Source organism: Thunnus maccoyii, chromosome 6, assembly GCF_910596095.1.
Source record: "Thunnus maccoyii chromosome 6, fThuMac1.1, whole genome shotgun sequence".
In the NCBI taxonomy this organism is placed as follows: domain Eukaryota; kingdom Metazoa; phylum Chordata; class Actinopteri; order Scombriformes; family Scombridae; genus Thunnus; species Thunnus maccoyii.
Genome location: NC_056538.1, coordinates 19,656,800 through 19,779,335, shown reverse-complemented (window position 1 = coordinate 19,779,335; position 122,536 = coordinate 19,656,800). Strand labels below are relative to the sequence as shown.

At 38.9% G+C, this 122,536-nt stretch overlaps 7 protein-coding genes across 10 annotated transcripts; 5 read left to right on the top strand and 2 right to left on the bottom strand.

The window, feature by feature from the left end:
- Positions 1 to 17,023: 17,023 nt before the first annotated feature.
- On the top strand, positions 17,024 to 25,152 carry calm3a (calmodulin 3a (phosphorylase kinase, delta)). Its single transcript, XM_042414316.1, has 6 exons — positions 17,024 to 17,235; positions 20,756 to 20,786; positions 21,093 to 21,236; positions 22,013 to 22,119; positions 23,139 to 23,274; positions 23,395 to 25,152. Exons 1-6 carry the CDS (start codon positions 17,233 to 17,235, stop codon positions 23,421 to 23,423), a joined length of 450 nt encoding a protein of 149 aa, XP_042270250.1. The 5' UTR covers positions 17,024 to 17,232; the 3' UTR covers positions 23,424 to 25,152.
- A 14,783-nt stretch (positions 25,153 to 39,935) lies between these two features.
- ptgir (prostaglandin I2 receptor) lies at positions 39,936 to 65,816 on the top strand. Of its 3 annotated transcripts, XM_042413182.1 has the most exons (4): positions 39,936 to 40,151; positions 40,342 to 40,556; positions 40,637 to 41,413; positions 62,621 to 65,816. In XM_042413182.1, exons 3-4 carry the CDS (start codon positions 40,667 to 40,669, stop codon positions 62,906 to 62,908), a joined length of 1,035 nt encoding a protein of 344 aa, XP_042269116.1. In that variant the 5' UTR covers positions 39,936 to 40,151; positions 40,342 to 40,556; positions 40,637 to 40,666; the 3' UTR covers positions 62,909 to 65,816. The 3 variants fall into 3 exon arrangements, with proteins under 3 accessions (XP_042269116.1, XP_042269115.1, XP_042269117.1); XM_042413181.1 differs by having other exon boundaries at positions 40,342 to 41,413; XM_042413183.1 differs by lacking the exon at positions 62,621 to 65,816 and adding an exon at positions 53,491 to 54,301 and having other exon boundaries at positions 40,342 to 41,413.
- Positions 65,817 to 67,300: 1,484 nt separating this feature from the next.
- Positions 67,301 to 72,081, bottom strand: LOC121898405 (4F2 cell-surface antigen heavy chain). The gene is made up of 10 exons (XM_042413439.1): positions 71,900 to 72,081; positions 71,402 to 71,780; positions 69,969 to 70,133; positions 69,769 to 69,860; positions 69,608 to 69,685; positions 69,457 to 69,515; positions 69,170 to 69,362; positions 68,150 to 68,257; positions 67,997 to 68,062; positions 67,301 to 67,847 (listed from the first exon to the last, which is right to left on the bottom strand). Exons 1-10 carry the CDS (start codon positions 71,924 to 71,926, stop codon positions 67,458 to 67,460), a joined length of 1,557 nt encoding a protein of 518 aa, XP_042269373.1. The 5' UTR covers positions 71,927 to 72,081; the 3' UTR covers positions 67,301 to 67,457.
- A 2,386-nt stretch (positions 72,082 to 74,467) lies between these two features.
- ppm1na (protein phosphatase, Mg2+/Mn2+ dependent, 1Na (putative)) lies at positions 74,468 to 79,973 on the bottom strand. The gene is made up of 6 exons (XM_042413440.1): positions 79,560 to 79,973; positions 77,890 to 78,461; positions 75,492 to 75,609; positions 75,278 to 75,392; positions 75,105 to 75,168; positions 74,468 to 74,672 (listed from the first exon to the last, which is right to left on the bottom strand). The coding sequence occupies exons 1-6, from the start codon at positions 79,963 to 79,965 to the stop codon at positions 74,640 to 74,642; spliced, it is 1,308 nt and encodes a 435-aa protein (XP_042269374.1). The 5' UTR covers positions 79,966 to 79,973; the 3' UTR covers positions 74,468 to 74,639.
- Positions 79,974 to 80,009: 36 nt separating this feature from the next.
- LOC121898958 (reticulon-2-like) lies at positions 80,010 to 90,535 on the top strand. The gene is made up of 8 exons (XM_042414498.1): positions 80,010 to 80,098; positions 84,667 to 85,128; positions 86,058 to 86,111; positions 86,632 to 87,225; positions 88,533 to 88,745; positions 89,609 to 89,735; positions 90,201 to 90,234; positions 90,386 to 90,535. The coding sequence occupies exons 2-8, from the start codon at positions 85,098 to 85,100 to the stop codon at positions 90,533 to 90,535; spliced, it is 1,203 nt and encodes a 400-aa protein (XP_042270432.1). The 5' UTR covers positions 80,010 to 80,098; positions 84,667 to 85,097.
- On the top strand, positions 90,478 to 98,968 carry LOC121898408 (reticulon-2-like). Of its 2 annotated transcripts, none has more exons than XM_042413443.1 (7): positions 90,478 to 90,574; positions 94,157 to 94,364; positions 95,159 to 95,297; positions 97,018 to 97,087; positions 97,181 to 97,227; positions 97,324 to 97,382; positions 98,182 to 98,968. In XM_042413443.1, exons 1-7 carry the CDS (start codon positions 90,562 to 90,564, stop codon positions 98,255 to 98,257), a joined length of 612 nt encoding a protein of 203 aa, XP_042269377.1. In that variant the 5' UTR covers positions 90,478 to 90,561; the 3' UTR covers positions 98,258 to 98,968. The 2 variants fall into 2 exon arrangements, with proteins under 2 accessions (XP_042269377.1, XP_042269378.1); XM_042413444.1 differs by lacking the exon at positions 90,478 to 90,574 and adding an exon at positions 91,111 to 91,175.
- Positions 98,969 to 101,718: 2,750 nt separating this feature from the next.
- Positions 101,719 to 108,822, top strand: rhoub (ras homolog family member Ub). The gene is made up of 3 exons (XM_042413442.1): positions 101,719 to 102,159; positions 104,162 to 104,220; positions 106,559 to 108,822. Exons 1-3 carry the CDS (start codon positions 101,943 to 101,945, stop codon positions 107,012 to 107,014), a joined length of 732 nt encoding a protein of 243 aa, XP_042269376.1. The 5' UTR covers positions 101,719 to 101,942; the 3' UTR covers positions 107,015 to 108,822.
- Positions 108,823 to 122,536: the final 13,714 nt, after the last annotated feature.

Here is a 122,536-nt window from a genome sequence, read left to right as displayed (position 1 = left end):
GCCAAAAACCTCCTAGCTATGGATATGGATTCTAATTTTGTATTTTGTATATTTTTCTATAGTTTTCACGGTGCTTTTCATGGTGCAACGAGATGGTGACTAATTATGAGAAATAAACAAACCATGAAGCATCAGTTTGGGACTCTCCATGCTCAACTAAGCCAAGGGCTGTTTCAGGTTAAGACTTGATCTGCTCCATCATCTCTGCTGAGCTATTTAAAAATAATTTGGCATTATTGTTACAGAGTTAATCACTGTTCTTGCGTAAATATTATGCAAGAATATACCCAGCAGGCACCTTCAATCACTCATATTTCATAGTACTAATTGCCATTTGGGAGGCAACCCAACTTCACCCCCTCACCGGAGAGGTAGCAGAGTTCACACTCCTGCAGGGCTCCAATCACTCTAAGACCAGAATCATTTCAATTTACCTGGTCATCTCTTTGCTTCTTTTTTTTAATCTTAAATTGCAACTATGATGCACTCTTAGTGTGACATTCTTATACATCCATTTCTCACAGCCTTGTTGAGGCCCAAGGTCATGGCCTCTGTACTACTCCGTCCTGGTAAAGACCTCCTCTAAGCCCATATCTTTTGACACACTCAGAACTGTCAACTCTCCTGTTTTTTGCGGGTTTCTCCCACCGTGTTCCATGCTCCAAAAGGGGCTGATGCGCTGAAACTGAGCAAAACAGAGTCTTAGGAGAGACTCAGTGGCCACACATTTCTCCAGTCTCTGTTTAGCGTTGTTAGGTTAGGCTAATCCATTGTTGCTAACTTCAGGGCTAACCCCCTTCACATTTCCAGCAGTTGGGGAAACTGACAAGACTTTTTTTGGTCTCAAGAAGCTGCAGCATTTATTAACTGACACACTGTAGCTTGTAATCTACATTTACTGCCAGATTGACAACTTGCTGCTTTTCCTCTGCTCCGCTCGCATTCAAATCACTTTTCTGTTGCTCGCTCTCTCGCTCAACCACACACCTGCTGCGCACACACATTATGCACTGCCCTATTCCTTAAAGGAGCTACACTACCTAGAGTTTCCCAAGCAATGACACAGAGGTTGACTCGCGTTTTGGAACAGTGCTGCACAGAGGCCCCCCAACGCTATTGATTTTGGAATTAATGGATATTTGGTGTTATTTTTGGCATTAAAAATTTTTTTTGGCCTGGCAAGGGTTCTTGTTGGACTGGTGCCCCGCCAGGCCTGTACAATTGTAATCGGTTGACTCTGTGTTGTGTCGTAAGGAAGAGGCTCAGATGAGTGTTTCGTTGGAGGCCACCATTCATTCTGGCAACTGACAAAAGTAAATGAAAAGAAAATATCCTCCGGTCAATCGTGACGCTAACTTAGGCTCCTCTCCCATGAAGTATAACAAAAAGGGGCAGCCATGTTGCAACAAACACACCAAAAACACAGAAAACGTACCTAACAGAAGTAAATGAAAAGAAAATATCCTCCGGTCAATCGTGACGCTAACTCAGGCTCCTACACAAATCAAATAACGGAATTGTGTTACCATACTGTACAATAAGTCCAAACTGATAAACAAACTTCAAAAAAAAGGGAGTGCACAACGTCGCTTACCTTTTCTATGAAGTATAACAAAAGGGGAGAGGTAAAGGTGGGGGACATCATTTATAGGGGGGGCACCCACAAAAGTGAACGTAAGGGCACAGTGAACTGAGCCTTAAATGTTCCACCTGTTGGAGGAGTAACACGTCAGGATTTAACTATTTACAAATTTTGTGTGATTATAATATGCTGCACAGTTGACCCTGTTACACAATTATAGGGGAAACATTGGAATGGCCATCATATACTTCCATCATAATGTTCTAAGCCCTTATATACTCTAAAATTTGAATAGGTGCCTAACCAAGACAAAATATCTATTACTAAAACTTGACACGCAGTGCTGAGCTGCATCTTAAATTAATCTTCAAGTTCCCAGCTTTCAGATACTGTATACCACTTCTATGTTGCGTATACTGATGACCTGCTATCTCCCCCTAAACATCCGCTGTCTCCCCCTTAAAAGGACAAAAACGAGTCTATGGTAGGGAGGGGTGGAGTGGAAGAGGTTAAATTTTATCTGTATTTTTTTATAATAACACAGAAGCAGCACTTGCACCTCCCTCGTTACCACCACTGAGGTGCCCTTGAGCAAGGCTCTTAACCCTGGCTCCAATCAGAATTTGGTTGTACTGGGCAGCTTCCAGGTATGAATGCAGAACTATGTGAATGTGATCAGGGCAGTCCTGAAAAAGAGAGCACTGCTCTCAGTGAAATTCTCCTGGACAAATAAAGGTAAAAAAACAAAACAAAAAAACCCTAATTGTATTGTAAATACAAGGGGTAAATTAATTGTGTGACTGATTACTTTCATTAAACGTTGGTTCTGGTATAATGCTGTGGTATGGTAGCCTGCATGGTCACTCTTACACTCTTGTACATGCACCCATGACAGGCAAAGAAGGAGAGGTTACGCGCTTCACCTGGCGGAGATCCCAATACACTACAGACCTCTCTGTGTTTTAACATATATGCTGAGGTTCATATTAGACTCCACGGGGTAGGTATATCAACAATATCAACAATATACCTACCTTGCAGCCTATAACGAACCTGCAAGGCTCATATCTGGAGAAACACTAATAGCTGGGATCTGTATCTGGTTTACTGTCGGGTTTTGCAGTTTGTGCGAGTTCAGTGCCTATGGTTACTCCCGCACTATTCCATAATTCATTGGGCATATTAGTCAGGATATGAAAATGCACCTGCTGTTATCCTGATTATTAATTTTCATGTAAACAAAGCCTCTTTTAGATGTTTTTTTTGTGAACCCCCAACCTTAAAGTTCAAACTGTACCTATAGTTTTAGTGGAGACTAAACACATGTAAACGCCATTCACCCACCTCAAATTCTGAAATAGCATTCATGCAGACTTTCATCACATTACAGCTGTTACTGGCTCAGACTTGCTTCCTATCCCAGTTTCTGGTTAGGAAACAACCATGCGTTTTGCAAGGTGCATAGGGTGGACTTTAGTGTTGGTCATGGTGGGAAAAACTGTCACAAAGGTGGGTGAATGGAGCAGGTAGACCCAAATGCAGACGGCAAGCAGGTTGGATACGATGCTGAATATTTAATGAAAGAACTCAAAAATCACAAGAGACACTTGGAACAGGAACAAAGACCATAAACACAGGAGAAGGGAGGAGAGAAAAAAAAAAAAAAAAAAAAAAAAAAAAAAAAAAAAAAAAAAACAGCGCATACACAGTGCGAAGGCAGAACAAAAGCAGACAACTCGACAAAGACCAAACTGAAAACTGGATTATAAATACACAGGGAGTGATTGCAAATGAAACACAGGTGAGGGAAACGAGACACAGGTGAGACACATGAAATAATCAAACACAGGAAGTAAAGTGACCAGACACAAGGAGGAAATATTTAAAAATAAAACAGGAACTAAAGTAAACAAACAGGTGACACAAAAAGATGCAGAAAAACTAGTCCACGCATTTGTTACTTCTAGGCTGGATTATTGCAATTCCTTATTATCAGGCTGTCCTAACAAGTCTCTAAAGACTCTCCAGCTGGTCCAGAATGCAGCTGCACGTGTACTGACTAAAACTAAAAAAAGAGCTCACATTTCTCCCATGAGGTGGCAGGACTTGGTATGACCCAATTGGCCACTTCCTGTATTTAACCATTCCATGTCCTGGTGCACATCCTTTGCCCAGGCCTGACCAGATGTCCTCCAGGAGCAGCACCCCAACACTGGTAACTCAAAAAAAGGAAAATTAGAACTTAAACTAATGACTGTACAAAAGTTAACTAAATGTGCGCGCTACAAATAGAAACTAATGTACTGCCAAACTGTACAATAAAATGAGTATGATGTATGAAACAAAATCCAGTGTGTTGTTATTTATTTGTATGTAATGTGAAATGTAATTAAATTAGCTAACTGAGGAAAGAATTAACTACAAATGTAAAAGAAACCAAAGTGAGAGTGCCAGCTGGGATACAAACTTCAAAATGGCTGTGTGGCTGCAAGTGCGGCCATCACAGCAGGCTTACTGGTGGTTCCTACAATCTTTAAAAGTAGAATGGGAGGCAGAGCCTTCAGCTATCAGGCTCCTCTCTTGTGGAACCATCTTCCAGATTCGATCCAGGGTGCTGACACCCTCTCTATGTTTAAGAGTAGGCTTAAAACTTTACTTTTTGATAAAGCTTATAGTTAGGGCCGACCAGGCTCACCTTGGATTAGCCCTTAGTTATGCTGCTATAGGCCTAAACTGCTGGGGGACTTCCCCAATTTTTTGTGCTTTCTCATCTCGCAGGTAACCCTGGGTAGTGGGCCAAGCCTTCGCGGTCCTTCACAGTCCTGTTGGCATCCTTCCCTGGCTGTTGCTGTTGCTGTTGCTGCTGCTATTGTTATGATTGTTGTTCTTCTGTCCCCCCCGCCCCCCTCTTTCTTTCTCTCTGTCAAAGCAAATGTTGCAGACTGGAATGTCTAAATAACATGAGTACACCTACAATAGAGAAAATACCAGAGAATTTTCTGGATGCTTTTAGGGAGACTCCAAAGCACTTAACATGCCATTATGGACTAGGTCATTTAAAATGAAAAAAGAGTTGTGTATAAATGAGATCCTTTAAATATCACACTAACTTCTACCAGACAGACTTAACCAAAACATAACATATTTCTAATTTTTAGCGCAGTAAACACAGGTGTTTCAATAGAGGTAAACCACATGACACAACATAAATCAACATCATGATCTATGACATGTATGACAATGCTGAGCAGGCCCAGCTGACCTTAATTAGGGGTTCAAGCACCAAAGGAATTGTAATAATTATTATTATTATTACTATTTTGAACTTTAATGTTATTATAGAGTTTATTAATAACAGTTATAAGGATCTATTCTGGTTTGAGGTTCACATTTGCAAACACAGAAACTGGATGCTAAAATATCAGATCACCTGGAAAGTTTGCACATAAAATTATCTTATAAGATAATGAATCAGCCTTCAGCTATCAGGCTCCTCTCTTGTGGGACCACAAGGGAACAAATGCAACACAAATGAAAGAGTCCCTCAAAAAGTCCAACTAAAAACAGAAAAAGTCAGAGGGCATCAGAAGGATAACAAAAGCCAAGGAAGTCAAAAGAACAAAAACACAGAGTCCAAAAGTCGCAGTAGGATGTGACAAAAACAATGTTAACCAGTTGTGTGCCCAAGAAGCCACAAAGAACCTTATTTTCAAAGCCCAAAGGACATCCTGTGAAAGGAATCTCACATATAGGCACAGCATGTAGCTTCCTGGAATGGAGTGGACCTTACAGTTGTTACAATGTTTAACTATGATTTATGGGAAGAATGGAGAAGGGGTCATGAGACAGTCAGAGGAAATGATGTAGGGAGGGGTGGTCATCTCTTGTTATGTGTTTGTTGATGGACTTTACTTTGAACTTAATGAATGTGGCCTGATCTTAATATTATTTTGCTGAAAACTCACTCACAAAAATATAATATAATATAATATAATATAATATAATATGTGTGTGTGTATAAAACAGTATGATCAATACAGGGTACAAGCCAGTAGGTACCAGGAAAAATGATGTAACAAATTTTTGTGCTTCTGATATGCTGTGTAGGATCTCAAATACATCTTTGTAAGTAAACATATACATAGTAATGTATTACAGCCTGCATACCTAATATTTGCTTTGTAATTACAATGAAAGGGGGTGAACAAGAATGTCTGCACTGTTTATTGGTTTATATAACAGGGACAGTGTACATTAATTAACATTGCTTTAAACACGCCAGAGTTAGCCAAAAGGCTATTTTTCCATCTTTCCCTGGGCAGATGTGAAACAAAATTACCATACCCTTATAAAATATTTATTTCTACATCCCTCTCTTGTCTTTTTGCCTTGTACCAATATTTTTGCCTGGCTATATGTACCCAGTTTGTATTTTATTGATACTGTATACTCTGTACCGTATGTAATTTATGAGGTCATTTCTAAAGCATTTCTAAGACAGTTTTTGTTTGGGCACGGCAAAATCAGACCATAGCTTTCATTCTAAAGTGGGTGGTGTGGTTGTGTATGGTTCCAACACAATGACTCATATGTCCATGTTGCAGACTGGAATGTCTAAATAACACGAGTACACCCATAATAGAGAAAATACCAGAGAATTTTTTTTAGGGAGACTCCAAAGTACTTAAAATGTCATTATGGACTAGGTCATTGAAATGAAAAAAGGAGTTGTGTATAAATGAGATCCTTTAAACAACAAATAACATTATCAACTTCTACCAGACAGACTTAACCAAAACATGACATATTTCTAATTTTTAGAGCAGTAAACTCAGGTGTTTCCATAGAGGTAAACCACATGATACAACATAAATCAACATCATGATCTATGACATGTATGACAATGCTGAGCAGGCCCAGCTGACCTTAATTAGGGGTTCAAGCACTAAAGGAATTGTAATAATAATAATAATTATTATTACTATTTGAACTTTAATGTTATTATAGAGTTTATGAACAGTTATAAGGACCTATTCTGGTTTGAGGTTCACATTTGCAAACACAGAAACTGGATGCTAAAATATCAGATCACCTGGATAGTTTGCACATAAAATTATCTTATAAGATAATAAATAAGAGAAATACCACAGAGAGTGAGGATGGACCTGAAAGCATAAGAACTATTGTGTCATACACTAATGATAAATAATCACAAACCACTAATAGAAATAACAGGACATAAAGATAAAGAGGGGTCCAGCCCAGCCCAGGATCAGGGTACACTTATAGACTTACATAGTGTCTGTTTTATGTCAGTGTTTCCATGTTAACCAAAAAAGACTAAGGGAGAGCAGGAGTGCCCATGTTTGTGTTTGTCTGTGGCTCATAAAAGGAAAGTAAAGATGGATTATTGAGCTCGTGATAAGAAGTAGCCTACACAGATCATTAAAGTTATTGTTAAAGCCACCTGCAGACTCAGAAGCAATTATAACCAACACACTTTTGGATAGGGAAACTGTTGTTTTGTAAGTAGTGTTAATTCAAGACTTGCAACAAATAAGATAGACTTGCATTGAGAAACTAGATAATGACAGACAGAGAAGAGCTTACTGGACTAACAAATGTTTCTCCTGTAGCACCATATCAAAAACTGGTGGAATCAAATAACTGAACAAATGTAATTTATCTTATTGCTGTGCATGTATTTTCACATTTTAAACTGTTTTACAACACACAAAGAATAAAAATCAATCTGTAAACCTTTTCAAATGTCACTGAAGAAAGATTTCTCGTGCTGCTGCATCCCGCATCCCTGTTCCCCAGCACGGAAACTGCTTGTTTCTACCTGCTTGGTGTGCTCATTGCTCTTTACATGTTGGCTGGTGCTGCCATATTTTCTTCTTTGGAGAGACCAGCAGAGCTACATGCCCACCAGCTCTGGGAAGAGAGGCTGAGGGGTAAGTCAAGAAAAACAGTATACTGGGAATATTTTATCAGAAATAGTGAGCAATCCTCATCCAAAAATGCTAACAGCAATATAAACTACAATAGTATGTCAAATAATACTTCATATGCATCATGCTCAAATGCTCAATGCTCAAAATCTGTTGATGTGTACTTAATGTGTTGATAAATACAGTAGTTTGTATTATTCTGACAGCAGCTGCCAACATTTTATGCCATGCAAAATGACAAAGAAACAGATGAAATAGACTCAAATTGTTCAGCATGTTCAGATACAGGGAGGATTCCATGAGGATCGACCAATACCATACCAAAGTAACACAAATCTATAGCAATTACATAACTTAACTAATCATATGAACCTAATTAGGTGGAGATATGAAGCCATATTGTTCTGGGGAGGCCCACAGGGCAGAGGTGTTTCAAACTGATCTGCAATCCATAAAAATCAATATCTCACCTGAATCTATGGAGGACAAACATGTCTCCTAGATAAAAAATTAAACCAACTTCATCTCTGAGAATCAGTTTACAGCCTTCCTATTCTTACCACTATCTTTATACACTCTCAGCTCATTGTTTAACTGTCCAGCTGCAACTTTACTGTTACTGTTTACTGTAACTACCACTTTCATAATATCATTTTCAGAGAAAAAGCTCTAAAGACCCACTGTACACTAACTGCTCAGCACCAAATGGCCAGCACATAAATTTAGTGACTAGCTGGTGAACATAGTGGGACATCTAGCAGCTGAAGAGCCAGATATTTCCCTGAGGAGTTGATAGAGACCAAAAGCAGAGCTAATTGGATTTAAACATAGCACAAAAAGTAAGGAAATTTGTGGTTGGTAGATTATTTCTTTGTTGTAACAATGCTTCTTGACAGTAAATCTTATACCGTTGGAAAGCCTGTTTATTTCCCTTTTAAATGGTGCCACATTTATAAGGAATATGCATTTGTGGGATGAGCAGCAGAGCTTGCGCCGATGAAAAATTTGCCAAATCTTCTCTGGCTAGCACTTTTTGAGCAATAAGCACAAAGTGCTTCCCAAAGGAGAGGAAATTCAACACATAACAACATTAGTTACAATTGCAAGAGGTAAAACACAAACATACATATACACATATATGCATATATCTACACAAATAAAAGATAAAAACTCTCAGTGAAGGAAGAAAAAGATAAAAACTCTCAATAAAAGAAAAAAATCAAACAACTCATGATCATAGAAACGTAGTGTATAAGCTGTTAGGAAAAGCCATTTTATAAAAAGATGTTTTAAAAAGAGATTTAAAAGCAGTGACAGAGTGAGCTGATCTGATGCTCAGTGGGAGACTGTTCCAGAGCTGAGGAGCCAGTACTTTTAAGGCTCGATCACCCTTTGTTTTTAACCTGGACTCTGGAATAGTCAGAGAGGCCTGACTGACCTGAGAGGCCTGTTTGGACAGTACGGTGTGAGGAGCTCAGTTATATACTCCGGTGCCAGACCATCCAGAGCCTTGTATGTGATTAAGAGTACTTTAAAATGGATTCTACATTGTGTTAGGGGTGACGGGGCCAAGTAGTGGCTGTATTTGTTTTGAGATGTGTTCATGGCCAATGATGAGAACGTCTGTCTTGTCAGAGTTCAATTCTAAGAAGTTCTGGGACATCCAGCTTTTTATATCATATAGACAGCTATGTAATGAGTAATCTATTTTACTTGCATCAGAAGGTTTAAATGACAGGAACAGCTGAGTACTTGTCCCAGGGGTAACATGTACAGGGTAAACAGAATAGGTCCCAAGATTGATCCTGGTATTCCATAATTAGTCTGAAATGTTCGTGAGATGAATTCCCCAACAGAAATGAAAAATTTCCTGTTGGCTAGGTATGAGGAAAACCAGTCCAGAGCCAACCAGTGAAACGCACCCACTGTTTTAGTCTGTTTATAAGGATGGAATAGTTGATAGTATCAAAAGCTGCATTGAGGTCAAGCAGTAGCAATACAGAACATGCACCAGAGTCTGCAGCCATCAGTCATTTGTCACTCTAAGGAGGGCAGTTTCGCCATTTGAAAATAAAAGAAAATAAATAAAATGTTAAAATAAAGTGCTTAACTTCAGAAAAATAAAATAAAAGGAGGAAAAGTTTGAATTTCCCCTTTTCTGTTTCACATCTTGACTCAACAGTCTCCAACAGGTTAACAGATAATACAGTTGAACAACTGAACAGTTTCAGAGGCTCACTTTCTTCCCCTCTTAAATTCAACTTCCCCACTTTTTTTGCTCGGTGAGAAAATTGAGCTCTAGCTTGTCCTGCAAGGATTTTAAACCTGGGCTTGAATGGAGTCAGGGCCATTGTCATACACATGTGGAGGTGCTCATTGGTGAGTCTGGAACGATATTTAGTTTTGATTATGTTCATTGTGGAGAAAGCTGCCTCGCAGTTGTGTGTGGAGCCAAACATCTCTCCCTTTCTCCGTCTCACTCGTTTTTTTCTCAACTTTCTCCGTCTCACTCGTCTTTTTCTCTCCCTTTCTCCGTCTCACTCATCTTTTCCACAACCTCAACCGTCCCACCCGTCGTTCCCCTGGCACTTTCATCTGTCTGCACAGTGGAATCGCAAGGTCTGTGCGTCTCCTCATCCACTAAACCACTACCGTAAAGACTATAAAAGCTGCGCCAGTTAAAATAGAAGCGCCCCGTCTGGTTTTAAATCGTAACCTTCTGTCGTCTTGGCTGTGGGTCCGGGTCCATATGGGACAGCTTCTGGGTCCGTACCCGCCAGTTCGTGACCTCTGGTTTACAAGCTTATTGATTGTATTAAACAGGATTCTGGGGTTGTGCTGGTTGGCTGAGGTTAGCTGTGAAAAATGGACGTAAGTTTAGTCTTGAGAGGAGCAACCATGCCCAGGATGGATAAGCATTATTGATTAAAGGCTAATAACTGGTCATTTATTAAAATAAAAAATTTGGATACTTGGTCTGTCGAGCGTGACGGTGAAATCGCTAATATAATAATGATTTCTGACATTTATTGCTGGCTTACGGGAGCTTATTATATATGGATATAGCCGAGATTACACTGATCACTGTGTGACTTGCATACTCTATGTGCTGAAATGATCTCGGCCTCAGTCACAGACACAGACAACAAAGTGAGCAACCAATACTACACAAAGCTGAGTCCCAATGTGATCGCAATTATCCCCCTCCTAAAAACCCTCAGATTTGAAGCATGATGTCAACATAACCACATAGGAAAGGCCTTTGCTACATCTGGGATATTTCTATTTATAGTCACTTCCAAAGGCCAAGTAAGAGGATAGCGTGGGTGAAACCACTGAAAGATTAAATGGGTGGGGATATAATGGATACAGGTAGTACATATAAAAGGAAGAGACACATTTGGCCAAGGAAAAGGGTAACAATGTTGTGCACAATGTTACTGGAGCAAATGTCATGAGATCACCAAAACTAATAATTTCCGTATCCTGGAAATGTGCTTGTCACATGTAATCCAATCTGCCCATGAAGTTGTAAAAAATAAACAAAAGGAAGGAGGTAAGCATCCACTACCGCTAATTAAATTCAAAGAAGCAAAGGAAGTCCATTACTTTCCGCTTCATAACTCAAATACAATCCATTTTTACTTCACGATTTGCACTTACTCCCTCTTTAACACCATCTCTGTAATCATCAAGTAGGGACTGAACTGGATGCTGAGAACACTGGCCAGGATGTACAGTAGTAGCTGCCTCTACAAGCTGCAACTCAGACCACTGTTCAAACTCTGTTTTTCTGACTCTGAGCCACCTATAAGTTATTGTGAGGACAAACCTGTACATAGACAGCAGGTGCAAGCAGTTTCCAGTTTGGGCCACAGCATGATGTGGCCTAGTGCTATTGGTAGATGCCAAAGTTGAAACAGTGTGCCACAGAAACACAAAAAGAGGACTACCTGCAAGACATGAACAGGATAATTGTTCATGAAGAATGAGAAGAATGTAGTGCACTGCCTACTTGGCTACATTAAAATATGTCTGAAAATACTGTCAACAAATTAAACACAGCAAAACAATCATCAGTTTCTTGTTTAGTGACCAAAAGGTTGAGAAAGGGTGAGAAAATTGAGCTCTAGCTTGTCCTGCAAGGATTTTAAACCTGGGCTTGAATGGAGTCAGGGCCATTGTCATACACATGTGGAGGTGCTCATTGGTGAGTCTGGAACGATATTTAGTTTTGATTATGTTCATTGTGGAGAAAGCTGCCTCGCAGTTGTGTGTGGGGCCAAACATCTCTCCCTTTCTCCGTCTCACTCGTTTTTTTCTCAACTTTCTCCGTCTCACTCGTCTTTTTCTCTCCCTTTCTCCGTCTCACTCATCTTTTCCTCAACCGTCCCACCCTTCATTCCCCTGACTATAAAAGCTGCGCCAATTAAAATAGAAGCGCCCCGTCTGGTTTTAAATCGTAACCTTCTGTCGTCTTGGCTGTGGGTCCGGGTCCATATGGGACAGCTTCTGGGTCCGTACCCGCCAGTTAGTGACCTCTGGTTTACAAGCTTATTGATTGTATTAAACAGGATTCTGGGGTTGTGCTGGTTGGCTGAGGTTAGCTGTGAAAAATGGACGTAAGTTTAGTCTTGAGAGGAGCAACCATGCCCAGGATGGATAAGCATTATTGATTAAAGGCTAATAACTGGTCATTTATTAAAATAAAAAATTTGGATACTTGGTTTCTGTAGCACTACAAGAATCTGTCGAGCGTGACGGTGAAATCGCTAATATAATAATGATTGCTGACATTTATTGCTGGGTTATGGGAGCTTATTATATATGGATATAGCCGAGATTACACTGATCACTGTGTGACTTGCATACTCTATGTGCTGAAATGATCTCGGCCTCAGTCACAGACACAGACAACAAAGTGAGCAACCAATACTACACAAAGCTGAGTCCCAATGTGATCGCAATTATCCCCCTCCTAAAAACCCTCAGATTTGAAGCATGATGTCAACATAACCACATAGGAAAGGCCTTTGCTACATCTTAAGTAGCAAAGGCCTTAATTAAGCTCAATGAAGCAAAGGAAGTCCATTACTTTCTGCTTCATAACTCAAATACAACCCATTTTTACTTCACAGTTTTTGAAAATTACATTTCTGAAAATGTACACAGCCTTAAAATGTGTTAAAAACATGTTAATCTGTCATACACTGTAAGCCATTGTGTCACACTTTTTTTCATAGAGATAGCAATAAATCCTCTGCGTAGTGACAGTAATGTTATGACAGTGACTGTGATCACAGATGTGGCCTTTCATCGAAGATGTTTCTCATAGGATTTGGAGTGACAGCCCCATCGACCATGACAGGGAAAGTCTTGCTTGTTTTCTACAGTTTGCTGGGCTGTTCAGTTTCCATTCTCTTCTTTTATCTCTTCCTGGAGAGTCATAATGTTACTCAGCCTCCTGATATTGTAGTGCCACAGGACGAGAACCGGACATGGCAGAATGGAGGGCAGAGGAAGTGAAAGTGATAGAAATGAAGAATGGAAACCATCTGTGTACCAAGTCACACTTGTGCTTTTTGTTGTTGACAGCCAAGTATACCTGGTTGCCAACTGCCTCCTGATGCTCTTAGGAGTGTGCTGCACTTACTCCCTCTTTAACACCATCTCTGTAATCATCAAGTAGGGACTGAACTGGATGCTGAGAACACTGGCCAGGATGTACAGTAGTAGCTGCCTCTACAAGCTGCAACTCAGACCACTGTTCAAACTCTGTTTTTCTGACTCTGAGCCACCTATATGTCATTGTGAGGACAAACCTGTACATAGACAGCAGGTGCAAGCAGTTTCCAGTTTGGGCCACAGCATGACGTGGCCTAGTGCTATTGGTAGATGCCAACAGTGTGCCACAGAAACACAAAAAGAGGACTACCTGCAAGACATGAACAGGATAATTGTTCATGAAGAATGAGGAGAATGTAGTGCACTGCCTACTTGGCTACATTAAAATATGACTGAACTGTCAACAAATTAAACACAGCAAAACTAATCATCAGTTTCTTGTTTAGTGACCAAAAGGTTGAGAAAGGGTGAGAAAATTGAGCTCTAGCTCAATTTAAATAGAAGCGCCCCGTCTGGTTTTAAATCGTAACCTTCTGTCGTCTTGGCTGTGGGTCCGGGTCCATATGGATGTTTCTTGTTTAGTGACCAAAAGGTTAAGAAGTTGTAAATATTGTCTATTTCAGATGACTGTGCGTGTTGTGTTTTCTTAAACAGTAGAGGCTCAGATTAAAATCTCTAGAACTGATGTCATTTCAAAAACTTTTGGTGCTGCTAAGTGGACAATTACCATGATTAAATCAATGGCTGCTGATTTGCAACCCTGTTTAAATATTCCCCTTTGCATCATTGTCAGCATCAGCAATTAAAAGAACTGAACTTATCTCAATGATGTAATGTGACCTTATAGCTGCTCCTGAACTTGATAGGAAGCCAGAGTGGAATGTCTGAAATGTATGATCTGATTGTTACCAGCAGACCACACAGTGAAACATATTTTATTTTGTCTGATCAAGGCATGCTTTGGTTGGAGTTTTTTTCTATGGAAATAAACATTTTAAAGTCATTACTTTAAAATTGTTGCTAAAATTACTCTTGTTGTCAATTACACGTATTTTCTCTGGGAACTATGCTGCATGATCTCATCATGCTTGCATTCCACCCTGAGTGAATGTACGGATGGACTACAAATCTTAAAGGTCAGCCAAACTTAGGAATGATGACAACAGAGTTGAAAATAAATTGTTTATATGCTTACCCTGCATGAGTGAAATTCTTCCTGTAACAACATGTGCAAATCTGTCTATCTGAGGCCTACATCTCTTGCCACTTGACTGGGGATGTAAACAAAAAGCTGACTCTTATCTGTGGTCTGTCAAGGCAGGGTTTGACTGGTAGGAAGCAGTGGAGGCCTTTGATCTTCCAGTCTAACAGCTACAGACAGGTAACAAATTAAAGGAAAAACTGGTACAGGTCTGAATGCTTGACCCCTACAGTGAGGAGATCTGGTGGCTCTGTTATGCTGTGGGGGGAATTCTGCTGGCATGGTTTGAGTTTACTTGTTCCCTTAGAGGGAAGGATCACTGCAAATCAATACACAGTTGTTCTGAGTTATTGCCTTTATCCTGTGATGAAACATTTCTATCTTGATGGGAGTGGTCTCTTCCAGGGTGAAAATGTTCCAATTCTCAGGGAACAAGGGGTCACTTAATGCTTTGATGTGTAAGAACATGATGTGAATTGGGTCGGTATGTGGAAAACCAGTCCAGAGCAGGTCCAGTGAAATCCACCCACTGTTTTAGTCTGTTTATAAGGATGGAATAGTTTATGGCCTTCACAATCACCAGATCTCAACCCAACTGAACACCTGTGTGAGATTTTGGACTGATGTGTTAGACAGCGCTCTCCACCACCATCATCAAAACATAAAATGAGGGAATATCTTTTTGAAGAATGGTGTTCCTCAGCCTTGGCATTTATTCTACAAGTCTCTGGAACTCTGGAGGGACGTTTTTCCCCCTAAACTTCTCGCATGGTTTCATTTCAAAAAATGTTCAAATGATCTGATATTTCACCAAAAATCAACGATTAGAGAAAATGTCCAAAAACTGAAAAAAGATTTGTGTATCAGAACTTTCTTTCTTCTTTCCTCTACCATTAATCGGAAACCAATCTACCAAAAATTGGAGGGGCCCGGCCCCTAGGTTGGGAACCACTGGATTAAACCAGCTAATTGTATATAAAGCAGCTCAAACTAGCTCCACCTCCAGCAGCTACAACAGTAACATGCTGCTTACACACTGATGCTTCTGTATTAATGATCTAATGATGTCATATATAATAATATATCAGTCAGAGGGATGAAATTAGTACTTTAATTTCAGTACTTTAAGTACATTTTGCTGCTAATATTTCTGTACTTTTATTTAAGTAGGATTTCTCATGCAGGACTTTTACTTGTAATGGAGTATTTTTACATTGCTGTATTGGTACTTTTACTAAAGAAAAGCATCTGAATACTTCTTACACCACTGGATATTCTCATGTCCAAATCTTTGTCATTGTCAGTACTTGTCTTAACTGTAGGCAATACTAGAGAAATGTCTCCCTCTGCTGGAGTGCATTGTAACTTACATATAGTGAAATTTTAAATCCATCCTGTCCTGTGAATGTATAGGTCTTGACTCATTACCTCAGTCATCATTGTCATTCCTGTAAAATTCAAAAATTTAACAGAAATGTGTATAATGCAGTGCGGCCATAAGAACAGATTATAGTTAAAAGCAAGGTAAAAAAAAAAAAAAAGGTAAGTTTTTAACAGGTACTGTTATGCTGTTGTTGCCCTCAGATCCAGAGACATGCATTCCACAGTTTGTGTTAGGGACAAACTAATTTACGAGCAGTAGATGGCAGATTTACAGGTCTTTGACATAGTTTTCTTGGTATATTTAACAGCATCTGTGGATCTTAGGGCTCTATCAGGGACATTTGCATCAGAATTGACATTTCCAACCAACTAGCTGGGGGCAAGTCCATAAACAATCGACAAGTACTAGAATCTTGAAATGTATCCAGACTGGAAGCCAGTACAGGGACCTGTCTTTGTTCAAGTTAATCACTAGCAGCCTCTGCATGAACTTCAACTGATTTCTTTACATTTTGGGGAGACCAGTGAACAATGCATTGCAGATGATGAGAGTACTTTCTGATAAAAGAATGCACGAGCTTCTCTGTATATCTGGGAGGGGGAAAAGGCCTGGTTTTGAAAATATTCTTTAAATAATAGAACACTCTTAGGCCCACAGCATATGTGTATGGAAAGTCAGAGTCAATTTGACAACACCCTGGTAACTACATGGTGGAAAATATTTTTCTCTTTGCTGTTTTTCACCTTACAACTATGATTTCCTCTGTGACCTTTTTGCATTGGATTAAAGAAATATTTAGTCATCCATCCCTTATGATGAGCGTACAGATTCTGCCACGGGCCTAGACTTAAAAACTGTGAGAGCAATTTTTTTTAACTCCGTACACACAAAACCTGACTCAGAATTCACCTTGCAGCTACAAAAAAAATATTAAATATAGATTTAAAGATTGCTTACAACTTGATTGTGGTTCATCAACGACAGGACATTATTAGGTTTGTCATTGTTAATCTTCCATATTTTGTCAACGCTCGAGACGGGGTGGTGGGGAGGTATCATTGCGCGCTTTATTTATATAGTGCAGCAAAGATTGTGGCTTCGCTTTTTATTAATTATTAAAATTGACATTAATTAATATAGATTCAAGGATATTGAATGTGTATTGCAATTAAATAACTGTCACATGTGTAGTGTTTGGTATTTTGGTAATGCATTGAGACTGCGTGGAGGTCAAAAGATGTACTGGCGGAGGGATACTCTACTCAAAGTAGGGCATAGCACGCTGGTGTCGCTAGATTGAGGTTTCCGGGCAACTCTACTGCAACGCCGGTATACAGTCTCAACAGATCCCTTAAACATATATTGTATTAAAGCTCGATATCATTTAAGTACTTCTGTAGATTAACGATCTCTTGAGTACCCTGAATACAAAACCTACCAGTTGGTGTTTTGTCATCTACACGGAGCTTGAAAAGTCAACGGGACAATGGTGAGTACAGGCTAGCTAACTAACGTGAAGAGCACTCGTCGCTAGTTAACGGTAACATCGATTGCACTGTTTTCAGATGGTCTCGAAATAACATACACCAAGTAAGCGTTATTGTATTCAGTCGTAAGCATGCATTAAAGCATAATCCTCTTCGAGTCATCTAATAATCCTATTTAACGCCAAAACTCCATACGAGGGAACGACAGCTTGCTAAATGAGTTTACTAGCTAGAAAACGGCAAATAATAATAATAATAATAATAATCCTGCTGCAAATAACGTTAACGTTAATCGGGCTATCACAGTTTTGGTCAGTGGGTTTCTTTGTACCTAACGGTGTGTGAAAATGTTTTTTTAATGTAATAACCGTCGACTGCGCAGCATGGACGCCGTGTTGGGAGAGGAAACGGGCGGTGTGTTTCCTGCTATAACGTGATATCAATAATTCAGCTGATGTGCTTTGTCGTTTGTAAATATTGTGATTTTAACTTCCATGCAATCAAGGGTTTTTTGCAGCGTTTTCTATCGCCAGCTTTGAGTCGAGAGTGGGCGTGGTGGTGAAAGAGGTTGCTGTGTAAAAATAGACCATCCAGCGTTAACGTGATCTTGAAACCCACCTCGTTAATCTTGCAAGACATATATCAAAACACCCGCTAACTGTCCTGCTAACTACCATTTAGACATCCCGCATAACAAGCCGCTGCAGCACGGGCAGTACATCTTGCAGGCACATCAGCAGGGTGTTTTGAATGTAGTGTGGCATGCGCAACAAGCGAAAAAAGGTTGTAATCGCCACCAATTGCGATTACATAATAATACTGCCCACAGGTAGTCTGAGCGTCAGCAACAATTGTTTGTCATTCGGCAGTTTCTAGATGATGGTGATGTTGCAACATTTTGGACTATGTGTTCTTGCAAGCAGACACCATGACAGCATCTCCTCCGTTACGTATTGCGCCATAACGTTGAACCGCATTCTGCTCCTGCTGAATGATCCTCTTTGCCACCCCTCCTTCCGCGCCTCCCTTCCCCCCGCATTGAACCAAACCATGCTTGGTGCAGTAGGCTGTCAGGACCCGCAGTGCACCCTTCAAAATGGGAACTAACTATACCAAAAAGCCCAGTTGTGGCGCTGCATATGAATCTCTGCCTCTGTGTCACATCTTGTTTATATTTCGCTGTGGTGGTTATCCATATTGTGAAAGAACATACACATGGTCTGGTAGATATTATTATTTGCCAAGCAAGGAGACTTGGAATATACAACAATATCAGTCACATACAGAAGTTGCATCTCATGACTGTATGATTGACTGTAATTTCTGGTTCTTGACATGAAAATTTGTTGTTAACTGATGAGTTGGAAGCCAGCAGTAACGTTCGGCCGAGTACAGCAACTGTATAAATCCTCTGACACAACTGTGCTGCACTCTGATCCAGACACTGCTTGCTTCAGCACCACCGAATTGGTTGGCAATGGACAGAGCGGATACTCTGCAGTGTGTCTTGCTCCCTTCTTTTTTATCCCCCACCCCCACCACCACAGTGACTCATTGAAATTGACTCGAACACATGGCATTACCAATGAAATGTTGGCTTTAATCCCTTTCATTTTGAGAAGTCAAGGATTGTAAAAAAATAAATAAGCCTTCATCTATGTTGCAGAGTTGTTTTTTTTTTTGATTATTTGATGCATTAGCTTTTTAGCTATATGGATTTAATTGCTACTTTCATTTGAACTAGAATTAAATGAGTCCTCCTCAGGCTGGATGACAATAAAGCATTATCAGCTTATCTTCACCACTTAGCTTACATCAGCGCTGTATTATTGTAGGCTTTGTAGAGTTTGTTTTATGCAGCAGTTAAGTTCTTATTATCCCCGATCGTGCCAGTTGTTCCCCAGTCATCTGATGATCATATACTGACAATATGGAGGAGGAGACAAGGACAAGCAACAGTTGGCACAGGGGTTAGTCTTTGAAACTGAACTGAGCCTCACATCTGTTCAATAAAAAAAGATTGAAAGAGGTGGTTAGTTGCAGTGATATTCAGTGTGCTACATAGGCGACCCTGTTCGTGTCTCACTAATTATAGCAGGCGTGTGTATTTCGGGCTGTGGAGTATTTATACTTGTCCCTCATCACACTTTCTCAGCTTGAAGTGGGCATGTTGACTGACTTAGACAGGCCTGGTAAGACCTCACAAGGACGGCAGAGTGACATCTCAGATTAAGTTGAAAAATGAATAGGGTCTATGAATGCAGTTTGGTCACTTTGTGATGTTTTTTAATTGGCAAAAACATTTAAAAATCTCACAGCAGCTGGTAAGGATTGGTAAGAATGTCCTCATTGACTTCTTACCATGGTGCGGTTGTGTGTGTGTGTGTGTGTGTTGTTTTTTTTTGTTTTTTTTTGTTTTTAAATAAGAAAACCCTGACAAACTAATAAGTTAGTGCTTCTACCCTCTGCAATCAATATTAGTTTAATCAAATCAATGATTTTATTCCAGTAATGCAACAGGTTTTACATTTTACATGTCACACACACCTGATCTTATATTCCATTTAATATTGGCTTAAATAGAATATGAGACTCAGCAATTAATTTGTCTGCTTAATAAAGATGGGTGTCTAAACCAGTGGGGTTAGCCTAAACAATGTATTTTTCTGTTATTGCTTTGCATCTGTAAGCATAGTGTTTAGGTAAGTCATAGGCAATTGCTGGGTCTAGCTGTCAGATGTTATCACAGTCTGTTTTGAATTAGTTTGTTTTTATTGCATTTGCATTGGCGTAGAACTGTGAAGGTTGTTTACACAGCGTAGTGTGCTACAAACGTTCCTCATTAGGTCTACCGGAAGTTTTTATCTCTTAAATCATTGCGTAGAAGACTTTTAGGATAAACTCCACCCAAAACGTGTCTATTGAGTATTTAACACTCACCGTTTGTTAGTGTTTTAACAAAGGACAACGGCGTGTGACAATGGGGTCTCTTTTACAGTTGGCGTACTCTGATTGCGGTAGTTTACACTAAGTTATGTAGCTTATACTGGTCAAAAAAATATGCAAATCACTTACTACAGTAAATCTTGCATAGTATTGCTGGGGACTGGAGCCAATTCCAGTTTTAGGTAGAGCATAGCCTGGGCAGGTCTAGTATACACAGGGGTTGATGTGGTGTTTGAAAATTCACACGTTGTGGGTGTCTGAAACTGAAACAGTCCTGCAGAAAGTACACTATTCTATTTCAGTACTCTTCTTTGTCTTGGCGTGATTTTATGATTAGAAGCGTAGGTAGTTATTTGTTAATTTGTTGAATGTGTAATGCTCCCCAACAACCTGAACTTGTGCCATCCTTGGGATTTGTAGATGTGTGTTATTCATATTGTCTAATTAAAACTGCCATTAGTCTGCCAAATTAAGCCCGTTTTAAATACATTCTGTAATTGCAAAAATGTTTTAACAGGAGTGCAAAAAAGATCATTTTCAATATGGACTATCAATGTCTTATTCTTTTGTTAACAGGCTGATCAGCTGACTGAAGAGCAGATTGCTGGTGAGTATATATCCTAACCATGTTTGGTTGATTCTAGGTTCTTAATTCACCAACAAACCGAGAAAACAGGGCTAGTTAATTACATTCACATGGGTTCCTGGGGTTTACATCTGTCCCTGATGGTGTGGCTAGAATAAAAATCATCAGGGTTTTGAGTAAAGAGTTCCAGGTTTGAACCACTAATCATTACCATAAACTCACATAATCACATTAGTTTTAGAGTCTTTGCAACAGATGCACCAGTGCTGTCACTCAGGCTATGCTACTGTACAGCATACTAACTGTGTTATATCTGTAAATACACAGAGTTCAAGGAGGCATTCTCGCTGTTTGACAAGGATGGTGATGGAACCATCACTACCAAGGAGCTTGGGACTGTGATGCGCTCTCTGGGACAGAACCCCACTGAGGCTGAGCTACAGGACATGATCAATGAGGTGGATGCTGATGGTGAGAAGGAGAAAGCACAAGAAAATGATACTTGTTAATACTTAAAATCACTGTGTCCAACCTAAATATATCTGCATGTAGTATAGAGATATTTAGATAATCTTTAAATTACCAACATGACATTTTTTTGTCTTCCTTAAGTCAAAAGGCAACATCTTTTGCTGTTGACTGCTCTTGTCTTGCAAATTATGTGATTGGCCAGAATCTTAACGAGTACTTACATTGAATACATTTGTGACTATTTGTATTATGTCAAATGTAGAAATGCATGAAAGAAAACTACTTCAATTTAAAGCCATGCATAAAATTTGAAAATTTCCCTTTTCTTGTACTTCATAATGGTAGTATCAGAATAAGATACTCCAGCAACATCACTGGCGTGGTAGTTTTAATAAATGCCCTTTGTATTGTAGCATCTACTTAATAAATGGAATTTAATGCCAAGTGTGAAAATTGCATCCTCTTACTTGTGAATTTTCACCCAACTCCCACGATCCTCTCGTATTTGTCAGAGTTTGCACGATAATACAACGATGGAAGAGGATATTTTATTCAGTTTTGATGATTTGCTATACCGTTATGTATAAGTTTGGCTCTACTTTAGATAGAGTACAATCTGTACTTTTGCTGTATTTGTTAAAATGTTAAAATGTGTGGTATTTACTTTTATATTTTGTGCCATAAGACTGTTAAGACCTCTTTGATGCATTCAGTGTTCAGTCAAACTATTCTGTGACAAAAATAACACTCACCTTTCTGTTTGTATGACTGTTTAGGTAATGGTACAATTGATTTTCCTGAGTTCCTGACCATGATGGCCAGGAAGATGAAGGATACAGACAGTGAGGAGGAGATCAGAGAAGCCTTCAGAGTCTTTGACAAGGTGCAGTATAACTGAATAGACTGAAACAATAACTAGCACCCATTTTTTTGTTGTATCCATGTGATGCTTAGCCACACTTTGTTTCTTAGAAAAAGCAAAACATGGTCTATCCCTGTCATGTAAAAAAAAAAAAAAGTTTATTTAGCTTTTAATACAGAAAAAGTTCAAAACTGATTTGTGCATAATATTGAGCCATCACAGAAGCTCACTGTTTCCTAAATCAGCACTTTGGTTTAGGAAATGGCTTTTTAATGATAATATTTTTGCATACTATCATGCTGACATTTAGCAGCTCTAATGGGGTGTTCACACTACAAGTGACAAAGCTACAAAATGGCCAAGCATTGCCAGCTACATTGTCTCCGAGTCACCATTGAAGTGTTGCTCAAGTGCTCAATGACGTGGTTATGTCGTCATGGGCTTGTGTAGCATATTAATTTACAATTATATGTAATAGCTGGTAAACATGATTTAGTATTATTAGATAACACACTACCACAGCTAGCCATTAAGCATTCAAAAATGTGCGTCACATACCCAGTACTCCCGCAATAGCTGCCACCCTCTGCCAAGCTGCATTTTTTTTTGTTAGTGTCACGGTAAATGAAAAGGGTAGGGTTAAATAGCAGAGGTAATTGGCAATGGCAAGGATCAGTGTTTCTTCCACTTTTTTTTAGATGGAACAGAACCATGTCATTGGAGTGCTGAAAGAAGTTGAGGCCAGCTCGACTTTGATTTGTAGTGCGTCACGCCCATCACGCAGCAATAAGTGTCAGGCGTCAGTGTGTAGCTTCATGTCGCGGGCTTCCATTGAAAATTACTTGTAGCCTGTTGGTTTGGCGCTGCCAAATAATAAACAACTATCTTGTTTGTGTCACTGAGGAAACAGAAGTGATCAAGTACTTGCTAGCCGACATCACAGTAGAGAAATAAAACCAGTATCAGTGGTATTCGACTTTTAGCTGCATGTAAAATAGTAAATGAATACAGTGACAGTAGTTCTTTTGTTCCCTCTGCAGGATGGTAACGGCTACATCAGTGCAGCAGAGCTACGGCACGTCATGACCAACTTGGGGGAGAAGCTCACTGATGAAGAGGTGGACGAAATGATTCGTGAAGCTGACATTGACGGCGATGGTCAAGTCAACTATGAGGGTGAGATGTTGTTTTTGTTTGACTTCTTCCTTTTGCTGCAAACAACTCAATAATGGGATCACCATCACCATTTTCACATCTGTCATTTAAATGTTTTTTTTTTTCCTTTTCTTTTTACAGAGTTCGTCCAGATGATGACTGCCAAGTGAAGAGAACACTGAAATTTCTCTCAACGTTGCTTGTCCTCCTAAGATCACTGTCTTTAAGAACAAAAAAAAAGGAATATTTATCAAATGATAAACAACCCCCCCCTCAAAATCACTATCTGTAGAATTTTGCAATTTGTGCTTTGATACATCCAAATACTTCTAAGGTATCTGTTAGCATACACCAACAGAATAATCCCTAAAGAAGTTAATGGACCAAGCTTTAAGAGGGCTGAAAGCCCCGTACTTCCGACCAAGATTCTGCTGAGTCACCCAGCTCCTGATTAATTTAGAGGAAAGAGCAACACTGAAAAGGCAAAGGGATAGGAACCCATGCCACAGTTCATATAGAGAAGTTGGCTATTTAATTCTTTCCAATATGCTTCAACAAAGAAAATTGACTCTCTTACACCAGTGGTGATTCTCTTAATACCAATTTGAGTACCCTTCTTGCATGCACCCTTTCTGTGGCGGTCTCTTGTCACGACAAGGTGGTTCTGATCCCATCAGAGGTAGTGGTCAGATTGTGTACACACTGGAGGTATATACATTAATATATAGCTATATATCTGTAAAATATGTGTCACTATTGATTATTGCAAGAGCAGATAGTTGCAATGTAGGGTGTTCATTGGTGCTCGGTTGGAAATGAGCAACCTTGAAGAGTTTGGACAAGAATGAGAGGCTGTAAGGCACTGAAGGTTTTTTTTCCCTTATGGGAGGTTATATCGTCTTGTTTTGAGTCATGGGCTTTACATTGCCTGGATCACTGATTGGAGACAGTAGTGTGTCGTATTGCTTCAGGATGATTATTGTGAAAACACACTTGAGGACTGCAGTTAATACCTTTGTTCTGCAAACAGATATCCTGATGATACAATATTGATGTAATGCTTTATAAATGTGTTATCAAATATTAATGTATTGATGACAAACTTTGGTCACAAAATATATCTATATATATTAGCGTGTCGTAAAGTTTGCATTGCCTATTGTTGTAGTAAATGACCTGTGACATGTTTTCTCTTTGGTTTTGAAATGTGCCATAATACTCTAAAACGCCTCAACCTTCTTGCAAGAATCGTAGTTCATTAGAATATAATAAATCTACTTAGTATAATAACATATTAAAATACATGCAGTTGAACATATTTGCACTTTGGTATAAACCATGTGGATATTATAAAAAGTTTTGTTTAAAAGAAGAAAAAAGAAACCAAATTTCACTGTTGCTGCTGCTATAACAACTCATGTGTTTCACTCATTTTTTTGTCCTTGTTGGTGTCTGATCTTCAATTTGTAGTCCGGTGATTCAAACTTCAATCTTGCTTGCTGTTTTACTGAACAGAATACATATACTGTATATTCACAAATACTACTTGTGGTCGGGGTGATATGTCTCATTTGGGCTATTAGGATGGAAACTTCAGATAAGGATGAAATGGGGTTGAAGCAATGAATTCAGCTTTAGATGTATGATTGGTTTCAGGGTTAGGTTTTTGAACAGTTGGTTAAATTTATGATGCAAGTTAGCCGAGGTATCTTTCGATTCCTCAAAGCGCAAAACTGAAACACTGCTCTCTGTTTGAGGTGTTTTAATTGGTTACCTTTGATTCAAATGTCGGGAAGTAAATGGTAATGGACTGTTAACTTCTGAAGGTGTCTAAAAAAAAAAAATGTAAAGATGTGATATATTTTCCATAAATCAATAAATTGACTGAGCTTTACTTCACCTGCATTTCCATGTCATGTTTTGGGGTTTTCTAACATGCATCTTTAAAGCTATAATTTAAAGCTAAAGATTTCAGTCCTAGTTGATTTGGCAACACCTGTGGTCATTGGAAGTAACAGCAAGTGTAGTTTAGCACTACAGCAAACACGTCTTGACAGCTACTTTGTCATAAATACAACAGGAGCATCAACTGGCATATCTGTTTAAAGTGCAGCCAAACAAACAGTGTGTAATACAGAAGTGGCCTTTTCCATCTTGCCATGAGAAACAGCAATCTCAGTTCATGCTGCACACAGTGTAGAGTAGTTTTAAAATTACAAATGCAGACACCGGATTGATTACATGCGGCATCGTTCCATGCTTCATGCTGTGTGTGTGAAGGCCTTTTAAAGCCAGCACCGTAATGGCAGACCCTGCAACAAACAAGGAAAAACTACAGGGAGGTTAATTCATTGAATGAGGTTAATACATATGAATGCATTCATTGAATGGCTGTTGTTGAATAGTATCAAAATTGGTTATAACTTTAAAGTGTAGTTTACAAGAGCACCTGTCCTGTTGTTGCTTTTTTAAATTAAAGTGGGTGATTGAAATAGAAATCTATATTTATACTGGAGAAAATTATGTATTGTGCTATATCCTTTCCGTGCCAGTGTCCCTGTGCCAGAAAGGAGCACTAATGCCGCCCAGAAGCAGACAGCCTGAGATTGGGTCAGGTCAGGTCACCCTAGCCCTTCACTGGAGAAACTATCCCAGGCACAGGCTATATTTAGTGGCTCATGGGATTGCTCCAGGAGCCTGTGGTAATCCAGGTCAGCTAGGGTCACAACCTCTCACCCGCACACTCTAATGCAAACTTGAAGCACTCGTTCTCCCAATGACAGGCAAGATCAAGAGCCAATGAGACAAGGTTTTATCTGGAGCAAGTAGATCTGATTGGATGTGTGTCCACATGCTAATCGTTTGTGCGGTGGTTAATTAGATAAGGTAAATGAATTAGGAAACAGGAGCGCACTCAGCAGGACAATAAGAACTGCAGCAGCATCACAGGCAGGTGTGATTATCCCTTCATGGTTGTGTAATGGCCGGCTGAGAGGCTAATTAGTGTAGGTCCCATAGTGTCCGAACACCACAGAGAGACTTTTTGGAGTGACAGCTTGGCTGCATCAGGTGCACTTTGAATGTAAGTTATATATATATATAGTCTACTGTGCCTGAGGAAAAGACATGAAAGATAGCTAATATTGAGGTTTTAAAGTGGGGCTATTTGGACAAAAAAAATATTTTAATGCATAGTATCACATCTAATGAGAGCATCTTGACATATAACACAAATAAAAGTAAAGTTAGTAAGTTCTACACCCCATACAGGCTGTGTCTTATGAAAATTGGCACCTCAAGCATAATATAGTAGCTAAGAACTTTACCATAAGTTCAACACTAGGTGGTGTAGTTTAATCAAATTCTAACTCAACCTGCAGTGTCTATTTTTGGTGCAACTCATACAGTATGTGAAAACAGCTGAATGAAGAAATGATTTAAACACCAGTGAAAATTTATATGCATTTAGATGATTGAATGCAGCTTGTTTTTAGCAGCATGTTCTTCTTAAAAATGCTGAAATAAGATTGTAATAAGTGTGCGTGAGTGTGTGTATGTGTGTGTTTGCATGCATGAAATCCACTGTAAATCATCCATGTGTTTACCCGGGTGCACCACACCCACCACCCATAATTGTGAACACTTTGCAATGTAACCTAATCACCCCTTCACTTCAGAAATACTGAGTATTCCCTTTCATTCAGACAATGCCTGCAGGGGGGAGGGGCGGTTGTGGAGTGTTATGTAAACTGTATTGTACAATAAAGAATCATCATTAATGTATAGTTTTTGGACAGTTCATTTAATGTTAGCGCACACTATCACCCCTCCTGATTACATACTCTATACAGTATGTAGAACAGAGTCTCTCCATCTTTCTTTGACATCATCTGACACAATCTACCATCACATGCATCTTGCCATCCTCTCTGACTTTGCATGTGACCAAACCAACACTACTAACTCATTTGCCTTCTCTGGCACATTTTCCCCCTTCTCATCACTTAAAAATCATATGACATCCTGCAGATACCATTTCTAAGCTTTTTGCTTGCTCAAAATGCACGAACAGGAAGGACGTCTGGATGTGTTGTTCTGGTTTGCACCTTTTTGTCATGATACTCAAACAGAAATACACTGAAGCTAATAGATGCACATACTCTATGTCTACGATTGTTCCCATTCAACCAGACTGGTTTTTCCTTCTTTTTATCTGAATACTTTTGGAAGTCTGAAGAGGTAAAATTAGTGAGTTATTTACAAGCAAAAACCAATGATTAAACGTCTGAAAAATAAACATAATTTTGTGTATCTGCCTTTCTATCCTGTTAATCATCTCCCAATCTGTAAGATGACTATATTATTACTGAGGCCTGATTACCAAGTGAGGAACTGATCTACTTAAGTCTTTTTTGTGGCACTGCTGATTAACACACTGTTATGCTGGGAAGAGTGAGCTAATCAGCTAGTAAATAATCTCAACTTGTTACACCATTTTGTAACTTTCTTTTGATGGGAAAAGATTTAAACTTTGTCTTTAAATTGAGACTTCCTTTTTAAGATTTGTTTTCACAATTTCATTTTATTAGACAGTTGATGGGATGAGAAAGACTGGAAACAAAGAAAGAGGCAATGTGCAACACAGGTCCCTGGAATCAAACCAGGAATGCTTCAGTCATATGGTTACATCTGGTTTTAATCTAGACTACTTGGCCACTAACAGACGCTCCATTTTTCAGAATTTCCTGGGAATTTCTTAAGAAGGACGCACAAAATTGTAAAAGGGTGTTAAGATTATGTATTTACAAGCAACAGATCAACTGGAAGCTGATAACTACTGTACAATGAGTTCATGTGATATTTCCTCACTTTACAAGTTGATGAAGAGCATCTTTAACAAATGAAGCAGTGGATTATAGGATAATCCTCCAACTTTTTGCTTGAATATCAAGGACACCTCTCAAATAAGTTGCGCTAGTCTGCTTTTCTTTTTCACATGTATGTGTTAAATTTTACTTAATCACTTAATAATTTTGACTCATACAGAATACTGTTCATTTATTTTATTTAATGTTTATTTGTATAAGGACAGGTATTCTGTATAGCATGAACTAATGTCACATACCACAGCATTTATAGCCCAATAGTTTGTAATGCCCATCCCTAGATGGGCCTTTAAAATACATAAAACACAACAATAAAGTACTTATGGAACTGCAGAAAACTCGACAAGAAAATACATACAAAACAGCACAAAACACAAACAATTTACAGTCAATTATACAGTAAAAGTATCAAAACAAAAAGCACCAGATCACTCATGACTACATGACTGATCCTTCTTTAAAAGCTCCTCATATAAACTCAGAAAGACTGCTTTCCAGTACTGTGCATCTGTAACAGCTTGAAGTTAGAGACACTTGTTCCTCTGAGGCCCTTTAAAGTTTTACTTGCTGATATTCTTCACAATTTTTGTGATTGTAATAGTTTGTGGTAGTGTGTATATGAGTGTGTATGATGATTGTTTTGTGATTGTGATGTGAATGAACTGTCTTTTGTGATTCTGTGTACAGTTTATGTAACCTGTTCTCAGGTCTCTCTTGCAAAATAAATCTTGATCTCAATGAGATTTCCTGAGTAAATAAAGCTCCATAATAATAATAATAATAATAATAATAATAATGATGATGATAATAATAATAATAACAACAACAATAATGACAACAACAACAACAACAACAACAACAACAACAACAACAACAATAGGCTTAGCATCGCGCAGTAATAAGTAAAAGCAATTTGCACAATTTGGCCACTTGGAGACGTTTTGGAGAAGTTCAGGGACACCAGTGACATAACAAACTAAAAACTCCATAGCTCCCCTAAGATTAGGCCTAGAGGTCTGAAATTTTATGCAGCTGTGGTTGACTAGATGTAGAATGTATGTGGTGATTTGTATAGTTCTGGCATAAAGCATTTTCTAGTTATTGTTATTCAAGTATGACTCATTATAGATGAGGACTAAAAACACTTTTTTAACCCATATTTGAACTGATGTAATTTTGGTTGTGTTTTTGTCACATCCTAAACAAGCACATTTCCAGAAACTAGAAGATTACTTTTCAAATGAAGCCTAGAACACTGAAATGCATTTTGGCCTTACGGTTCTGTTATAAGCTTTTCCATTTGGCTATGCCAATTGGGCAAAAATTCCAAAAAAGCTTGGATGTTAAGAGGCTACAATGATCCCAGTCAGGATCCATTTTGAGTTCTGTGGGTCCGCATGTTTATCCCCTGAATAGAGAAAATATAAGTGAGAATTTACGAAAGGGAGCATTTAAAGGACATCACTTGAGGACCTTTCTGAACAATACTTGATAAGAAATGCTAATTATGTGTGTTCGTAATAGTCATATTCTTGTGAGGAGTCATTGTTTCAAGAACATATTCCAGTAACTGGAAGAAGATATGTAATACAGTATGTCAGCATAAAGTATTGCATTTAGTTTTATTGTGGTACATGTACATGCTCTTATAATGACTAGACTGTCTCTTGAACAACATGTCAGTCACCGTTGTGTGTTATTGTTTATTCTGATTATGCTATTGTTATGACTAAAGCTCACTATATCTGACATTTCAATAAACAATAATCTTATAAACATTATATTCTCATATAATTTTTCCAAATTAAAATAGCTCTGGGTTATTAAACCTAATGTTAATAAAACATACTGTGATGATAGCCACTGTTAAGGAAATGATGATGGGTTTTAAAATGAGATTATGTTTGAGTTATACCCAGAAAACTATGCACTCAAATCAATAAAAGAAAAAAAACACATTAGTGTTGAGAAAATCCCCTCTTGGCCTTAAATGGTCTATCAATACATCAATTAAGTGGTTTCAGATGGGAAATTCCCTTAAGGACCCTTTTCTAATTACAGACCACAATGCCATTTTGTTTTTTGTTTTTTTATATTGGACTGTGATGAGTGCCCATTAACTTAAAAAACACCCTGTCATATTGTAACAGCTGATTAAAAAACACATTTACAGAAAACTAAATAGATACTGAGAACTGTCATTCTGAGAAATACTTAAAGACATTCTGGATACACGCAGACTGTGTTTTACAGTTGACACGATCTCAACTGAAGGTCCACTTACATGCTTTGTTCACGGTTTTCATCTGCTGCTCATCTGTTCACATGTCATGGAACTGTAGGTGTTGAGTTTGAATTTTTAAGCCATCAAGCTCAACTTTAAAGCCAACATGGACGAGACGTCCTTAAAGTTCTCAGAATAATGGAAAGTTTGAATATACAATTCAGTGACATCTTAGTTTCACATGCTTATGAAGATTTCAAGACACGATCAAAAGCTCAAGAAAAAGTGATTGTTTTGCTAACTGCTGTTTCTGAGTCTTAAACATGTTTGAAACATCATGAAAGGCTAATTTAAAAACAAGATTGGTGCGATTTGCTTCATTAAGAATCCATCCCTGCTGCAGGCAAGATGTTGATATGAAAAACATTAACAAAAGGAAAACAAATTGTGCATGCTGTTGTGTTGGTGTGTCCATCATCATAAGACTGAAGATTGTGAGACATACAATAATACCCTACCATTCATCCAAACATCAGAAACTGTTCCCTGTATCGTACTTAAAGAGAAACCAGCTGAAAGACCAGGACAGAGTCCCTGATCAACTCTTGAACTTCAATAACTGTCGGTTACTGGTAAGATGAAGTAAAGAGGGTGGTACTTACTTTCAAGACTACAACAAAGGGGAACTACGAGTAGCCTTTCCTCTTAGTTTTGTTAAGACCAGGGGAGAGTTGAAATTATATTTCACTTTTGGTAGAGTGTTTCACTTTATGTCTACTTCAGAGTACAGCAGTACCTGGATATCAAATAGCTGGGATTTCAATTTCTATATCTCACACAATGCATATATAGATATTCTGTGCATCTTTGTAGTCTTGATTTGACAAATCCTACAAATGAGGATAGCTGTACACATTTTCAAACTGTCTTTTCTTGCATTTACAATGTTACACTCTGTCCTAAACACGGCAAGTGACGGAAATGTAAAAAAGTTAAAAAAGAAAGCTAGAGAAGTAAAAATGCTGTATTCATACAATGTCAGCAAAAGGGGAAAGAAAGACAAATTCTTGTAGTTAAAACATTAAATACATTTCCCAAATTAGCTACTTTTATTGAGCTACAAGTAAAACCAGATACAGATAAATTGTGTAGTTCTTTTAAATTCGCTGAAATTATTGTATTAGTACTATTATTGTATTTTATTTGGATGTGACTCCCAGAATTACAACTCAGAGGCTGACGTCATTTTTTTTCCATCTTGCCTTAAACCTGCAAAATTAGACAGACACAGAACTGAAACATGCGCTTGTCTACTGTTGTTAACTCAGTTTGGCATTATAAAAATGTTATTTTGGTATGAGGAAAGTAGCCTAAGACGAGGTGACGTCCATGCCCACCGAGGCCTGTTTAGACAGAGACTAAACTGTACTGAAAAAACGTCTGTTAGCAGAGAAAAGATCTTCAAATTCCATTATGGTTTGAATTACATCAAACAAGGTAAGCCAACACAGGCCTGGCTCATTATATCTATATTACAGATGCCTGTCTATTGTCTACAGGATTGGGAAAGCCCTGTCTGTTTCTATGTAAATTTCCACTGGACCATAACTGCATCTGTGGGTTACTGAATGTGTGCTAAGTGTTTTCAACACTACATTTATGATTTGGGGGTAAATAGTTAAATCTCATTCAATGCACAGAGAACAAGATATGTTTGAGCAGTAAAAATGATGCAGCATACAATATGTATCCCACTAAAAAATGCATTTTGTGTATTTCTTTGTTTTTAGTGTATTGTATTTCTAAAGTGTGTGTATGTTTTATTATGCCATAGTGAAGAGATGTGGTCTCAGTGGAAAATAAGTCACAGTGGAGCAATAATTTCAAGCTTCACCTCATTTTAATGTTAATATTACACATCTCAATGTACTGTATAAACATCTCAGACTTTACAATGTGTACTACTGCTGTTCAATATGGACTCTTGCTTTACAGCTTGGTCATTTTTAGTTTTCCTTCTCTCTGTTCTGTTTGTTTTTACCTGTTCTTACTTTCCTTTTTTTAACTTTGAGTATTCTCTATAGATGGCAATCAGAGAGGACATCAAGCTAAGAATGTTAAGTGCATCTTTTTAAAGTACGTATGACAAACCTTTGAAGTTCTCGAATTATGGCACTCTCACTGTAATTAGGGCTTTATTAAAGCCAGGTGTGCGGGGAGACGTCGACCAGATGGTTCCTATTGAGAGTGATCAAGATCTTGGACATGACAAATAAATGCTGTACACGTAAAAAAAAATTCAAGTGAGTGAGTGGGAAAACAGTGACGTCTAAGTTGCTAATCTTCAAGTCAGTGTATTAGGTCACAGTTATGACTGGACTTTGATAGTAGGGATGTGCAGAGAGCCCAGTATTTGTATTTGTATCTGCATTTGTTGCTTCAATAAACATATTCAGCATTAAGACATCACCTCCCTCACCACCTCCAGCTCAGGAATTACAATCAGAGACAGCTCCGGCTCATTATACAGTGTTTATAATTATGGATTGCAATACCCTATTTTTCTGTTTGTAACAACAAACACAATGCTGGAAATGAAGTCCTGGCAGGCGTTTACTCTGAAACTCTGAAAAACATGTTTAGGATGATTGAATAATTTGGTGATTAACATTTCCATGACTTAAGATGTTTATCAATCAAGAAAAACACACTGTAATTATTGCAGTGGAAATGCTTGACAAATATGTCAACCAGTCCACACAAAAACAGAAAAAAATATGTAAATATATTAAAATATTGTTTGTCTTCAACAAATCAGACCTAACACTGTGGGAGCTTTTCCAAATCTCTACTGATGTTGAGTGAAAACACTACTTGATATTCAGATATCTATCACTGACAACATTCTGCTTTCAATTATAGGGATGAGAGAATCAGACAAAAACAGTCAACACCCAAATTCCCTGGGCTCTTTGTTTTTCGTAAGACAGCCTAATCTTAAAATGCCACGACTTTCAGTGAATTACAAGTAATTATAAATGCTCAAGTTTTCCCGAAAATTACCCCTTTACTTTCATCACCGCAACTTTCAAGTGATATTCATTGTTCCAGTAAGCAAATGCAGAAGTTTTTACTGACAGAAAGCCAGCCAGAGGTTTACATGTAACCTATTTTATTATATAATAAGTGGATAGAAGCCCAATTTTCTTTAGGATTCAACTAAAGAAGGAAATGATGCTTACCAGAACATGCATATCCATCTTATGGTAAGACAGGTCCAGACAAAACACACACCCTCATTTTACTTGACATACAAAGCACAGAGCATCTTCAGTGATCAAAACCACCCAGCTCACTCTCTGTTCAGGTGGAAGAACTCAGATTCAACCTGAGATGCCACAGGCCAGAGAGCATCACCACTCACAAAGCACACTTCACACAACAGCTTTTTTCCAGCCACTGTCAGAAAGATTGAAAAAGACATTAAGGCGGGAAGGAAATACCACACCCACACCCACCTCATTCACACTATGCACACTTAACACTTCGCAACATTCTCACACCTTATGGACTGAGATTTAGTATTCACCTACCTCAACCCCTCTTACTCTCTGGGTCTCTGTCATACAGAGTTTCTCCTCAGTCCATTGGTTTGTTTTGTTTTTGGGCAATAATTCAATTCATAGTGCAATAATTTATTGTACAATAATTCTGAATAGTGTGTATTTTTATATAGTGTGTATTTATTCATAGTGTGTCTTTTTATATAGTGTGTGTCTATTATTTATTTTGCCTTTCTTTGCTTGTTTTTAAAAGCTTGACTCAGTGAGCTACGCACAAGAATTCCAATGTACCCATTCTGCAAATGGCAATAAAATCTCTTGATCTTCATCTCGATCATACTCTATGCTGTTTACAGTATATATTTGAAATTTTCAAATAATCATGTCTAATTTTCCACAGCCAACTTCTTCTCCTCAGGTTCAATTTTAAATATACTTGAAAGTGTTTGTAGTAAGGGGAGTTACTGTAACTATCCATGATAGCTACATAATTGGCAGTCACCAGTAAGCAAACACAAGAAAATACCATTTATTAAAGCAGTATTTGTCTGGAGTCTGGATTTCAAAATGTGTTATCCAGGGTAGTGTGCAGACGGATCAACAGTATCAACGTGTTTTCAGTATTATGTAATGTGTTTTCATGTTTCACTCCGATGAAGGCACACCCCGTCGAAATGTGTGTGAGTGGTTAATTATTGTTTTAGATTTCTTGGTTGCTATCTATCTATCTATCTATCTATCTATCTATCTATCTATCTATCTATCTATCTATCTATATATCTATCTATCCCATATGTCTTATTGCATCACATGTTGGGCGCAGGCTGGAGAAACAGCCATAAAACCTCTTGAGTCCTTATACAAACAAACTCTAAAAACTCAAAAACACAAAAAGCCGATGCATTTCCATCAATGTAGGGTACTGGAGAAATACAATACCGAGCTTTGACAATTTTATATTATTCTCAAATTTGTGCCTAGTTTATAAAATTTTAAATGGTTTGGCCCCTCCTCCACTATGTGACTTTGTGTATACTCGCTCAGTAAGTTCTATTAGATCCTCCAGAGTACCCTCTATACAAGATTGTACCATACCATTTTGTCGCACTGCATTTGGGCAGTCAGCTTTCTCTGTGAAAGCCACAACTCAGTGGAATGCCCTACCTGATTATATGAAGAACTGTAGTTCTATCAATGCATTCAAGGCCAAATTAAAAAATCAACTAAAGACGAATCAGCTGTGTGACCACTGAGCCTAGTTTACATTATTAATTTTTAATTGACATTGTGGGTGTATGTGATGTGCTGTTGTGTGTAGCTTTGTATTTTGTATAGGGTGTTTTTTGTGGGGTTTTTTGTTTGTTTGTTTGTTTGTTTGTTTGTTTGGTTGTTGTTTTTTTGCTTTGTACTGTTTGTTATTGTGCTGTTGTATGTTTTGATTATAATGGACTACGGATGCAAATTAGCTTCAAGCTAACTTCGGTGAAGTGCATCATTTATGCTTAACACTGCACTCTGCCCTGTTCAATAAATCAAATCAATACATCAATATCTATCTATCTGTCTATCTTTTTATCTGTCTGTCCATCCATGATCCCTCTATCAATCAGTCCAGTCAGCAATAGGGGTGTGCCCAAATACAAATATGTTAATTCAGCAAAGCACAAATAGTTGGGATTTTTTTTGCAAATATTTGTTTCATACAAACATTTAAAAAATTATTTGCTTTCAGGAAGAAAAAAAACCATGTCAAATCCAAACGCACAGATCGGTTACATCGCTATCTCAATCTCTCTCCTCTGCTCCGCTGATACGTCTATCAGCAGGTCTCAACACGGGCAGTCACATCCACCTGCTACATGACGCACATTTCCTAATTTAGACATCACTCCTGGAGTTGGGGGTGTTCCCTAGAAATAAAGCTGAGCTACTGACACACACGAAGTGCTCCCAAGGGACTCTCCATATCCTGTTGTTCCCCTTCTCCTTTCCACAAAGTTAGGTTGTAAAAAATAGGAAATAAATGAAAAGTGCAAAGCAAGAATCGCCTTTGAAGTTCCTCCCTACACGTTACACGGTGCTCTGTCTCTGTGTTATGGGTGGATAAATAAGTAGAGGTCTGTCTGCAATGAAGCAATTAGTAAAGTTTTAGCTCAGTAGGCAGTGCAGTCGTCTATGGTCTGGGAGACTCTGGGAGAGTTTATTCATGAACACTTATTGTAACACTTTAATTTTCTAAAATTAAAAGCAAAATAAAGATAAAAACAGGATTTTTAGGCCTCTTTCCACTTTTATTCAAATACAAATACAAATAATTTTGCTGCCTCAACAAATACAGGTACAAATACAAATACTGGGCTCTCTGCACATCCCTAGTCGGCAATCCATCAACCATCCATCTGGTCATCATCCATCTATTAATCATCCACACATCCATCCATCCATCCAGCTGTCCATCCATCCATGATCCCCCTATCAGTCCGTCCAGTCATCAATCCATCCATTCATCATCCATCTATATATATATATATATATATATATATATATATATATATTGGTCATAAGCTTATACATGTAATAATTGTAATATTGTTTTATGCGCATACATTATATGCATATAACAGTAGACGACTATATAATTAGCCCATCCATCTTAATTTAGAGTATCCGTTACACTGCATGTCATTGGACTGTAGGAAAACCGGAGCCACCACACCTTTCTATGTAGTATAGTATCTATAATATACTGATACTAATTGGCAACATACACATACAACCAAATGCCAGCAGCATCTTTTGTGAATCGATTCTGTGCAGCAAGTATTGTAAACTGCTCTTGTGTCATAATAAGAAGACTCTTGTAAATTTATCATGTGTTATGATCTCCGTATCTCAGTTGGTATGTTCACAGCCTCCTCCACAAGTCTCCTGGTTTTGGGAATGTTTGCAAGTATGTTACAGTTTGTTTTTAGCATCTATGTATTCTCTTTATTTAAAGGTGCCAGCCTGGTTTGTTTTATGGGCAGTGTGACTGTAAACACCCTGTAAACACCATCCACATCTCAAGGTGCCTTGTGGTTGTTAAAAGTAAATTAGAGCTTTGTTTGTCAGGGAAGGAATGAGGACTGGAGAGACGAAGGGAAACTGAGAGAAAGATTAAAAACAAATATCTGCATTTCTTTATGTAACAATATCATAGTGAACAGTGCCAGTAAACTACCACCCACCACCAGCTGTTTAACTGCACAGCAACGCTTTCATTTATGGAATGTAAGACAAGGAGCAACATGATCTCCATTACTCCATCCAGAACTGACCATTGGCACTACAGTGTTACCATTATGTTTTATCAATTACTGAAACAGCACCAGGAAACAAGAGTGAGAGTGAAAACTGAGCAACAAAATGTTATTACTATGCAGCAATTTGTATTCATGACTATTTTCTTGGCTGTGGGGATTGTATTGCTGCTATGTTCTATTTCAGGTGTAATGAAAAGCAAACATTAAGGAGCTCATTAATGGGCAGGCGTCACAGGAACCTGATCATTATTACATCCTGTGTCAGTGGAAATGAGGATGTGTTCACCATCAACCAACACGTCATCAAAGCCATGTGCTGCAGCCCTCAATTTGTTCTGTAATTTATTTTCCAACTTTGTCTGTTTTATGATGACACTGAATATTTTCCAACAGTTTTGCTTACAGGTGATTGCTTTTGCTTTCTTTAAAGGTCCTGCACACATGCACTGGCATTTTTTCCACTTATTCTGTCTGATTAGATCTCTGTCCAGATTGAAGATGGATGAAGATGTGGTATGATATATGACATGATAAAAGTGTATTGTTAAGTGATTGATAAAGTTAAAAATAAAATATAAAAGTGTAAGTTGTCCCAAAGATGAGTGTGAAGGAAATGTCCATCAGGCACTGGGGTCTAATCAGACATATTAAGTAAAAACACCTGTGTAAGTGTATCATCTGCATCACTGCCTGCAGGTATAAAGAGCAACATGATCTCCATCACAAAAAAAGGTGCAAAATGTGAATTAAATATGATCAACATATAAGCAGTCACTGTAGCGTCTTTTTTGGGTCAGTCTAATCCAATAAATCAAGTTTTATAAACATCTGTTAGTGGTGTTTGACATCACACATCATGTGTGGGTGAATACATGAATGATGACACACCCCCATTGTTTAACTTGGAAAATGACGCAGAAACCCTGTGGTTAAATCGAGTAAGTACAATTTTAATATATTCACACATGTCATAAGGCAAATATTTAACCAAGTAAAACATTCACTTTTTCCACCACTTCAGACCAAATTTCATCAATTTCTGCCGTAGCCCTGATGTTTTCTTGCTGCTCTTCGTTTCTGGATTAATACCATAAAAGTAGACAAAGTCTCTGAGGTAACATAACATGAATGAGTGTACATCCAACAACTGGCAAGTAGCTTTCTGCTACTGTCATAACTGTATGACACACTCTTTGTTGTAACCATGATATATTAACCATTAGAGACATCGTTTAGAAGTAGGGCATGTGGTAAATTAGGAATATTCCTATTCCTACCTGTAAAATTAGATATACCTGTGCTTACTTCTTTCCAAAACAAAGAGAAGTCTTTGCAAACTATGATACTGTATGTCCCAACCACTTCATAATGCTACTTCACTACATTTCAGAGAGAAATATTGTACTCTTCACTACATTTATCTGATATCAAAAATGTACATTATTATATAAATGATAACTAAACAATACACAATATAGTAGTAAGCTCCACTTCCACTAACAGTGAAATGCTACTTACAGGTGAATGTGTTAATAGTAATAATAATCGAATAATACAAATTATACAGTATAAAATCAGTCGTTCTGCATAATTAGTACTTATGATACTTGTAATACTGTGTTACTCTTACTTTTTGAATGTTTTACTGGTAATGGAGTACTTTTATATTATTGTATTGGTACTTTTACTGAAGTAAAAGTACCAATGCACCCTTATTTTTGCACCTGCTATATGTTGTATGAGCACTGATGTGTCTTCTTAACAGCTTTTCTCTGGCTCCATTTTTGTCAGACACCCTTCAAGTCGTTCAAATATTTGACAAGATATTCTGATGCCTGAGGGCTAAATCAAAGCATGCAGTCTCTTTCAAGGCACAAACTCTGATAGGTATTTCACCAAAGGCTGCACAAATAAAACATACGCTAGCTTCCAGACATTGTAAATGAACCAGCAGGACAAGGGAAGCAAAAACAAGCAGCGACAACTCGCTGTCATGGCAGTGCACTGGGTTCTCCTCGGTTGACTTGCACCAAATGCTGCATGAAATGTAAACTAGTCGAGATTAAGGCTATTCAAAACACCTTTTTGAAAACCAAGAAGAGACACTGCCAAACCAAATACTTACAAAGAAGACTAATTGGATTACATATTTCTGAGCTCACATGGGGAACAAGCCAATACTGGTCAAGCTGTGTATGTACAGTAGCTTATAGCTGAGGGACCCCTAACATTGAATCATTTCAATCCATTGGTGTCTAGTCCATGTTTCTGATTTTATATCAGCCTATACTGAAAAAAAAGTCCACTATAGCTCAGTGTAATATGTTTTGAGGGTTTTTCTGAGAGAAAAGCGAATTGTGGGGTAGTCAGTGTGTTTATATAGCAGCTTAGCCTCAGGGAATTTCTATTTCTGGACACAGTATGCAATACCCTGAAACAAGGAAGAACAAGGCAAAATACGCCACCCGAAATTTTTTTGTGACTGATAGACGAGAGAAACAAGAGTGATTCATTTTTATGTTTTCCCTTAGCCTCTGACCTTTGCTATGTATATTTATAGTATAGCTGGTGTGTGACAGTGGTTTTTTGGTGTGTGACATTGTTTTTGGTTTACAAGTAGTTGTAGTGGGAGGGACTGTACATCGATCCGAAACAGACTGGGAGGCGCAGAGGGAGAGAGAGAGAGAGAGAGAGAGAAAGCGGAGGAGTCCAACAGTCTATCTGTTAGTTCAGTGTCTGCCGACACGTTACCGGTAGCGGCAGTTTTGAACTCCGTATCAGTCATTTTGTTACTTATAGCCCTGAACGCTTTACATAGTATGTGTCTGAATCCGTTGGAAAAGAGGAAGCAGCAGCAGCAGCAGAATAAGCGCTAACTACTATAAACTCAAGTATTCTTCTAGTCCAGCAGAATCAGTGAAAGGTGAGTGAGTCACTAAGGACGAATACAATAAGACTTGAGCAATAGCAGAAAGGCATTATTATACTCATAATGTTAGAAGAAGAAACTTTAACATGATGCCATCTTTTGTGGAATGAGTTTTATTTCTCTTTGTTGGGGAAAGTTTCTGTACCTGACTAAGCTGCTTTTTCTTATGTTTTTTGTTCCACAGATACGTTTCTAAGCTGTGTATGTGAAAGAGATCCAAACAGATAGACAAGGAAAAGCTTCAAATCATGTTTTAAGTCAACACAGGATTATGGGTCTCATCATACACCCCTGCCTTCTGTATTGCCAATTGATGGTATCAAGAGGTCAGGATTTGCTTCTTTTGATGTCCAGGAACTTCTTAATTAATTCCACACTGAGCAGGCTTATTTCTTTACAGTAAGTTATACGCCTACAAAAGCATGATTTCAAACGCATTATGTAACAATTTCACCTGCAATGACACCCTCACTGTGAAGGGAGAGGGCAAGCCAGCAACCAGCATCATCATGTTTTTGGCTGGTGTGGTGGGAAACCTCCTGGCCCTCTTCATCCTTGGTGTTCACCAGAAGGAGCATCGCTCCAGGTCCTCCGTCTTCAGCATCCTGGTAACCGGCCTGGCCCTCACTGACCTGCTGGGCACCTGCCTCCTCAGTCCACCTGTGTTCATCTGCTATGCCCGCAACATGTCCCTGATAGGTCTGGGTGAAGCAAGACTGTGCAACCTCTTTGGCTTTGCCATGAGTTTCTTCGGCCTGGCGCCCACACTCATCCTGTGCGCCATGGCTGTGGAGCGTTGCCTGGCTATCAGCCACCCTTATTTTTACTCTGTACACATCCGCCGCAGCTTTGCCAAGCTCACCCTTTTCTTTATATACTTCTTTTCTTTGGCCTTCTGTCTCCTGCCATACAGCGGCTATGGCAAATTCAGACAGTACAGTCCCGGGACATGGTGCTTCATTGACATGGATGCGACAGGGGACGAGAATGCTAACTTGGTGCTGGCCTTCTCTCTGTCCTACTCCTCGCTCATGGCATTGCTGATCTTTGCAGTGTTTGTATGCAATGGTTCAGTGATTGTCAGCCTGTGCAAGATGCACCGGAGCCAGATGATGCGGCGCAGCTCAGTTGGGTCGACAGGGAGAAGGAGGAGACTGAGCCTAGCCTGGTTCGGACAGGGGGAAGAGGAGATGGACCACCTGGTGCTGCTGGCACTCATCACTGTCATCTTTGTGGTCTGCTCCCTGCCGCTCACTGTGAGTTCACATTTAACTTTCCCTCAGTGTGTGTGTGTGTGTGTATGTTCACTTTGTATGTGTGTGTCACAGGTATTTATAGTCTTCATGAAAATTTCCACCCTATCACACTCACCGTGTGACTGAATCATGATATGTGTCGGTGTGATTGCATGAGTTCATTACATTTTTCTCCAGAAAAGGAGGAAAGGCGTAACACCCTGATGTGTAATTTATTCAGTTATGAAACATGAACCAGAACTCCTCTGTGAATTTAGAACAAGTCAAAGACAAAGACAAAGAAATGTGAAATATGGAAAAGGGATTTTTTTTGTGTGTGTGAGTGGTTTCAGTTGTTGTCATTGACATGTGACAGTCAGGGGTAGACTTTCCAGCACGGAGTGGGTTCACTTTAGCATTAGAGAGAGCTTCCTGACCTGCTATGCATCTGCACTTGTAAAATTAATTCCTGCCCCAGATTCTGTAATCATTATGTACCTAGAAAGACAAGCCAGCATGGCAACCGTTGATGTTTTTGTTGCTGCGGTATGTGTTTGTGTGCCCTAACACTAATGCTTTTGCTCTGCTGGCTCCACCAATAAAAGGTGTGTCCAAGAGTGAAGCCTTCGCCACTCAAGACATGCTGTCATTGTGTGCACTATTTGTCTACTAAGCTACATATCTGACCCTGTTTAAGAGGAGTGTGCCAAACCTAACAACCCTGGAGGACTGGTACATCTCTGCCTTCCCCAGAGGGCAACAATCATCAAGCAGGAAGCCCGATGTTAACCAGCCTTCCATATGTACCCCTAAATATTAACCAGAGGAAGTTTAATACAGGAGAGAGAGCCAAGTTTAGGAAATAAAAAAAAAATGTTGGAGGATATGATTAACATGTGGCATCACCACTTATATATTTATGTTCGCCTTTTTAACAGCGGTGGTCTGTTGATTGAGTAGTTCACAGGAAGCAGTAAAAAGTGTTTGTTCATCTTCTCGTTCCTCACTAACTACTCATTGTCTGCAAGTGGATTGTTTGCGGTAACGCTTGGCCCGATTTGACTAGCATACGTATGCAACGGTATTTGCCCAGAGTTGTGGCTGAGAGGCCCCCGGGGGAATGAATTGTGATGACGATATGACACTCTTGAGTAAAACCACAGCAAACCCACAGCCCAGTCATTTATTGTAGCTGTACAGCACATCATTCATTTTTCAATTTCCAAACAAAAGTAGAAAGATTGCAGGTTCATCAAGAGCTTCAAGAATAGTTTCACCTCCACCTGACACTTCTAAAATAAAGCTTTGCTATTTAAATTGATTTATTTTATAACCCTAATTTAAGATTCACTTATCAACATTCTTAATTTAATCATCTCTGCCAGACAATCAAGAGCCTGATCCCTGTAGTATATCATGCTGAATAATTCAAGACCCTGTTATTAAGTAATCAATGATTCATGCATCGTCTCTACAGCCTCGTATGTGTGTATGACTGTGAAGAGAAGTATGCTTGTTTGCTCATGTGCATGTACATCCGTGTGGTTGTAACTGAAAGATCTGAGACGGTGCTGAAGTGTCTGAGTGTATTTCAGCATACTCAACAAATTACCAGCCAGCTGTGGCTTTATGATTAACACAGTTCGCCTGAAGCACAACAGATGTTGGAGAAAAGTCTGATTCTGTGGATTGCAATTAGAGTATGGTAAAGCACATGTTCAGTGGATTGTCTATTTTGCATACACAAGCTGCTTTTCACATACACAATCCTTTGCATGTGTTTCCAGTCTTAATTTACTCAAAGCGCTTTCACATAATTGAATAAACCTCAGAGAACTACGCTTTCGAGCACTAACGAAACTGCACAACTTCGGTTTGCCCCGTCAGCAGTGACTGCATGCTGGTAGATGTGGGTGAGAGGGAAAGCAGATGTTGGAAAATAAACGCATCCTTTTTTAAAATGCATGTTTGTCAGGGGAGATGAAAAATTAATTGTAGAATAAGAATACATTAATTATTTTTATTGTTCTTTGCGTCCAGGCATGAGTAATGTTGCAGACTGTATTTACAGATAAAGTTGCAAAGTGTTTTGCTGAGTAGCTCTTGGACAAAAATGGATGAGGCAGTATTTTCTCTCTACATTTCTGAGCTGTGACTGTTTCTTCAGTCCAGAAAAGTTATTCACTTTTTCACATATTGCGGAGGTGCAATCAGAGAAGCGGTAAAAAACAGATGTGAATTTCTCAGAAAAGCAAAACCATTCTTCACTTGATTCATTGGTTGTAAATGTTTGTTCTGTTCACTGTCACCTGAATCACTCCAGCTTCCCAGACCTGTTACACTACAGTGAGAGGTCAGTGTTATGTATGACCTTCAGCTAACTGGAACCTATAGTACATACTGAGCGATTACAGTAGACAGCTGAAAAAGATAAGTAGAACTTTTATGAATGTTATCACCGCAGCCCCTCTGTGAAAGAACGTTTGTTTGATGTAGCGTCAAACATGAGGTCCCTCATGATTTGTGCTGGGACTATGAACACACCTTTTTATATTTTGTGCCATACGGAATATATAGTTACTGCTTGTTAAACATTTGAAAAAACTGCTGCAAATATCCATCTCAGGCTGCAGGACAGGATTCAAAGCCTCATTGTAGTCAAATAGTGAACATTATGTAAGGTTGTATCACCAAATTTACAATAAAACTGAATTAAAATTCTTGAATTAAAGGATGCAAACAACACAATTTGTGCTGTTGTATTAATGGTGAAAAAAAACTGATCAAACACAATTTTGATAATTAATTAACTGTTTAAATCTCAAGCACCAATCCCAAACATTTGCTGGTTTCAGCCTCTTAAATATGAATATTTCCTGTGTTTTTGAGTTTTATATGATTGCAAATTCATTGTCATGGAGGTTTCAACTGTTGGACAAAACAGGCAATTTGAAGACATCACTTTGGGATTTTTTAACTATTTATTCACATTTTATAGACTTAAATGATTAAATGATTAATCAGAAAAAAATCATCAACAGATTAATCAAGAAGGAAAATGATCATTATTTGCAGCCATAATAGTAATTGCTGCTCTGTGGGTTTATGCTTAAATTAGGGTGTGAGTATTTAGGATCCGTATTTCATTTGTCTTGACAAAAGAGCATTTTCCCTCTCAAAGGGAAATTCTTTTCCTCTTCTCCATTAGGCTTTTATTTGCTCCTCTTTGTCCTGTCCCCTTCACTTTATAAATGTTCAGAGCTATCTCCTGTGGGTGACAGGTACACACTGGTAGCCTGATTGCGACAATCACCAATTTCCCTAACATCCCTGCTGTTCCCATGGGAACCACAGAACCTTCCTGGGGCCCATATGTTGCTGGTCAATACCTGGATCAATACAGTGCTGCACTCAAACTATACACAAGATTGTAAGTGGTTTTACCACCAAATTTCCTCCATTGTCATATTAGCAATTAGTTTGGACAGAAGAAATGTGTTGTGGGAAGCCGTTATGTAACCATTATGTTTTTAGATGGCTTTAGCAACTTTTAAGCTGGAGTAGCACTGCAGGACAGATTTATATTGTTGATGTTTTGGCTTAATGATAAAAGGTTTCCATTAGCGCAGATACTGCGTCTGTGTCTTAGTCAGTAGGCTAATATTGACTTGTGTGTGTGAGGGTAGATGACAGGGAGCGCTTCAAAGATCCATAAACAGAATTATTCAGTTACAGTACTGAAAGTATCAAAGCAGCGGCTGTAATGGGATGATTTGCTCAAAGTGTCCAGAAAATGTTGCACCAAAAACAAATTCTACTGGCTTTGTGGTTATTTAAGTAAAGCTAAGTGCAAAACAGTGGACTAGAGGTCAAAAAGTTGAAATGAAGGATTAAAGGCACCCTGTGTCTTTTTTGTAAACAAACAAAGTTATGTTCACATTCACTGTTTCTCAGCAAACTGCATCGTGACTGCATTTCCTTCCAATTAAAACATTTAAAGAGCAGATTTTTTTTGTTTACATTCATGTTCACAACCAATCGCAGCAGCGTAGAGTTTCTGGAGTTTCACAAAACACAAGAAGAGTTTCTGACAGATCTCAGCAGCATAATTTCAGTCATATCTGACTGCACTCGTGTGAATCAAATGTCAAACTGAAACATGAACTTTGATAACTCCGCCGATCTAGACTCTTTTATTAAAGGAGTGGCGGAAGAGTCCATTCTAGCACCAAAGTGAATAATTTGAAACCAAAAATTTACCTCAAAGGCAAAACTATACATATATATGATAACAATATTCACCACTTTTATTTCACTGTTACTTTTTACATTTTTGTTCTGAAAAAAAGCTTTGGTGTGGAACAAAATCAAATGTAGCACTTTTCTATGGTTTTATTGTTCATTCTTGAATTTGAGGTCATTTTTTGGTTTCAAATGATTCACTTTCAAACAAAGCTAATCCTATATTGCATATACCACTTGGGTGTGTGTGTGTGTGTGTGTGTGTGTGTGTGTGTGTGTGTGTGTGTGTGTGTGTGTGTGTGTGTGTGTGTGTGAGCGAGCTAGTAACAAAACGGGGACCTAAGATTGTCAAATCTTAGGAATTCGACAGGGTACCTTTAAAGAATCACAGTCAGATTTCAAAAAGGATTAAATGGCATAAAAGGCATATTGTTTTCAGCGGTCTACACACAATATTTAGTTAAAAATGTATAGTTTTTTTACATTTAGAATTTACATTTCAATTCAGAATATATTTTTGTCTAATAACTATTAGACTCCAGGACCATTGTGGTTGTCAAAGTATATAAATGACTTTGACATAGAATCTTGGAGCTTTATTGCATGTCTCCATCTTTCTCTCCACTGTGACTACCACATACAGATCAAAATAAAATTTTAAAGAAAGAAATTCACCATTTCACACTATCTCCAAACTTTTTGGGTGGTCACAAGAGTACAGTTGTTCTGTGATGTGGCAAGAGAGAAAAAGTAGAAATACCAAACCTTTTCCAATAGCTCTGAGCAAACTGGGCAATGATTGTCAGCCAGAAAATGAACAACATCAAGAAGCTCTGACACATTTACAGTAACAGGGAATCATGCCTCCAAGAGTCACCTCATAAATCTAGACTGTCAGACAGACTGGGCAGAAAGCAACCACACTGAAACAAGATCACATAGAGAAAAAGAGAGAAAAGTTGTGAACGTGAAAGAACATGAAGCAAAAGATTCCATAAAAATGAAATTCTTCGGCATCAGACTGTTAAAGGGATTGAGAGACTTGTAAAGATTGAGGGTCCAGTGAGCGGAACCATATTCTAGATGAGGTGTTGCTTTAAAAATGACTAAAACATTACCTCAGATTTGACAGTTTATTTCCCTGCATGCTGTCATCATCCTTAAGCTTAAACTAAATCTACCATAGAATACTTTCAAAACAGTCAGGAACGCCTAAGTCCCTTGACTTGCCCAGTCAAAGCCCAGACTTAAACGCCACTGAAAATATGCAGAATGACAGGATGATAGCTAGTCATGGACACTCCCCATCCAACTGGTTCCAGATTGAGTTAATGAGTGTGGACGAAGAGGGGAAGTCCCCAAATCCAGATCATCCAAGATGACTCAAAGTCATCACCCTTGTAAATGCCTGCCAGAGGTGGTCTCAAATGAAACTGCTTTTGCAACAACGCAAAATCTGGAAATCATGGCTGCAGCATTTTGTGATTTTGTATACCATGACCTTTGCATGCGTATGAGTTGTCAGCTTGAAAGCACACAGCGTGGGAGTGGCACAATGTGAAATGTAAAGAGACACAAGCTGTGACAGAGTTGAAGATAAGAGCTTGCTTTGTCTCCCAAACTGTTGTTTTGCTCAAGGTGCTGTAGGTGCTGCTCGGAGATATAACTGACCGTCAGTTTCATAAAGGTTTCTATAAGGAAAGATGATGCTGCGCAATCAGCAGCTGGCTTTGTGGACTGAACAATGAGGATTCCCTTTCTTAGTTGATGGACACCTAATCCTCCATTCAACATGCACACAACACACACATTTCTAAAGCACATGCATACACATGAGTAGGCACACTTCATGTAAATACACACATTTACTCTTATTACAGCGGGAAGCTTGCTAATCCTGTCTTTCACTACCTGCAGTTTTATCCTGCTTTTTTTGTACATTGTCATGTTTTAATTTCAATGACACAAAAGAAACTGGACAACAAATGACAGCAATGAAGATCTTTGATGTAATGAGGTATAGATATTGAACCACTTGAATGTGTTGTAAAGTGTGTGGCTGCTGATGTGCGTGGCCTTAGGCTTCAGTCAGAAGGCAATAAGAGGTGAGCAGCTGCAGGAAAGATTTTAAAAGGCTGAGGTACAGAAAGATGAAAGTGGGTAAAGACAGATGTGGAGAGCAGATGAGAAATATAAAACAGAACAGCATTGCTCATTGCTTCGTGACATGCTTTTAGTCATTCAAAAGGAAAATATTCATGAACCAACAGCTCAGTTACCTGCCTAATTGAAGCAGGAAGAACTAGTTTGCACGCAGTTTGTAGCTTAAATAGATCTGATTCCATTCTCTATTGTCTTATGCCAAACTAACTTTAATACCTTTAGTGGAGATTTTAATTTGCACCTGTATTAAAGGGGACATATTATGCTTTTTGTGATTATCTGGTATTTATACTGTTATGACGATGGATGTCTATGTTAAACATGGTCAAAGTTCCAAAACTTGAGGTGAACATATGGTAAAATGTTTCTTGCAAGTCAAAAGCCCAGGCTTCAGCCTGCTCTGAATGTTACCTCTACTTCCTCCTCGTGATAATGTTGTTTGCTAAAGTTGTTCCACGGGTTGTTCATATTGTTCACTTGCATATTTCAGATTGGAGTGGACAAAAGTGGACATTTCGAGTAAAGAACGAGAAAAAGAAGTGAAATCCTACTACTATAGTTTGTTGATTTAGCCTCGTGAACAGCCGGAAGTCTGCTGAGGGGAAATTTCTGGAAGCTAACCAATCAAAACAGAGTGGGGTCATCAGGAGGGGAGCTGTGTAAGGAGCCAGTATAAGATAAATAAGCAATGTTTTAAACTGTAAATCATGCATTAGAACCCCAGAATAAAGATATAGATCTGGAGATGTGCATGATACGTCTCCTCTGACTAATTATTGGCCACTTTGGGGCAGCCAAAACAAGCTTCAAACACAACACTGTAAGTCATAAAAATTGTTGCAGTGCAACAACAGCAGCAAACAGGAAAAAACATTAGGGGGTTGTCCAGAAACACAGTTTGCAAGATATTTTTATGGAACTGAAAAAGGAAAGATGTACACATATCTAAAGATAGATTTTTTTGCCTTGAATATACACACATATAGGTATATATATATATATATATAAATATAAGTGTGTGTGTGTGTGTGTGTGTGTGTGTGTATACAGTATTTTTTTTTCAGGCTGGCTGAAGGCTGCTTCATAGAAGTCATTAATTACTCTTTAATTAGGTGTTTTTGGAAGACCCATGACAGGTTGAAGCAACAGATGATTAAAGTTACTATGGGACCATAAAATAATGAACACATTCTACTTTTCCCTGTAGGAACTTCCATTAGTTTTATGGCCCACACCTCCCAGTTTATTACATTGACCAAATAATGAAAGCTTATTGATCATTGCAAATGGTATTAGTTTTGGGCCTAGCTTGCTTCTTCAGGAGATGAAGAGCAGTCAACCCAGATTAAGCTTGTTTTCTCCAATCAATAGCTGCCCCCAGACTCGTTTGTTTTGTCTGACGCTCTACCTGGATCATAGGCAGCTGTTGTGAAGGAGTTTATGTTACTGGATAGACACGTAGGTCTAAGTGTTCCTTTGCTGCTACTTTAAAGTTTGATTTGCTTGACCTAGTTTCTCTCTCATGATCTAAGATAATTTTTGATTTATCTTTCAGGCAGTCAGCAGTTTGCAAACTGAGATTATGTTGAAAGATTGTTTTAATGGGCATCTTGGGAAATAAAACACTGACATTACTCAAAACAGCACGTCGTCCTTATGTCAATTTGTAAACATGACGAGGGACAATCTGATTGAACTGAGGTACAGTAAAGTACTTTTCATACTGATATGACACATTGTGTCACTCTATGAGTTTGGTTTTCAACATCGTGACAACTCTTTGCTCTAGGACAACTGACTCTCTGAAGTACTACGACAGCACTGATGTGGCCCAGTGAGAAAAATAACAAAAAGAAGAACAGAAGATCCTCACTTACAAAATGTGATAATGTTTATTGAAGCTACTGATTTGTATAAATTAACAAAAGTGCTCATAATGATCTATCATTGTTCACAGTGTTAAAACAAGAATATCATTAGTACAAGAAGTTCTCCTCTTACTTCTTCTTCTTATCAAAGCTAAATGGATTTTTGATTTGGTTAGTTTATCTCTGATGAAACCGAATGAGTGATCTGCTCTTTCATGTTCACGTGATTGTTATTTCATCTTTTAAGTATTTTCGTCTTGGCTTTCATGCCTCTTGATCTTGGCCTCTCTGGCCAAGATCAGCGTCATTGCACCATCTGATACAGCAGATTGAAGCATCACAGCAGATTGAATGCACTGGATCACCAATTAAATATGGTTTCTACGTCCATGTTTTTGCTATCAATTATATTTATGAAGGTATGCCATTTATTAAGTTAGCCACTAACATAGTTCTCAGCATCACAGCAATAAAGCCTCCAGTAATCTCACAAAAAAAAAAGATCCCAATGAGTTTTGCGCTGTTATGTATGTACAGTAGATTTTAAATTTGGGTAAAAGAGAGCAGAGGTATTAGATCGGTACTTAAGATCAGCAGATACAAGTGGAGGCATCAGAATCGTATTTAGAGACAAATAGTTGGATCGGAAAGTATGTGAAAATCATTGTGTTTGTAACCAGCAGCTTTTGGATTTGATATTATTTCCCAGATGTCGCTCTACTTCTTATCTGTCATTTTTTTCTTTCCTCTTGTATTTTATTGGATGTACTTCCTTCTTAATTTCCTTTCACTGCTGCTTGAGGAAGATTGTCATTGATGCTGATGCTGATACAGTAGGTGTAACAAGGTCAGTAGTATGCTTTGTGCATGTGTCTAAATAGACTTTACCGCAGAGGTTCGTTGCTCTCCTTATTTGTCTTTTTGGTGTCTTGCCATGTTTGTCCACAGTTATTTGTCTATCTATCAGTACCTCCATTGTTCACACAGGATTGCGTGAAATGTGCTCCACACCCAAACGTAGAGTTTCTCTTGATATGCAGAATTGGGTGTAGTAGAGTTATTTGGTAACATCATATTTCCAATAAAATGGATAATTTTTGTATAATCCTTTGAGGCTCCATTCATGCTCTTGAGAAGACAATATAAAAGTTACCGAACAGGATATATTTCAGGATGAGCAGACATGTTTTGTGAAGGAAATATTTTTATTTATTTATTTTATTTGTTTGTTTATTTAACAGGGACAGTGCACATTAATAAACATTGCTGTAAATACGCCAGATTTAGCCAAGAGGCTATTTTTCATCTGTAGTCCCTGGACAGATGTCACAGAGTCACCCTAAAAACTGAATATTAAAATGAGATTGAAATTACAAAGTTACTGAGGTCATTTATAAGCATGTGGAACAATTAATAAAATGAAGAAAGAAGAACATATATAATATCAATAAAAAACATCATTCAGGACATCCTTAAAACATGCAACACAGAGTCATGATACAAGATATGCAAGACAATAAATACATGAAGATATTAATGTTAATAGAAGAGTAGATTGAATAAGACCACATTGAGCTGCATTGTTAGACACTAACTAGAACATGCAAAGCAGAAGCACAGATACAAAAAGCATGCACAGTATGTAAAATACCACAATAAGACATGCATGCAGGTTTATTGATTTTGATTTATGAATTCATGAGTGAGTGGGTAAACTTAATAATTGCATCCGTAGGTACAGAAAGAACAATAGGATTTTTGTTTCATACTCCACCTTGCCAATAATATCAGGAGATATATGATCCAATAAAACTTGGCTGAGCCGCAGCAGTGAAATACAACACCCTCACATCAAACAAACCATAAGGGAAGCACAATGTGGTTATCATCTGTTGTTGTGCTGGGGGGACGTGTGAAAGAGAGACAGCTGACATCCAATTCAGTAATATGACCAAACACTCACTGCAGCTAAGAATTTGTTTGATTAAGATTACCTGAGATAGACGTGTGTTTCAGTTAATCTTTTATCAAAAGAAGAAAAAAGTCATAAAATGAGAATTCACTCTCATGCTCTCATGCTCTCATGCACAAAATTAAATAATTTTTGTTGTAATGGGATCACTGAGCAAAGGAAGAATGGGTATTATCAAGGGCGTTCATTCTAGTCATAAATATTCCCTTTCCTGTTCCATGAAGTTGACTTCAGCTGGCACCAGAAAAGCTATGATTCATGGTATTTTCCTTAAAAAACACTTTGGACCATGCTGTGGACTGGCTGGGTATACACTCATCTATCAGAACTAGAAAACAAATTTATCAAAAACTGATTTGACTGATGAAGTTTGACAACATAGCATGAATCACTCTTTTAACTGATTTTAGCTGCATGTGAAAACAACAGAAAGCACTCTGTTTTTCAATTCAAATCCTCTTTGTAATCCTTCCTAGATGTTTTTTCTCCGCTGCATATGATACAAGTGCTCTCTTCAAAGAGAGTCAGAGTACGCAGACAACAGGGACTGAATAATTTAACAAGATAATTGCATCCAGGCATTTGGGGCAGATTCTGTGCTTTGGGACTTTAAGGCCCAGTGAACCCTAGCTAATGTTTACTAGTGTGCAGAACCTGAAAATATGTGGTGGGAATAAGTTACCCACAAATGTCCTCTGCTCCAGAGAGTCCCTCACTGTCCAAAAAACAACCTCAATAACATTGTTATGTCATATATGGAACAACAGCTTAACTTGCTCTGTATAATGATAATGACAAATGGTCAGTCCCCAGATCAGATATTTTAAGTCAATATTTGATATGTGTTGTTCATTTGTGGAAATGGCTGCTTGATATGAAAGAATTCACAGGCTGATTAGAAGGATATTTGTTTGGGGAAAACAAATCAATCAATCTTGATTAAAAGAAGTGTATTGCCACGGTTTAGTGGGTATTTTTTAAATAGTGAAAAGATCAATAGAACTTTATTTGCACAGTTGAGATCTTGTATTTCACTACTCAGTGTTGAAACTGGACTGTTTGTCAGTCTGGAAAAAGAGGGTCAAATTTGTTCAATATGCCATCTCAAAGATATATAAAATTTGTTTAATTTTGTTTATACTGACCTTTTTATCAGGAAGTTATTTTTGCTAAGTAAGATCAAGTATCAAGTTTAAGAGTGTACAGCCACGCTATCATCAGCATGCTAACATGCTCAGAATGATAATTCTAACATGCTGAAGCAGGTAATATTTGGTTGTTCAGTATTAATAGCTGAGTGTGTTAGCATGCTAACATTTGCTAGCACCAAACACAGATTACAGCTGAGGTTGATGGGAATCTAATTAATTTAGAAAGTATTAAACAAAATATTGGACAATTTAAGGTAGGAGAACATGAATGTACCAGATTTCAAGGCAATCCATCTAAGTTCTTAAGACATTTCACTTTAAACCACAAATGTCAAACTCATGATCGAGCTAGAGAAAAAGTGAGGGGGTCAACAGAGTCAGTATGATTCATCCTCTGGGGACCACAACTGTTTGTAGGAAATTTCATGGAAATCCATCGAATAGTTGTTAAGATAATTCAGTCTGAATGTTAATTGTTTCAGAAGCATTTACTTTCTTTCTTGTGCTATTTGGTGCACAATTTACTTAAAATCTTGCATATACTGTAAACAAGTACTGTAAACAAGTATATAAAAGTATACATAATGTGTAATTTATATGTTTTCACACACACACACACACACACACACACACACACATATATATATATATATATATATATATATATATATATAGTGTTTGCCTTTGCTTCTGATCTGCCAGTTGACACCCACCCAGCAGACGGGCCTGGCGCACAGATTATCGGCCCAAGCCCAGTGGGAAAAACTCATAGCTGGATGATGACAGAGAGGAACACTGAATATCAACTGTCCTGACTGAGAGATCCTTCAGAAAAAAATTAACAACTTTCAACTAGACAACTTTCCCAGGATAATTACAGAGTAAAATAAATATGCAAGCACAGCTACATGTGTACTTAGCGTTCACTTACACACACTTGTCATTATCGTTGTCCTTAATTCACATTATCAGCATTAAGAGGAAATGGATTTGTTGATTACAGTCTGAATTATGCAAACCTGCACAGTGAATACAGAGTGAAATGGTTTTTGTTACTGTAGTTGTGTATTTAACCCATGGAGTGACAGTCAAATCTACTCCATGTGCATCAGGTGGGTTACAAAAAAGTACAAAAACGGCACAACAGCAAACACACACCAAAGTCAGTCGGATTGTTGGGGACAAAATGTTCTGTGTTTAACCCAAACAAATGTTGTGACATTGCTTTCATGTTCATGTTATTTTTAATTTATGAAGAACATCATGTTATATTCGTTTTGTGAGTCACCCAAAAAGAGGTACAAACCACATGTTGAAATGACAGATTGATTTTGCTCTGTTCGTTGTCAGTCAGTCTTGGAGAGTCATAAAACTGCAGGCTGGCGGTGTGTGTCATGACTTGTAATTCTTTTCTGTGTCTAATCTACTGCTGATTGTTATGTCCTGTTCCAGTATGTATTCAGTTACCTTTGCTCTGACGCCAGAAATGATGTATGTAGAATCTGAAAATGAAAAGCAGCAAGACATTAATGGCAGATTTGTACTGATTTATTGTGAATAAAATATCAATATCAAGTTGTTTTTAAATGGTTATTTATGTGTATTTCCAGAGAGTATTAAAAAAAAGTTAATTTATGAATAAATTCCTATCTTAATTGTGAACAGCTCAATTTTAAACTGATATTTTGAAACAGGAAAGCAGTTACCCTCAGATTAAAGATGAAACCAGTAACTTTCCACATGTTGATGCACTTTATGATGCTGAGGTAAGGTGAAAGAGAGCAGTGTTGTATTTGTGATATCAAATCTGTATTATGTGCAAACAGATAAATAACCAAAACAAAATGTCCTCAACCGATATTGTCCTCCTTGATAATTTATCATCTGCTAAAGTGATGAAATTGCACGCTCAGCTTTGGGTGGTGTAGATTATGCAATATAAAGATGAGAGGTGTTACTTGAACCGACTTGACTGGCAGTGTTGCATATTTAACAAGTTCAACCACAGTAAATGTGTCAGCTGTAATGTCTACCGACACTCCATCATTAAGATAACATGAAATTGCATATTTATAATAATATATATATATATATCTTAACATATTTAAGCAATCGTTGTTATGAATTTTAGTGTTAAATATGCAAGATACACATCCAGGCACTGGGGTGGAAACTGTCACTTCCTGGCAAATTAAAATAAGACTTAATTAAAATCAGGTGTTAAGCAGCACAAGAATAAACAGACCAAGTACAATAGGTACAAAAAGGATGGTGTAAGCAGGAATAAACATATAAAAATGGGGAAAACTACCCCATAAATCAAAATTTAAATTGATATGTAGATACAAAAAGTAAACAGTAAGTAAAGTAGAGCAAACAGCTGATTTTTCAACAACTTGGCTCATATTTTACAATGGCCATGGTTTTGGCCACCATTACCATCAGTTGTGACAACAGTTAAGTCATCAGCATTTTTGCTGAGATCTGGCCATGGTGACATTGGACCAGAGCCCAGAAGGACAAGCTGCAGTCAATCAATCAATCAAGCAATCATTCACACAGATGATCAGACAAGTCGTCTAAGGTGGTTGAATCCTCAGTTCAGCCACATAACTAGACTATCTATCTGGAACCGAAAACAAACTTTATATGTCAATTAGATTTTGCAGAGCTACTGTCTGCTTCATGTTGTACAGTGTTTTACTGTTCAGTGGACAGTTGTAATGGACATTTTGGGTACATTAAGTGACTTGGAGGAATATAGAGTTAAACCAGGAATTTATTTGCAGCTCGTCTGGTCATCTAACCTTGTATAGCTTACACAAATAACAAAGTTATCACAGATGTTATCACGTCCACATAACTCTAGAATGAAATTGTTGTCATAACCGATAGGAATGATGGATAAAACTACAAAAATAAGACCCAGGTTTTAAAAACAGCAGAATTATTTTAAGTGGATGCTGTTAATTTCCAATGAAAATAAGCAGTATAATTTATATTGCTTAGTTCTTCCCACTGTTGGCAAATGAAATGATGAAGTGTACATATGTTTTGGAATTAGGAAAGTAAAGGAGGTTGCCGCCCAGGTGGCACTCTGTGAAAGGATGTGTGTCGCAGCCACCTTGAAATTAAGAAAATTGATCTCAAGTGGCGCTAATAGTGAAATGTATGATAAATATAATAATAATCACTTTAATTCAAGCTGTATTATGACTTACATTTTTTTTCAGTGATGTGATATGAGCATTAAAAAAGGCATTTCAGCTGGCACTAACATCTTTTATAAGATAATTCATCACTGATTTCACTTGTAAGGAATCACCACCAGCCATCGGAAACATGAGGGCGTTACAGTAGAGTCGCAGGTCCCTTTGAACTTTATCTCTGTGGAGGAGGAACTGCAGTGAACGCATGTCTCTGTCTGTTGCAACAGCTAAAAGGTTCTGCAACATTGCCGGTGTCAACTTGTTCTCAAAAATTGACACATATCAGCCTATGTCATACTTCACTTTTCCCAAGTTAAAAACTGGGGTCATCATTTTACAGTAGCTTCCTCTTTGTTGTTGCTGGTGTGAGTGTTTGTTTTTGTGTTTTCTCATCAGCAGTTTCTTTTTTCAGTCATCAAGCAGACAGCAGCTCCTCAGGGCTTTTCAGGTCACTCATGTATGACAGTTTACTCATCAGAGACTATTTTAGTTTTCCCTAAATTCTTCTGTTAGATTACTCAGGAGAAAAAGTGGCTGTGACAAAAAAAGAAGATAATAATTACAGAACCAAGACATATAGAAGAATATATCTTTATTTGTTTTGTGTCCAAGTCAAAGGAAGAGTGTCATATGTTGCACAGATTATAACCATCCCTTATATAAACCACCCACATATACAAAACTGATTTGACTCAACATGCAGGATTTGTAGCAGAAGGAGTAGGTGTGCTTGCATGTAGAACGTTTTGTTATGTTGCGTTTGGGTCACTTTTCTACCCAGATAATTGACTGGATCAAGTGTCATAGTGCGGACTGTTGTCTGGAATAGTTTTCTCACTGAAGTCCATTTTGCAAAATGCTGGTAAAAGGTCTAATGGCTCCGTAACTCGCTGCAGCCTCAGGCACTTCTTAAAGAGGAAACTCACTAATGGACATTTTTAGACAGTGTATTCCCCAAATGAAACTCGTCTGAAGACACCGTAGACTGACTCTCTTATGATAATGTCCCCTGGAACATAACACATTTACATTTATGAAGTACATAAATTCAGGAAGCTAGAGATTAGTCATCTGGCATTAAGAAAAGTCTTAAAAAAAAAGAACAAGAATCATGTAAATGCAGTGCACACCCACTTGTTCTTCCTCTCTGAATCTATTTCTGTCTCTCAGGCAACACAAAACACCTCCCCACGCATTTCCAAACCATAGACTGTGGAGCAGTGAAATTCCCCTTCAGTGTAGAAACATGCTACTAACCTTTACATTGCATTTCTGCACTGTATGACTCAGCACCCGCTTATCATCAGCTCCTTCAGTATCTGAATGCGGGTCAGAGGTTAGTGTAGTCAAATAGCCCGGGGACAAACATATATATTTGATTCTTTGACTCTGGTTTGCTGTAATTGCAGAAGCTCGAGGGAGAAAAGGTTTGACGCAGAAAAAGCCTGATATTGAAGAAAAGTCTACCTGTAGTCATTTGTTAGGAATGAAGACAGTGGGTGGAAATCCAATCACCTCTGCTGTTCTTGTGAATCCTGGATCAATGCACTTTATTGGACAGCTCCACATCATAGTGTCAAACAGGAACAAAACACTAGAAAGACATTAAGTACGTGTATAGATTTTTCAAATTGTGTTGTACTTATTCTGAGCCGTACTTTCGGGCTGAGCAACAGAAAATAAAGTAAAGTGACTCATGATTTTAAAGCTAGCGCATAAGCACATCGGAAAGACTGAGCTAAACATTGCAGAGGTGTGAACTTAAACAACATTTTAAAGGAAAAGTTAAACGTTATGCCAAATACAATTTTGTTATGTTTTAAATACAAAGCCTGGAGCCTGTTTCACCAAATTTGCAACATACAAGCGACTTGCAACAGGAGATCCTTTCCTCTGATTTTAATTCTGACACGTTTAACAAATCAAAAGAAACATCATATTCGTGACCCGTGCATGAGCATGAGAGAGGATGCTAAGCTGTTAAACCTGGCTTAGCATATGGACTGGAAGCAGGTCAAACAACTAGCTCTGTCTAAAGTGAAAAATATACCAGCCTACACCTCTAAATCTCACTTACTATCAAGTTGTATCTTGTTTGTGCAAGATACAACTTGTACATAAATAAAAATGTACGGGTAAAACATTTTTTGTCAACAGCTGGGTGCAGTGCAGCATCCCACGGTCTTGTTGTCACTGTGAGGTTGCCAAGTTTGGTACCATCATGCCTGTGCAGACCAGAACAAAAATTTATGCTAATCTGGAAACCTGCACTATTAACCTTATGTGTTTTAGCAACAATTAAATGCTGTAATGTAATTTTGTCTTTTAACTTCCTGTCTACACCAGAGTGGAAATGTGCTTTGGTGTGAGGGTTAACTTTTGCTGCTTGTGATCACTTTACACCAGGCCATGACTTTTTACTTGTGTTTACTATAGCCAACAATAGCAACTGGATGTTAAGATGTTAAGTAATTGAACAGGCAAAAAAATAGGTGGGACACATAGATAAAGTACAGCAGTTCTGAGTGGATGAATAAACTATTGTTTAACATGAAATAACTCTGATACTGATATGTAACCCCGCTAAAATTGCAGCTCCATACTTAACGCACAGACATGAAATCCTTCAAAAAATATCAAATAAGCATTTTTCCAAAATGTTTAACTAGTCCTTTAAAGACTCATACAGCACTGCAGCATTTCTCTTTCTCTCTCTGCTGTAAACACTCCTCTCTGAAAGGCCTGTAATCTCCACGCTGCCTCCTCTTATCCCTGCGTAATGATCCTGCAGTGAAACAGGATCAGGAAGAGAGAGAGTTAGGAAGAGTCCTCCAGGACCCAAGATGTAAAATAATAGGTTGTAGAGTGTAGACATTGATTACGTGGTCTGTTTCCTGTAAGTCATGGCAATCATCAGCCCCCGAATAGCATCTGATGTGCCTGCTTGAACAAACCTCTGAACATCAGACAAACTGGATCCAGGTACATGAAGATTCTCAGGGTAGTACCAAGAAAAATGATTCAGAGCTGAAACTATTAGTTGATTTATCATTTATTCGATTGACAGAAAATAATCAGCCAAGCATTTCCTGGTTCCAGCTTTTCAGTTGTGAGAGTTTGCTGCTTTTCTTTCTCTTCTGTTATAATCACGTAAATATCTTCAGGATTTGGAGTATTAGTCTAAGAAAACAGGCATTTTTCTGAAAGAAATTAATCGATTAATAGAAAAAGAATTACGCTGATTAATCAACAATGAAAGTAATTGTTATTTGCAGCCCTAAACTTATTTCTGTTTGATTCTTTTGCTCATTTACGACTGAAAAAGCCTGGATGGATGAACACCAATGAGTGATGAGTCAAGTCCTCATGAAAAGCAAAATATCTTCATAACTAAAACAGAGATCCATTTCTCTTGGACATACAGTTGTAGCTTTAGATTTGAGTCCAAAGTTTGCAGAGCTGCAAATGTTGATGGATGGATGTGTATGTGTTTGCACAACGCAGCTGTCTATGCATGCATGCATCTGTTTATACAGAACACGTACGAACATATATAACATATATGCTTTTGAGTGTATATGTACCTGAGGTATGTCCTTTCAAAGCTTCCCTGTATCTTCTCTGTTCTCTTCTAAATAATCATTGTTTCTGGCCTAGTTCTTTAACCACAGGCTGATACATTAATATGCTCCTGTTTAAGGAGAGTCTGACATCTCATCAGTTTTGGCTCCACAGCCTGCAGTGCTTGGAGCAGACAGCTGGTGATTTGTGTCCCTCTCTGCAGGGCTTAAGGTCTGCCTAGACGACCATAAGAGGCAGGTTGGCATGCAGGAACAGAAGCAAGGGTGACAGTGAGAGTGAATGAGTCAACAAGGGCGAGTACGATGACAGGGTGTATGAGGATGCATGTCTGTTTGAAATGTTTCTGGCAACAGTGGATGATAAATAAAGTGTACCATTACTGTGCGTGAAGTACAAGAGACATTTGTATTCGTTAGTGTGTTTCATGCCAGTTAGATTCATTTTTACTTCAAGTATTAATTCAAATAACAAGTTGTTGCCAGCCTGTTTCTTGGTGATGAGCCAACGCAGTTAATGGTGTCATGACTCTTGTAGTGAAAGATGTTGAAATCAAAAAGGACATCTTTCACTGTTATTTTCAAAGCTTTTAAAACTGCATTTGATCCACTGTATTGTGTACTCATAGTGTGATAAAAACTCAAACAAACAGATCTGTAAGTTTAGCATAGTTATAATTAAGTGTTTACTAAATGGAGATTTACATGCATTACTAGATTAAAACTGAGATAATTTGAACTAAAAACACAGCTAGGTTAGTAATTGATTTGGTCTTTACTAGCATCCTCATAAATCACTAGTTTGAAATTAGCTAGCAGTTAACAAGAAGAGCTTAGGAAGGACTTCACTCACAAACTTAGAAATGAATTTACAGTATGAGTGGCTGGTGCAACCCAATCCTGAAGACATCCATTACTGTAACTTACAAGATATGTTCAGTTTAATGCCAACGATTCTGCAGATGAATTCAGTAAATGATGGAGAAAAACTGACTCCAATTGCGAAATCTTTGCAGCGGTTTTAAAGAGGAAACATGTTATCCTGTTAAAGGAAACTGACATCACACCTTGTCAATGTGTGTTCATGTCAGTTTTGACTCTGTGTGTGTGTGTGTGTGTGTGTGAGAGAGAGAGAGAGTTTCAGAACCGGAGATATTTTCTTTTTTATTTCATTCATTCTTGTCAGAACCTGGCACCTATATTACCCACAATGCAACTGAACCACTGACAGCTGGGTTGGAGATTCAGATGTGTTATGCTAGCTGCAGAGATGAGGAGGAAGTCTATTAGCTTCATGTCTTTCTAACACCGCATCTTCAGATTTTTTTCATTTCCAAACCTGTAGTCTTTATCCTCAAGTGACATCATTTAAAGCAATTTATCAGACTTTGCGGAGCTTCCTTCTGGAGCCACAAAAGGCTTTTTATGCAAGTTTTTCCACATATGAAGTAGTTCTCCCAGACTTTGATGTGTAAACTAGGTTCCCCTTTAAGCTTTACTCTCCTTGCTTACTGTTGTTAAATCAGTGACAACCCAACAGTAATTCTGAAAACATCCATTGCGCAATTGAAGAATTTTCACACAACCTCTAATAAAATGATTACTTCCTAAAAACTCAAGAACATCTGGACGTTATTTTGTTCGACTTTAGACTGCGACCGCATCTGACACATCTGAGATGACAAAGCTGTTCTGAGTTTTGAAATCATTGTGCCTGTGAGCTCAGCATCTACTTGGAAGTATAACAAGATAATTGCTGTTGTTTTGAGTTTGCACACAGTCAGCCGCTTCCTCTCCCTATATCTTTCTCATGGGTGTAACGGTTGATCGATATGAGTAACCACAACTGTGTGAGTTTAGACATCTAATGAGTATGGAGAGCACATACTGTCTGGTCCCTCTAGTAGTCTGTCTTGGTCTGGCTCTGGACTTGCTCCCCTCCAGCCCCTCTCTGTCTCTTGCTTATTTGTTTTCAGTCCAGGCCCTAGCAACAGAGAAACATTTACATCAATGAATCGGCACAAGCCATTAATTAGGCCACTGTTTGTTGGATATTTCATGGAGGAAATGGAGAATTGTTGATAGAGACGAGGAGCAAGGTGACAAAGAAGCTTCCTGGGCCAGCTGCTGCCTCTGTCTCTGCCTAGGATGAATAAGCAGCCAGCTGCTGCTGTCTGCAGTCTGTCATACCTCAAAGGTCAACGCAGGAAAAGGTTGCGGCTTTGTTAGATAACATTGTCTGTATCTGTATTTAGGACACTTTGTACTTCTGAAAGTTAAAGGTGCACTCACACCAATGGTGATTTTATATGATATAAAGAGACGGATGTTAACATTTGGTAAAGCCTAGCATAACAAGATGAACCACAGTCTCAACTGACACTGATACTAAATACACAGTCATGTGTTCTCATCTTGTTTAGCTGTTAAAGAGGCTTGAATCAAGTTTGATTTGGCTCCTTCCAGCAGACAAAATCTTTAATCTTGTGGGATGATGGGTTACTGAAACGAGTAACCTGTGAATATTAGTGATCATATGTTAAATAATGACAAATCGCCATTCGCCAGAGCCCAATCTGATGTTTTCAAACCGCTCATTTTGTCTGACCAACAGTTCAAACTCAAATGTCATCAATTCATTCTGTAATATTATGGAAAGCTGCAAATACAAAAATCTGACAAGCTATAACTAGTAAATGTCTGATATTTGGAGATCATTAATCATATCAAAAGGTTTTCAGTATTGTAATGTTTCAGCATTATTGTGAGTCCACATAACTTTTGTCTGTTAGCTCTGGCCTACAGCCAGCTGTAAGTGGGAGATAATGAGCTTTCCAAGCTGTTGCTTGCTCTATGATGACACTAATCAGGAACATTTTCAGGGATAGACTGTATGTGTGAAAGGGGCTGTAGGCTTAAGACCATAATTTCAGCAGTCTTGTTGAAGGCAGGACTTCTTATTTCCCTCTTTATTTCATATTTTATAATCTGTAAGCAAAAAACAGCACAAACAGTGTCTAACTCCAACTCTCTCTCTCTCTTCAGATTGCAGGTTTTATTAATGCCATTCACCCATTTTGTGGCGACAATGAAAACTTGACAGCCTTCCGCTTCTACGCCCTCAACCCCATCGTGGATCCTTGGGTCTTCATCATCTGCCGCAAGTCTGTGTTTCGCCACCTTTGCACTCTGCTGAGCTGCCGCTTCAGCAAAGGAGCTGTGAAGAATACAGCACACTGCGCTCTGTCTTTACCCCTTGACAGTCAGATACAGAGCAACCCCCCAGATGTGACAGTTCCACAGACCAACACGTACTCCAGTTTACCCCAGTGACCTACCAGAAAAACTCTGATGGACTGGAGGCTGGGACATTTCTATGTCTGATAAAACATTGGAGCAAAGTTGTAATTGTGATTCACATAAAGAACTCCTGACCTTCACTCACTGACATAAGGCACGAAGACTTTGAAAAGAAGCATCTGTTACAATGGAAATGTTCCACAGTTTCTCTATGAACTTACTTTGGGGGGGGGGATGGTTGCACTAGCTCTTATATGTCAACTGACTGATGGAAACTGTTTCAATGTTGCAAGGAGAGTCGTGCCATAAAACAAACAGCACTGTAATTTAGCACTAAGGAACACATCAAACCATATCAAGCCTATGAATAATATAGCCTACTGTAAAATCTGAATATATGCACTTGGGTAAAGCTATATGGGTAAACTATATGCATGAATGTATACCGTCTTCATCTTTTTATCAGTCTTTTCTGTCAAAGACATCCAGGTAACTCTTGATAAAAGCTTGTCCATGTCCTTTGACACTGAGATGCAGGTCATACTCAACTTGATGAAGCTGACCACGCTTGTACACTTTATTTCAGTACCTGTCAACACTGGGGTCGATGATATGTTAATCTGGATCACTTGATCAGAGATCTGACAAAAGAGAGACTTATTTTATTCAAGCAAGAAGAAGTTTTAGAGATATAATGGGTTGATTTCCAAGGCAAGTGTCTATTAAACCATTAGTAGGCCTTAATCTAATGTTTTATTAATGTAATAATTAACCATGTCAAAAAAACTAAGCCATGCTAGCGGGTCTGTGAGGCTGCACTAAGGCACAGTAATGCTTTTAGGTAAACAGTAGCGTCAGCATGCTAACATGCTCACAATGGCAATGCTGTATGCTGATCTTTAGCAGGTATAATGTTTTCCATGTTCACTCTATCTTAGTTTAAGGTGTTGGCATGCTAATGTTTGCTATTTAGCATTATAAACACAAAGTTTAGCTCAGACTAATGGGAATTTCATTAGTTTTCTGGATATTTGGTCATAAACCAAAGTATTGGACAACTTGATATTTTGACCAAATGATGAAAAGTTAAGAGACCACCAAAGTTAAACAATTTAGCATGAGGGGAACATGAATGTCTACCAAATTTTATGGCAATCCATCCATTTGTCAAAATCACAAATGGCCACCCACCATATGATGGTGCTACAGGAAAAGTCAGGGGGTCATCAAAGTCATTAGGATTTGTTGATGATGTACAAAATTTGGTGCCAATCCATCCAGCAGATGTTGATATTTTACAGGACACTGTAGATAAAAACTTTGATCTGCTGATGGCACTATAGGAACAGTCAGTGTATCACCAAGGTCAGTAGGATTTATCCTCTGGGATCAATCTCTGTGCGAAAATCCATGACAATCCATCCAAAAGTTATTTCAGATATTTCAGATAGGACCAAATAAATTGCCACAAAAAAGTGTTTATCTAAAACACAAATCTTGAATTTGGATAAGTTACTTGACTATAGAGTGCAAGTCTAGGTTCCAGCTTTGTTGCTTTTACATCATTAATATAAAATGGTCTTGGAAATGGTCTTACTCCTATCAGTAAATACTTTTCTGACTTTCGGTGCTTGTTGGTCTTTGTTGTATATGTGTCCCCCTGACAGACAGCATTAAACTTTTACCATCTACTCCTCCACCTGTGAGACGCTAGCGCTATGAATAGCCTTCACGGCTTGCTAGTACTAAGAAAAGTTACATGAATCTGATCATCTAATATATATATGGGTAGATAAGAATCTCATATTTTGCTCATTGTGGTCATTTTCAAAAAGAACCTTAAAAATATGGCATCTCTATACCTTTAAAGACATCTGGAAGACTAGCAATTTGATAAATCAAACATACGCAAGAGAAGAGAGAACACACTGTCCTTTAACTTGCAATAAACTTTATTAGTAATCTAATGACGTTCATAAGTAATCTAATGACGTTTATTGCAAGTAAAAGGGACAGTGTGCTGGAATTCTCTCTTCTCTTGCCTATTGACATTTCTCCCTACGCACTTGTGAACAAGAAACTGAAGGTGTGCATGAGCCTTTACAGTCAATAAATCAAACATAAAAATAGTCTGTTTTTATGTTAAAGAGTAGATCCAAGGTTAAACCTGCCCCTTCATTAAGTCCTGGTGTAACTCATGTGACTCTCCTATCTCTAAATCTAAGACTAGGCTAAATCTACAACTTCTGTATTCCAAACCATGTCTAAGATTTGAGTTAATCAGGTTTAAAAGGCTTTAACTTTCAGTCCAGAACTAGGTTTAATCCATGTTCCCTTCCAACCCATAATGTCACGGTACATGAACACTTGATGCCATCTGTCCCTTTCATCTTCACTGATTTCTAAACTACCTGTGATGATTGTGAATGTTCCTCTAAGAGCCTCTTCGGTGCTCTTGCTTTTTGAAAACCTCTGCTGCTGCAAAGTGCACTGTGAGAATTTGTCTTTTGTTGTTGTTGTTGTTGTTGTTGTTGTTGTTGTTGTTGTTGTTGTTGTTGTGACTAATAATGCTATAACTGCATTTCAATGTAGTGCATTTATGCCCCTTCACTTTGCTAAGACATTGTATATCCTGAAAAAATTGTGTATGTGTTGGTTTATGTGGTGGAGTGCAGAGATAAAGTACAGTATAGGGATAACAGACAGGGTGACTGTTTTTTTTGGCTGTGTTGCACATTCACTTTACATTTTGTAGTCTTTCATGCTCAGCCATGCATGACCCAACTTAAGTAAGAGACACATTACCACATTTCGTTCTTTGAGGATATTTGAGTCGTTACGTCCATTAAAATGAATGAAAGAATACAGTTTTTGAAAGATAGTATTCGTTCTATGGTACACATTTTGTTCATGTGAAATTAAATATTGACAGAGAAAATAATGTCTCACAACGTATGTCTGTTTATGTTCCTAATTTTGCAAAATGTTTATGGTGATTTCGTGATGTTTAACAGTTCTCCATTTAAAAAAAAAAAAAAAAATGCTGTTCTCAAGTGCAGCTCTTCATAGTCACAGGACCCGAGCAGAGACAAGATAAACAGAAAAAGGTTGTGTTTAAGTTTCAATGACCACTTGTTTCTGCTTTCACTGCTACAACCTTAACAGCAACTAAAGGCCTTTGGGGATTTCCAAAGCTACTTCACTAAAACAACTTGGAAATTTTTTAGTTTTTCATTATCTCTGTCAAAATGTACAGTAGCTCATATAATTGATTGCCGAATTAATTTCCCCCTAAATGTAATAAAAGTCTTCTTTTTTTTTTTGGAGATACAACAACATTCATTTTGTTAAAATGTTTTTCTATTTTTATGTTCCCCATTATGGAGAAAACTTTAAAGGAAAATTTATAAAATTTATAAAGGGCATTGCCTTAAAGATCTTATTTTTATAGGTGAAATATTATTGTTACAAATGAATGAACCCTTAAGACATTAGAAGTCACGTTGCATCCCAGCGATAGAAAATAGTTTCGATTTGGTTTGAAAACACTAAACTGTAAATTTATGTCAGCATAATTTCTTAGAGGTTTTTAGAGGTGAAAGGCTGTGAATTTCCAAAGCATGAGGTATTACAAATAGTTATTAATGTTTGCTTCATGTGATGAGATAAAAAACTTGGAGTATTTTTAATGACTTATTGTGAAACAACTAAACACAGTAATGAGGAAGAGAACGATTTAATCTTAAAACTGAAAATAGTAATACAAAATAGTTACATTTGAAACTGGTGATTAATATGGGAAAATAAGGAACGCTTCAAATAAAGATGAATTGAAGAGCTGAATGATGAATTCTTTTTGTATAAACAGTTTCATTTCTATGAACAAATATATGTCATCTTTGGAAACTCACGAATTAGTTCAATAGATCTCAAAGTCTCACACAAGCAGTATGGACATTGGAGCAGCAGAGCTGTGAGTATTGCTACAGCACCACCATGTGTTTACTAGTGTACACCTCCTGAACTGGACATGCATTTCTAGAAAGTTATAGTTTCTCCTCAGACAATCACTCTCTCAGCCAGCGGCAAAAAGTTAAATTAATGGAACCGCACATTTGCTTCCCAGATGACATTCTATAATCTTGAATTGCTCAACAAGAGATTACCCAACGGTTTGAGGAAATAGCTTAAGAATGCGCCTGTGAGGTGGGATGAGGATGTGACTTGCAATGTGGTTTCTTTTAACAACAGACAAGCGTGTGACTAAATGAAATACCACCAGATTTGGGTTTCATTTTGTTCATACAAGTTCACCTTTGGGTATTTACTTGGAAGTTAACCATGACATTTCAAATCACTTCTATGGAAGATAAATTCTACTGCTTGATATTATGACAGCCAGAGAACAAATGATACTACGCAAAATACAGAACCATTACTTTATTTCCAGTGCCCTCTGAGCACATAGTAATCAGCACTTTATAAAAACAATACATTTGTGTCAGACATTTCATCTTGTGAGAAGAAAACAGTTTCCACCTACATCTCGACACAACTGACTGTTGCTGCAACTCAAAAGGCTCTATGAGTAGCTTCCCGCCTCAAACAGTTTGATGACGATGGCTTCATGGGGCTGCAGTTCAAGCGTGTACAGAGATGTCGACCCGAGCCGGTCCATTCCTGTGCTGGCCACAAACACTCCAGCCTGAGGCAGGCTGGGGGCCCATGTAGGTTCCAAGGCATGACGCTCAGGCCCGACGTTTAGCAGGATGAGGAAGTGGACACAACCCCACGAGCGCAGGAAGGCGAGGATCGGGGGAGATGTAGGAGAGAAAAGAGTGGAGTTGGAGTTGGAGGAGGTGTTAAAGGGGAGGAAAGTGAAGTTGCCGTAAAGAAGAGCTTCTTCTCTGGCTCTGGAGTGACTGAGGGAGGTGAAGAGAGCTACAGCTGAACGCTTCATCTTCTCCTTGTCCTGAGGGATGGATGGTAGAAATGAGTATAAGAAGTTAAATACCAAACTAATGATTTCTTTAGCTTCAGCTTTACACAACTTGCATGTTCACTTGTTAAGTCAGAGTGGATAAGACTTGTTCAGGTATTTCAGCTGGCTTTACTACTCACTGCATGAGATTCTGGTGGATCGCTGTTCTGCTCTCCATTTGACAAGGCGAAATGTAGAGAAACATTCTGTACGGCATAAAAAGGTTTCATTAAGCAACATCAAATTGCACATTGGATAATAAATTCACTAGAAGTGTCAAGCTTGGACTTTACCTGTGTTTGGTCCATCTCTTCATCATATCGGACTGCAGGTGACCCTGGCAGAGTCATTATCAACACCAGGAGTAATTTCTTCAAGTCATGAGATGCTTTACCTCCAACCTGCCAGAAAAGAAAACCATGTTTTATTTGTATTGTAACACCCTACCTAAACCAAAGGGCTATGATATTAGATGGTGAATGAAGTGGGTTGAAAAAAGACTGAATTTATAGATTATGTAAAATTATACCATTATTATACCATTAAGAAGCCCACTCAAAAATGTGTTTTTCTTGTTCCTTCAGTTGGATGTTTGAGCTTCACTCTGCAGAATGATGTATGTACAGAGTTTGATACTAGAAGGCTGTTTTCACGTTAATCTCCTGAAGATGGAGTTTTTCTGTTCCCACTGAAATCTGAGTTTAAGGGGTGTATCCATGATCATGATTTGTGACATCGCAAATAGTTTGTAGCCAATCGCGCTCCAGTATACATGTACACAAGTGTGATGTGGGAACTTGAAGCCCCCAGTTCACAAACACTGAGAATGGACTTTACAGTGAAGTAGGAGACATCTTGTGTCCAGCAGTTAAACTTTTGAAACAAGCAACATTTCTATATTCATAGAATTTCAATCTTTTAATGAGGGAGAAGGAGCAGATATAATTTTAAGGATTTTTAACAAGGTAATTAATTATTCCAAGAATAAAGGTTTTTATATGTCTGGAGTAGATCTTTAAAAAGTTTGCTTTATTGTTTGAAAATGAAACATTTATGATATAAAATTAACAAAACTACTACAAGTGTAGACAATTAAAAGCTTTGGTTGACAACATTTCTACTTTCCCTCGTGCTTTAAAAATTCTTATTCAGATACTACTTTGCCACCGAAACTATACAATAGCAGTTAATACATCTATCACATGTAGGTGCAAGGCTATTGGACCTTATTGTAAGATCATCAGGTCAAAATCCACCTGCTATAATAATATGGTTTTCAGACAAGTCCTACTGAGGAAAGCTTTAGGTCTTACTGTCCAACTAGGCCATATATCTCCTGTTGTTTGCAGACGTTTCTCTATCGCATCAGCCACTTCCTGTGCAGACAGGAGGTGAGATGAAGTTGGCAGTATTGACCTCATGACCAAATCCACCAACGTAACGTTGATCTGGCTGGAGTTGTTAAGAGGAGGCAAAACATCTCCCGTCTGTTTTACTACCACAATCCTGAAGAGGGAAAGACACACACACACACACACTCAAACAAACCTGTAGCTTCATGTTACAACACACAAATATATCGATCCACATAGAACAATACCTTTCCTCCTCCTCCTCACTACTGAACTCCTTGAAAACACTTCTCCACATTAGCAGAGTCTGAAATGTAAATATTTTATTAAGTTTAAGATTATGGAAATTCTGCTTGTGGAAAAAAGAAAAATCGAAACTATTAATGTGCATTGTTTTACCTTTTCTGAATATGCTGCATCTGTGTCACAGATTGAAAAACCTGCCACACCCTGCTCCAACCAGAACCGGATTGCATGCTGTAGAGATGTAAAGTTTTAAGAAATCCGGTATCACTTATACCGTATAATGTTTAGAAGCATCACCAGACAGAAAGCTTTACCTGTACTGTTTCTGAGGGTTTTGATGGCTTGTCTGCTACATCTTGAGGTCCCAACAGATCCAGTTCACAGAAGTCCAACACCACTTTGAGACCTGAAGTACCAGCACGGAGCTCATTAATCATCAAATCATGCAGGTTAAAAAATTTAAAAAAAAAAAAAAAAAAAACCAAACACTTATTCTGGTTGTTTGTTTACTCACCTGCTTTGTTGCTCTCTCTTAGCAGATGCTCGATCTGAGGCAACATCCCCAAGCTTTCACCAGTTACAGTGACATTTAAAGGAGATGCCTCCTTATCAAACAAGCCCTCCAGGATTAGAGCCCCTACACCTAAAGACCTGAGGTAGGGAAGCTGCTCACACAGCGCTTCAAAAAAAAGATTAAACATTAGACAGTTACTAACATTTAAATCACAATGTTATTATGCTAAACTTAATCTCTTCACCATTTGTCTCAGTATACTTTGTAGTTACCATTCACATGTATTTTAGTACTTTTTGTTTTCCATGCTTCATTTTGTATGTAACATATGCTCATAATACATGTAGTATTCTGTTTTTTTAAGGTTACTTATCTATACTACGCATTTGTTCTTGTACCTCTTCTAGGTGTTCAATTTCCTTGAGTTGAAATTTTTAAAAAGATTCTCATCTTATATTTCTAAGCACATTAAATTCCAGCATACTGTCAATATTTTCTAGTCTTGTTGTTGACATGTGGTAGCCCACAGCATGAGTTCTGTTTTGTCAGCAAACGACCAGTGTAGTTTGTGGTATCAAGTGGTTTTTGTCCCAGACGCTGCAACTTCATGCTCTTTCATGTGAAATATGACCAACGTGACCTGAAATAAGTATTCTCACAGTAACCAAGAGTCAAAGACTATCAAAAGTTTCCACTGTGGTCAAGACCGAATGTTTTCTCATGGTGTGAACATGACTCTCTGCAGCATCAGTTAGCAGGTTCTCACAGGAAGAAATCAACATTAAAAGGAAAAAACAAACCTAATCAAATCTGGATTACCAAGAAGGTAAAGCAGGTGACTTCCTCGCAGTGGGAGGTCACCATGTGTCAACTAATTTAATTGAAGAGTTGTTTAGGAACACCACTAAAGCAACTGTCTCTGCAAATATCAACTGACATAAAACTTTACAGTAAAGTGACTTCATTATTGCCGGATCTTGAAGTATTGTCTTAGAGGGCCCCAGTGTCAAAATCTACTTTTAAGACCTTCATTATTTCAGTTTTGTGCTTATTTCTCAAATTACAAAATGCATGTGTTTCAAATTATCACAGTGAAAATCCCGGACCAACACTGCATAGAGTGGAAGAAAAATGGGGGTAAACAGGGGCCCAGCTGACTTTCAGGCCTTTCAGACTTTCTTGCAGCATCTGTCATGTCTAACATGACTTTGTTAACTTTGTTTTTTTTCTCTTTTCAGTTAAGTGTTAAAATATAATCTCTCAGTGTCTACCAAGAGGCATACAGGTCAAACTGTGTGAATGAAAGTAAATGAAAAATGTGTGTGCCATTCATAAAAAAGCCGGTTGCACATGGACTGCAAATACGCAAAGTGTTTTTTAGGCTAACTACTTAAATAACTGTGAATGGCGATGATAATTATGCAATGTCTCACCGTTTATGCTCCCTGACCCCTCTGTCTGCGCCTCCATGAACATGTCGGGCTGCAGCTGGTAGAAAAGCGACTTTTGCCACCACTTCAGGTGTGTTGGCACCGGCCGGGGGCTCTTCACTACGATGGCGATGGAGGTGGCGAGCATGGCCAACCAAGCCAGCCAGAACATCAGCACCAGGTAGCACCGCACTCTTCTCCACCCCGGGCCCCCCGCCGCGACCTCCAGCTCCTGCTTGCTCAGAGGCCGCCACTGCTGCACCACCTCCGGCTCGGGGATGAGCAGCGGGGCTGACTCTGAGTCGCCCACACTGCTCGACAGCCCGGGTGCTGTCACGCTGCCGTACCCGGTGTCCCCGGCGTTCAGAGGCATCGGGCCTGGCTGCAGGTTAGTGACACATAGTTAGATGAACCAGGTTGGATTTAATGTTTAAATAAGCATGTTTACACTCATGTTATATCAACCAGGAATTCTGGCCTGCTGTTGGTTTGTTTCCATACCGTGCTGCATTTATCGGGTTGTGCCATATGAACCACAAGAATACAGATTGGTAACACAGAGGCCCCGGTTCCTGCTACTACCTGGTTTAAACAGGTGTTTTAATGACATAAATTAACTGCTTCCACTTGCTGCTGGTCAGGTGGTACACCAGTCCTCACTGGCATCTGATTTACTAATTCTGGTGATTGTGGGTCCCCCAGAGAGCTTCTAAATTAGATTTTCTATCAGGCACTCTTCCGCATGGAGCAAATGAGGACTGTAGACTACATTAAACAGGAAGCTCAAGAGAGTCTCTCAACTGTCTATTATGTATATTCGGTAAATAATAAACCAATCCATCCATTTACTTTCTATAAGCAGAGTGACTTGGGACTAATATGTCCCAACAGGCACTGGATCAGAGGCAGGGTACGGGACCAACAACAACACATGCTGCTCACACAGGTGTCAAAGTCTCCAATTCACCTAACAGCAGATACACTCACACGAATAAATGAATGAAATCAGTGAACAACAGCAAGTTATCTCCTTTACTTTACGTCTTATTCCACTGTACAAAACAGAATGGAAATTAATTGTACTTAAATAGATAAATGAACACATTTAGTCACTAGGTGAAAACCTTGTGTCTCCAATTTTCAAGATTTTCATTTGTTATCTTCTAGATGCTAATGTCTTTACTGAGTGTGTTTTCATATTCCTTGAAATTGCATATTGATTGCTGTTATTTTATCTATTTTACATTATCCATTGGATCACATCTCTGCCTTGTTGATCCTTGATTAATTTTTTCATATTTTACCTGTTTTATTATAAATTTTTGTCATATGTTTGAAATCCTGTCAGCCCGTCCTGGTCAAGTGTTAAATGTAGATTGAGACCATTTTTAATCCATTAGGCTCATAAGACCATCAGATAATAATGCAAAAAATGCATCATCCTACCAAAACAAGGACATTTCTATTAGTTCCTATAATCCCTAAATTTGGGGGGCCCTCTGGTGGCCACAGAGCTCTAAACAGCTGATAGTTTGTAAGCCTCGGCATGTCTTTAGACTGTGGGAGGAAACCCACAGGAAACACAGGCAAACTCAACACAGAAAAGTCCCAGTTGGCCCCGGCAGAGTTCAAACCCATGATCATCCTGCTGTGAGCCAACAGCACTAACCACTTTTTCCACATGCTCTAAATACCATCCAAGCACAATCATTACTCACGTTTTCTCTCTGAGGTTTCTTGCCTTTCCCTGAAGTCTTTTTCTCCTTTCCCACCTCTCCCTCTTTGTCCACAAGCGCTCTCAACTGAGCTGTGCTGCTGCCTGAGTTGAATATTTGAGTGATCGGACTTGTCAGGAGTGAGGAGGTGAGAGGGACACTCTGTCCAATAAAAGCTCTGCGCAGTCAATTAATACAGAGGTGCTGAGCCTTACCACACCCTCACAACACATTCTGAAAACCCATGACCCAAAAAGAGCCCCCTCACAATATGTCCAACATCTGGTCATTTAACTTTAACTTGAACTATTAAGTTTTTATTTGTGGTAGTATTGATAGGGAGAAATAGTGACATGTTTTTAGGGAATTTGTGAGAATTTGCTTTTTTTTCTCTTATATTTTCTATTAACTAAACAGCTTTTAGACTGTTGGTTGGAAAAAAACAATTTGAAGATCTCACCTTCAGCTCTGGGAAACTGTGATGTGTTTTTCAATATTTTCTGACATTTAATAGATAAAAGTAATTGATTAATAGAGAAATGAATCAACATTGATAAAGATTTTTATTTTGTTAGTTGCAGCCCCAAACTGTCTCTCAACAATTTGAATATTCAAAATAATTGGCTCTAGGTGTCACCAACACAAAAATGAAAAATGTTACTAGCTTACTGGTTACTAGTTTACCATTTTATCATCCTCATTTATAGTGTTAATTTACAATTTAAAATCTTTCAAAATCAGGCTGCATAAAAATTTTCTGCATGTGAACAACTTTTAAATCACACAGTGACGTAACACATCACACTTCCCTTCCAAAGTGCCACAGGGTGCACGTTTAATGAGGTATGTGTGCTAGTTCCTGGGAACATGTCATCCTCTTACCCTAGTATAGCCCTCTATCCCCCCAACCCTCTACATCCCCCTCTTTTATGGCACACGTTTATGTTCAAGCTATAACGAGTGATCGTTATGCATGTCACCTTTGCTCCCTGACAGCAAAGTGCAAACTAATTATTTACTGAGAGATACTGCGTTCCATCACAAGACTCTTTGATACACATGCTGTCCATGTGTGGAACACATAAATTAAGTCCAAGCAGGGGTTTTTTGTGCAATACTATATGGTTTGGCAAGATTTATTGCTACACATACAGTTTGTATACAGTATCACACAGTCATGTAAAATGAGCTGCCTTATACTGAAGCCTCTAGCATGTACTGTAGATATCTATCAATATCTACCTACTAGGCACTGTATGGTTAAAATATGAATGGTCCTGCCAATAATGCACAATTTTAAAAGATATAGTTCCAACATAACAATAAAACAACACAGTGAATATTTGATCCGATTTTCATTTTTATTGATCAGAAAGCAAATATTTTTTGCCAAAGAGAATTCATTACACAAAGAATCGTAGCTTAGCTTAGTTTAGTGCTAATCTAAAATATAAAGTTTTCTCATTTAAGCTGGTCTCCATGGAGATGGTGAAGCAGGTGATGATTCAGTTTCCATGGGAATGGCTTTAGTTTGAGTCCTCCTCTGATCCTCCAATGTCCTGAAATACCACAAGACAGTACTGTTACTGCACTTTATTTTACAGTCTAGCACTTATGAAGCAGAGAGTACATTCATGTGATTTTAAAACTTTAGAACTTAACTTGTAGTCTTGTAGTTTATTTCAAGAGAAATTCTTACCATGGTATAAACCAAAACAGTTAATCAGGTAATCAAGTAAATAAGGTCAGAATAATCTATAATTAGATTAATTGTGAGTTGCAGCCCTGATAAAATGCTTGTTTGACCAACAGTTCAAAACCCAAAGATATTAAACTTATAGTGACACAAAACAGAGAAGAGCAGCAAATCCTAACACATCTGAGAAGCTTGAACCATTGACTAATCAATTATTTAACTAACTGTTTCAGCTCTAATTACTTCCTGCCTCTAATAACGTGCAATCTAATGACATATGACTCATGTGGCTCACCATAGGCTCCTGAGTCGTGAGAGTCATAACATGTTTCTGATACGCAGAGATGATACAGTCTCGCCTGCAAAAAGAGAAACAGCAGCACTTTGTCAAACTGATTCCCCCCAAAATGAATATGACTGTAAACATATTTATATGTATTTTGGGGGTTTTTTATTGCTTATCCTCACTTGCTGGTGATGCCTCCTCCAGGTGGAAGTCCGGGCATTTCCTCTGCAGCCAGGAATTTGATCACGTACAAAAGATCAGGGTCTTCATCTCTGGACCTCATCGTCTGGATAATTTCTGTAAAGAGAACAAATCAAAACAACACAGTTATAAATTATATATCTTTTGAGTTTAGTGTGTGCTTGAGGTGAGAGTTTGAAGTAGCGAGAAAATCACCTTCAACTTTCATTTCAATCTGTTGCTCCAGCTCTGCCTCCTGCTGCAGTGCCTCTTGTGACACCTGGGGGGCGCCGGGGAAGCAGACGATGATGATGCTCATGTTATCCAGGCTGCCCTGCAGAGGGAGACAGAGCAGAGCATATTAGAGAAGTACTAAGCCTTCAAGTTGAAATAAAACATACAATGATGGAATATAAGTGAGGTACATTTACTCAAGTATTGTACCGTTTTGAGGTACTTGTACTTGAGAGTTACTAATTAACATGCGAATTAAGATTTCAAAAACATATAATTACTTAATATAATAATTTTATGATTTAACAACCCAGAAGTATATAAAATAGTTTAAATTAGCTTCACCTTAACCATATAAAATATTCATGCTATATCATAATCCAATAGTTATTTAAATATGCGTACTTTTACTGTTGATTATTTTAAAAATGAATGAACATTTCATTGAGAATACTTCTATACTTTCACTCAAGTACATTTTAAATGCAGGACTTTTACTTTTAGTGGGATAATTTTGAACTGAGGTGTTGAAAAAGTACTTAAAAGTTTAAAAGTGCCAATACTTCTTCCACCACAAGAAACAGACTTGTTGATTGGGAGGGTGCCTAGGTCTCTGTCAGGATTTATTTTGGTTAATCATACAGGTGGATGATGTGTTAATAAATTAGCTAAAAGTGATGTCACAATTCAGTACATATAGAATACCATGATACTGATCATTTTGTGTTGAATATATTGTGAATTCACTGTTACATGACTAATAAGGTGATTTGCAGCTGTTCACAAACACATTACTTTAGTCTGTGGCTTAACATGCACCTGTGACATCACTGCAGTGATGTAACCATCAACCAACATTATTCTGACGTCACAGAGCTGAGGAGGGAGGCTCAGTGTGTTCTGGTACATGTACAGTAAGCCTTTTCAGGTAAAATAAATAGAAGCCCTCCTCGGTCAGGATAAAGCCTCTAACGCTGCTCCCAACAACTCACTCACATTCAGACTTAATCCATGCCATGTGTAGGCTTTCTCCCCTCCTATTTATAGTGCGAGCTAAGGGCACGTCAGGCGAACGATTACTAACAGGCATTAAGAAGACCTGCAGGAGAAGTCTTCTTACGCAATTCCTCTTCACAGAGACCCTGCCCACCACGCCCCACTCTTAATTTAAAGCTGTCCATTCATAAATCCACCTGCTGTAACACTGTGTGAATCCAATCAGCTGAGTTTTGAGTTCTGTTGAGCTCAGATGACGTGTGATACAGCTTTTGTGTAGAGCTGCAATGAGTAGTCGATCAACAGAATATTAATCAGCAGCTATTCTGATGGTCAATTAATCATTTGAGTAATTTTCCAAGCAAAAATGCCAAAAAGTTGACAGAGAATTGGCTGCTTGTCTTTCGCTTACATTATAGTACATTTTGGACTGTTGCTCGGACAAAACACTTGATGACATCACCTTGAGGTCTACAATTTTTTACACTGGCAAATTTTCAGTGATTTCTTATGTCACCAAACAATTAATTAATTGGCAGATTAATCGATAATGAAAATAATAGTTAGTTGCATACCTGCTTTTGTGGTAATGACCAAAGGTAGCACAGCATATCAAATTTTAGACTATTTTATTTTGGCTAAAATACTGTTGAGGCAACATTTAACATTTGAGAATTCTGGATTTATTTATTTTGGATTTTATCTGGATTTTAATTATTCAATTTTAAAAAGGGGTTTTGTAGAAAATATGTCTATGCTTCAACACTCTCACCACAAAGTCCATTTAGTAGCTGTTCTGGAGCTTTTGATCATATCATACGATGTTCCTCTGCAGATTGAGATGCCCAGTTGTCACAGAATTGTATTATTGTTCATTCTTGACCTTGGAAACAGACAAACACTCACCACAAGGTCCATTTCGTAGCTTTTGAACTTTCAATCTTTATTTTTTTGATTGATTAAAAGCTCCTACTAAATACTACTGGTGGTGAGAGTGTTTTGTAAACTACGAGTCAATGTCAAGAGTTAATTTTCTGTCTCATTGCTTATTCTTGCCAAAGTTCATGAAAATCAAAAATGTATCATTTTGGTATTGTTATCAAAACTCAGGTATCATAATATCATTGGCAGTAGTATCATTAAGTTGCAAACAATACCCATAGTCATGATAAAGCTGTTTCAGCTGCCTTTATGCTGAGGTGCCCATGACAAATTATCTTCTTCCTCATTATTTTCATCAAACATTAGCAAAGTATTTCAGTCTGTTTGCCATTCCAGTGATTCTTTCTTCCTGATGAAATGTGTTAGTATCTGAATCTTTCATCAAACCATCTCTTATATTTATGCTCTTTGTTTATGTATCACAGTGGCGTGGACTTCTCACCTTGTAGAGACAGAGGTCAATGACTTGGGCACAAATCTCTCTCAGGTCATCGCACACCTGCAGACGGCTGCGCACGAAAGCACACAGTTCCTCATTACCAATGGCGTCCCAAACACCGTCACATGCAAGAATTAGGAACTCGTCTTCAGGCGTCCTCTCCAGCTCGTACACTTCTGGCTCCGGTGACACTAGCTGCTCAGTCTGCGGCCTCCAGTCCACTTCCTTGAAGTCAAAGTCCCCCAGTGCTCTGGAGACGGCCAGTGAGCCGTTCACTCTCTGCAGGGTTACTGAGCCTCCAGCGTTCTGGATACGCTCTTTCTCTCTGGGGTTGAACGGCTTGTGGTCCTCGGTGTAGAAGACCACCTGGCCGTTATGACAGAGCAGGGTGCGAGAGTCCCCACAGTTGATAAAGTAAATGTAATGAGGTGAAATCATCACTGCTGCTGCAGTGGAGCCACTACGGTCCCAGTTGTCCTGGCGAGCCAGTTTGTGCATGTGGCGATCGATGTCCAGGAAGCCCTCATGGATCCCCTCCTTTACCTGCTCAGGGTCCTCACTTGCTTTAACCCCGCCTGTGAGAAATGAGGTGGAAACATTTGGTTTTAAGATACATAGATATAGACCATACTATGTAGTTTCTGGCTCTAAGAGCCATGTACTATCTAACATGTGGCAGTTGTCTTTATTTGATTTGTGAAATACCAGGCTTCAACATTTAATAGCTTCATACTGCAAGGTCAGTGTAATCAGACATCTAGACCATCATCTTTATGGTTGAAATGAACACTGCGGCTCAGATCAATAACATGACAAACACAATGTTTATGTGGATTGTAAAATAAAATAATGTTTAGATTTTGGGTGACCAGGAAAGCCTTTGAGATTAAAAATCTGCTTTTCAGGAGTGTCCAGCCATAATAGGCAGCAGTAACAAGAGTTACAGACTAAGGATTAGAGCTGTCCATGTAATAATGATTGTTAATCTTCCTCTCAGATGGTTGACCAATCAGTTCACAGCTCTAAATGTCAAGTATAAAACTCTGCATGAATGTCAACAGCTGAGCAAATTTGAACCAGCCCTGTTTGAACTTTCTCCATTACTTTGCTTGCTCCTCAAAAGACAAATGCTATAATATCCAGAATTTTTGCTTTGATATGTATATAAGTGTATATATAAATATGGCACACATTATATTGTATGTGCTTATGTTAACTTTGAGTATACTGTATGTGCTGATGCATGTTCATTTTCCAATGTAATCCTACCATTGATCCTGAATTGTTTAAACTTGATCAATCTGCTCTTAATCAGCTACTTTGCTCTTAATCACAGACTTTGTGTCTCTTAATCAAGTCTACAAGTAAAGTCACTGAACATAGTGTCATCCAGAGAATTGATTATAAAACAGTTTAATATAATACTTCATCCTTGAGTTAAATAATGCGTTGTCGTTACATAATCATATTCATACACATGTGACCTATCTAAGGAATTACTGTAGCAGTATGTTTTCAGTTTAAATGATGATTTTGTTAGAATATGTGACATGTAAATGCACATAAAGGAACAAACAACAAACTAAACAATAAACGACTAAAAGTGTGTTCACTGCCACACTAACCGTCTTTAATGATCAGATTCATCTCATTAATCACAAATTTTTCTGTACCTGTAGCCAGGATACGATCCAGCAGGTTTCTGGAGCAGTACTGTGCCACTGTGGAGCCTGCATGTCCGTCAAACACAGCAAAATATCCCCAATCCTTCAACTCTCCACTCAGCTGAGGCATGCAGGTGTGGGCATCCTCCATCTGAGCCCTCCAGCCCTGCATGCTCGCCACAGCATAGTTCATCCCTGACTGAGAACCCCCCTCTGACACATGTTTCTCCAAGATGGGACGCTCCAGGTAGGGGCTTGGCATCGAGTCGTCCTCGTCCAAATTGTCCTCCTCATCGGGCACTCTGTCCCTGGACCCCCCTTTGAAGAAGAAGGTGACCATCTTCTCCGTCTCTTTCACCAGCTGGCGGAGGAAAGAGGGCACCTCAACATTGCTCGCCCGCCTGGCCGTCCTCATGGCCCCACGGAGCCTGTGCTCAAGCTTCCTGCTGGACCTGACAGCAGCCCGTCTCCTCCTGGTGCCCCTCCTCCGGCCCTGTGTTTTCCGCAGCAGGTCCAGCGCAACAGTTAGGCTGAGTCACTCCAATCAGGTAAACAAAAAGTAACTTTATAAATTAAAAATGTTTTTGTTAAATGAAAAACTGAGTTGGTTTTCTGTTAAAAATGATCAGGAACATTTTTGAATCCTTAGCCTCTCTGTAGAATCCGAGAATCCCCCTTCTGTCCTTTTTTATTTTGCAGTATTGACTATAAGGTGTCTTCCTCCCTGTCTCTCTGTTTCTATGTCTCCCTCCTTCTCTTCTTCACCCCTCCTGTATCAGCCTTGAGCTCCTATTGGCCCATCTATTTCTGTTGATTTATCCCTCTGCTCTGCCCCCACCCTCTCCTTGTCCCTCTTTCCCTCCCTCAGTCTGTGTAACACTGCTGGATAATCACCTGGCCTTCAAGGCAGACCAGATGACCTGTGTCTGCACACATGCATGGATTATGGACATTTTACACAACACAGAGGGGTCCCACAGTCAGTAGTGCATATCTGCATGAGGATTTTATGTCTGATGCAATACATTTTGAATCCACACAATTCTTTCAGTAATTTTGCTCATTTCTCTTAGTGAGTGACATATTAAGCTAACCAGTAACCAATACTGCAGACTGTTTATTGTGTTGAAAAATGTATTAAGAATTGAGTTTCAAAGTTCATCCTTGACCTTGGAAACCGTAGTTGACAAAACAACTTCATATCAAGGTTCTTTCAGTTATTTTATTTTTTGTATTTTGTATTTTTTGTTATTTTATATGTCATAAAAAATCCCTTTTGTCTCAAAATAATTTGATTGAGGCAAAGCAGGTTGCACATTAACACAAATTAAAACAAAATATAAAAGAAACACAAGGCAATATTAATTACAATGAGAGCTGCAATAATTAGTTGATTTATCAATTTAATTAATTAGATTAATTTTTATGAAAAAATATCAAAACTCTGATTTCAGCTTCTCAAATATAAATATTTTCTGGTTTATTTAGTCCTCTGTGACAGTAAACTAAATATCTTTGGGTTGTGGACTGTTGGTCGGGACAAAAGAAGACATATGATGACGTCAACTTTGGGAAACAGTGATCGACATTTTTCACTATTTTCATACATTTTATTGACCAAACCATTAATCGAGAAAATAAATGACATATTAATCGGTAATTAAAATAATCATTAGTTGCAGCCCTATTGAAAATATTACCATAATGAAATTCAAATAATACTATAATGAGATACGATGAAAGATAAAAACAAGCTAAATAATCTGTTGACACACCAACTCTGACTCTGCCCTGTACTGTTTGTGACTTCCATGTCGGCCTGTTACGACTGCTGTATGTCTTAATCTCATTAGCTTCTGTTTATTTGGAGCCCCTGACCTGGTTTACATGCACTCTTGCGGTTTAATCGTTTTAAGGACTATATGTGTGATATTTAGTTCTTTTCCAGCTATAAGTAGGACTAAACCTGTTATCAGCTGATGTTAGTCTCTGCTGGACACTGGCAGTGTTGCAGGTGAAGCGTGTTTGTTTTGTTTACCTTCATTTATCCAGTTAAGACTGCATCACTGATCCACAGCAAACAGGATCACACAGGAAGTGCATTGCCCTGTCACTGTCTTGATTAAACATGATTTGTGCAGCACAAACATCAATATAGAAATTTTAAATTAATTGTGATCCTTGACAGTGGTTGAGCTGATTTTTTAGCCCATAAGTAACACTAGTGTCATGGATAATGAGGTTTTGCTTCTCAAAATTAAGACCACGTTTCCCATGAACCCTCCTTGTTGTTGTTTTTTTTTCAAACAACATTGCATATTTTCTCTATTTGCCATTTTTAGGCTCTTTGGCTCTTCAGACATCATCTATGGATGATCAGTGTGTGTTCTTACAGTTTTATATTGTAACGTAATCCATCAGTTTTCTAACAAATCAGACCTGGTTTGTCGCTCCTCTTAGCCTCTTAGGTCATCTAACGGCGGTTTGCTAATCATTCCCAAACTAAATATGTAGAAGGAGAATTTAGATGTACTTGCTCCAACTCTTGGGGGGTAACTGTAAACACATACTGTAGTATCACCTTTTAAAGAGCAACATGCTGGTTGGGGACCCTTGTGAACTAATGTGTGGGGGAATGACATTGAAACAGGATTTTCAAAACAATATATCTTGTAATGGCAATTTTGCAATTCCACTCTGATAAAGAGGAATGAGACAAAGATCTCTTACAATATTGTCACACCTTAATACGTGTACACACAGGCTCAATGTCTGGATCAGGCAAAAAGCAGAGGCAGAGAAACACACAGATCATATAGAAGTAATTAAAAATCAACAACTAAACCATTGTCTTGTAACTTATCATTTTCTAGGGACTTTCTTGAAGCTGCTGAAGGGCCTTTAATACATTTCTCTTTATACACTGGGAGCAGTGGACTGGACACTTTCTCACACTTTCTTATCTACTTTAGCCTTTTTGAATCAGTTACTTCTTTGTTCTCACTCTCAGTGACTAAGATATTTTCACAGAAGTTCTCTTTGTTAAAGATTACATGCTTAAGATTTCAGAATAATCAAAACATAACCAGACATGTGCAATAAAAGATATTCAAACTTGATTATAAGTGTTGTTTGTATAATTTCCTTCACATTCTATATACTGTATACACTACATTGAAATCTGGATGTGACCAGTAGGTGATTAGTTAATTTTATCAGGGGGGGTGGCTCAGTGGGACCTAGGACCCTAACCCTAACCCTAGGACTGCAGAATTATCATATAGGCTTAGGCTAATTCTTGATATTATAATTGCAATTAGAATTTTGATTCCATAGAACTGCTATCAGGCTAGATACATTTGTGTAGGCCTATTCTTAGGCCTATTCATAGTTTTGACAGTATAAACTTTACCTTGCATTATGTAACTGTAGTAGCTGAACTCAGAATGGTCAGTGCAGATTAATTTCCTCAGTCACATAACCTGCCCCACTCCCAGGTTACATCAAACATCTATAGTAAAAACTATATCTGTAGTCATGTCTCCCCTAAAATAGCTAGTTACAGAAGTGGCTTGGTCTAGGGGTGTATTTTCAGCAGCAGAGATACTTCAGAATTACCATAGAAATATTATTGAAATATTATAAGAATACTACAGGCAGCAGTGTGTCTATATGATCCTCTCACTCTTCTGCGACTACATGTTGCTGCTTGTCACTTTGATCATGAAGATGACACTACTCTATAGAGTATAGAGGGTAGAATATAGTATAGAATTGAGCATTTATAGTATATAGTTTAGAGAATATTGTTGCTCCAAAACGAAACTGATAGAAGGGCAGGACCAAGAGAAAAAGGCTCAGTTACAAATCTGTTTGCTACTTCAGCACCACGGACAGTGGATGGCATCCCCCCTCAAATCGCAAACTGGCCGATAAGACATAAGAGAGAGCGGTCAAGCTAGGTCCACTTTAACAATAGGAAATCTGGATCCCAGTACTAGTTTTGACACTGATGAGGCTGAAAATATATATTCATATGAAAATGAACTACAACCTCATAATTTTGAGTCTGCTAGGCGTCCAAGAAATCTGGAACAAGAGAGATAATGGCTATTGGCAATAAAATTGAGATCTGGTTTCAGAACCAGTGAAGTGTCTTGGTGAATGACCAGTGTTGGCTAACGACACATTCATATCAGCCAACTTGTCAGTAAACAGTAGCGTATTTACACATCATTTATGGAGCGTCATTATTAGCATTAATTTGGAGTCATGTTTTGGCCACCGGGCTAATGTAGGTCCAGAATTCACTCCTTTTAGCTCTGTTTTTAGTTTCCACTTTCGCTGCTAAATGCTAATGTTCAGGCAGTCATTAACTTTGTCTGCCCTTTGTACAGCCAGTTTTTATAGCTTTATTGCTGAAAACAGCTGTCACGCTGTGGCCAAAAACAAGCTCTGAAAGAGGTGAGAGTGAACCAAAACAGTCAAGTTGCGTGCTTGAAAACCAAAACAATGAGCTTAAAGACTCCATAAAGCTCTGTTTTTTGCATTTCTTATTTATGTATTATATTCCTTATATAAAGCACGTGATTGCCTTTGTGTATTAAATGTGACACATAAATCTAAGCAGAGGTTATAAAAGTACTGCACCTCCTGCATTTCTTACTCTAACCCTTTACATGACTTTTTTCCATTAATCATGATCCCAACAGTTTGTAGCAGCATCAGTTATAGCTACACACTGCCCCCTACTTTTCACTATTGCACAGGCTTCACTTGTCATCATAAAAAAGCTTTTTAGTTGAGTGAGTCTATACATTATTTATTATCTATTCAGCTTAAATGCTTCATTTTGGTTTGTTTGTATGATTGTGCTTTGTGAAAAATTTGATATGTCTCAAGGTATGTGTAAAATAAATTGATAGACTTCATTATGAAATATGAAATATAGTAAAGTTGTGGATGAAATATATCCACTAAGCTCACATGTTGGTTGGCTATGGATCTCAGTGGAGCTTCAATCTGTTCTGCCAGTTTTTAAATGCATCTGCTACTTTTCTATGTATGTGTTGTATATGCTCATATCATACATTATTAATGATTTCTTCTCTTTCAGCATGCTCCTATAGGATCCTGAGATGAAATCACATGATGAGGAAGAGAGGGATAGATACACATAGGTTAGCTATGAATGGGAGATGACGACAGGCTCAGACAGACACAGGGACACGCACACTCATGCTTTTCTCCCTTTGCTGTAGCATACACTACTACCGCTGCAGTCATAACGATGCAAGAGGAGACAGGCAGAGGAGGGTGCAGAGCGGAGGATGGTGGAGCGAGGCAGGGCGGGGCTGCTGAGTGACAGAGCGGGAGGCAGGAGCTAGAGGGAGGAAGCTGCTCAACAGACGACCAAGAAACATAGGGAGGAGGAAGAAGAGGAGAGAGAGAGAGAGAGAGAGTATATCCACAGGACGTGAGTGTCAGCAGTAAAAGAGGGGGGGGGGGCTTCCAGACTGGATGGGCCCAGCGATGCCTTGATGGAGTATGGGCCAGATTTTAGGATTCTCCCACTGCCGTGAGTCTGCTTTTGTTCCATCTGTCTTTCTGTGTCTGAGGTCTGCATTTGTTTATGTCACTATACCATCGTCACATATGTTCCAGCTCAGCATCTTTTCTTGCTAACTGCTGTGAGCATCGTGTATGTTTCCTCAACCCCCCTCCTATCCCCTTCCTGCCTACTCTCCATTCCCCTCTCCTGCTCTTACCTTTTAATAAACACATGGCTGAATGGGTGGATGCAGTGCAGAAGCTGTGTTGTTGTCGTTACCTCCCGTTGATTTGCAGATGTTTATGTGCACGCTTTGCTGGCAGTTATTTTCTTTCCTGTTGTGTTTTCATATTTCTCAACATCCACCTGATATTCTCTACAGTTAAATGAAAGGGGTTAAGATAATTTGCATGTGCTCACATACAGTGTATGCAGAGGAGAATATGCTGCACTCATTGCTCTGCCTGGGTTGATTTATTAGCTAATGTCATGCTGGCTATCTAATGTACTAAAGGCCTTTACTGCTACCAGTTTAGCACTGTAAGGAAATGAGTCTGTATTCACTGACCTACACCATGTAGCTCCAATTATCACGTTTGATACCTTTGATCAGAAACTGATGCACACATGGTGTTATGTATGTATGTATGTAATTTTGCATCAAGATTAATATTTGCTGATTATGTTAACTACCAATATTTCAGTGGGAGCAAAAATGACTCATAACAAGGCATTGCGGTGCATGATAGGGCTTTTATGTTATTAGTCACTTCACATAAGTTCATCTGGATTGAATGTTTTGAGAGGCATCATCAAGATGAATGTGAGAGTGCTGAATGAATGGGCTTACAGCACGTAAAAGTAGCAAGAATATGTTTAGTTTTCTGTCTCTAGCAATGTTTTAAGACAGGTTCACCACCAGATTTATGTAAAATTTTGACTTTGTTTTCTTTTAGAGGAATATGGCTCGGTGGCATCCACTCCAGACTCAACGCCTCCGTGCACCGATGGTACGAAGCAGAAACTTGAGATACAGTACTGATATAAACAGGAGTTCCCTGCCTTCTGAAGTATCTTTCTTTTGAACGTAACATTAGAACGAATCCCCCATCGATCCAACACCTCTCTCACCTCAAAATACTAGCAGTGAACATCCACAGGTGAACACAGACATATATTTTGATCTCTGCTAAATTTTGGAGGAGATGTTTATCAAAGAGGGTTTCATCTTTAGATATCACATCTTTACTCCCAGACATCAAATAACACCTCTGGGTGCTTTCAACTGACATGTCTGTTTATTAAAAGCAACATCACACTCCTTGCATGACACTGAACTAATATTCACAGTGTTTGCAGCAGAATTAATTGAATAAACTGCTAAGTGTTGTAGATTGCTCCTCTGCTCAGTTCAGCTATATTTACTGTCTGTGAACATCTCTTTTCTGACTATGCCCCTCCTCATCTAGTGCCTATCTATCTCTGTGTGCATTGGGGTGACCACTTTTATTCAATTTTGTCTCCATTCAGGCGGAAATGAGGAGTCTGAGATGTATGAGCTGCAAACAGCCAGGGAGTGGTCTGACGATGAGGAAGAGAGAGATGGAGATCCAGATGATGATGAGGGACTGGCTTCATCCCCGTCCATCTGGGGCACGCCACGTCAGAACTCCTTTGAGCTGACTTTCTCCTACATTGCCATCGCTGAGGCCGAGGCTGTGGGAGCCTCACGACATTTCCGTGACAGACGCAGGGGCGGCTCGCGGGGAAGTCGTACTCCTCTGATGCGCACAGACACCCTGGAAACACTGTTGGACTCCCCTGATGTAGACTGGGACCCCCAGCTCTTCCTCAGTCGAGAGGAAGATGAGGAAATGTCAGAAAGGAGCGAGCAGGAGAGGGCAGAAGCGAGGACAGTGAGGACAGCAAGCCCAGCAGCGAGGAGGGAGCTGCACAGACAAACTGAGACTATTACAATCCAGCCCTCTCCCCAAATCCTGGACCCAGAAACTCAGGGGAGAGATGCAGGAATCCAAAGAGAAGAGAGCAGTCTGACCCAGACTGTCCAGCCTCCCTCTCCTTCCCCATCTTCCCAGCAACAGAGTCCATCACAGATACTTCAGGGTGAGAGAAAGAGGAGAGATGGAGAGTGCTTGAGGAAGTTGTTTTATTCTAGTGGTCAAGTCAAATGTCTCCTAAAGCCATCACCTGATTAAAATTGGAAAAGAAGGTCATTTAGTTGAAGGATTGTGCTTTGTTGTATAAGTTAACATCTAGTTTAAATGGCTGTTTGCGATGTTCAGGAGTTTTGAGAGGTTTATCATTTGAACACACCCAATAGTTCACCTATTGGTCCAACAAGTGTCTGCTTGAGCTGAACTGATTTTTAAAAGATTTAAATCTTGTACTAGTGAGGATTGAGCTTCACTTTCTTAAATAATGCATGCATCAAACCATGATACACCGAGAGTAAATTATATAGTCTCATTTATGATGATCTTAAATGTCTTTCCCTGAGGTGGACTTGATGTGATGTGGCACAGAGGCAGTCATGTGATGAATCATCATGACAAGTAAATGGTGGCCAAAATTCAGCTGGCCTCTAGGAGGAAGAGGATCCAGAAATGTTTTCTGATCTTTCTAAATGGGAATATAGTAAATATTTAGGTGTCAAATCACCTGGATCTTCATATTTCCCAGTAATTGAAATAGCTGGTTTTAGACCAGACTAAAACAGACCATTAAGCTATGACAGGAGACCCTAAATCACACATATGACACAGGTTTTTTGGCAATTTTCATATGTATAGGTATCAGAACATGAGATCCTGGATGTAACAAACAAAACTGGTGTTTGCTTTTTTAGACTGCTTCAATACTCATGATTTTAGACATGAAACGATACGATGACTAACACGAGGTGTGGCCAGCTAAAATTTTAAGGTATTATCTGCTGTGTCGAATAAATAATAAAAGGAATCCAGCAAGTTTATTATCAGCCTTTTGAGGTGACAATTATTTTACTTTACTTATTATTTCACTCCAAATTCACACTATCGTCAGACTCTTCATATGTTATGGTCTGGCTTTTTTCTAAATTACTCCATGACAATATATAGTTAATGAAAATGGTGATTTAAAAAACAGGTTTGCAGCATCTAATCAGCCTTTAATCATGCAAAAAACATTACAGGTTATTAATAACAGCTTTGATAGTATATTTCCCTGAATTTCCTTTAGGAGTTTCTTCAAGAAAAGTCATAAATAAGGAAGAAAAAGCAAGAAAAATCAAATACTTTTGAAGGGCACTGTGGGATTAAAAATCTAAATTAAATCTTTTGTCGGTAGCTTCACATCTAGCTGAGCATGTGCAACAAGAGGAACTTGGTGATGATGTCATTGTGATAGTGACATCATGTTCTGTTTCCCAGCAGCAGCGTCAGCCTCTCCGACCCCCGAGCCAGAGTCTCCCGTCACCAGGGAAACCATTTCAGTCAAGCTGCTCACATCTGTGCAACCAAGAGGCCCCTCATCCTCATCACCGGCTGCCATTGGCCTAAACTCTCAGGAACAGCTGGTCAGCGATCACTGGTTCTCAGCTCTTAACCTATCAGAGGACCCGACAGTATGCACCCACATAGCAGGTACAAAATTCAAAGTATCTGTATCTTAAAATCATCCTCTGACCTCTGTCCTTCCACCTCTTCCATCTCTCTGTCTTTGTCTGGCTGCTGAGTGAGATGCTTTCATTCAGCTCGTTAATCAATACTTTAAATAAAGAAAGTATCAGATTTCGCTTTGGACCTCCAAGAGCAGGCAGACAAAGATAGACCCCCCCCCCCTCCCCGGAAGTCCTGGCTGTTCATTGTGTCTCCATAGTAACCCTCTCTCGGGACTTCAGGAATAATTGGCTAATTGTGGGGAAAGCATTCTTGGCATTGGCTGACTTTTTGGGCACACACACCATCACCGCTGATGTCAGAGTGTATCACTGTTTGACACAGAGAGAAAGAGAGGCAGGTGTGTGTATGTGTGTGTGTGTGTGTGTTTATATGCAGGTTTGTGGGAGTTTGTTGGCACTTTAAGAGTGAGAAACAGAGAAAGGGGAGAAAGGGAGAGATAACATCCTGTCTTTCAGCTTGATGGCACTTTAAGTGGACTGTCGGTCAGAGTAGAGTTCAGTCTTATTATAGTGGATGTTAAGGGGGCAGCAAACCCTCAGACTGTTGATGAATGTGTGGACAGGCTGATGACAGAGTTTAGAGTGTCCTGAATAAATAGCACACATGCATCATATTTCTTCTGGTTTTATTACCTGTTTTAGGGACTACATATCAAACCTCCATACTTTTTTGGCAATTGAAATGTGTCACTAGCACCAAGTATTGAAAACTGTCTGGTGCAAGATGCTCAAATTTGTTCTCTTTTTTTAGTTATTGCTAGACCAGACAGTTTCTGATTTAAATGGTAATTTTGCTAATTTTAGACTATTCTATTTACAAAGTAGAAGTAAAGACCATCGCACTCAACCAAAAACAAAAAGGGGGGCTGGGTGTGTGCAACCAGCATCAATGTTCAAAGCACAAAAAAGGGTTCGCACACCTTCAAGCACCTTCACCTTCTGCCTCTTCAAGGTAAGATATTTAAGTGTTGTTTTGGTATCTGTGCTAAAACTCATAACGTAACTGAACATGGTATATCTGCAGTATTATCCATGAATATATTATAACATGTTTTAGCCGTTTACAGACTCAAGTAAGTCTTCTCCAAATCTACATATAAAAAGAACCACCACTTTGTTAGATTTAGACCTCTAAATCACTACCTGGATCTTCAATTTTTTCAGCTATTCAAGTAAATGAATAATGAAGTGAAATGAAATGGAAACTCAGTCTGATTCACTAGCTATTAATTTGTTGTCAGGAATACAGGCTTCTTCTTTGGAATTTGTACAATCAAATAATATTTATTTTGTGGCAAAAGTGATCTTATCCCCAGATATTCACCCTCATTAATGGAAACATTTTAATCATTCATCTCTTTAGAAAGGTTAGACTTCATGACATAACAGAATATAAACCCTGGTTATCTTGTTTCAGGTGCCAGATGACATATAAATGCGAACACGACTCTGTACTGTATGACCTTATCTGAGTTCAGGCAGGAATACCATGAATTTATTCTGATTCAGAGTGGATTTTTATTTAATGGAAAAAGGTTCAGTGATTTTTCAGAAGTATTTTGAGATTGTTTTGAATCATCTCTTTATGTGTGAACCTCTTAGAGTCTTGAAGTGGGGGTGGGCGGTGCTGTGGACAAGATTATTTTGGGCTGTCAGAGCTTTGGACTGCTGAGCGAGCAGGGGGGTAGCCAAAAACAGCTCAGAGGGGCGAGGGGGAGCACAGCGGGGCAGAGACAGGGACAGAGGGTGTGAGGGGAAACAGTGGAGCAGCAACCAAAATGGCCAGCAAAGGTGAGAACTTGGGCTTAAAGTGAGAATAGGATCATTTGTGGGATCACATGTGTGGGTATTGAGTAGTCAACTACTGATTTCACTTACCAGCAGGGAAGCTACAAACTCAACTGTGAAGGGGTGGACTCTTGTAGTCTAGCAGTGGGCTGTTTAGAGTTGTGACTTTGGTATAGTGGAGAAAAAGGCCTGTCTGTCAGGGGACCGAAGACAGGAATTGAGTGGATTTCTTGCCTCTTTTTAATCATTTCACAAGCAGCGTCTCCAGAGACACCTGCTTCTGTCAGCTAGAGATGTGTTTGGCTTTTAACTCAGATGTAGCCGGGTGTTCTCCTCATTGTGACTATCAGTTGCCTTAATTAAAAGTAGCACCAGCCATTCAAATGAGTATCATGAACTGCTCTGTTGTGGTATGTTGTTAGCAGCGTGTTGTCGTGTGTAATAACTTGGCCAGCTGGGTTCTCTCTTACATTTTAGTATTTCCTCCTTAGGCTGAAGACCTGGCATAAGCAGGGACATTTCAGAATGTAGTAGTATGAGATTCCTTGGACATATGTAATTGAGCTGACCTGTGCTGGGTCAAATGAAGTGGAAACTACTTCAGGTTAGAGGACAAAGATTGTGATTAAGCCATATGTTCTTATATGTTGTAATGTTTTGGGAGGTTTTTTGGTTAGTTGACTGGATGGTTGCATGATTATTGTTGTGTGATTTTTACACTAAGATTAATTTTGCTGCTTTGATTAATTTATTGTGGCATACAGAAGCCTGTAATGTTCTCCACAGGTGAAAAGTGGTGGATAGTGGGTGCAGTTGAGTAATAATTTCCTCTAATCAAGAGGCAATTATTGTTAATTTATTACTAAGTAATTTATTGTTGAGTGTCTGCGATTACTATGATACACCTGCGCATGAAGGACACTTAATGTAAATTAAAGTTAGTACAACACACCCAGTTGAGGTAAGTTATAGCTGGCAATAGAAAGAAACAAGATTTGAAATGTTTAGAGTCCCCCCTAAGGGCACTTGAAGGCTGCAATATTTATATTATATTTATATTGCTATTTATACCCAACAAAAAGTGCTGTAGAAATAATAGCACACTGCAGACATTTTAGCTGCCTATTAAATTTATAAAATGTATGTTTCTCTGCCACAAATTGTGTATAATGCTAGTTGATAACGTGTATGTGACAACTTCTGTGGGGTTTAAAGAAATAGTTCTGGGATGGGATATTTTGAGAAATATGTTTATACACTTTCTTGCAGATAATTAGTAGATAGAAAATTAATACCGTTTTTGGTTGGATAAAACAAACGAGATACAATATGTTAGTTAGTGAGCTTTAGACATGCTGGTAGGTAGATTGTGTTACTCTCAGACAGAGCGAGGCTAGCTGTTTCCCCCTGATTCCAGTCTTTATGCTAAGCTAAGCTAACTCGCTGCTAGATGATATGTCATATTTAGCCTACAGACAGAATGGTTTCAGTCTTCTCATCTAACTCTCGGCAAGAAAGCAAAGTGTATTTCCCAAAATGTTGCAGTTAAAAAAAAACAAAGGTTTGGAAATTTATCATGTCTGCATCGATTCCAAGTCTTTAGGATCCACTCAAGCCATCTGTGATGATGCATAATGATAGGTAAAAATGTAGATATAATAGATGTCTCATTTGTTACATGCTTCTTATAGTGTTACTACATAATAGTTGTCCCACTACAACATAAAGAAAAAACAAGTTGAGTAAAGGATAAATGCAGGATGTAGCGACATCCATGTGTACTTCATGTGTATGTTGTAGTACAAACAGCTTACAAAGCTGAGATGCTGTCAGTACTACAGTGTTGGTTTCATATAACGTTATTTTGAGATTGAATAAGTCATCTTCTCTGAATCCATATGCTGAGTAACAATGTCTCAGAGTGATGGCAGCACAAACAAACACGTTGGACAGGTGTGTTCCAGGGGCATCATGGGTATTAATTGTATGCAGTGACATTTATAAATAATCCACCTGCTGTCAGTGCACTCTATTCAAAGAGGCTTCCCTTTATTCTAATGCTGAGGCTTAGCATTACACTGAATCACAAGCACAAAGACCTACGCACCACACAACATACACTGTAATTTCACAACACAGAAACGCTGCTTTAACTAAGGGCTTTGTGCTGTAGTTTGATCATTGATAAAAAGTTAAAGCTAGCTGAAAGAATCACATATTGTACTGTATATTTTAGCAAAGCATCACTACAGACGCCTCAGTCTCCACGGTTGCTGTTGCTGGGTGACAGAGAGGGAAACCAACAGGGTGTGGAAAAGGGGCTGCTGACGGCCTGATGTCTGTCAGCAGGTGCTGTGAAAGGCTGTATTTAAATTCTCTTCGACCGCTTGCTTCCTTCTATCATCCGAGAGCTAAATTTAGCTGGAGCCGGAGCCTGACATGTCCTCGTAGCTGTTGTATGTGTTCTCATGCTTGAGGCTGGAAATCCCTCTCTGCCTGTCTTCCCCTACCTCTTCTCTGGTCTCCCTTCCCTTATTATTCCTATGTCAGAACCACTGTGTCCTCCTGCCACTCTTCCTTTCCCCACTTCCACCCAAAATTAAAAGCTGAGAAGCTGAGCGATGATGCTACTCTGTTTCCAGGAAGGATGCAGCAACTCACAACTTCCTTTGCTTTCAGCTGAGTACAGCTAGAAAACCTGCTTGAATTTGGGAAGCAACTTGTTTAAAACTTGTACATACATCTGACTTGATCATTTCTGGTATTATTTGGTCCACAAGTTTGGTAATTGATACAGTACCTACAGTGTGTAAATCATGTCAGGCTACTGTCTCTAGCCTGGTTCCAGGTCTCTGACCCACTGCCCAAAAGTGAAAACGAAATGGAAATTCATTCTGATTATCAGTCTATACTGTCAATAGCCACCTGTACATTTTGCTTCCTGCTTTATGTACTGTAATTGCAATGTCTATAGCTATTGTAATCACCTTCATCACCTACCTTCTTCATGTTACACTTTTCATGTCCTTTCTTCTTCTCTTACTGTGAGTTCAGACATAATGCAAAGCGAATTGTAGATGCGGCACAATTACATGCAAAGTCAATGGAAAGACAGAAATTCGCCTGGGCTGAGCGAATTGACACAAAAACAAATTTTGTGCACATAATCGACTTTTTAAATGTACAGAAACGAGAGGAACAAGGAGACAGACTGGAGGGTAATAATAGAAAGAACCAGTTTCTGGTGAGTTCTGACTTCAGTTAGAAGCTGAACTAAACACAAACACACACAGTTGGTGCGTCCGTTGCTAGCTAGCTTACAACTAATACATACTGTATACATGCACAGTTGGTATTTAGGCTGTCTGGGGCAAAGAAACACAAATGGTCCAGCAGTCAAATTCGCTTGAAAATTCGTTTTGTGTTCTGCCTGGACTCACCTTGAGCCTTTCTTCTCCTAGTCCTTTTAGTTCTTTAGGATCTTTGAGTAACTTGAAAAGCACTGTATAAATGCATTTCATTATTTCTTTTCTATTGACTTCTCTTTCTGCTCCCTTCCCCCACTCCACTCTCCTTGTCTTTCAGTGATGGACCTGATCTACTGGAAGGACACAGAGCGAACAGGCATGGTGCTAACAGGGTTAGTAGTGGGCCTGCTGTCCCTGTTCCAGCTCAGCATCATCACTGTGGTCTCCACAGTCTCCCTGGCTGTCATGTGCTTCACCATCTCTGTGCGCATCTACTACAAAGTCCTCTACATCCTCAGCTGGGGTGATGGAGAACACCCCTTCAAGTAAGTTCCCACAGTTTTCTTCCCTTCTTTTCATTCTTCTCTTTTTCCAGCTTTTCTAAAAAAGAACAAAAAGAGCGGACAAAAGAAGAATGATAAAAATTGCAGAACAATGAGAGCTTGATTCACGCAATTTCTCTCGTTTATGCAGATTTTCTGCATTTTAAAGATCAGCTATTGTTTGTTGTGCTTACGTCCAATAATGAATGTGCAGTAGCTACATTTTAGTTATCAATGGTGGAATATTTATTGTTATTAACGTAGCTGGGGTTTTGCTGAGATTCAGACAGTTAAATCTTTGTCAACATAAGCAACATGCTATGTCAGTGTATGTGTGCTTAAATGCAAATATGTGTCTGAATGCAGTTTTTTCTAGAGTCGTCTTTAATAAATAGACAATTTAAGTAATTTCTTCATTATTGATTAATCATATTGCCCACTATGTAACAAATGGCAAATGTTTCGACTAAAGAAATCATAAAAGGCTGGTGGTGACCCAGCAAATTGAAAAACAAGGGCCTTTTAAACTCTGGACAACAACTGGAGTGACAAGAGGGGATTTATATTTGGGCATGAAGGATTGCAGCAAAAGAGACAAGAATCACTGTGTCATTAAACATCTTTTTTTTTCGTACACAGTACAAGAAGGATGACTAAGAGGAGAGTTTAAAAAAATAAGTACTAGATAGAGAGGCAAACGTAACAAATGTTTCTGTCCATCTTCATTACGTTGTCTTTTCTGGTTTTCTTTTTTTCTGCCTCTGATGTCCTCCTTTCATCGTCTCATTGTCTCTCAGGTCATACCTGGACCTGGACATCAGTTTGAGTGGAGAGCAGGCTGACCACCACATGCAGAAAGCCATCGTTATGATTCTGTCTGCTATTGACAGTCTGAAGAAACTCTTTTTTGTCGGAAACCTCTTTGAATCTTTAAAGGTGAGCAATGCTGACTAATAAAGCTGTTCTTACATGATTTACATGTGGGCGTGTGTGTGTATGTGTGCAATTCAGTCTCGTCTCTTAATGACCTGTCCTCAAGGATTTGCTTCAGCCTGTCCAGAACCTTCCCCTTATTAACCCCGGCATCAACCCATCTCCGCATTCTTTCATTTTGCTTGAACATCGTCCTCCCTCCATCATCCCATTTGCCTCCATCACTGGAAATGACAGCATTGCCATGCCAACCGTCTCTCTCATTATGCTAGCTCAGAGCTGAATACTCAGCTCCTCAATAAGGGCAACATCATTGATGGCAACTGTCAGCCCCAATGACATATCTTTAGTAATTATGTCAAAAGCAGTCCTTTTGGAGAAAAAAACTTTCAAATGAGTTTTAATTGGTTCTAACAGAACAAAAAGAAGGCAGTGTATGTTTATCCAGCCTCTGGGTAAGCCTCTCTTGCTAGCAAAGCCAAAGCATTATGTTAATATTCATCAAGCATAAATAAATCTGTTAGTACCGCATGTCATCACCCATGAAGTATGTTGCCACAGTCTACATGCTCCTCACGTTTTTTCTTTGTATCAACAGCATTGACTGCACAGTGCTTAAATGACTTTGGATTAATGTTGTTTTTAATCAGCTTATGATGACGCATATACACAGTGAATTTCTTGAGAAATACTATAAGACATTAATCATAAGATTAGTTGTTTGTCCACATTTTGAGGTAGACAAACCCTAAAACCTCAGCCAAATAAATGTACTGCGAAAATGCTGAGCATGAAATACAGTATAGTATGTATATTTGTACTACAACTAATGTGTATATATATACTTTTTTCTTTTGTTGCTTTTAATTGTAATATAAAATTAAAAGACATTCCAGGAGTGTTAAAGTCAATTGCATATGTTATAATATTGTACATCCAAAGAATGTCTGCTTAAACTGCCTCTTAGCACTTTATATTTTCTCATCTTTATTCTTCTTGTTACTCTTTTCTTCGCTTTTAACAGACACCCTCATTGTCTGAATGTGCATTCATTGGTATATCAGGTGTAATTTTGAAGGAATTTGTGCTCATCTCCGTACGTGATTGCAGATACTTTGAACAACTGTTTAAATCAGGATTTAATGCAAATTATTGGTAATTGAATATCAGCAAATATTCCAGTATCAAACACCTCTAAAATAATTATGCCATTTCAGTGATTAACAGCAGCAGTTTATGAAGACACAGACTTAACACATTTACAGTAAATGGTAAGTCAGTGCGAGCTGACTGAGCCCCTAAATCCCAGTCACTCCCAGTCTCAACCCTGACCTGGCCGGTATGTGACATGACACACAGGAGGCCGAATGCAGAGACACCCCGGGATCAGCCGGAGTCTCTTTCCATCTGAGACAGGGGTGTCCCATATCAGGGCAACGCTGAATCCCCTACATAGTGACTGTGACACTGTGAGATATAAGAGAAAACACTCTAACCCATATTCATGTATGCGCCTTATTTTCTTTATCTTCAGTGCAGAACATAGTACAGTGCATGTGTCTTTTTTACTTAAGCAACTGTGAAGCATGATTTACTGCTTTCTGAAATAATTAAAACTCCATGGAGCAGTGTTAGGGGGTTTCTAGACATCTGCACAGATCATTGAGGGAAGTTAAACTAATTCTCTGCAGCTGTTCCTCTGTTTTTTTTCTCTTGGTCTTAGTTCCTGGTTCTGATGTACCTTGTGACATATCTGGGAGACCTGTGCAATGGCCTTACTCTGCTCATCATCAGTAAGATATTACAGCTGGAAATGTGGAATCCATTGACATACTGTATGATTGTTATGGTAACTCCTCTAATTTTCCTTCTTTTTCCCTCTCCAGGTGTGATTGCTGTCTTTTCTCTGCCACTTTTCTACAGACAACGTCAGGTAATACCTTTTAACTGCTTCAGTTCATTCTTTACTCTGTCACTTTCATTTTCATACTCAAAAACATGTCTTTGGGGCATCTCCATTGTGTCACAGGAGCAGGTAGACAGCTTCATTGCAAAAATCCAGGCCAAAATCAACAACGTCAAGGACATGTGAGTATGGTGCCATCTTCTGGCGCAATGGTGCCATCAACACAGGTTCACTGAGGCAGTTAGTGCTCAGCTGATACCAACTGGCCCACACTTGGGATATTTTGGAGTATTTCTGGTAACTGCCAAAAGTGCTAGTGAAGACTGAAAGCATGTAGTGGTTTTTCAGGACTCACTGACACACACCTGGTTAATAAGGCCATCCTGTTGCCTATACAATACAAATACATGTCTGTTGGTTTTATTTTATTTTCATATAAAAAACAAGTAGGCTAAGTATGATTACAAACAAATGACAGTGAAATATAAAAACACATTCAAGTAATGCAATTGTTACAAGAATTAAATTGGGTTAACTAGAGCAGTGGTTCCCAACCTTTTTTTCCTTAAGGGACCCCTATTTTACCCTAGAGTACACTGATGACCAATTGGTTGTTTTTCCATTAGCTCTTCAGTTGTTTTAACCACCTGCTTCTGTAATGCAGGACTAGGCTATTTAACAGAGCATAAAGGCTCTGTGAATATGACCTATTAAAATCAAGAAAGCCTTGTGACTCCCCCATCAAGCTTTGGCAATCCCTAGTGGGGGTCAGGACCCCCAGGTTGGGAACCAGGGATCTAGAGGCATGTAGGTACATGAAAGACACATAACATGATATTTTGAATGGTGTCATCTGATTATATTTTCAGGGAGAGAATATATAGCATCATATGACATTTAATATTTATTTTTACCGTGTCAGATATGCAAGTTTGTTGACCGGCACAAGTACTAACCCCCTTCTCTCTTTCTCTCCTACAGTCTGCAAAGACTCGCCCAGGGTGGTGGCCCTCCTCCTGACCCGACTCCCGGTGGCGCCAAACCCAAAACCCAGTAAACACTCATGGACAAGAACTGAAAGAGAAGCTACCAGAGTTACAGGCTGTCACTCAGATGTCTTACCCAGCAGTCTGCGCTCAGAGCTCCAGAGACTGGGGAAGGGATGGGACGTTATATAAACAGACGACAATGATGGGGATTACGCATGGTACTTAACACGCTAACTGTATCTAAGTTATGGGGTTAAGAGGTAAGGGTTGGGTTAATTCTTAATAAACGGTGAAATCAAGGTGTATGAATGCAGGATGAGACTGTTGCTGCTCACGTCAGAGACGGAAAGATTCAACGATGCATCTTGTCATGTGTGACCACCTTTGGAAATGTTCACTGTTTTTAATATCTAAAAATGACTTGTGAAGTATTAGTTGAAAGCTGTAGTCCAAATGAGGTACTAATGACCAGATATTACCACACCGACAGCTACACACCTGAGAAAAGGGAACTTAGTTATTAAGGTAATTTATGTGAGAGGACAAAAAAAAGACAGGGGTCATCATTATTCATGGCAGCATACAATTGGCAATTTGGATGCATGTGTCTATGCGACTGCACATGTACATTTCTGAATGCATATTCATTCTCATGACTGTTTTATCTGTGTGCGTGCAAGTATGAGACGAGTGTGTGAGTGTGCGTGTAATTCCTGACACACAGCTTCGCAGAAATGAAACTGTTACCTACAAGCAATTAAAGTCACATTTCTTCTTTATTTTCCAAACTTTCTGTTTCTTTTCATCCGCACAGGCATTCATTTTCATTCAAACATTTATTCATTTTCACTCACACAATTATTCACTTGAGTTTTTGATTCTTGTCCATGTCTTTTCATGTCACTTCACCACATATATTGAAATAAATGGAAAGCTGAAACATAATATTCAGAGAAATAAATGGATTTCAACAAGTTCAATAATTGAGATGTATTATAGATGTAGAGGAAGTTCCTCATTGACGGAGCATCAGAAGTACTTAAGGTGTAAGGGATGTATGATTAAAAAAAACAAGTGCTAAGATTTCAAATAGACATCCTCTCTGAGCTCTTAATGTGTTTATCTTCAGCCTCGGAGGAAACTTGTAAAGGAATGTGGGAGTAAAATACAGCAGGTGCCTTTCTAACTGCAGGTTATAGTGCATGATCTGATTCACAGTACTTACTGCTGACAACAGCTTACCGCGACTTCTCCTCCCATAACAAGCCACTTCTCATATTTACCTGACCATTGCCTTCCTGAGAATGGGGTTTTGTACATGTACAATACTTGTGTGATAAATAGATACATGTGTACAATGACATGGTATCTTACACAGAATTGTAAGTAGATCAGTTTTAGGAATAATAAAGTTATTCAGGATACTCTGCAGCAAGTCCATATTTCCCTTAAGCAGTTGCTTTTGAGCTTGCACCAAAATGTGTCTGTTCCTATGCCTTATTAATGCATAATTTATCTGTGTCCTGCACTGAAAACCTTGTTATAACAGACATGATCCAGGCCCATCAGCCTTAGACATCCTCTGCTGATCAGTATTGGACCTACTATAGTTGTACACACTGGCCTCTTGTAGTAGTATACTGATACAAATGATTTTTTCAAACAAGATGTTAGAGATAGCAATGAAATTAGAGGCACTAGTCAGTGATTCTCTTCTTCTATCCACACAGCTTGGCATATAAAAAAGGTTCATTCACTGAGGTCTGTCCTGTCAAAGTATATTTAAAGAAAACTGCAGTCAAACTCATCATTTAGTCTCACTTGGTCTTGCCTACGATATACTTATGTTTTTATACATGCTGTGTGGATGAAAGACTTGCAATGAGGAAGAAATTAATTCCAAACAGGAAAGTAAATTTTAGTTCCTTTAAAATAAGTCAGAATCGGTCATTACATACATTATAGTATTATGCTGATTATTTTGTATTCTTAAAATAATTAAAGTTTTAATCTTGGAAAAATAAACACGCTGAAAAGCTAAAAAAAAAAATAAGTGAAGTGTGACTTTTTGTGATAGATACAATATGGCAATATGGCTCAAATCTCCAATACTTGCCTATGACATTATTATAGACGTGTTTTATATTCACAGTAATATGAAAGAGCCTGGACTGAAATGTTATCACTTCAGTAGAGGCTGTAAATGGGGTCCACATTTAGAGAAATTATATTATACAATGGCCCCTACTGTGGATTTTGCGTTTGTACCCCCAGAGATGGAGCCTGCAAGGGTTCAGATAAATTACTGTCAGACCACAAACTGTAGCTACAGTAGTCATAGGGGTATCATATTAATTAGAGCAACAACAATTAGTCAATTAATCACTTAGTCATATGACAGAAAATTAAGCGGCAACTATTTTCAAGCAAAAATACAAATCATTCCTTTGTTTTAGCTTCTCAAATGAGAGGATTTGCAGCTTTTCTTTTTCATGTTATAGTTGATCTGAGTACCTTTAGGTTTTGGTTAGTCAAAACAAGCAATTTGAAAGTGTCAAAAAGAAAACTGTACAGGCATATCTTGCTATTTTCTTACTTTTATAGTCCAATTAGTCAACACATTAATTTATAGGCTGTGTTGGATGTTTCTGAAACTTGGTACCTTGTCTGTTTGTCGGTCTTGGGTTTCTTATTTACTTTTGATTTGACCTGTATGGACACATTTGATTTAAAGTTAAGATGTTGCAAATGCTTTTACAAATGAAACTTGTTAAAATGTGGCTTTTGGAGCCATATGGTGATAATGATATGCACTACTTGACCTACAGGTAATCCATGTCTGTTTTCTCTTTGCTGTTGCTTCTAACCACAAGGAGGCGACAAAAGCCAAGACATTATTTCCATCCCTCTTTCCAAATGTCCAACTTGTCTGACTTTCCACTGTACAGTTTGAAAAACTACCCATCAGAGGAACAATTACTTTTAAATTAGTAAATTCCTTTCACAAATTTCACCATCTTTTTATCTTGTACATTCTCCAGTAGCTACAGTTTTTGGCCACTGGCTGTTCCTTCAAGGCTCAGCTTGCTACCAGTTAAAGTAGGTCAGGGGGTCTGAGTGGGTTTGAAATGTCTGCACTTTATGTCTCATGTTCAAAATGGACATCAAGGTTGTCTTTTTCTTACAGGACAGGATAAGTCTGGACTTGCCTACACTGGGTCAAACTCACTGACCTCACAATAGGTCGGCCCTATATGACACAGTTGGTTCTGCTGTGTAGTAGAGATAAATGTGATACATAATACATTAATAAAAGAGATTTGGGGTGTATTTTACAATATTATTTTCCATTGTCTCCTATCATTTCACAAGTGTCCGGTAACTTACAAGTAATCTTCAAAATGTAACAGTCTCAAAAAGGATAAACATTTGGTTTGACATCTCCAACCTGTGTCTGCTTGGCTCTTCAATGTTGGGAGGTGAAGTGGGTGGGATTAGTCAAATCAATCTGGCGATATAATGCCTTGGACCCGCCCTCGCATTGTAAACTGCAGAGAGGCTGTGGTTGTGATAGTAATCTGCCACAGTGGCTTTGGCAGCACGCAGGACCGGAGGAGGGGTTTTACGCACGAGTCCCACTCACGACCATAAGCATTTGACAAACTTGTGTAAGAGAGGAGAAGCCTGTTCTCATGGTGGGTCCTTCATCTGCCCGTCGAGGACACCGCTGGAAGTGAAGTGCTGGCTGATTGAATGTCACCTCCAGTCACCATGGATTACGGACGGACCATGGCCCCTCCGGTGCCCCCGCACAAACCCAGTCCTGCCCTGCCAGGGCAAGCGCAGGAGCGGCTGCTGAAGTGCGTCCTGCTCGGCGACGGAGCGGTGGGCAAAACCAGTCTGGTGGTCAGCTACACAACGAATGGCTACCCAACCAAATACGTCCCTACTGCATTTGATGACTTTTCAGGTAAGCAAAGTGAAGATAATGCTATTTTAGACTCTTTAGACAATTTGCATAATGCACAAATAATCTAAGAAAATAATGTATAGTTATTGTCTAATACAAGAAACAGCATCTCTGGTTTTCCTAGAGCAGATTTATTTTCCACAAAGCCCTGTCAGTTTTTGGAAGGATTAGATAGTAAGACCGAATTGCATAACTGTGTAGATCGGTGTATTGAGATTGGAGCCTAAATTGGGGTGAATTCTGGTGAATTAAACTTTAATGACATTAAACAAAGCTCTGATGAGCCCGTATAATCCTCTTTATTTCCAATTCAATTCACTTTGTTCCTACCTGCCTGACAGTCTCACTTAATTTCCCTGAACTCTCCTTCAACTTCACGTTTTCAGAGCACCCGCCCATTCTGCCAATTCCTCCGTTATTCCACTGTTATGATAGATGTGTTTGTGTTTCCTATTATCTGTCTTCCATCAGCGTTAATGTACATGAGTTATAGTCCCTGATGTAGCCAGGTTTCCATTTGGCCTGGTTCCACTTTCCAAACTGTTTCACTAGTCCCAGCAAGAGTTGTTTACTGAAAAATAAGCAGAGAGAACAAAATCCTTCAAAGGTGGCACTTTAAACTGATCAGTGTTCACATGAAAAGAAACACCTGTGACCTTTATTGCTTCATGATCACATCCTCAGCCTAATCCACCTAGACAGCCCTTTTGTAGCTTTTCTTTTTGAAAGTTCAAAAACTTTACTTTGTTAGATGTTCTGTCTATAAATGCAAGAGTATTAATATATCAACTTTTTTTATTCTTATTTGGTATTTAGGGATTTTTTTTTTCTCTGACATTATGCTAATGAGTAGTAAAACTAACAACTTGGCTAACATAAATCCCATAAAACAGTCCCTGGGAACACACACCACCTTCAGATGAGCCATGGCTCAACCTTCCTGTACAGAGCAGAGAGTGTCTCTGGTTCACGGGTTTTGGATTGCACAACTCTTTCTATTGTTGTCAGCCTTGACCCCTTGAGCCCTCTCAATCTATACTGGAATGGGCACATCTGTTGCAATGGCTCTGAGGCAGAGATTGTCTTTCGCCCGGCCTGACAGAGAGTAATTGTGCAGTTGGGGCCCTTGCTGGTGATGTCATATCTCGGTGCCCAGAATCAGAGTGTCCCCTTGAAAGCTGACTTCTGAGCATTTACGCAAAGGCACAGGTGGCAGAAACGTAGAGAAGCGGGAGGCTGGAGAGAGGGGACGATGAGACAGAGCAGAAAATCAAAGAAGTATTATATGTCAGGGATTAAGAAATGATTACACAATGGCAGCTCGCTCTCATTTTCCTTTTTTTCCCCTCCTCCCTCTCTTTTCTCCTCTCTTTTGTCAAAGCTTGGTGCTATGATGCCTGTCCTACTACATGAGTAGTTCCAGCAAACTCTTTGATCAGGTGGTATGACCGACCATACACTCCAGGCGTATTGTAAATGTTTCCATGTGCCTGCTGCTCTGCATTGTGCTCACTCTTCTGAAAAGAATAAATGGCCTGTAATGAAACTCGCTGTAAGATGACTCATCCACTTTTCCACCAATCTGGAAATGAGGCCTATTGGAAGAGAGTCACTGAGCAAACAAAATCAGCTTTGTTTTTACCCCCACCATTAGACAACGTTGGAATGGCCTCTGTCAAAACACAGCAGAGAACAAAGCTCACCGAGTGGTCCGAGCGACAGTAAAGTGTTATGGTCTCAACAGTAACTGGCAGAGTGGGTGGGCGAGACAGAGCAGGCCGTCTGCTAGCTGGAAGAAAAGAGCAGGGGGTCTTTGTGTTTTCAACTGGCAGGCTTTTGTTTATTCCACAGAATATTCTGGTGGGTCGAGTGTGTGTGTGTGTGTGTGTGTGTGTATGTTAACTACCAAAGTGTCAGGTGGGGGCTTGGTATACAGTTTTAAAGTTTTTAAGTCATGTTGACAGCTGTGACTTATTTTCTCTGTCTGTTTCTGTGTCCACAGCTGTGGTTCAGGTGGATGGAAACCCAGTTAGACTACAGTTGTGTGACACTGCAGGACAGGTGAGTTTTATACACACACTGACAGACACACGCATCACCTCTGGATTACATTGCATGTCGTTGTTACACATAAATGTCATATTTTAGCAATGCTAGCAGCTAAATGAGTGGTAGTGTCCTGTGACTGAAATATCTCAACAACTATTGGATCGACTGCCATGAATGTTCCTCCAAAGATGAATCCTACTGACTTTTATGATCCCTTGACTTTTCATCTAGTGCCACCATGAGGTTGACATTTTTTTATTTTTAGTTACATGTCTCGACAACTATTGGATGGATTGCCATGAAATCTGGTACAAATATTCATGTTCCCCTCAGGACAAACCCCTTCATTTTTCATCTTGCACAATCATCACGTCAAAAATGATACTTTGGTTTATGACCAAATACATGCAAAACTAATGACATTCCCTTCAGCCTCAGCTGTAATTTGTGTTTAGAGCTAATTGGCTAATTTTAGCATGTTAAAATGCTCAACTAAGATGGTGAACATGCTTAACGTTATACATTCTAAACATCAGCATGATAGCACACTAAAATCAAAGCATCACTGCGTTAAATACAGCCTCAAAGAGCCGCTTGTTATATTGCATTTGTGAATTGTTAAAGCCTTTTTCAAATTAATTGTAAACCGAACACCTTCGAATTTCGGGCTGTTGATCTGATGGAACATGTAATTAAAGGATCACGCCTTGAGCAGTCAGTCTTTTGTTATTGTTTTGATTGAGAGATCCGTAGCGGCAGAAATTACATACTGTGCCTTTAATAGATTAAACAAATAATCAATTAAAATAGATTTTTAGCTGCAGACATACTGTTGTTGTAGTTCACTCAAGTTGTCTTTGCTTTCTTTTTTTCCTTAGGGCTTAATATGGGCCTCTCACTATTATTTCAGGTAGTTCACTGGTGTAGAAATAGTAGAATTCCTTGTCTCTACTGTCATTCTTCATCTGGAGTAGGAATAACACTGCTCTATAGAATAGGTTTAACTTAGAGTGGTGTAGTAACAGGGTACTGAAGGAGTGGGAGAAGCCAGTAGATTAGACCGGAGGTGATATGATGCATAAGAACGTGAAAAATGATTTCTTTCTGCCTGTGTCTGTTAAGGACATGGTGGTACATGAAGCTTCCCAGGCAAAGTTCATGACTCATTATTATGTTGGTAGGGAAATCTTTGGAGGAACAGGTTGTGAAAGTGTTTTTCTCTCTGGGGCATGGGTGGTTGTTTCATAATCCAGCCCAACAGAAGCCTGCCCTGGGAGCAGCATATTTGACATTCACAAACCCTCCGAGGGCACTGCCAGTTCTACGCAGAATCAAAGACAATTTGGCTATAAAGTGGGTTGAGGCATTTGAACAAGCCCCTAATACACGTAAAACCTCACAGCATGTTGCAAGCTGCACACAGTGCTACAACTGCACGCACATATACACACACATACAGACAAGCTTGGGCAAATATGGACAGATAAAAGTCATCAAACACTTACTGTACTGATGCAATTTCATAAGAAGGAAACCCAGAAATGGGTTGGGTGTGCCAAGAAAAAGAGATGACAGAGTGAGAGAGAGAAAGCCGAAACAGAAAGACCGAAATGGTCTGGAGAAAAATGATAACAGCTGCCGCCAAAGCTGATAAACAAAGTTGCTCCTTACTCAGAGATGTTGATATGTCTGTATATTCTGCAGATGGACCTACGTCATCAGATAGCAAAGCAAAGCCAAAGCTTGTGTGGGAAACTCACAAGTTGATTAAGTGTCCACTGCATTCGCTGAGCCTTGAACCCACATGTTCGCAGTTTAAATTACTGATTGTTTCTGCAGATTTGGCCTGCTTTTCAAAATCAAAAGGTGCTGGCGCAGAGTATTGTTTAGGCATAGAGGGATTAGCAAATGTGTGCTGGAAAGGAGAGGGTTAAGGCAAAGAGGGAGAGGTTTATGTCGAGTTTCTGCCAACTTTAATCTGTGTACTCAAGGATGTGGGAGGCCCTTGTTAGTTAAAGCTGTGTGGCTCCATAGTGTTAATTTAAGAGATTTACTGTAGATGATATAAATGAGTAGGCAGGGCTCATGTATACATTAGCACAATATAAACACTATTTAGACAGCTTGTTATTGAACAGTTTATTGGCACAATTCCCTTCCTTGTGATGCTATGGTGCTGAGTGTGAGTGTGTTGACCAGTGAGGGGCTTGCTGAAGTAAAGTAAAGTAAAGAGCTAAATATAAAATGTTTGTTTAATGTTTTTTATCAAATCATGAAGTAGGAATACAGGAGAATTTTCCTTTGCAAACACAAAACCACATTGCTCAGTATCTGTCTCTGTCTCCAACAGGATGAGTTTGACAAACTCCGCCACTTCTGCTACAGTCGGACCGACGCTCTGCTGCTCTGCTTCAGTGTGGTCAGCCCAGCTTCCTTTCAAAACGTCTGGGAGAAATGGGTCCCCGAAATCCGCCGCCGCTGCCCTCTCACACCCGTCCTCCTCGTTGGCACACAGTGCGACCTGCGGCAGGACGTCAAGGTTCTGATCGAGCTGGCGAGGCGGCGGGAGAGGCCGGTGGCAGAGGAAGACGCCAGAGCGCTGGCAGACAAAATTGGGGCAGTGACGTACGTCGAATGCTCGGCGCTCACGCAAAAGAATCTGAAGGAGGTGTTTGATGCAGCTATCGCTGTGGGGCTGCGGCAGTCTGACAGGAGAGCCCGGCGGGAGAGGAAGGTCCGCAGCACAGCTGATAAGATGAAGATGCTCTCAAAGTCCTGGTGGAAAAAGTACGTGTGCGTCCAGTAGGGAATGAGAAGACAATCTTCCTGTGTCCGATGATAAAACTGGAACTTGTTCAGGAGGACTGAGTTGGATATAAGGACTTCTGTTTTCAGGCTCACCTGGACGACCCCAGATGTGTCCAAAAATTACTTTGATCAATGGAGCAACAGTTCAACAGAGGCAGAGCATTTCCTCTGGGCTGTAGTGGTTGCAGGTTGGGCAGAAAACATCCCTTCCTGATTTCTCCTGATTTCTTGATGCCTGAAAGACTGAGAGGCTGTAACCACTGTCTGCTCCTCAGAGCCAGTTTGAACTGTTAATATGACTTTGACCAGCATTCAACCAAAAATTATGGAGCTAATAAAATTTTATGGCGCATGATGGAACTGCATATCATACTGGACTTGTCCAAAGGAAATGTGAGCTGCCTTGGAGGGGAGGTGTTCAGACGGTGATGTTATGTACTAAAAGTATACTCCTCCTTTATGTCTGGTTTGGTACCATTCTTTAACAAAGTATATGATTTTATGTGTTCTACACTGTAATTCAGCCCCCACCACCTCTGATAGATATCTTTATTTCACTGAATTCAAAACATGAAGTTAATATAAACTGATCAGCTTAAATGCTCAAATCAAAGATGCAATTATTTCACTGCAGAAAATCAAAACCAGTCACACACCTTGTTTTCTTAAATCAGAGAAATCTCAAATGACAAAATAGTAAAATCTGCTTCTGACCAGATTTATTTTAACTTGTCTTTTGGATTACAATCAAATGTATATGAGTATAAATTTTTATGAAATCTATGAGTTCTTGAGGATGCGTACGACTGGTTTGAACAATGCATGTTGTACTTCTTCTTGTAGGGATTTCTCTACACCAGCCTGTGTCTGTGCCACATTTGTAAGTGTTGATACAGATGTCACATTGTTAGTCGAGCCACACAGTTAGAGGTCTGCAAGCTCCTCACCAATACGCACCTACTGGATTGATACTATAAAACGTTAATGAAAAGAATAAAATTCCTGCACAGGATATTAAACTAAAAAGATGTCTGCTGTAGGTTTTGGCAAACTGAGACATTTCAGTTGTTCACTTTGACTGAGTTTTTCATAAAACATTGTCACTGTTACAAGGTTGCAGCAATAAGTTGCATGGTGCCACTGTACATTGCACTTATCACACACAGTCCAAACACATCACTGCCATGCAATGGCCTTTGGACCAGTGGTGTGAAAACTTAAGAGTAGGGTATACGATGAGTGTTTACCTCCTGAATTTTCCTTTTAATAGGTGTCTGAGCAGGTAGAGCATTAGCGGTGCTGGACTTTAATCAGTAGCAGAAGTGGCTGCCTTGCACTACACCACTGGTTTGGATGATCACAGGGTCTTTCTTTGTCATTATAGTGAGGGCCTTAAACAAACAATTATCCATTTTTGTCGGTCAGTATATTGGAGCTCTCTCCTCTTCTGAAATTATACAGTAAATGAGGTGAAACCACCAAGGAGACTGATTCTATGTTTGCTTCTTATTTTTCAGAAGCCTGTCATTCAGCTCTGTCTATTTATCTGTTCCTTCTGGGCCAATAACTGATCATCAGCAATACAGAGCAGATTTATGAAATGTCGTATGTCATTATGTATGTTACATAGTACTCATTTATGATGTTTGTAATGTCATCAGGATAAATCTGTGTACATATATAATTGACTCAGTCATGTCCAGTGCCTGAATGGTACTTTATGGTATGAGTGTTTCAGTTGATGTCTGAGCAGTTTGCTGAGCTGTATGAGAGGAACAAAATAAAAATGTGAAATATTTAACCGGTTTTCATTGTCTTCCATGGAGATATCTTATCTTGTCCATCACACTGAAGAGAAAATGATTAGATGATTAAGAGTGGAGAAGTGCTTGTTACATGCCTTGTTTCTGAGGTCAAAGGTTATTAGACTATGAATATGTTAGTTGACAGAGCTTATATGCTTTGTATATGTAAGAAAAAGGAACCAGGTGACTTTGTGTGAACTTCATGGCATGAAGACAGAAATTTCTAACCAAATGTAGGTTAATAGTTTATTGTCAAATCTGTACCTGGTGCCTTACAAAACTTTAACATACTTAAAGCAGAGAAACACATCGAACTTTGTTCATAAAGATACACTATCAGCAGACTGAAGGAGATCTCTGAAAGAGATCACTATCTACTATATAGACTGCTATTTCATTTTATGTTTGCCATTTTGTACTGTTATCTGAATGTCTATTGAGAATTATTATACCCTATATAGAGGACTCAAATTACCATAAAGAGCAATGTAAAAAGAAGCATACAAACAACAGTCACTAACCAAGAGTTACAACTACCATCATGAACTGTGAGGACAAAAATAAAAAGTAAATGTAGATGACTGCTGGACGAGAGTAATGACCTGAGTAGTGTCCAAAATAGTTTTTTGATTTTGCCATGTGACTCACTGTATAGTCCTCTATATAGTGTTCCCTATGCAGTGAATAGTGAATTGTTAATAAGTTAACAATTTCAGATGCAGTCAGTTTCTAAAATTGGGAAAGGGTTAAATCTGACTTCAAAGATTTAGCCTCACAGGTTTTGTCGGCACCAAGACTTGTAACTATGCTGGATCAGATGATTATAATTGCCCAAAATAGGCTTTTCCTCCTATTCATAGTTACATGTCTACACCACAGTATACAACAATGGGCAGAGAATGACAGTTAGCTAGGTATCTTGTACTTGTTTAGAAGCGCTAATGATAGGGTAGGCAGCTAAAAGAGACTTTGTGTTGTCTGGCAGACTGCAGATGATTATGTTGTCCAGCCTCAGAGTGGGTGAAACTACAGTAGGAGTGGTGCCAAGTGGCTTAATTATGATAGTCACATTGCCTCCGCTTTCCACCAATATTTTAGCAAGAAACCCTACTGTTGTGTCTTAGCAAAGCAGCCATCTTGTGAAATGTCCTGTATACTGTGCCTGCTGTATCTCTGTGTGATTTAGCTGTGTGGTTTGTGTGTGTTTGACAGTAATACCTACCTGTCTACTAGAAATACAGGTTATTGTCTGTGGCAGGAACCTTCAACTGTCAGTCATGAAACCAACGGACAGGAGACATAATCAATGAGCCTGGAACACCTCTTAAATCTCACAGTGAGATGATTTGACTGTGTAGCTATGTGTAAGTGTCTTTCCACTAATTTAGACTGCTCTGCTTAATCCACATACCAAAACTATCCCCTAAGGTGCAAAAGGGAATTCACTACTTTAGAAAACAGGTGTGCTCAGTGTTAAGCAAACATACAGTATGTGGGTGTATCTGTGCAACTATATGTAAACATAAAACATGTCAATGAGCCAGCATCACCAAAAACCCCAAAGACTGTGGAACTGACAAAATATTATCATTCAGTGGTGATGTGACTGTATGCAATGGAGCCATTTCATGGTCACAGGTTTATGGGGGTGAAACCAACATGGCTTCCACTTTGACAGATTTAGTTCAATAGGGCTACACAGTTAAGAAAAGCTGTAGCTCTAGTTTCTGTCATTATTTATGAGGTCATAAGTCCAGTTCCTAAAGAACAACTCTGCCCACTTAAATTACCCTGCCACCAAGAAAACTGTAAAATTTAAAAAGATTGTTTAAAAAGAATCACAAATTCACACTATTTAACATGTGTAAATTTTATCTCCATACATTATGGTCTGTTTTTCAGTCTTCTCTATCATTTGTACGCATGGTAGAGAACACTAAATCCATTTTATTCTGGTTTATTTTGTTTTTTCCTAAAAATCTTAAAGGAATATGTTGACATTTTGGGAAATATGCCTATTCTCTTATTGCTAGATAAGTGTTAGATGAGAAGATCAATACTCCTCTCTATGTGATAGCAATAGGATCAATCTTCTCAGCTAACTCTCAGCAAGAAAGCAAAAAGCATATTTTCCAAAATGTTGAACTATTCTTTAAGGATATTTAGTCTAAAAATATTAAAATCAGCCTAAAATAAAACTAGTATGTGTGTAATTGAAGAATGTAAACTTCGTGTCATCAAACCTCCAATTCCCATAGACACTGACATGACCTCATCGTCCTCAGAGGTAACTATGACCCTGGGTGCTGAATAGTTGTAGATATCCCTTTTAAATGAGTATTGTTTGAGGAGATAATGGTATTAAATGGGTGACCCAGTTGGTTGTAACCTGCTTTAACTGTAAAATGTCAGATGGTTGTTGAACTTCTCCCTCCTGTAAAACCACTTCCTTACATAACTTCTGAGAATCATTTAGGTAACAACTGAACTCTGACTCCACATGAAAGAGCAGCTCCGTAATCAGTTTTGATGTCTTAAAGTTGGTGAAGGATTTCTCCGGCACCCCTCAGATAATTGCCAGCATAATGACTGGAGCTCAGCCCACAGGGCGGGATTAATGCAGGACATTAACTACGTGGGTCAGGTTTGTGGGGTGGGAAGACATCCAACCAGTAGACTGTGGTCCACTTTGTACTTTGTCTTTAGGATTAACTGTTGCCCAAGCTCTTGTAATGCGATGCAATATGTCTGGGGCCCTGATTAAAAGACAGCCACATATAGAGTTAACCAGCAATTGAGTACAGTTCATTATTCTTGACAGAAATCAGCTTTCAAATTATGCTGAAGACCCCAGACTCTCTCTCGTAACCTTCCTGGAGCAAAGTCTTTTTACTTCAGTGACTTGTTCTCACGTTCTCATATGTTCACGCTTAGTGATTATGACACATCAGGTTTACTAAGAGGTGAGAATGGTGTTAAGGTTTGTGTGTGAGAAATGAACTAGGTCATTTGACATGTTCATTTTCACACACACAAAAAAAAACTATGGGCAATTCTGTAGGTCTAATTGAATTTATTTCTTACTTATATTCTTGTACCTCTTCCTCGGTGCTCTTCCAGGTAAAGTATTGATGAAGATGTTTTAGTGAGCAGACACAAGTCACATTGACACCCGCCATGCTTTGCATCAGTCAGTACTCCTGAATAACTCCACATAGGTGGTGAGGTGCCAGTTTACATAGATAAGTAAAATTTTCATTCACATACTCTTCTTCCCTCTGTGCAGAATTTGGTGCGCATGGAAATAAGATCCATCCAGTTGGGTGGATGGGGAGGTAGTGACCAGCTACAGTGGTACAATGTTCCTCACTCCACTGTGTATTCCCAAATCCACAACCATGATATTATAGCCACATTTCAGTATATTCCCCAAGGGTTTGATTATTGGGCCTCTATCTGTACTGTATATTCTTCCTCTATTGGCCAAATCTGGCAAAACATACGTAGATAACATGTTCATGTATCATGTTCTTATAATAATATAGTAATTTGTGCTCCTTTGGTTTTTTATTTTTATTAAGATTTTTTTTTTTTGCCATTATCAGTCAGTGGGCAGAGAAGAAGGAAACAAGAGAGAGAGATATGAGAGAGATGACATGCAACAAAGGTCTCTGGCTGGAATCGAACCAGGGATGTTGCAGTTATGTAGCATGTACATTAGTCATTCAGCTCCTTTGTGTCTGTTTTCTAGGCAAAACACAACCAAATAAGACGAAACCATGTTGAACGAAGCAAAGAGTTTTAAAATTGTGGCCTCAGACAGATCACATTGCCTCTATTGCTTCAATCTATAGTCAGCCAGTGTCACAAAGATTTTTTTCAGCATTTCTAGGAACCATTTGTGCCCTGATAGACAGACATATTGCTATTCCGATTTATGGATCTTCCTTCTGTAAGAAAGCAAACCTTTAAAACGAGCTTCTGACAGCTTCTGGAATACTGAGTAAATATATAGTATGTTTGGGAGAACTTCTGTATAATGTTCTCAGTGCAGCAATGAATTTTGTTCTGACATTTGGTTGGCTGCATACACTGCAGGTGTCTCTCTCTCTATACACACGCCTATAAACACAAGAAGTCTGCAGCACTATGTTCCCATTCTCTTCGCTGATCATGTACAAGTTAGTAGGTTTATACTGCAAAATCTCTTAACTCATACAAGGCATACATTTTGTTTTCACTCTTACAAACATCTGAATATGGGTCATTGGTGGTCTTGTGTGACAGCAGCGTATTATTATATGGCTCACTGTATGTTTCAATGTAGTTCTCACCACCTGTATTATACTGTAATTATATAATGTTATGTAATTATATAGTTATACTGTAACAGATGTGGGGAATACAGAGCTTCTATACTATTGAACCAAGACAGGAAAGATATGAGGCACAGTAAATTGAAGGTCATTAATATCAAGTGTCTAGAGTCTATTAGGAAAAAAAGTGAAGGGAACAGAGATTACTTTGCAGGGGTTAGGTTGGTTTTATCCCAACAGAGCTGAAACATTTATTAATAGAATTTATGAAAGAATATTTAATCAGAGTTAAGGCTCTCTCCTTCCCTCTGAGGACTAAAGCTACTAACCTGCTGTTAGCTAACACTGTGGTAGCAGGAGTGGCCTGTCTGGCATGCTACAGTATGGCGTTGCTAGCAGGATTATGTTTTAATAAGCTTATATAAACACCCCCCACAGTGCGGTCTCATTATGGGAAGCTAATTGAGTCTCTCTGTGCCGGGGTCAGCGGGGCCTCTTTGAACAGCTCAGTGTTTTGCTATAAAGAGGCCCATCTCTGCCTCAAGAACATCTGTCCTGTGGTTTGTGGAACATGTGTCTTTCCTTCAGGCGAACTGTTTGGATGTCCACGTCGTTGCACTTGCACATGCAAATGTGACCGTGTAGGTGCTTCAGCTGTAGCCTTGATTTTCATCCACATCTTTATTATGAAAGTTACTACAAACTGTGATACCTCAAGCATTTTCTTTCTGAAGTAATTTTGCCATTTTGTCAGCCTGACATAGTTCTTTGTCCGTGTTTGAGTGCTCTCACACCATTCCTCTATTCCTCTGAAAGCGCCCATATAATGTGCAGCACCAATGATCATGTGAATTTTTTGCATGTCAGATTGTGCACTGAAGATTAGTGCTATGATGTAAATAGAAAAAAAGTATATGAAAGCAGAGGCACAACATCAATAGGTGTCATCCATCTGTGCTGCTTATAAATGAAACAAAGTCACACAAACTACTTTTTTGTTTCAGCTCAATCATTTTGGTTTTTATGTACCATGGACATTATGGAGAACGAGTGTGTAAACTTAATTTTTTTTTAAAACGCACTTACAAAATGTCCCACCAGCTAGTATATTCTGTGTCATTTCATGTTGTACTCTGATTGGTTTGGTCTTGGACATGGGGTGTAGCAGAAGTCATATTGGGAGAATTTGGTCTTAAATTTGTGTCAGAACTTTGCGGCTGTCTTTGGTCATCAAAGCTCCACATCAGCTGTCAGTGCACATGTCTCACAGTGCAGTCAAAGACCACGGTTTTGGATTGACAGCCAAAGATTTCACCACGTTTTTCTCACAAATGTCAACTTTCATCCCAGAAAGCCCAAAATCGCAAGGGAGCCTTTAGTTTCCTGTAGATTTGCTTGTGGTTCGGTCTGTCCTAATGCTTATATGTTAAATTTTATTGCTTATTATGTTTATCCACACTAGCAGCGTGGCTCTAGGGATGGTAATATCTCTCAAAATATTTTGGATGGACTGCAATTTTGTGATCCCCTGATGTTACCTCTAGAGCCATAATCAGGTAGACATTTAGTTTTGAGTCAAATATCTTGACAGCTATTGGGTTGATTGCAATGAAATTCAATACTAACATTCATGTCCCCCTCAGGATGAATTATAACTTTGTTGATTCTCTGACTTTTCAATTAGCCCCATCATCAGGTTGATATTTTAATCTGTCCAGTACTTTGGTGTATGACCAAGTCCTGAAATTTCCATCAGCCTCAAAATGCTAAATTTGCACCTGATAGACCTGGTAAACATTATACCTAATGTATTTAGCTCAAATAACAAATAAAAAAAAAAAGAAAAGAAAAATGCTATATCTCCATTGTGATTTCTCCAGTTGTGGATGTAGAGCAGTACTGTAAACAACGTTGTCATTGTGGTTCATGCAGTTCATTGCTTCATTCACACACAACTGCATGTGTGTGCTTATCACGTATGGCTTTTACAATGTATTGGGTTTTTGAAGAGGTAAAGACAGAGAGAGGTTGTATAATTACATTCTGTTGTTGGCTGAACATACAGTTTAAAAGATAATTAACCTGTTTTAGATACAATGTGATGACAGAAGTGGCTCCATATCTGTTCCTTATCTCCAGCTCTGCCACACAATGGAAACTCTTCTCCAGTGAGGATTTAATTTAATCATTGACTTGAGTTATGTCAGAATTTCACACAAAGTCTTTAAGGTTTCATTGGTAAACACTTTGGATTTATATTCTATGATGTTCAGTCATTAACCAGATGCTCTGTGCTTCTTGATAAGGAGAGCATCTGCTGTTTGCAGAGCTTCTCAAGTTGCCTGTTACTGTACTTGGTTTCGGCATTTAGTGCCAGATTGTATCTGGGGAATGAAAATGAGTCCTTCCCTGACTCCAGTAAGTGATACTGCTGATGAAACTGGAACGTAGGAGTAAAGACTTTAGGGTCTAATTCAATAAGGTTTTGATTGAGAAACCACCTTTTTAATGTTTTTTGTACTTCCTCAGTGGATATTCCCTGGTTTGAATCCAACTGTATGTCTGATGTCACTAACTGAGATTGTGATTGGCTCACAGCTGCAGCCCACTTGGCTGATGTTATCTGATTGGCCTCCAGAGACATACATTGTTCTCTGTGTAGAAACGGCTCATGTAGTGACCTCATTTACTCAGGGACATATGTGAATATTTTTCTCTCCTTTCTTCTTTGTCTCGTTGTCCTTTACTGTTTATATCTCTTTACTCTGTGCTTCCCCTTTCTTTCTGTTGCCTCTATCACGTGTTCTCTCTTTATCAGTTTATTTTGTTGGCGTTCCCTCATTCTCAGTTTTATCGCTGACAGCCCGCAGTGCTTTGATCTCTCATATGGGACAAATAAAGCTACAGAGGGTGTGTGTGTGTTTGTACTCTTGTATCCATATGCATACACACATTTATGTCCCAGCCTTGATGTTGTCCCGTCGTTCACCACTGTTTGGACTGCAAATCCAATAGCCTTCAGTTTGACTGATTTACACAGGACAAAGGCAGCTCAGATAACACGCAAGTGACTCACAGGGTTTAATATTGATCGCACACTGTGACTGTTTCCAAACCTCAGAGCAAAAATTACATTATCAAGAAAAGTGCAATTTTATTTCCAGAGTAAACAAACGCCAATGAATCAGTCTGCAGTTTTTGTGGTTACTGATAATGTTGGAGGTGGAAGCTGATTATTTACCCACCCCTGTGACTCATTAGTGGACTGACCAGCTCAACAGGACCAATGTGCCAAAGTGTACCTTGTTGCAAAAGTAAACATTGATAATTTTTTTCCACACATGCAAGATTGTGTGAGCTTGTGGTTATCAATTCTTACGAGAAATGTTGTCCTCCCAGGAAAAATGAAAGCATCAGTTGTTTCAGCTAGTGTGCAAAAACATTTGTTTTTGTTCAAGTGACAAAGCCCTCTGGCTGCCCTAGAAATGACAACTTCTTTCCATCAGATGCAAAAGAGGAATAAGTGTGACATTGTTACAGAGCCACAAAGCCTGCAGAGGGAGAAGGTTGGGGTGGTTGGATGGGTCGGACTTTGACATGGGAGACCACTGTTTGCTTCCTGTTTCCTTCCGACACTAAAGGTTAGTTTCCTTTATCCAAGACCATGATTGTTCACTAATCTTAAACAAAGTATTTTTTTAACAGTGACGACAAAGGTCGCCTAACCTTAACAAAGTAGTCATTTAAACCTAAACCACAATGTTCCCCAACCCTAACCGAGTCGTTTTCTGTGCCTAAACCTAACCTAACTTCAACCATAGCCATGTCAGATCATAAAACACTTTTATTTGTGCAACAGTAATGGTTTTGGAAGACGTGATGAACAGAAAAAATACCTATATGAGTGTCTGAAATTGCAACTATAAATTATATAATTTGTGGTTTAATTTGCACTATTTGTTGGAAATGTTTCTGATTGGAACAGTTTATCTAGAGAAAAACACTTATTAGATATTGCAGGTTTAATAGCATCATATTTCCTTCACATCCATCAACTTTTCATCTTGCAGTGATGCAATGAAGATATAAAGTTTACCTTATGTTGATCCATTTTAATAACCGGTCAGTGTCTGAAGCTGGGAAATGTTACATTCCCTCATCATTTGTTTCAAACTGTTTGAAATGAATCATTAATTAAAGAGACTGTGGTGTCTTTCTCAGTTCTTTGGCACTGGATCAACACATATGCTTGGGCTGAGGAGATGTATCTTTACAGGAAACAGAACCACTCATGTCCAGGGACTCTGTGTCCTCCTCTCTGCTCTAATAGACACATGAAATCTGGATTTGGACCCTTAGAGGCTTTAGCACTGCAAGCCCAGACCAAGCCAGCTGTTGGCAGTTACAGGGCCAGTTACGTAAGCATGTCCCTCTCTCCCTATGCAGCCCCGGCTCCTTGCCTCACGCCACGCTGTGCGCAAAGCTCTTTATCAGTGACTGAGATAACACCTGCAGAAGTGCTCTACTTCCCTGTCCCTGTGCAGTGGAGCAATTTTACAGCCCATTTGAAAAACAGGATTCAACTTGTACCTTTTACGTAGTTTTAGTTCTTCCCCGCTTTTTCTTCTAAACGTTTTATTACAGGTTCTTTTCATTTGTGCTCTTATGAACTGTCTCTCTGCCTCTTTGTCCTTCTTCACTCTTGGCAGTCTTCACTTGTCTTCTTTTGTTTCTTCCACACCCACACTCACTCACTCCCTCTTTTCACCCCCCACTTCACTCTCTTTCCAGAGTTGCCCTTTATCCCACTTCTGAATATCTGCATTCACTCCTCCAATCGAATACAAAACACAATGACTTATTCTTCATACCCTGGCCAGCAGAATGACCTTTACCTTCTTCTCTCTTTGCTCTCCCAAGTCCCTTTCTTTTATATCTTTTGATCACTCTCCATCTCCAAGTTACACCAACTTTCAGGATATTTTCTTTATCCAGTACTTTCTTCTATGGCGTTTCTTCTATAAACTTCATTTGTCTTTACCAGTCCACCATTCATCACCACTATCAAAACTACTAACACACACTCCTGAATCTGCCAGACCTAGTCGTCTCTTATTCCTGACAGTGAGCTCACACTGAGACTGTGTTTGTCCACTCAAGTCAAAAGCAGCGCTGCCCTCAATGATTGATTGCTCTGTAATCCCGCAGTAACAAAACAACAAACAAAATCTCTGTTTGAGCGTGTGCTGCACTGAACAGTAGGTAAGGAGCCCCAAGAGACGGATCACATGACTGGTTGTCCTGATGATCATCACTGTCCCCCTCTTTCACCAGGGGATATAAATGCTTCCATTTTTAGTGTTTAATTGCGGAAGCATTACCGTCATCCACAAAGACACAGCCGCCCTAACTAGAGCTGAACTACCCACAGTGACCCCGCGACCTCAGCCCCCAGCAAGCTTTGAAACCTGAGAAAGCAGCGCCGACCTCTGACCTTCAGCCTACCACCTCCCACGGTAACAGCAGCACCCCCCCTTCTCCCCCTTTCTCCCCCTTTGGACAGGATGTGACCTATCAGGAGGGCTCTGTAGGAGGGCCTTGACCCCAGACACTGTCCAGACTAAGTGTCTGAGACTGGCAACCTGACAGCAAGATGTAAGAGGTTCAGATAAGTGTTGAAAGAACAATAAAATAAACTGTTTATTTAATATTGCAGCTTATTTACTATTAATTATGTACACTTTAAATAACTGCTGATCACTTTCCAGATTATTTACTTATCTACCTTCCAGACTTTTTAGATTGCCATCTGATTCCCTATGTTACTTTAAAATAAAATCCTTTTATTTTGGTCAGTTATGTTATTGTTAAGTAGTTAAGCAGTTGAAAGTGATAGATGTGAAATCGCTGCACTGGACCACAAGGCAATGATAACGTATCTTTGACAACAGACAGACATGATGTTAACTGTGATGGATTACTGATCTCAAGCAAGTTTCAAGTGTCTGCAAGTTGATTTTCATAACATACTGAAAAGAATGGAAGCAAATGGCTGCCTTGCATACAGTAAAAAAACATGCAGACATCCACTGCTTCGAAGAAATGAAAAGTCTATTTGATTTGTTATTTGATTTGATTTCAAATCATGGATATTCAGTACAATTTATCAAGCACAGATTCCCTACAGTGCTTGAGCCAAAGTTTTTTTCCAGGTTACTTACTTTTTTACTGGTCCCGCTTTTTACTTTTATCTTTTTTTCAATTGTTATTGTTTCTATTCTTTTCAGTGTCCTCTTCTACCCATTCTGTGCACTCTCCCATCCTCCCCTTGACATTATGAATGTGTCCAGTCACTGCCAGTAAAGTTTATAAGAACAAACTCTCTTTGTGATGCCACTGGGCAAAGTGAATCCACATCATCCATTTGCTTTTGTCTCTCTGTTTAGCAAGGGCTTTTCTCAGAGTGCACCAATGAAAGGTAGTCAAACCACCATCCAAACTTCCCTATTCATTTCAGAAAATGGCTTTGATGCTTTTGATTGAGGTGTTTTTGTCCGACTCCTTTTCAGTTTCGACTGTTGATTCCTTTCTGTGTTGGTCTGCAGAGCATCAGCCAACAAAACATCAGGAAGAGCTGAGTTGTTAAGAACAGGGAGAGGGTTTGGACGCGTTGGGAACAGGGTCATGACGTCTGGTGTGTGTCAGCAGCAAAGCTGCTTTCACCAGAAGAATGAGAACAAAGACCTGCTGGAGGATTTCACAGAGTCTAAGTACCTGCAGTTTAACAACGTGATTTGTTGTTCTGGTAAATGAAAAATTACCGGTTCAGTGGTTTAGTTTTTTCCTGCAATTCTCATTATGAAATGTCCTGAAAGTGGACTGTTCAGTAGTTTTCTGACTTAGTTTGTGTACATGCACATTTTAGCCAGCTGAACCTCTGAGATGAGTTAAGGGAAGTTATGGAAAAGTAAGCAGATCTACTTAAGTACTGAACTGTTGTGCAGTAATTTAACTTGACTTCAGTATTTACATTTTATATATGTTTATATCCACTACATTTCAGAGCTAAGTTTCAGAGCTAAGTTTTGTACTTTTTATGCCTCTACATAATTTGACAGTTATAGTTACTGTGTTGATAAGAGTTAAAGGTACTCTGTGGATTTTTTTTTTTGTAAACTGCTGATGTTTATATTCAGTGTTTCTCACTAAAATACGGACTCATAAACTGGGACAGGGACAGAAACTATTCATTGTAAATGAGACCTGGCTTTACAGTCCAGTGACACCCACTGAGCTAGAGAGATGCAGAAAGCACCCAGCAACACTACAAGGGAAAGTTGAGAAAAGCTCAACTTTATGTCCTCTGACCCGGTGCCAGCGACAACCAACGAGAGCCAATCACACTCGTTTTGATTCATGTGGAGACGGAAGCACAGCGTTAACTAATCCACTCCACTATGTGAAATAACTCTAAACAAAACAGAGGAAAAGCTGATCATCACAGTCTCTAGTTTTTCTACAATGTGTATTTAACGAGCTGCCAAGACCCTTAAAAGAATGACGATGTGTGGAAACAAATCGCCAAAAGTGTTGGTTCATTAGTATGGCAGCTACCTCAGAAAACAACTGCCCAGTCGGAGTAGAGCATGTAAATTACGTGCTCAACACAACACACCCACAGAATTACAGATTCATGAGAAACCAGACTGCCTACAACTTTGTATCCATATATAGTGTGAACACACTGTTAATAGCATGTTAAATGCATTTTTCCTTTTTGCATGCTGTGTTTTTGTTTTCCTCCTTGCTTAGGTTGGCACATTGCTACATTTCTGACCTTTTAAACCACCACCAACTGTTGATCAGTGCAATGTTTAAAATCATCAGCATTATTGTGTATCACATCACCATGTGCTAAAGGTAACAAAAAGGTAATCCACTCTTAAGAACATTGCTCCACAGCACTACTAGTGGTCGAAACCTCCACAGGATACCTTTAATGACCATATTGTACCATGCCAGGGAATAGGCATGTGGGAAAGCCTGCCAATATGTACTGCATTCTTACTGGTGTTATTGTAATTTACGCTGTGTTCTGCAGTGTTTTCATGTACTTTTCCACGTGTCATCCCTTCTTATACAATTAGTTCCCAAGTGATGTGTGCAAGATTGGTGACGTTCTCCCTGAACTGTTCAAGTTGAAAACTTCTCTTCCCATGTTCGCCACAATATGAAATACGATGCAGTTTTATGCGTTAAAGTAAATTACCTCTCAACAGTATATTTAACAGTTAAGATTAGTTTCACCTCAGTGAGCTACAGACAAGAGTCACTCTGCTGCACAATGAGTCCTACTGCATTTTAAGTGCTTGACTTGTTTTATGTGACATTTAGCGGGTATAAAGGCTTAAAAAAAACAACAAAAAAAAAAGATATTTTTATTGTAACAGACATTGAATGAATTTGAATTCTTCTTTCCAGTTGGGAGTGAGAAGGATGTATGTCGGTAAGCTGATCATGTAAATGTTTCCCTCAAGCTTTACCTCCAAAACAATGACAAAAAGAAGGATTGGATGTGATGTGTGTTTTACTTTAGTAAAAGTTTGAATGGAAGACTTAAACTTGTACATACTACCTAACTAAGATATATTGTACTTCTGCTACCAGTGGTTGATAAAGTGAGTAGGCAGATGTTCAGTGTCTCAGCCAAGGTTGAACAGCACACATGTTAATGGACACATGCTGGCCACTATGGGAATCAAACTGTGTGTGTGTGTGTGTGTGTGTGTGTGTGTGTGTGTGTGTGTGTGTGTGTGTGTGTGTGTGTGTGTGTGTGATCTCTCATATGGGACGCTGGGATGATGGGAGTGAACCGGAGAGAGAAAAGGAGGGAGGGAGGGAGTGAGGGAAGGACAGTGAGATACAAAAAGTCTGGGAAAAACAGAGGGTGGGAGAAAGAGAGCGTAGTTGACAGTGAGGGAGTGTGATGTGAGTGAAAATGAGAGAGTGAATCGAAAGTGGTGCCATGTTGCCCGGCTGTGGGAAAAGAGTCATATGACAGCTGCAGCCAACAGCCGAATCCAAGGAGAAGCTGTATTTATTGTTTTTAAGGTTTTTGTAAAAATGAGGATCAATTCCAAGGACAAAGTGAGGCTTTATTCTCGAAGGGATTTGAGAGGGATGGAGACAGAGAGAGATTAAATACCTCCTTGCGGCAGCCTCCTAATTGGTCTCATTACTGTGTAACTTCCTGGTGAATGCAGGCCGTTCTGACCTTGGCCTTTGAAATATAGACCCATGGCGTCTCAGAGCTGCTGGCCGAGGGAGGACTCGGAAGAACAACCACTCTCTCTGTCAACCAGTGTGTGTGTGTGTGTGTGTGTGTGGATATATGTGAAT

Bases quoted from the DNA above. Each gene is read 5' to 3' on its own strand.
- calm3a (XM_042414316.1), top strand. The intron at 20,787-21,092 runs GTGAGTATATAT...GTAAATACACAG, and splicing joins GACTGAAGAGCAGATTGCTG to AGTTCAAGGAGGCATTCTCG. The intron at 21,237-22,012 runs GTGAGAAGGAGA...ATGACTGTTTAG, and splicing joins CAATGAGGTGGATGCTGATG to GTAATGGTACAATTGATTTT.
- ptgir (XM_042413181.1), top strand. From the start codon at position 40,580: ATGATTTCAAACGCATTATGTAACAATTTCACCTGCAATGACACCCTC. The intron at 41,414-62,620 runs GTGAGTTCACAT...CTCTCTCTTCAG, and splicing joins TCTGCTCCCTGCCGCTCACT to ATTGCAGGTTTTATTAATGC.
- LOC121898405 (XM_042413439.1), bottom strand. From the start codon at position 71,926: ATGGCACAACCCGATAAATGCAGCACG. The intron at 69,686-69,768 runs GTAAAGCTTTCT...ACATCTCTACAG, and splicing joins AACCCTCAGAAACAGTACAG to CATGCAATCCGGTTCTGGTT. The intron at 69,363-69,456 runs GTATTGTTCTAT...TTCCCTCTTCAG, and splicing joins AGTGAGGAGGAGGAGGAAAG to GATTGTGGTAGTAAAACAGA.
- ppm1na (XM_042413440.1), bottom strand. From the start codon at position 79,965: ATGAGGACGGCCAGGCGGGCGAGCAATGTTGAGGTGCCCTCTTTCCTC. The intron at 78,462-79,559 runs GTACAGAAAAAT...CATTTCTCACAG, and splicing joins GGATCGTATCCTGGCTACAG to GCGGGGTTAAAGCAAGTGAG. The intron at 75,393-75,491 runs GTGATTTTCTCG...TTCTCTTTACAG, and splicing joins GATTGAAATGAAAGTTGAAG to AAATTATCCAGACGATGAGG.
- LOC121898958 (XM_042414498.1), top strand. From the start codon at position 85,098: ATGGGCCAGATTTTAGGATTCTCCCACTGCC. The intron at 87,226-88,532 runs GTGAGAGAAAGA...TCTGTTTCCCAG, and splicing joins TCCATCACAGATACTTCAGG to CAGCAGCGTCAGCCTCTCCG. The intron at 89,736-90,200 runs GTAAGATATTTA...ATCTTGTTTCAG, and splicing joins TCACCTTCTGCCTCTTCAAG to GTGCCAGATGACATATAAAT.
- LOC121898408 (XM_042413443.1), top strand. The intron at 97,088-97,180 runs GTAAGATATTAC...TTCCCTCTCCAG, and splicing joins CCTTACTCTGCTCATCATCA to GTGTGATTGCTGTCTTTTCT. The intron at 97,383-98,181 runs GTGAGTATGGTG...TCTCTCCTACAG, and splicing joins ATCAACAACGTCAAGGACAT to TCTGCAAAGACTCGCCCAGG.
- rhoub (XM_042413442.1), top strand. From the start codon at position 101,943: ATGTCACCTCCAGTCACCATGGATTACGGACGGACCATGGCCCCTCCG. The intron at 102,160-104,161 runs GTAAGCAAAGTG...CTGTGTCCACAG, and splicing joins TGCATTTGATGACTTTTCAG to CTGTGGTTCAGGTGGATGGA. The intron at 104,221-106,558 runs GTGAGTTTTATA...TGTCTCCAACAG, and splicing joins TGTGTGACACTGCAGGACAG to GATGAGTTTGACAAACTCCG.